This window comes from Calidris pugnax, unplaced genomic scaffold (genome assembly GCF_001431845.1).
Source record: "Calidris pugnax isolate Ruff unplaced genomic scaffold, ASM143184v1 scaffold188, whole genome shotgun sequence".
In the NCBI taxonomy this organism is placed as follows: domain Eukaryota; kingdom Metazoa; phylum Chordata; class Aves; order Charadriiformes; family Scolopacidae; genus Calidris; species Calidris pugnax.
Genome location: NW_015091257.1, coordinates 12,500,511 through 12,635,356, shown reverse-complemented (window position 1 = coordinate 12,635,356; position 134,846 = coordinate 12,500,511). Strand labels below are relative to the sequence as shown.

Sequence of the window (134,846 nt, the reverse complement as noted above, 5' to 3'; positions counted from 1 at the left end):
CCCCCCCCCCCCCCCCCCCGAATTACTGTAAAAACTCCCATGTAATGAGACTTAAGATGGACCTGTATCAGCCAGCCTGGTCTATTGGATGAGACTGAGATTCACTTAGATCCTAATCTCACCGACTTCTGCAGCGGACGTGCAGCGTTCGTCGTTTCCATTGCACCCAGGGTACTGCGAGGCACTGAGGAGAAGGAGACCTGCAGTGCTCCAGGTACATTTCCATGAGTGACTAATGCTGACAGTAGCACATTGGCTCTTTCTTCACAAGAGTTGAACACAACTATTTAAGACTAAAGATTAACTTCCTCAGAGTTTAAAACTGTTAATTTGTCAAATTTGAAAACTGAGGTTAAGTTTGGCCATAGCTGTTAATTAACTTATATGATAGCTATCAATTTTTTACTTTCCTGGGATTTTCCATTTCAAAGGCATTGAAAGAAACAGAAAAGTACATTGCTAATCACGTCAAGAAGATGGAAGGGTTTTGTTTGTTTTACTGAGTCATATGCTTTTATGAAATTTCAGTCCTCCCTTGATTTGTTTGGGAGTCCAAATTATGGTATACTGTTAAGTATATACGTACAGATAATACATGAACCTCTGGAGGTTACAAGCACTGAAAAAAATGATACTGTTATTTTCAGCCATGCAGAAAAACTCATTTAGTGCAAGAAGAGAAATAGTTCTTTGTACTAGTTCAATATATTTTTAGGATGCAGATTGCGTATAAGATTCTGCACAGCTATGACCTGTAGCTCAACAGTATCTAGGAAAAACAAAGTTACTGTAAAAGAGGAACTATTTAATACCTCACGAAGTACTGAACTAAAAACATAGCTTTCATATATGCATGCAGATTGTCCTTTGTTCAAGCGAACTGATGCCTCACTGATTAACCAGTGACAAAACAAATGCTTAAACAGTGCTACACATCTCACCAATATGGGAGAAAAGAGGCTGGGCGGAAAGCTAATGCATTTATGTGGATTTATTGCAGAGATATGAAGTGTCAAAATGTCTGTCTTTTTAGATTATGCTGATATACTCCATTTGTAACCTGAAAAGTTACAGTGCTTTTTAAGACAGTATTTAAAAATGTTGCTGATTTGAAGAAAAGTTAACTTTCTAGGTGAACCTGCTTTGTCAGAGGGGTTGGACTACGTGATCTCTGAAGGTCCCTTCCCACCCCTACCGTTCTGTGATTATACTAACACCTGGTCTAGGCTTGCTTGTCCACCTGGCTTGTTTAAAAAAACCTGCCGGCTTTGGAAAAAAGGATTTATAGACGTGCAGCAATCGGTTGCTTATGTGCAGGGCTCTGTGCGTATACAACCGGATAAGCGCCTGGGTAGTCAGCTGGGTGCATTTGGCACCCATCCAAGTTGCTGTGCACACACACATATATATATATATCAACTGCACGATGCTCTCCCTGTGAGCTCCGAGCTGGGGTGTTTATCACACTGCCGCTTCTCCTGACCTTCTCCCTTCCTGGCTGGAAAAAATAATTTGTCTTGCTCGCTCGCCAGCAAAACAAATCGGGGAAAATTCAGCCATCCTGGCTGGAAGTCAGCAGCCCTGATCAGGGAATCCAGTCATGTCCTCTGAGGTTGTTCCTGCTGGGCATCGTGTTCCTTCAATGTACTTTGACACCGGCTCCATGTGATTTCGAGGGAAAGAACTGATTTACAGTGGTTTACAGCAGGGAGAAGTGGTGATGCCGGGTATCGACGCTCAGTGCCATTGGCCTTCTGGCAGCAGGGAAACAACGCTTGGCTTTTCCACTCTGTTCCTGTGTTCTCCAGTATTTTCCCCAAAGGTACAACAAAGTTCAAATGCTCGTTATAGAAGCAATGCACATGAATTTAGCAAGAAACTGTTAACATTCACTTTCTTGTAAGATTTTTTTTAAATTAGAAATTTTACGGAAAACTGATAGTCTTTCATTCATCCATACATATTTTAGGGCTCTCCTTTTGATGCGTGTATATACAGCATGTTAATTTAAGCTATCATTAGAAATGAATACATCACTTCTTTGTTTTCATAGGCATAGATTGAACATCTAAGCAGATAATGAATTCAATAGTTTTGTACTCAGAGCTGGTTGCCTAGTGAGATTAAACAGATGCCCAGGAATCAGCTTGATTTAATGACTTTTAAAGATGGGATATCAAGTCCTTTGACAGTGACTTCTAAAAATAGCATTAAATTATTGGAACAGTAATCATAGAATCATAGATTGGTTTGGGTTGGAAGTGACCTTAAAGATCATCACGTTCCAACTCTCTTGCCATGGGCAGGGACATGTCCCACCAGAGCAGGTTGCTCAAAGCCCCATCCAGCCTGGCCTTGAACCCTGCCAGTGATGGGGCATCCACCGCTTCTCTGGGCAACCTGTTCCAGTGCTCACCACCCTCACACTAAAGACTTTCTTCCTAATACCTAATCTAAATCTCCCTCTTTCCTCTCCGTTACCTGAAAGTCCAAGTATTCTTACATAGTAAATACTGGTTATTGTTTTCCATAAATTCAGTCAGTTAAGGATTTCTCACTGGTAGTCATTCTTGTGAAGGTCTTTGGGTTTGCAGACTCCAGACACACTTCTCAGTGCTAAAGGACCAACTGAAAATAATTCTGAAGCAATCTTCAGTTTGGGAACTAACCTTTAATCAGAGTGACTACAAGGGCAGGTACAGCAGTAGAGGGGAATAAAACAATCCTGTCTTGTTGCCCAGTTTGCAAAGACTGTTCAAGTGCTTGCAATAGATTTCAGTTTCTGAATTTTTTCTCCTCTGCATTTATTTCTTTGTCTTGGTAAACATTGGGCTAATAGTGTAGAGTGCATCATTGTATATATAAACAAGACTATGTCCTTATTCAACATGCTTCCTGTGAAGTCCTTTTATTGCACCTCTTCTTACTCCGGTTGCTACCATAACAATCCTCCGGCAACAAAAGAATAGTTCTCCACATTTATAACTTGGTTTTGTGCAAAGCAATGCCTCGGTTATGGGGGCTTTTTGGGGTGGAATCAGGCATTTGCTTTTCCAGGCTCAGGCAAGCTCCTGAGTCACAACGCAGGAGTGGGGCTGGAGTGAGGATGGGGGGACATAGTGCTGGGGCCACCAGGTCTGCCCTTCAGAAGTGGTGCGAGTTTGAAGGCAAATGAGGGGCAAATCTGGAGCCCTGTTTTTTGGGTCCAGGGCTTCTGTGTTCATCACACATGTCTTTTGGAGGGATGAAAAGGGGGCCTAGGCTTCCTTTATCCTCAAGGGCCCTTTGTGGGGCCAGCCAGTTTCCCCAGGAAGCCAGGTGGCAGATTCTTTTGGGATGTGGTGGCAGCCAAGCTTCAAATTCACCAGCTGTGGATAACAGCATGACATCCCACCATTGCAGTCGCCAGCTGCTCTGCTGCAATGTCCCTCAGACATCTTGTGTACCTGTCTGACATTGCATCTGGGGGGAAAAAAGTTGTCCTGGAGCACTGTATGAAGTTTTGTATTATTCTAAAAAGGTAGAAGAGAAAATAAAAACTTTTTAAGGCCTTTTTTTTTTTTTTCCTAAAGAGAAAGGTAGTAAATAACTAACAAAAGACAGCTATTTCTAGTGCCTGTTTTAGCTAAAATAACGGGGGTTAATTATTAAACCTTTTACTTGGTTGCTCACTTGTGCTGCTGATGCTTTAATCCTGGGTCACAGAAAGTTTAAGAGTGCTTTACAGGGGAGACTCACTTCTTTTTGCCTCAACCTTTCCACGCTGACGGGATGTTACGGGTTTTGCTGCTTACTCTCTCTGTAGTTGCCGTTGCTGATGCTGAGCTCTGCAAGCCAGGTATGTTTTGGAGGTGATTCCCATCCTTCCCCAAGTAAATATAGCTATGAGTTTATGCCTACAAAGCCGTCAGCTTCTCAGATTTTTATTTTAACTGGTTGTTTCCAGTTTGAAGATTGAAATATGGAACATTCACTTCTTTTATGAGTTTGCAAATTAAGTGTGGAAGTTGATCTCATTTATTTTAAAGAGGTCAAGGTAAACCTCACTGAGACTTTATAGGGCTGTGACATTTTTCATGTTAATAACTTCTGTTCTCTTAACCAAGTGAGCTGTTAACACACATTTAGAACCCGTGATTTTTGAAATAATTAGAGAAGTAAATGATTTAAAATCCTATTGCTGACTATCAATATGTGTTTGCTTTTTTCTGTTTGTATCAGATGCACAGAATGCTTTCAAAGTGCGGCTTAGTATCAAAACAGCTTTGGGAGATAATGCAGTAAGTAAAGTATCTTCATATATTCTTCCTAACTGAAAATCTGTCAAAACAGAAGTAATAGATATTGTAAAATTCCTGAAGGCAGCACAAGCAATTTGTTCTGAAGTGTTAATTGTAATAGCTTGTTCAAGTCGTGATCCAGGCATCCATTTCTTGGCATTTGACTAGCCTACTCCTTAAAATGGCATCCTTTAAGAGAACTATAAAGCTTGCCTTTTCATAAAGACAATTTTCTGTCAAAGATTTTATTTTTTCCTGGAAAAACAGTAGAGATGTGACACAATGCATGAGAGGTGCTGCATAAATCTAAGCCTGTATTTTGGGAGAAGCACTTCTGCTTTAACCTGCTAATTCTAAAGTCAAGCATGCCTGGGTAGAGAAGCAGGAAAAGATTGTTAGGTCTTTATGAAATGGGACTTTATGGTAGGCTCTCAGACACGCGCGATCTGTAGAGATCATTCAAGCGTATCTCATCAATTCCCTACTAATGTAGGGCTTTGGGTAGTGGCCTTTCCTCTCTGCCTGTGGTGCACAGGGTAGTCTCAGGAGGACTGAAATGCTTTGGCTTAATTCAAGTCCTTGTTCTTAATTTAGAAGTACTGGTGCGGGCAGTAAGGGTCTGTGATACATAAGAGTTTGGGGTGTTAGATAACTGAATGGTCCTTCCTGATCTAAAGTGCTATGAGATATGGCAGAGCCCAGTACTTCATTTGCGGTTTTGAATGCTTAGGGCAAATCTGCAGCGTGTTACAGGGCTCAGCATAAAATTAGATGTGAAATGTCTCGGACAGTCGTCTCTACTGGAAGCCTGGTGTCTGATTATGTTTGGTTTCCCCCCTGGGAAACACCAAGCAGTAGCTTACTCATGTTATAAGAGACTGAAGATAGGAGAATTTCCCTATGACTGTAGAAGCCATTTTAAAATTACCCTGAAATATCAGGTAATTTAAACAAACATTAGCAGAGACCTGATTCCACTGGTATCTTCAAAAAAACCCAAAGAAATTGGTAAGAAATATTCAAGATACATGATAAAGTATTTGTCTGTGGAAATTCATATTGAAGTCAATTCTCTTTGGTGAGATCCTAGTTTGTTTAAAAATTTATTAAAAATGGTGTAACCCTGTGGCTGAAAAAATGTCAAAATCTTTATTGAAGCTCCTCTTGATGATAACTGCTAATATTTTTATTCAATCTTGGTTCAAAATAGTAGCAAAGACTGAAAATTGCAGTTTCCAGTAATGATCTTTCTCAGTTCTTCATACTCCGACTATAGTAAAATAAGGGGGGTTTGATTGATCATTTGGGATTTTTTTTATTTTTTTGCCCAGAAAGAGTATGATACAAATCATTAATTTTCAAGGCACTTTGTATTACAAGAAAAAAGCAATGACTGAGGAGTCTACTGTTTTTTGTAGATAAAGAGTAGTCTATTTCATACAACAACATGTGCGAAAGCCCTAAGAATGGGACAATCCAGAACAGCATTTTAAAACAACATCCTGAAAGTGGTGTGATACCGTACAAAATTACTCACAAATAATGAACAATTTATTAATTGCACAGGTAATAGTTTCTTTTCATAGCCAGTGCAATCTTCTCTGCAAATGACTGAAATTGAAAACTGAAACTACTATTAAACTGAAAATTATTTTGGTTGAAGAATTTGGAACACTTGTAAAATTTTATTTATTTTAGCAAAGAGAAGAGTAATATTGTCATCGTATCACAGTAGGACACAATCATCTTAGAATATCTTGGTATGATGCTTTGCTGTTGAATTTTGTTTCATTCATTTCCAAGTCACTTCAAGCTAGATGGTAACAGAAAATCCTGATGCTGTTGGCATTTTGCTCGAGGACTGGCAGGATAACTCCAATGTATGTTCAGGGGCATAGGAAATAGGTTAGTGTAGTTTTTCACGTATTTTAGCACATGCCGTCTACTTTGTGTTGTGCTGATAAAGACAGGACATCATTTTTTAATTTGTTCACAAGGTAAGTTGTACTTTGGCAAGGAGTGTCATTTAGTGTATTTATATAATTCTTAGCATGATGGACCTGGAAAGAGCAGCCAAGGTACAGTAGGTACTTAGCTGTTATCATTTTATTTGTAAATAATGAGTGTACTTGACAGAGACATTATTTGCTAACTGGTGGGAGGAAACAGGGAGTCCGTAAGCCTAAATGGAAGGAAGGTGATTTATGAGTCTCTCTGAATATGGTGTTAACTTCATGAGTGGCTTCTAGAATAGCTGCTAGTCACTAGTTGCTTCCTACTCATGGAGTTAGTGGAGTGGTAGAGAGTTAATTCAAAAGAGCCAAAGACAACTAGGGAGTGAGCAGAAGTGATGTGCACTGAGAAATCTGTAACTCTGTGTCACCACTCAGTTTAACTGTAAGAGTCAAAGAGCTGGCACATCAGGGCTGCAGCCAGGTGAAGCAGAAGGTGCACTTCCCTTCTAGTTCATGCGTTCAGTCTGTTCCCATGGTAGAGGCCGAAGGGGAGAAAGGCTGATGTACACCTGATGTCCTGCCACCAAATAGGACCCAGAAGTGTGTTCACATGTATGTTGCCACTCTGCAGTCTGAATGGCTGTCTAGTTGAAACACAGAACCATTCAGGAGGGAAGGGGCCTTAGAAGGTCTTTAGTCCCCCGCTGCTCAAAGCCAGGTCAACACTGAAATCAGATCAGGTTGCTCAGGGCAATCTTGTAATATTATAATCTTGTTCTCCTAGTTTAAATTTTGTCTTCCTTAGAGCACTACTATAGCATTTCATCCCATTGACAGTCTGTGCTCATCATCTTTTACCTATTATCTCATCAACCTCCCCTTTCACTAACTGGCACTTAGGACTGGCTTTCACAGTCAGCTGTGTCTAATTCTGCTGTTCTTAACATATAAAGGACGGCGATTTTGACTAAGCCAAGGTCTTTATACAGCAAAGAAGATGGTAAACATTAATAGTTTTCGTACCATCATGTAATGTTTCATTGATAATAGAGTTATCTTATGTTTATAGTGTGTGGTTGTAAATTATATTTAATACATTTCCTCTATAGGAGCACAAAACGTGCATCAATGGCTGCACTTCACAGGAACATAAGAATAGAAGCAACATCCTCAGTCATCATCTGTGGTCCAGGTGTTTGCAATTGGAGGATAAAGATGAAACTGATTAGCCCCATAGTAGAAAGATTCAGATTTCTCTGCACCTGTCCCTCCAATTAGAGAAAGCTGGTGGTTAGAAATTGGCTTCCAGCAATTTGTGCCCACTTGTCCTGAGTCGGTACAGTTGATGAGCTTAAAGGGTGTTCTTGCCGTACTTTTTCTCCTTGTTATGTTGCCTCGCCTTGCATATTCCTGCATGCAGTCATGTACAGAGGTCATTGTTCATATGGAGCTCACAGCCATCTCCCTCTCCTCTGCCTCCTGTCTGATCGCTGGTTTTTTGAGGCTTCTTGCCCTTCGGCCCAGAAGGTTGTCTGCAGCATCTTCTCCTCGCTCAAGCAGACCCCTGATTTCTGCTGAGCTTTCTCTGCTGGTCTCCTCCCCTGTTTCTTGCAGCTTTCAGTTTATTCTGTCTTTTTTTAAAGTGCTTACTCTTTCAGCTGGGGCTGGAGATCCTCACTACAAATTATTTTCCCTCTTTTGAGATACCCTTTTTGTTACTCTGACTTGAAGAAGCTCTAGGTTACTTCATTATTTATAAAAACTAAATACTTGATAATGATAAATCATGCATATACATGTACTGCACTAAACATACATAAATATATATACTTGGTAGTGCTGCATTACATTTGTGTCCATGTAAGCATAAAATGGAGTGTGCTTCATCATTATCCGTTTTCAAGACAACAGATTACATTATCTCTACAGCTGGTTTAATCCACTGGATAACAAATGGTTTTTTTCTGTCCTTTTGGACCTGTTCTCAAAGACTGCAGATGGCATGTAGGGATTTAGTCAATAGTACTACACACAGAAAAAGGAACATCTTCCCTTTTAGTGCTGCAAATTGTGCTCTGTGGTTTAAATACAGATGTCTTTAAAATTACGATAAATAGTTTTATGGCTCTCATCTATATTAATTCCTCTACTAAATTATCTTTTTCTTTTAGTACTAGTTGTTGTCATTACTGTCATGTTTTCATCAGTGCAGTGGGATCAAAATGCAGGCTTTTATAATTTATTTTCAAGGAGTGTCTTTTTTTTTTGCTCCTCAGTTTAAATTCCCAGACTGGCATGCATTCTCACAGTATGCTTTACACCTCCCTTCATTTACAAGGCAAGAGTGGTGAGTCAGAACCCAGATTCTCAGGACTGCATCTGGATTTTAATGCTGCTCAAGTTGTCTGTTGCTCAGCTTTGTTGTCCCTGTCCTACTGTATCTCAGAGAGCCCATTTCACAAATCACCATTTGTCTAGGGATGATAAATATGATCAGTATGACTTTCTGTCCTTTAAATGACAGCTGCTCTCCCTGCTTAATTTCCCAGTCCACAGGATTTCAGAGCAAAATGAGGGCTGAACTGGAATTTGGGTTCCTTCTTTCTGCAGGGAGGTTGCGGCTCCATGCATCCAAAATCAGAATTTAAGTAGTACAATTAAGATTTGGCATTTTCTATGCTGTTTACTGTTTTTTGATGTACATTGGTGGTTTTTGAATGTCTTGTAAAGGCCCATGAAAAGGTAGGTCCAAGTTCTCAACAGGGTTAAGTATCCACATAACTCGTTTCTGGTTTGGATGATTACAGTGCAGATTTTTTTAATGCTAAAAGTTAAAGATTAGATTTGTGTTCTGATTGACTGAAGAAAGCTGCCTCCAACCTCCATTAATATAATTCCAAGAAACTATTAATCTTTGTAATCTGCTGAAAGGGGAAATTCAATCAGTATGCCTCAGTCATGGCTCTTGTTATAAAAATGTAATAGGTGCAGTTCTTATAGGTTATTAGAATTGCATATGTGAATAAAAGCCCAGGGAAAATTAGTGAAGCTATCTCAGAAAACTGAAATTATGGAAGCATGATTTTTCATCAAGACAACAGAGGACAGTTTTTAGAGCCTGCATTTTACATTAATGAAGTAGTAAGGATGGTATTTTCTTTGGTCTCACGTGCAATATAGTAATTTATCCTATAGTTGAGTCTGTCTTCTTGTTGCAAGGATGGTGTGCAGCAATAAGGCCATAATCTCATTTCATTTCCTGGTGTCCTGATATCCAACTCCCAGAGACTACCTTCAACCTTAGCTTTTTTTTTAATTATTTTATTTTGGGGCCAAATGGTCTTTGAGAGTGAATTTAAACCTTCTACTTTAACAGGGTTTATCCAGCAAAAGAGCAAAAGGTGATGGGTGCAGCTGTGTGGGGAGAATACTAGTCATATGCCTAGTCTTTGTTACAAGAAACTTTACATCTCCAGTTTGGTCAACTTTCAGAAACATTCAATTAATTCAGGTTTTGGAAACATTCTTTGCACTTTATATCGCACTTTATAGCAGCTGTTAGAAAAAGTCCTTTGTGCACGCCAAATAATGGGCAGGAATTTCTTTTCATAGCACAAACAGAGAATTTATTCATTTTCTTGATCAATATAGTATTTCAAGTTCAGTGACTCTTTTCCCTCTCTGTACTGCCAGCACCGGTGCTGAAACTGATTATTTTCCGTCTTCCTTTACAGTATGCCTGGGATGCCAATGAGGAGTACCTCTTCAAAGCAATGGTGGCTTTTGCAATGAGAAAATATTCCAGGAAGACCACAACTCAGTAAGCATCTACTCTGATTTGCCTTATACATATTAACAATGCTGCATGTAGCGGCCCATTCTCTGCTGTGCTCAATTGGAGAAATCATTATACACAGCTTCTGAAAACAGACCATTCCAGTATATTTGTTAAACATCAGATATATGTTAAACATCACACCTTCTCTGTCTTAAGCAATATTCAATCTTTGGACCAGTGTCCCTGTTGATGTGAAGTGACACAGCTGTGGATCTCAGTGGGATTGTGCCAATTCACTCTAGCAGAATCTGGCAGTAAGACACGATACCTTCTGGAGGCAAAGGCAAGGCACATTAGCAAGGTCAAGAAATGCAGTGCAGATCCTTGCAGAAGCAGCTCTGGTGCATGTTTTCTTAGAGCACAGCTTCAGCAGTACGCTGAGGATGAGCTGACTGGAAGGTGGATAGCAATGCTTAGTGCTGTGTTCTGCTGGCTGTATCTCTGCCTAATAATGCAGTGGTTGAGTTTACCTAGCATCAAGACGTTTCAGATGTTGTGGTTCAGACGTAAATCAGCCTTTAATTGGTTTTGGGATTAAGTCTACCCTGAGGTATTGAATATTCTTCTCAGGCTTCTGATCCTTGCTACTAAAGAAATTAGATACCAGATTAGACAGACCATTTAAGCAAGCTGTATTGTCAGTATATTCTTATCTTTCTTAAATGAGAAACCTTGTAAGTGTATTTCTATAGGCTTATTATTTTTTCATTGTTTTGTAATCTTAAAGGGAAGATTTATGGTTCTGGTAGGCTAATGAGGATCAGGTTCTCAATTTACTTTAAAAAAAACTGCTTCAGGCTGTCATTGCATCAGGTGAAGCATATTTCATATTTGCAAAGACATTAGTTAACTTTGGTCACATAATGATTATTGTGGCTGCTGCACTTTCTCTTAAATAGAAAGTGATTTCCCTCGCCATGTAACCAGAGTGTTTTGTTCCTTGCTGCTTCAATTTTGTCCCTCAGAAGTTGTCTCCTTTGAGCAAGAGAGCCATTACCCCAAGCTTAACAAAACCAGCCAAGTATGCTACTGCACACAATTAAAATGACACTTATAAAATATGAGTTCAAGATACAAGCTAATTAAAGGTGATTGTGCAGGGCTTTCTCTCAGGTTTTCAAATTAGCAGAATTTTCATCTAGTATGTGATGCATAAAGCTTCGCTTTTATATACTTACTGTAGTTCCAAGTCCTTTTTTGAAATTATTCTCTTCCTTCAAAGTCATGGTGCTTTCACACGGCAAAAAACCTGCGTCAGAAGCCAGTGATCTTTTTCCTTTTCAAGCACCATGGGTCTCTGCAGACTCAACTAAAATTAGAAAGCTTGGTGCAGGAATGGTAAAAAATCAAGCCAGTATGAAAGGAGTTTTAACAGAAGTTATTTCTGTCTACTCTGGGAAATCACAGAATTTATGCTCACTTAGTTCAGTTTCCTACCAAGATAATCTTTCCTATGGACAAATATGACAGTGTCAGTGTTACTCTAGTTTAGAGGTGGGGTTGCACATATCAATACTTTCTTGCTACTATGTTTGTCAGAGCAGAAGTCAGTAGCAGCTAGGTGTGGGCAGCTTTACCTCTTTTTAAGATGGTACAGGACTTCCTTACAGGGTATAAGTTGTTGGGGTGTACCTTGGAGATATAACCGATCTAGGACTTCGAGATACCTGTGTAGACAGCATGTCAGCCAAAGTACAACTCTGAGATCTGGTACAATTTACTAGGCAACAGGCTGAGGAGTTTCCTACCTGCAGATCTCTCCCAAATCCCAAGGGACCTCGGAGTCCCCGTTCAGTGATGGAGAGCTAGGTGAACCTCCCCATACACCCCAAATAACCTGCCTGTTACATGGGAGCAGGAAAGCTATGAAAGCCTCCATCCTGTTAGAAGTTCTGGAAATAATGCGCTCCCTTCCCCGTCCTTGTGGCTGGCAGCTGGAAGGAACTGGGTGCAGCAGTAGGAGCGTCACCCATCTCCATCTTCTCTGCAATGGGTGTGGAGATGTGGGAGCCCTCAGCATCCCAGGGGGTACAGCAGCATTTGGTGCACACAGGAGTGGCACTGTCACACAGCTGATAAGGGTAGTGGCAGCGGCTCACAGTGAGGTAAAGAGGAAGGCAGAAGCAAGAGCTTGTGGCAAATAAATTACATTATGCTACAGGAGCTTTTATAGATCATAGAATCATGGAATGGTTTGGGTTGGAAGGGACCTTAAAGATCATCTAGTTCCAACCCCCCTAGAGCCCCTCCCACTAGAGCAGGTTGCTCAAAGCCCCATCCAGCCTGGCCTTGAACACCTCCAGGGATGGGGCATCCACGACCTCCCTGGGCAACCTGTTCCAGTGTCTCACCACCCTCATAGGAAAGAATTTCTTTCTAGTATCTAATCTAAATCTCCCCTCTTCCAGTTTAAAACCATTACCCCTTGTCCTATCACTCCCCTTCCTGACAGAGTCCCTCTCCGGCTCTCCTGTAGGCTCCCTTCAGATATTGAAAGGCCGCTATAAGGTCTCCTTGGAGCCTTCTCTTCTCCAGGCTGAGCAACCCCAGCGCTCTCAGCCTGTCCTCATAGGAGAGGTGCTGCATCCCCAAGATCAGCTTCGTGGCCTTCCGCTGGACCCATTCCAGCAGATCCATGTCCTTCCTGTGTTGAGGGCTCCAAAGCTGGACACATAGATAAATGCCTAGAGATTTTCTTTGGAAGCTGTAAAATATGATCAATTATTCTGTTATTAAAGAACAAACAAATTGCTTGGGCTTGGGACTGCATTCTGGTAGCATCTAAAGTTACCCAAATTTTGCATCTGGTTAATTAAAGATTTTTGTCAAAATGAAGACTTATGAAACATTCACCAGTATTTTACGTAACCAAATATTGGTTCTGCCAGGGTATAAATTCTGCACAGGGCCATAACCAGGATGTGACAAACCTCCCCTTTAACATCCCATTAATTTCTAACACACCCACAGCCCTGCAGTAGTTCACAGCCACTACTAACTCCCACATAAGACCAAATGCCATTAGCTTCAGCAAGGTGGTCCCAGATAATTTGTCTGGTGGATCAGCATAACCATTGTTGCAGCCTGTCCCATCATTTTTGAGAGTCAAAGTCACCTTTTGTTAGGCTTCTGAAGCTAGATAAAAACCAGCCTGTAATGACTGACATGCATTTGAAAGTGCTGCAGTTGATGTTGTTGTTGCACTTGTGTAACCACTGAGTGACCCAACACAGAACGGACAGGACTGCACGTTACATCTCAAGTTCTCTAAAGTTAATTTCTAAACTAAAATTTAATAAACCATGGAGCTGTGTTTAATGTTTGAAAGGCTTGTCAAATTTTCAAGTTTGTGTGAAACAGAAGAAAGACAATCCATCAATTACTCAGTAGTTATGAACACATGTAAAATAAATACTTCTTTTTCGGAGGAGAAATAAAAATCCTTTATTTCCTGCTCTATATATGGCCTTTCAATTCAGTCTCAGTGCATACATTCATGAACTACGTAAGCCAACCTTTGATCTCTCAGTGTTAAAAAATGATTGTCTGCAGCCTGTGTTAGTAACCCTGGTTTCTCTGATCTGTGACTCGTTTGAAATAATATGCATCTCTTTTGGGCCTGAGACTAGTTAATCTTTAGAGCAGAAAGAATGTCATCGCATTTATTTTCACTCAAGTAACAGAATCTACTTTTGGTACATCTTCTCCCCATTTGTAAATAAAAAAAAGCTGCAGTTTTCCTCATGAAGTCACCAGAAATAATTCATCAACATTATCCATCTTTCTAATAGATGCTATTTTGATATTAAAAATATTATGACCACTTGGGACAACAAAATAAGCTTCTAGAGTTAAAGCTGTTACACCAAGGTGATCTCATGGCTGCTGCTCACAAAAAGGAAGAAAATGTCATTCCTTTTCTGGAGCAGCTGTGCAGCACTAGGTTGGAAGAGGCCTGATGCTTTCAGGAGAAATGGAGATAGATAGGTGCTTGGGACCTGGGGCCGTGGTTCTCCCATGTGCTAATGGCCACTGTAAGCACCCTGCTCCCTTTGAGTCTCTGGCAGCTCTTTCTTACCCCTAAATAATCCCTTAGAGGGACTGCCCATAAGGAACAATGATGGTGTTTCAGGCCAAGGAACCATCAGGGTTTCCTGCGCTTTGCTGACTGATCTTCACTTACAGTTTTGGACTTTTGCCATGGTGCCATAAGGTCAGGACCAGGACTTTGTCATTCTGACAGTAACAGCCTTCTTATCCCCATGACAAAAGTCCATCACTTTCTAAGGAAATAAAAAGATGTCCACGTATTTGTTTACAAATATGCTTAATTAGCACAGTGCATGAAGAAGTCAGGTTTCTGGAATCTAAAAAGTGTGAAGGTATAGTTTTTAAATGCTTCTGCATACTGTGAATCAAATCTATGTACAAATAGCACAGGAAAAAAAAAAGAGGCTTATCTGCTGCAAAGAAATTGTATTGGTGCTTGTTGAATCAGTTTGTTTTGGTGTTTATTCAATCCCCTTTGAACTTCTCATGAGCAGTATTATTCTCTTTGGAGCCTGGAAGGATTTACAGCATTCAGATTCCACTGATGAAAAAAAGTGGCAGTGAAGCCAGGTTTTGGGTGCTTATAATCGAGCAAGGATTTTAGACACAAGAGGGAACAGAAAGGAGGCAAAATTTGCAAATCCTAGTGCAACCCTTGCTGATCAATTCAATATTGTTTGTTCTAGAGAAAGAGAAATGCTGCCCAAAATGATGACTGGCTGCTGTATCTCAAGCTGAAAGCCCTTGACATTGTAAGGAAGATCCCGGTTTGAAGAGCCTCTCTGAGTCTCTGAATGAGAAAGAGAGGCTCTTTTGCCAGTCTTTGTCTACCAAATTTATCTTTCTCTTTGGGGATTGAACTTCCTGCACTCACTCCATTTTGAGAATATCTGTAGGGCAATACAAACTTACATTTCCTACCTGGACCAGTTTTTGATTGTGCCACAGAAGTTCCAATTTTAAGAACTGCAGTAGCATGAAGATTTAGGTCCTACTGTTCTAAGTTCTCCTGATGGAAAACTTTCACTGCAGATACAATTTTAGATATTCTGTGAAGTCAGCAAGAGTTTGTCAGCCGCCAGCCAAAAGTAGATTCTTCCTTCCTGCCTCCCTTTAAATTTTGTGCTTTGCTTTTGTTTTGGGAGGAATAAATCTGCTTTTATCTGTTGACTGTTGCCAGCAAACTCATGTGAACATCTTTTCAAATTCCAGGGGATGGCTTTCCTCGTTCATCCATAAAAAATCTCTGTATTTGCAAAACTGACATTGTTCCAGAGAGGTAAAAGGGCGTATTTCAGTGCTGCAAAATCATTGCTTTCCATTTTACTGCATAACTCTATGGAATATATACCTTCTCTGTAAAACAAAAGGTTGCACTACCTGAGGCACCCAAAACACCACCCAAAAAAAGCGTTAAGCTGTAAGTAAGGTTATTTCTGCAAAATATTCATAACGAACTGCTGTGATTAAGCCGATTCCTGTCCCACCTTAAACGTGGGATGGAGACGACACATCAGCAGCAGTTTTGGTTCCCTTACATTCCTTCCTACCTCATGCTTCCCGCTCCTCAGGCCACTGTAGAGGTTATTTAATTACGTTTATAATGAGCCAGCAGATGGCACTACAAAGCAGAGCTCTGTGGCAGGGGAGATGGCTTGCAGCCGGGGATCTGTCACCCTGGGAAAGGGGAGAAAGAGCAGAGGCTGGAAAACAAATGTTAAAACTTGCATTTTGATGACGGGAAGGCCAGCGTTTAAAACCAATTAGACTAGTTAGTAATGAGCACTTCAGACATCACTGTAGTTAATTAAAAGAGGAGCTGCATTCTTCTTTGCTGGCTCACAGCAGGATTTCCTTCTCCAGAACAGCAGGTAGTATCTGAAGACGGATCATCCCAAGTGGAGTCTGTCAAGACAGGGCAGCTGTGGTGGGCTTGTGGCCAGGTAGACGTCGTGCAAAGGTGAACCAAGTCCAGGCTGCTCTCTGGAAATAAAAATGATCCTAATTCTTGGGCCTGGACTATCAGAGTATCTGCTGGCTTCTTGGACACGGCCAATAAATCTGAAGCCTGAGCAAAATTATTTGGGTAATTTATTAATGATATACAACTAATATTTTTTTTCCCCATTTTTATCTCTCTAGCTATCTGTCATTGGTTTCATAAAGGTTTGGGCTGTCCTTTTATGGCACATACTATGTTTCTTGCCATGTGATAATAAATGCCACTTTATATAATTCCTGAGTATTACACAAGTTTGGCTGGTTTGTTTCTTAGTTGTGTTATTCAAACTAGGAACAGATAGAACACAGGGGCACCATCTACCCTCAGTCACTGTTGATACTAATGTATTAGCCTTCGCTTCTTTAGTTTAAGTACTCCTGATGATGTCTTTCTGTTTCTAATGATAATTGCACCATTTACTAGTATTAGTGGTAGAAAACAAATTTGTAAGAAACTGAAAAAAGGCATTTAAATAACATTTCATACACTTTTAACATAGTATGCCATCAGAAGCTGCGTACCTGTGCCCTTTCACTATTAACTTCATATAAAGCTGAGCAATCTTCTTCTAAAACAGATAAGGATTTGTCATAGCATAAGCTAAAGGGCATAGGCCAGTGCCAGTAAAAAGTCTAAATTTAGCCTGTTGACTCCACTCTATGCCTGACTCTGTGAACAAAGATGTCAAAAAGAATAACATCAATTTCATTGCTCTTCCCTCCAGCAAATGTGTCCTGCAGAAGGGCTGCACTCCACTTTAAAATCATGTGGGGAATCTCCCATGACTGGTTCCTGTGGTATTAGCTGTCAAAAAATTCTTAGTTCACCAGTGTGTTTGCCCTATTATATGGCCTGCTTCACAGCCCTGATGATTTAGGTACAAATATGTATTTGTCCATTTGATTACACTAAATGTATGTCCAAGACCATGCAAGTTTTGTCTCAATAAGCTTAATTTTTTTTTAATCATACTGGGAAATGGGAAATGCTGTGAGTGATATTCCTTCTTTGAGCATTAACTGTCAACTTTTTTAAAAGTAAGAATTTTTCCTTCTTTAGCTGAAAGTAATACTTTAAGAAAATCTGAAATATGTCAATAATCCCTTCCATGCCTCTTTGACGATGATTTTTGTTTTAACCATCTGCAGAATTTCCAATGTGCTGCTCTGCAATGTGACGGATCGGGTGTCATTTTGGTTTGTGGTCACAGATTCTTCCAAAAATGTGTCAACTGTTCCTGGAAGTGAGGTAGAGGCAGCGATCAGGTACAGTCATGGCTTCTGCAACCTTTTCTCCCATGCTGACTGAGGATAGTTCTCTCTCTGGGCCTTGTATAAATGAGCACTCTGCCTCTTTAAGGATAAACTAATCCGAGTAGTTAAAACACCAAGGGGTCAGTACTCTTTCACGCATGTGAGGTTAGAAGGATTTTTAACAGGCCCACAGAATGCAAAGCATGTGAGCCTTGGGATTATAACTTTGGAAGGAGTCTCTCTTAACACTGGAGGCTCAGAAGAAATCGAGTCCTACTTTCAGAGTCCTACTTGTAATTTGTTGTCCAATGCGTGGCATATACAATGCTCTCATCCAGGTGCTACATTTCCCAGCGAGAGAGCCCTCTTTCTCAGATGACAGAATTGCACACTTTCTGGGTGGGATTTATATCATTTAACTTTGATTGCATGCCACGTGCACATCTACACCTGGACTAACGACCATAGGCTCCCTTTCCAGCTTCTCAAGTATGGTTCATCTGACTTAATTTAAAAGTCAGCCTTCACATGAGAAGAGCTGATGTGAAATCTTCATGAGAAGAGCTGGCCATGTCCCAGCTTGGCTTAAACAATCTTACACTCACATTCTTTTCATACCAGCTCTGTCTAGAATGCCAGTCAATGTCGTAGCTGAGCATTGCTTGTACAAAGTACCAAGTGGTACTTTGTTTGCTTTCTACTAGCATTGCTTGTACAAAGTACCAAGTGGTACAAATCAGTTTGCTTTCTACCAAATATTGCATTCTGTAGCTAATAAAAGCAAGAGTGTGGAGCTGAAGAGGGGAAAAAGAAAAAATGTGTAATCTGACTTCAGTGGTTCATGAAACCTACATAAAGGGTTTATAGGGACGACTCCCACAAGCAGCATAACTCATGTACATTTCTCAAATTCAGAGTGGAAAACAGACCTCTTTGTTTTCAGGCATTCTGTACTTTGTCTTGAAAATTCATGTTATCTGTATGGAGGTGTAATACCTAATTCCTGATGAATGAGTATGCGTTCTTTTGGAAAGATTAACTTTTAAGCTTATGAGCAGATTAAACTATTTCCTACAGAGACACCTAACAATAGCTTCATAGCATTAGTGAAGGAAGCAGATTATTTATTCACTGCAGCTCTCTGTAAGAGTGCTGGAATGCAGGGTTTTTGCATTTCTGTTATTCTTTGATACATTCAGCAGCATAAGCTGATTTATTTAAGTCTTTTATGTGCCCTGTTTGCCACAGAAATTGGATGCTATTATAGTGTGTTTGTTTTTTAACCATTGTCTGTCAGCTGATGAAGAATATGCTATTTATGAAAAGTTTTAATTCCTGCCTGATTTAGGAAATAAAATGGTCTATAAAACTACAATACTTTTTATTCAACCATTTCTGATTGCAGGCTAAACCATTATTCTAATTCTTCATACTACAGTAGCACATAAGAACGGTACCCATGGACCAGGATTTTATTGTATGAGATTCTCTACAAAGTAGGAATAAAGAGGAAGGTAAAACTTCTCAGAGCTCTGTATGAGACCCAAGATCTTGCATAAATATAAACAAGATATATTTATGCATATACAAACATGAAATGCACCTGTAGTTGCCTGCATGGGGTTCAGCACATAATTCTGTAACTCTAGCCTTTAGATGAGGGTGAACAATGCTTATTTCAGCTGTTCACAATGATCCTTTCATCATCATAAGGGTGAAAATCTTTCCTAAATCAAAGACGGCTTACTGTATTATGAGTCTTATAATATGCAATGGCTTTCAGTCCTCTCCAGGAATGCTAGATTTCCATTAAGGCTAAGAACTTCCTGTTTAAGGGACAGTCAAACATGACTTCCAAGAAAAGAAATTTGCAAAATCTCACTTGTTTTTCCCATGTATCTGTTCTTAGGAAATACTTGCCCTATGGTAAATAAATTGAATTGTATACAAAAAAGAGCTGGTGTAAATCATACAACTGTAATCAAAAAGAATGTCTCAAGACCAATATATGTAATACAATTTCTCATAAAATTTTAACATTCTGGAAAAGCTCATGAAAGCTACTGTTAAAACCTCTTAAGGCTGCATAGATTTAGATCCAGAAATACCTGCAAATGCTTAGAAGTAGTGAATATAAGTGAAGATGTCTATTAAAGGATAGGATATTTGTCAGACTTGCAGTTTCTCATAATGGAAAAAAATGTGCAAAGTACAAATCCCTTTAGCTGCATCCTGCAGGGAAGAAAGGCATGGTGGCAATAGGGGTGGATTCTTCTGGACCAACTATTATCCTGTGTCCATGGACCTAAGAAAATTGGTAACAGCAAGAGCAGATGTACCATGCAGATGTACCTGCATAACATGCAGGATGGTTCAGTTTGAGGAGCCAAGGGGCTCTGATAAGTAAGTCCTCTGAGCATTGCAGGGTAGGTCTGCCACTCCCATGCTAACCTTGAATGCTGCATGAGCAAGACAACAGAGCCACCCTTACAGATGACAACCTGCTATGTCTTCAGCACATGGTCCAAAACAGAAATAAACAATAATACTGTACTTCAGGTCTCATCTGTATTTCCAGTTTTTCAGATAAACGCATACAAAAGTCTAGTGTTCAAGACTCTGTAAGTGCGTGGGTGTCTATGGATTACTGGAAAGGTCTATGTTAAAAGTGAAGGTCTCTGTAATCATACCAACATCATGCTGGATCAAATTCAGCCCTTTCAGACTTGCGGAACATACATGGAAATTCTTTTTTTTTTTTAATCTTTTTAACTTACAAAATACCTTTATAAAGAGTTTTGATATTCTTTATGTTTTTATGAAGGATGAACCGGCACAGAATCAACAACGCCTTTCTACTGAGTGACAAAACACTCCAGTTCCTGAAGATAACCTCAACCTTATCACCGCCTGTTGAACCCTCCACGCCTGTCTGGCTTATTGTATTTGGTGTTGTTCTTTGTCTCATTGTGGCTGGAATTGTTTTACTCGTTGTTACAGGGATTCGGAAACACAAGAAGTAAGCAGCTTAGCTTTATTTTTGTTTTAACTGACTGGCGAGTTAAGTCACCTGGGCTGGTTTTGCTTTTCAGATCAGCCTCAGAGAAATGATGGCTGTGCCCCACCCCTCCTCCATAGGTAAAGATAACCCATGTGTCCTTTTCTGAGGAAAGGGGTTAAAATTTTCAGCTATGAAGTATAGAAGCCTTAGTAATTCTGGGGTGTAATGAGGAAATAGGAATTACAAGACTACGATCCTGGAGGCCACCTGACTAGAGATGATAGCTTTACAAAGACATTTGCTGTCATTCTTCTGAAGGTGTAGTGTGTCACAGGTGAGCCTCCTCTCACAGATTACTCAAATAGCTACCAAGGGGATAAGGCTGGGAGTGACTGTGCCCCTTCCAGGGAAATAGTCTCAAAAGCTGACAGGGCTGAAAAAAAATTTGCTGCTGCAGCTTGGGAAACCTCAGTAGAGGACACAATAATGATTAATGTATGGCTGAAGAGGGCCTGCTCAATGGAACTGCTGGGCCTGGTCTCACCTACCATTGACCTGATGAGGCCAAAGTACCCAGCCCTTCACAGGTTCATGACCATTTCTCCCCATGTTCATGACCAGTTCTCCCACAGGTTCACGACCAGTTCTCTCTCTCTGTCTCATGATTTATTGTCCTCTTAGTTGTTATGCTCCTTTTCACTTCTCCCTCTGTCTACTCTGCCCTTACATGTAACCTTTCCTCAGAGCGGATTCATCTCTGACTGAAGTCTAACCCTCCTTTTGCATCAATGGCATCTGCAGGCAGGGGCAGGGGAGTGAGGGAGAGGATAAACCAAGCGTATACATCTTCTATTTACTGTTGCAAAGGCTGGAGAGGTAAAAGGGATGGCCTGGGCTATTTGGCTTCTGGAAAGAAGAGCCAGACATCAGAGAAGAGAATTTTGAATATGCTCATCTCTATTTTTAGGCAACAAAGTATGTGACCAGGTTGTCAAAGACTTCAGCATGTCCAGTAATGAGTTTTCTTGGAAACTTGTAGAGCTGACATAATGGTAGCTCTGTTGCCTAGTAAGCTGTATTGGAAATCTGGCCCCAAGGGAAGGTGTTGACTTCTCATAAATCTGGCATTTTGTCTTTATAGGCCTTTAAAGTACCAGTTAAATACTTTGGTTCAGATAAGCCCAGAAGCACATGCTCGAGGCCATTCGTACTCAGGGTGGCAGGGAAGCACATGATTGGCCTATAATGGAGTTCCAGTAATGAGTTAGACTCATGCGTCATTTCTTGAAATGAAAGATTTTCTTAATGAGGTCTTCAGTATGCATCACTGCCAGCATATAAAATTCCAAGCCAGAGCTGCCTGCAGCATGAAGAGCTCCGTGTGATTGTCACCCTTGACTCTACAGCGAGCTGTATCAGACACACTGTCTCCCAGCCTTATGTTTGTTCTGCTGTCATTGCAGCAATAGGACACCTCCCTCTCCAGTAATAGATCTGACACATTCCCATGGCAGGACCATCCTCCTCTGGCGGTCCTGAACGAGACTGAAGTCTACCCCTCCCCTTCAGAATCCCATCTACAGCAGAGGCCATAAACACTTGCCTTGGGAAGACTGAAAACATGGTAAACACACAGAGTGTTTCCTTCTGTTACTCTCCCAGCACCTAATTTGCAGCTGGGAGCTGTCCTACTGGGTTTGGTCCTCATGTATTGGGTAACCCACAGTGTTTTCTCTTCCCTTAAATTGCTGGCTCTCCCCTTGGACTCATAGAGATTTTTAGCTCCTCTGAATTCCCGTGGCAACGAATTCCACACGTCTCCTACTCTTCTTATTTCTTTTGAACCTGCTTCTTAGTATCTTCTCTGCTCCCACGGTTTTTGTATTAAAGAACACTTTGTTTATCACTGTAAGAGCAGATACAGGAGACAGAGGTCAGAGGTTTCCCCTACTGTCCTCCCCCTTCCACCCCTGTTTACTTATAGCAAGTGCAAGGATCTCCCAAAGGCCCATAAAATTTTATTATTGTTAATATCGCAGTTATTAGCAGTTACACTGAGTCAGGTTGTTACAATTGTCCTGAGTCAGATTGTTACAGTACACGCTGTGGGATAGGAAGAAGCAATGGAGCTGACCTTTGAGTTTCTTATCCTCTGAAACCGCTGATGCTGCAGGCTATAAAGCACAGCAGGTTTTTCAACTATGAACTAGTAGATCTTAAGGTCAGAATAAATCTGGAGTTAAAGGAACATCATGCCATGTTGACTGATAATTCCTTATTACATTTTCTCATGGTTGTATTTTTTGAGAATTTTATTCAGCAATTATTTTAATATTTTTCTGGTGAGAACTGGAGCCTGGAATAGTGAAAGTCATGCAATTGTTTGATCTAGAAAACGGAAGTATAAAATACTGGATAGGAAGGTGGCTGTTAATGAAGTTTGAGATAAAAATGCAGATTTGCAGCATCAGGAGTACCTAACTTCTGGAGAAGATCATCAAGGAGTGTGAGGGCACTCAAGTGTCCACATTTGGAGTGTATGGTCTAAAGATGATCTGTTTCTAAAAAGTATGTTTCACTTTGTCCATGTCAGGGGGTGAAATCCATGACATGCATAACAGGGTCACACTAGATCTTCAGTGCTGTCATTCCTGATGTAAAGCAAAAGCAAATTTAGAGATTTTTTCCATTTTTGTTTTACACCAGCTTTTCCTTCTGCGCCCACCAGTCATTTTACAGAATAAGGAGTTTAAGTATTATTTATAACATAGTTACAACATGATTACTTTAGGTTTTCTGATTTGCAATGCTGATCTCAGACCACTAATCCAGGGCTTCCAATTTGTGGGCCTCCCACATTCCATGGTATGTTTACAACAGCAAAGAGGTAGTCTGGGTTATGCCTTTCAGAACATAACCTGTGATAAACTGATGAATCAATGTGCAGTTTTCTGTCTGTGGAACCGTGGTGGAGTGCTGCAGGTCAACAGAATAAGATGATTTTCTCTTTCTTCTTTTTAGAAAGAACAAAGAGTCGACAGAGAGAGAAAATTTAGAAGAGAAGGGCGAAGTGACAGTAACAGTAGAAAATGGCATTCCTTGCGAAGCACTGGATTTCAAAGCAGGCCACGTTAATGGAGTCTTTGCAGCAGATGATGAACGGTTCACGTCCTTATGAAGTGCTGCCATTGCTATCTGGCAGTTCTTTGAAAGACTCCTGTGCCTACCTTATCTCGTCACTACTCCTGAATGTCAAACATGAAGACAAGAAAAATGGCCTTTCACTTAATTTCCCTCGAGAGAACCTTTTGCTGATAACACATACACTCGAACCTCCATTACAAAGCTTTTGTTCATGAGCAAAGCAAATGAGAAGACCTCAAATTATATCCATTAAAGATTTCCAGAAGATGTACAGCAGAACAGGGTCAAAACCTGCCTTGTGTCAGGCATTTGATTTTAATTATTATTTAAATATGTCCATTGCTTGTTTTTCCCTGATGTAAATGTGAAAATGCATTATTCCTACATGTCACTGGGGAGATCATCTATCATTGTCAATTCTAGCTGGGCTTTATTTCAAGCCATACACAAAAGTTTCTCTGTAAAATGACTTCTGTTTCCTGATAAGTAGTATACCTTTGGATGGAATAGTGATCAGTGCATGAAAGTTTTCATTTATTGAGGAAAAAAACCCGAGCTTTCACATCCTCCGTAAGAGCAGGTTAAAAAGCATCTGGGTCATCTATAGCTTTAGGGCTAGTAAAAGTCTGGTACTAAAAGTGTTTTTCACTCAGCAGTCGAAGTCACAGATTACATGACCTGGAAATTAAAAGTTGCAAAAGTTTGAAATTTGTTGAAAATACAAGTTGCAGCAAAGGGCAGAATTTCCAAAGGTGCAGTCCGTGGTTAGTGGCCCAGCTCTCATTAAGTCTATGAGGGCATTTCACAGCTCTTTGAAAAAATCTTCCTTACATTTTTTAATAATAAAACTCAAGTAGATTTCCAGCATATAGCTAACCCTGGGTCAAGTGAACCTTCATGTGACAGCAGGGTAGCTTCTGAAAGATTCAGTGCTTGAAACACCAGCTGCTGGGCTTGGTGTGCCTGACTGGGAAGAGAACATGTAGGTGGTGGTAAGTCAGCAGAGACCATTCACTCCTGTGTTTCCAATTTGTGTGGCCGGGAGTTGAGGACATCAAATGGTGCCAGACCCTGAGCTGTTGGATTACTTTCAAGTCTGTCATATATACAGACTGTGCTCTCTGTACCCTAATCCCATTGCCATTTTAATCAGTGATAAAATTCTGACTGATTTCAGAACTGGGCCCCGGTGAAGGGCAGTTGTACGTGTGGGTAACTGCAGAGAGAGAATGGAAGTGTGCTGTAGCAAACTGCAGTATCTTCAGTCACCAAATAGCTGCCCACGTTACTGTGACCATTAGCCTTCCTGTTTCCAGTGTCATGTTTGGAGGCAATATTAGAAAAGCAACCCCCATTTACTTATTAGGATTATTCCATCAGACTCCTCACCAACAGGAATGGGATAAAACAGGGTAAATTAAACATGTTCAAGAGCTTCAGTGTTCTGAAGGCTCTAAAGATTTCTTGTCTCCCAGGATACAAATCCTTCAGCATTTTGGCTATATTGAGCACCTTTGGCTTTCCATTTGACTCAGCGCTGGCTCTTGGGAACAGGGTGAGCAGAAGGGGAGGAATGGGGAGAAGGAGAAGCAGCGGGACAAAGGGAGGATGCTGAGCAGGGGAAGCCCAAGGCTAGGGGAGGTGGGGAGAGAAGGGCCAAATGCAAAATAAAACTATGGAACCCACTGATCATTTGCTTCACGTGGTCTCATCTGTCAATGGTTGTCTTTGACGTCCTGCTGGTGGGTCCCTCTGGACAAGGAGTACATCTTCGCTGCATCCCCGAGGGTGTGCTGCTCCATTCTGGAAAAGGATTAATAAAGTCAGTTATTAGTGATAATTTCTCAGTGCTTCAGAATTACCATCCACAACATGGAGACGTATTTCTGACAGGAATGTCAAAGATTAAGCTTACCAGTGTTTAAGATCATTTATAGAGTACAGTGTTATTATTGCCTCCCGCAGTCATTGCTCCAAGGTCTTTCACTCAGGCAGAGTTTTATTGAGGTAATGCAGATCCCATCATTTCTAAACCTTCACACTTTTTGCACTTTGTATGACAGATGGCTACACTGCAGTGTGACCACATCGGGTTGCTGTAACTGCAGCACCTCTGCAAGAACCCATGAAAGATTTTGGTGAAGATATCTTGGCGGTGCAAGAGCAACCTCGAGCTATCAATTAAGATTTACTGTTATCCTGTATTGTACTATGTGATGCTAAAATAAAATTCACTTGATATGAAAAAGGGCCAAGCATATCTGAGCATACTTCTCAGGGCCTAAGCAAAGGTTCAATTCAGCCCACGGCACTGGCCAGTGATTTGAAAAGAGATTGAAAGCCTCTGAACAAAGCATTATGTGATGTGGGCTGACTCTGGTGGTAAGTATTTAATCACTGACTTCCTCCCAGCTCACCTTTTAGCTGCATAATTACTTTACAGCAGTTTGGCTTAATTTTCTGCTAATGATGATATGGGATTCACCCAGAGCATACATCCTCTCTGCTGACAGAAAATGGCTTGAGAGGAGCAAATGATAGATGAACAGGCAGGTATCACGCTTAGCAACGCTTTCAGGTCTGTGTCGGCGCCGGCTCTTTCGCTGAAATAGGTGCCACAAACTAGGTTAATCAAGGGCACAGAGCTACAGAAGAAACAGATCTCTCTTCCACTCTCTTTGTGCAGCAGAATTGTATTAGAAAACAAAGAGCACTTTGATTTGGTAAAGCCTGTCCTCCAGAGCCTGCAAATGTTACAATGACAGTTCATATCCCTCGAGGATCTGGCCCAGATGCTTTATGTAACTTTAACCATTTATTTTCCCTAAATCATCTGCCATCCAACGACCTGGTAATAAACAAGAAAGGGAGTAACAAGCAACATAGACTATACCGTAAACTATTTCCTAAAACAATGAGTCGATTCTGCTTTCGGTTACATCTGTGCCATGCTAATGAATTTCGACAAAGGAACACGGTGTGCCCGAGACTGAACTGTTTCATTTTCAAGAACTGCATTTGAGAAAAGCGAGGAGAAAAGAAAATTCAATTAAATGAAGCTATAGAGCTGGAGAAGTTCTGTTTGTAGAAAATCTGCAACATTTATTGCTAGCTCCCCATCCCCAGCGAATTGACATTTCAGGGAGGATGTTATGGTTCTGTTGAGCTTACTTGAGAGAGGGTATTGATGCCTAGGCTAGAATGAGCACAAATCATGCGGGAGTAAGTTGTTTATGCTGTCTGTGATTAGCTATGCATTTGGAGTGCTGGAAAACGTCAGGAAGTCTGCAGTGCCCTCTTTAAATTAGGGACCGCATTGGTCGTGACACAACCACGTGCTGTACACAACCTTCAGCATTATATCAACCACAGACTGGTTTTGTAAATGACATTAGTAGTCTGTGTTTGTCAATATTAATTTAGGAAAGATTACAAACTGTGGACAGATGCTGAAGTCCTTACTTGAGCCATTCTGCCACTTGCTTTAAGGAAAGATGACCACTCTGTCCTGCGAGCCGGTGCTTACTCTGTGTTGGAGAAAACTAGACTGAAGCTTGTTCTGTCACATCAGCATTTGTCTCTTCTCTTCTAGGACAGTGTGCAAAGTCTCGAGAGAGTCTGTCTGTGGTACTCACCCCTAAACATCTCTCTATTACACCTCCTTCAAGTCCGGTACACACAACTGGACCCAGTATTACCCCAGGGGTAATACCCCAGGGGTAATACTCCAGGGGTAATACACAGGGGTAATACTCTGCCTGTGCTGAAGAGCCTGGAGGGCTGATCTCATGGGCTGCTTGTGGACTATATGCTCCTATTTGTCTGTCCAGGTATGACATTTGCTTCTGTTGTGTTGACCTTCATGGAGAACCCTTTCCTGGCTATGCCTTTGTACAGTGATACCTTTGTTCTGTGTTTTGAGGGAATACATAACTGAAGCCATTTCACTGTTTCTGCCGTTGTTCATAAAAGAGAAGGGTGAAGTGGGAGCATGGAGACTCAGGGCAAGATTGAAGTCCTGTTCTGTCATCACCATGAGAATGTAATAATTCCCAAATGAATACAAACCATGGCATTGGAGTTGGACCAGATGATCTCTAGAGGTCCCTTCCAACTCTGACAATTCCGTGATTCCATGATTCCGTGATTAGCACAAGAGCTTCTGGTTTGATAATTTGGTTCCAAGAACTGGGCGTCAGTTTTGACCAAGCAAGGAGCTTTATCATATCTTGACAGAAAGAGTTTTTCATATATGGGAAAAGGAAAGAAATTACTTTAAAATTTAGGGCAGAAGTGCAACAAAGACTTGAATAACTCCCAGTGAAAAGTGGGAATCTATGTTTCTAGATACTCTTAAAATCATGGCTCAGATGCCCTCAAAAATTTGGTTGGTTCATCAGTGCAGTAACCTGTGATTCCTGAAATGAGCTGTTATAAATGTGCCATTTTTTTATAGAAAATGCATTGACCAACTGTCCACAATCCATTAGCAATGAGCAATCTGTGCTTGGTTTTCTATCAGCAGTTCCTTTGGGCCTCTCATGGTTTTTGTTTCCTTTTAATGTGGCATGCAAGAAGGGATGTGTGCAATGGAGTGACACCGCAGCTTCCTACGCTACTGGTCAATTGCTAATGAAAAATTTTCACTGTTAGATAATTTGACAGACTTGCTATTTTTCAAATCACATAAAGCTGAAGTATGTTGACAGTGATGAGTGATAGCACACTTACCAGCACAAATGTGTCAGTATATTGGGTTTTTTGAACACATTAAGCACTGTGGATGCACTCAGCATAATGCATTTGTGTTTTAACTGCATATTCTGTGGCTGGGTTGATGTTTGCATCAATCCAGGGGAATTCCCCCTCTATAACGCAGATTCAACTTTGTTCTCAGTAAAGTCAGCAGGTTCGGTAGGAACTGAATTTGGCTTAAGATCAAAAAAAAGTTTGATATTGCTAGTCTGTGCTGTTCCTTCCTACTGGGTTTCCCTTTCCCTTAGAGGTGACATTTTGAAGCTTTCAAAGCACACTAGCTACAGCATTGGCTACATAGAAAGCATTGAATTTGGAGAAATGGCAAGTGTTATGGCATTCTCTCTCTATCGGCTTCTGCCTCACTCCTCTCGTTTAGATTCTAATTGCTGCAAGTTACAGTGTGTAGCTTTTATCAGTTGTGGACCGATAGGAATTTTAGACTTTGGACTAATGTTCTCTACGATATTGTATCTAAACAACATGGTAGATTCTGATGGTCATGGACACATGGTCACTTTAAAATGAACTGGGACCACTCACTCCCACCTTAGTAAAACTGAATTGAGAAACACAGGTTGCCTAGATGAAAAGCTGTGTTTCCCAGGATCAATACCTTTCCCTTCATTGATGGGGTAAGGTGTTTTTTTGTACTGGACAAGGTGTAAGGAATACACATTATTGTGCCTCTGAGTGGTTCCCTCTCCTCTGCCTTTTTAACATATGGTCTTGACTTAACACATGTTTTTGACTGTGGCCTTCAGCAATGACACTTTATGATATGCTAATTTAACCTGCCAGCTTGTACACTCATCTGCCTTCCTGATAATCACTCAGCTTCAAAGCTTTCTCCTAAACCTTGAAAAACCACTTTTGTTTCTTGATGCTTTGGGCAACCGACAGCATCTCTACACAGCTCCTGATGTCTTCAGATCTGGGGCTTGCCCCTGCCCTCGCAGCACTTTCCCCCTTGGCGATGCTGAGCACGCTTTGACTTGGGGAACAGCCACCAGCCTGTGTCTCCCTTGGAGCCCAAAGGAGCGGCGCAGAGACACCTCCTCCTCTTTAGGTCTGGCATACAGGGAGTCAAACAGCCTGTCTTGGGACAGGAGATTATGGAAGGACATGGAAGGACACCTTGACCCCCGTTCCCACTGGGCAACGAGGAATTAATCCTACCAGCCGATGATCTGCCCTGTCTCTTTTCTGCAGAGGAAGAGCCAGCTAAGCCCAAACTGCTGATGCTTGAGCCAAGGTGGGCTGCTGGAATGTGCCTTTTGCATGGGAGCTGGTCTCAGCGGTCAAGCGGGACAGGCTGTACCTGCCTGCAGAGGAGCAAAGATGTCCATCCTTCTTGCCACCACACAGCTCGGCTCCCCAGCTAGAGAGTGGACACAAGCATCTCACGAAAGCCCCTTTTTTTAGGGGGGAAATCCCAGTGCCTGGGAAAGCCCCCGTCGCATGGGCTGAGGGCAGCTGGTGATCCAGCTCCTCAGACCCAGGGCTGGCAGGAGGGCTTTTGTCTGAGAAAAGGCAGATGTCATGCATGCAGAAGAGTTAGTCATGTGGGAAAGAGGCTGCTCGGGGGATTAAAAGGACTATTTGGCCAGCCCCCAGTTCGAAGCGCGAGGAAGAGGGAGAAGATCTGGGATTGCCCCCCAGGTGCAGCCGCGGCAGCGTGGTCCTTCTCCAAGCACTACTGCTGTGTCAGGGTGATGCCCGGAGGGGCTGAAGCCACCCCCAGGCCGTCCACTGCCTCCACAAAGCCACTTTGCGGGGAGCCCTCAGAGCAAGGATTTGCCAGGTATTTAACTGATGTGAGCTGCTCTTTGGCAAAGGGCAGAGGAGCTGCGGCTGCGGCCCTGCGCAGGTGGTGGGGTGGCTGTCCCTTGGCAGCTTGTCCTTCCTGGGGCTGCTCCAGGCCAGGCAGCCCCCCAGCATTGTGCAGCCACAGCCCTTCAGAGCCCCCCTGCAGACTGGTCCCCGAGTGATGCTTATGTCCATCTTCTATGCACTAGGCAGAATGAAAAAGTATAGCAGAGGGCTTAAGCAGTGCTCCTGCCTGCGAAAAAAAAAGGCCTGATAATGGTATTACAAGCAGTTTTAAGGGTGTGTGGTGCCCAGTACGCAACACAGTGGTTTCTTATTGAGGCATGCCCTAAACGCATTGCTCTGTTATTGCAGTCCTAGTTGCATAGCACAGCTCAGCCAACAACATGAGTGATGAGGCAGAAAACTGCTCAAACAGAGCCAGGGCAGAGCTGAAGGCTGGTGGGCAGCTATTTAAGCAGATGTCAGACAACTCGGACCCTGGGGGCTACCGAACTGGGAGTACCAGGTAGGAGCTGCAGACCCGAGGGGTGGAGGGGAGGACTGGCACACCAGAGGAGAAGGAGCCTGTGTGATCATGTCGGGGTACCCACAGCCTTTGCACGGTAATGGTGGCAAACTGACATAGTCATCTTTTCTCCGAGCCAAGCAGGCTGGCTGCCATCACGTACAACGACATATTTGATCAAGACCAGATTTTAACTCCCACTTGCCCTTCTCCCATCACCCGAACCCAACAGCTGCTGCCTCGCTGCCCTTGCTGGAGGTTTTGATTCCTTGACAAGGCTTGAGATACTTCCCTTTTCTCAGTTGTTTGCCGTTTCCTTTTTGCTGTGGTGCAAACTGTCTCTGTGCTCTTGCCAGCTTTCTTGCCAGCCTGAAGGTCCACCCCGAGAGATGCTCCCAGCTCATCTGAAAATGGGCACATCCTCTCCCCATAGACCTAATGTCGCTGTGTCAGGCTACACAAATCACTCCCAGTTTGGAGCCCAGCCATCCTGCAAAAAGCCTGCCGTGGTAGTGAGGCTGACACAAACAAGTCTCTATCCAGTGGTCCCCCATGTGCCTGCTCCATGGGAGCAAATCCATCTGTGAAAGTGTGAGGTGTGTGGAGCTTAGTGACTCCCCACTGCTGTAATGCTGTTTTTCAAAGCAAAAGTTTGTGCTAATTCATCTCACAGCTTATCGTTTTTTTCTCTTGTGTTAAGGTGATGGCAAGAAAGATGCAGTGTAATTCTTATATTATTCCTCAGATACGATACCAAGTATTGCATTTGGGTATGCAATAGAAAAAAAATTAGAAATAAGGCTGAAAATTTGCATCATAATTCAGTGTGACTCTCCCTGCTACATTTTCAGCTCACCAAAATGCTTGCACGCACATTTAAATACAGGCGCAGACACACTCCTTATAAAAAATAAGGTGACACCTTCTCTCCCTTCCAGGTATCCCCCAAGTATCCCACTGCTTGGGGACCCCTTGAGGTTTCGGGGCTGTGCATGGGCAGGGGCCAGCCTCAGGATGGAGCAAGGTGCACAGGTGACTTCTGCACCATGGCAGGGAGATGACAGCTATGAGGACTGCCCCTGAGGAAGGCACCTGAGCACTATAAAGGGGGAAAAAAATAATACCTGCATGTAAAAAGGGAATTTTGGATCAGCCAGCTGTGTTTTAGGACCCTAAAAAGTACTGAGTGCAGTGATTGTGCAGTTAACATATCAGCATAGAAGAGAAAATAAAAATGTTAAGACAAATAGTCAACACAGTCACTGTTCTCTGCTGGAGGAGAAGAAATCATATAGAGGTAATAACAGACATAATTCTCTGCTCTGACAGACAATGGATGAAACACCAACACAAAAACCTTTCAATATTTCACCATGTGACAGTCTCACTGGCAAATTAAGGAATGACAAGCTAGACAAGAATCACAAAAGGCACATAATTACTTAAAAACCATGCTGCCTGGTTCTCAGTCAAAGAGAGGGACTGTTTTAAGTGACAGCTCTCCTGGGCCTTGCAGTATCCCACGTGATCTGTACGTGGGAAGAGAAAACCTATTAACAGGTTTACAGGAATTGCCAAGCTGGGAGCCCTTTGAAGGCTTACAATTCCAAATGGTCATAAAAAATTGGAAAAGTGGTCTGAAATCAGTGTGATGGACTTCAGCCTAAAAAATTCGAAGTGTACTAATTAATGCCACCCTAGAAACAGAAGTACAGAGACAAAAAAGGGACTGGTTGAGCAGGTAGCAGTGCTACCATAAAGGTCACAACTGGAAAATGAGTTGATATTGGCTAAAGTCACCATAAAGGTGGTGTATATCAGCAAGGTGCAGCATGTAAGATGCAGTACTGATCATTGGTAAGGTTTCAGTCATGATTATATGGAGTACTGTGTCCAGTTCTGGGATCCCCAGAGCCAGGGTCAGGGAACTCCTGGAGAGGGTCCAGCAGAGGGTTACAAAGATGATTAGGGGCCTAGAACATCTCTCTTATAAGGAAAGGCTGAGGGACTTGGGTCTTTTTAGTCTGGAGAAAACTGAGGGGGGATCTCATCAATGCCTATAAAGACTTAAAAGGTGGGTGTCAGGAGGACGGGTCTTTTCTCGGTGGTGCCCAGTGATAGGACAAGAGGAAATGGGCACAAACTTGAACGTAGGAAATTCCATCTAAACATGGTGAGGAATTTCTTTTACTTTGAGAGTGGCAGAGTACGGGAATAGGCTGCCCAGAGAGCTGGTGGAGTCTCCTTCCCTGGAGACATTCAAAATCTGCCTGGACACATTCCTGTACAACCTTCTCTAGGTAGACCTGCTTTGGCAGGGGGATTTGACTAGATGATCTCCAGAGGTCCCTTCCAATCCCATATCATTCTGTGATTCCGTGATATGTGGACACCATTTCTCAGGAAGCACAAAACGTGGTGAGTCTGAATGGCACCAAGAAGAGTAACATGTGAGTTAGGGAACGTGACCTCTGGGGAAGGGTTGAGTGAATGATGTTGGCTTTCCCTTAAAAAAAAGATTGCTAGAGGATTGCACATGGATGAAAGAGATCACTTGTCCCTCATCCACAGGACGTGGGTATCAGAAGATACTGAAGCAACGTGCTTCCTCAAGGTCCCTGGTTTCTGGCTCTGCTTGCTAGGGACGCCTGTTGCTGGTGGCCCTGCTGCGCCATGCTGTGTTCAGCCTGTTGCAGACGAGAGGGCTGGAGCTCCTTTCTTGGGATTTGGCAGTGAAGGGGCTGATTGCTGCTGCTCCCATGTAGACAGACTCATAGTGGTTTTGGAGAAGCTCTGCCAGGAACTAGAAACCAACCCCATGGATGTGGCTGCAGACTTGCATTGCAAAAAGCCTTCCCCCACAAGAAACAAACAAACAAACAAACCCAAACCAAAACCAACCAAGTGATTCTGAGCAGAAATAGGCTAATTTAAAAGGGACTAAGATATTGTCTGATCGATAACACTCAACCCAAGCTGCATTTCCAGAACTAATTCATGCATTGATTTTCCCATTGATTTGCAGTAAGTGCTAGGTTCCGAGCTGGATTAGCAAAGGTATTTAGATATTAAACTGGAGTCATTTTAGTAGTCTTAGTCACCTTAGTACTTAAATCCAATTGATTTATAGTTCAGATTAAGTCTCTGCGCAAGATGCTGTGGTCCCATGAAGTCCTCTTGCTACTTTTTGATAGTTCAGTGAATATGTTTAAAAATCTGGTTTTGGATGCCCCAATTGCTTTCAAAATGTGGTATATTCTTCAAATCACTTGGGCTTTCCAAAGCCTTTTAAAATATGGCCCTATACATCCAACCAAGTACCCTGTGTCAGGCTAACTGGGGTTTCTTCCTGCCTGGAAGTTAAGGTTCATGGCTTGGTGTTCCAGTGAAGTTTCTAAATATTTTTACAGCTTATCACCAACCTGTTAAAGGATTCACAGATTCTGAGCTACCAGAGACACGAGCAGGCTATAGATAAAGTGACCAGCTGTATCATTGACAGCACATTTGGGAAACATTAACCAAAAGTAAAAGCCTTTTATAAGAAGGCCATAAAATGGCAGGAGTAATTATGTTTTTCCAAAGTTAATCATTGACTTTTGTTTATTTGGCTTTTTATAAAAAACTTTTTCCTTTCTCTCCTACAATGGATAAAACCTATAAAAGGCCTGGCAAATTGTATTCAGCCTCTTTTCTTCACGCTAGCCATGCTTGAAGGCTGATGAGACAGAGCCTGACAGAGAAGCTTACCTGAGGAAACGTACTTCGTTGCGAGGTTCTCAGCCTGGATACGAATATGTTGGCCCATTTGTTGCTTTTCTGTGGACTGAGTGCTGTTGTGACCCCTCAGGATGTCACACAACAAGCCAAAATGTTTCTAGAAGAGTTTAACAGGATGGCAGTAGATATCAGCTATGAGAGCTCCATTGCCTCATGGAACTACAACACCAACATCACTGATGAGACTGCCAAGAAAATGGTAAGTGCTCTGTCCTGTGGGGTTTGCTGTTATTTTAGGAATCTGACAGCTATTTTCTACTTTATTTTGTTTCCACAAAGGCTGGCTGAAAGTGGAGTGCTACTTCTTTGGTGGCTGTGGTTTAGTTTCCGGAGGTAGAGGGGCTTGCTTTAATGTACCAATGCCTCATTGGAGGTGCCTGGGTCACTATCAGTGTCTGCTGCCTAGGGTTGGTGCCTGGGCTGACCTTGCACTGCATGAGGGTGGTCAGAGGCTGGACTTGTCCCTGGCCATGACCCTGAGTCACCATGGTGAGCAGAGGGAAAGGGCGAGGGAGTGCTGCATGTTTGGCCCCAAAATCAGAACTGGATAAAGGGAGATGCCTTATTCTGCTTGAGATCCACCACCACCAGTGCCTCCTGGAGTGGTGTTTCCATGCAGGGCACCTTTCCTCTTGGAGAGGGCACAGCCTGGGGAGGATGGTCTTCTCCCAGAGGCTGGGCGAGGTGCTGCTCTGTGGAACAAGGGAATGGGATTCAAATCTTGTGCCTACATGAGCTCAGGTCTCTCACTTTTTGTAAGACTGAACTGACACTGGGCTTTTTTACTGATACAGACAACACTCTCCTCTGTTGCTGAAATGCTTTTGTTTCTCATTGAATAGGCAAACATTTTCTGGATTTAGGCATTCTATCAAATGTTTGCAGATGGATTTATATAGTGGTCCCCACACCTTACACAGTGAGGGACCTTCCCCCTCACCTCCCATCACTGTTCTCATAGTCAGGGCTGTTGGTAGGCTGCCTGGAGGTATTAAACTGGGAAAAATGAAGTGAGATCATGGATTTCCAAATCCCAGCAGTGGAGTTTGTAGTACAGTGGTCTAGTACGTTGCTTTGAAAGTCAATTTCTATCTGCAGGAAGGACCACAGCATTTGTACTCATGCTGTCTTGCAACACAGTTTGCCCGGCTTCTCAACACCAACCTCTAGCTGTCCCAGCCAACGGGGTCTCTAGGCAAGTGTCATGTTTATCAAGAGCAGTCAGCCATGATCTGGCTGGTTAGGGGTACTGCCATGCCTCAGCCTAGCATCTCATAACCTTGGAGCCTTTAAAAATGAACAAAAGCACCTTGAATTTTGTAGCTGTGTGTATTTTAAAGTCAACTCAAGTTCTAGAGAAAAACAACTCAGAGCATAAAATGGAGCTGAACATCCTACATCTACTTCTATGTAATGGCTTAAGTCTTCCACTTTGTGGTTTTATAGCTTAATTAAAACATGGTTTAATTATCATATTTCCTAATTAAAGCAAGGAGACTGGTTGCTGGAAGAAATCCTAATGACTAATCATTGTCAATCTGGAATGTTTTCTGAGGCACCAGGCACTTAAACTGTAACGTTTCCAAACACGTAAAATGAAAGCCCCATATAGTACTTTCAGCATTAATGAGATGATAATAAAATACGTGAGGAGATACCAGCAATAAGAACCAATTAGTCCAGTGCTCAGAGAGGATATTTTCTCACACTCGTTCTCTTCAGTAGCGCTGGTAATAAACCCACTGCTTCTCCTCCCCCCTTTTGGCTGGAGGAGCAGAGTTAATGAATACTGTCCCTTCTGGCTCCTACCCATCCATTTTCTTTGTAAATTGGGCCACAAAGGCAGTAGCTATTTTTCTGACTTATCAACCAGTTCCTCTAATTGAGGGAAAAACCAGACAGTAAGCTAACTTCTTTCCTCTGGCTCTTGTAGCCAAAGATCCCTCCTCTTCTGCCCCACCATTCCTGACACATCTCTCCATCCCTGCTCAGAACAAGGAGTTTGGAAACAGATTGACACAGTGATGCTCTTCCTCTGGGTGCTTCTGAAGCTCATGACCACCAAGTTTTGTAAGCCCCTGAGTAGTGGCAGGGCTGTTTGCTCTGCTCCCATGGAGGGGTAGAGTTGGGAGAACCTCCTGGGGATGGCTGCCCTCCTGCAGAGGGGCTGAATGGGCAGGGGGAGATGCAGAAATGGGACTGTCAAGGGCTCACACCTGCCACTGCCTCTCTCCACCAGAGCCTAAAGTAGGTACGGTAGGTCCACCATGCACAGGGCTGGACAAGCTGGGCACAGCCCTGGCGACAGCATTGGCACAGGGGTGAAGTGTTCCTGAAAGAGCTCATCAAGCACAATATGATATTTGTTATCATATTATGTTCATGTTATCATGATTTGAGGTGTCCTCTCCATGACCCAGGAAACTCTGGCATGAGCACAATTAATGAAACTGTCCCAAGGACCAAGGTTAGTTAGTACTGTTCTTGTTGCCATTTTGGATGGGTGCTGATGTGCTAAACTATGTACAAACTCATTTTCAAAAGAAGACAGTCCCAAATCCAAATTATGTTCTTATGGTGCTACTTTATGCACTGAAATGTGGGAGTTTCACATGTCATGGTGTGTAATTGGAGCAGTGGTAAAAGCAACCTCACACAAAACATTCAGGTTTCTTATGTCCAATATAAGCATCTGTTCAGAGCCTCCTATGCCCAAGTATCATCTTTTATTTACCAAAACTTCAGGAGAAAGCAGTATTTGCATAATGAAAACCTCAATATCAACATCTCAGCTGCTGTCTGTCACTGCTACTGAGGCAGAAACAGGGAATGACAGCTGGGTCACAGAGCTCTTGTGCCCTGACTTGCAGGCGGTCTCTGTAAGGCACGGGTGGGTGAAGAAAAGCAGTAAGGCAGTGATTTAGAGTAGCAGGGAACACAGCTAGGTGATGCTGGATCAGTTGTAACAAGCACGGTGTGAGGGCCCAGTCTTGCTTTTTGCTGTTTCCAAAGAAAATTAGTTATCTGGATGTGTGAATATAACAAAGCTAAAAAGTGCTTCAGTCATTTCACTGCACACTGCAAGCGCTCAACCCGCAATCCACAGGTGGTCTCCACAAATGAAGTTCTCCCCAAAAGTAATATTTTTGCCCACTGCCGCAGCCTTGGTGGAGTAATTCAGGGTGTATATGAATCTCTTGCAGGCCGAGGCAGATGCCAAGTGGTCCACATTTTACGATGAGGCCTCCAGGAACGCCAGCTGCTTCCCGTTAGGCAGCATCCAGGATGATCTCACCAGGCTGCAGATCCAGACTCTCCAGGACAGAGGATCATCTGTGCTGTCACCGGAAAAATATAACAGAGTAAGTTGCTGAATGTAGCTCATTTTTGTCGGGTGAGTTGGGCTGCCCTGTGCTCGGGGTGCTGCTGTCTCCCAGCATCAGTTTGGAGAGCGTTCATAGGTGCTGCTCATAGCAGTACAGGGCTGGAGTGGGGGTCTGTTTTCTGCAGCCAGTTCCCATTCATGTTAGCATTTTTGCTGTGTAAGCCATACAATGAATACCAAACACACACACGCCTCAGAGTTGCCCTTGCACAAATGGCCGGATTACTCATAAGAGGAAAAGAAGATGTGTGGTATGTGCTTGTCTAAGTCCAGACCTAGGGCAATGAGCAGAAGAGATGGGTGAGAGGACATGCAGTGAGTCAAAAAGGGGGAGGTGGAGGAAGTCTTTTATTCTCTGCACGTGTTGCACCATCAAACTGTGGAAAAGAGGGGATGTTTCTGTGCAGCAGGCACCCTGGGATGCCTGGAATTGGGGAGGGTTGGTGACATCTTTCCACAGCAAGCTTACTTAAACCAGTAAGATTTAGCAAGATTCATAACAATATTTGACATTTCTATTGACAAGTTGATGTAAAAGGCGTGTATATGGATAATGACTATATGTGGAATTGGAGTGAGTGAGGGTTAAATTAGTTTCATTTTGCTGGAGATCAAATTAAAACATAGTATTGGGTTAGGGGATCCTACAGTGTTGGTTATACAAGTATCCTGAGAATTTTCTGCTAAGATCAGCAGTGTTAACCACCATGCAAGAAGAGCAGCAGAATGGATAGATCTCCTGTCTGATCTAAATGAGATGTGTTTCTGGAAAGACAGATTACCTTGCTGGGAATAATGACAGTTCATACAAACTTATATTTATTTTGGAGCACAGCAGTACACTGATGGTAATGCTGTGTCAGTTAAGGAGGACCTTTCTTTGGTATCCTCCCTGCTTAGCCACTTGCAGTTTCCTAGATAAATGGCCTTTGGGGCTGAAATTGTTGATTCTTGCTTGAAAAGTGACTTTTTGTACAGTCTGGTAGGATTCTGTAGGAAGATTTAAATATTCTTCACTCATACAAAAATTTCCCTGGGTGCCCACTGATTTTAATACTGACAGAGATAAAGTTAGAGCTAGTCATTAACAACCACTCCCCCTGATAGCTCTACATAGTTCTGATTTGAAGCTTTAAATGAGAAATAACATAGTCCTAAAGGAAAAGCTAAAAGAGGTGCAAGTTTTTCTTGAGGTATGAAAACTTGAAGCCAAAAAAAATCAAAACAGAGCTATGTAGCATGGCTTCTGAGGTAGCACTGAATGATTTCAGATGCATTTGGCCTTCAGCTGACCCAAGACATGAGCTGTAACTTCTCTGCAATGGAGTGTGTATATATATATATCTATCTGCACAATCAGCGTGATGCGATGTTAAAAACCATAAGCAACAGACATCCTGGCAGCATCTGCAGAAAGGGACCCCTTTTTGCTGCCATTCAAAACCATGATCTACCTGGAAAGTTTAGGTGGGTCTGTGCTTACAGAAGCACATTGCTAAACTTTATTGTTTTATTGCTGCTGTATATTGATAGCTCTCTCGTGACAGTCAGTGCTCATTAAATCCAGAGATCTGTCTGACTGGATATTAAGGACCTGTAGGTTACGTCATATATTTGGGAGATTATCTGTCTTTTTCCAGCCATATCCTCATTCAGTAACGCATTTAGGCAAATTCTTTCATTAATCTCTACTGAGCTTAAACATATGCTTAGATGTTAAGCTGGTGGGTGAAGTGTTGAATCAGGCTCTTAAGGAATTAGCATAATTGGCTGTTATTTTGCACAGAGTGTGTTTCTAATGGGCTATCTCGCATCTAACTTGCAGCTGAGCACTGTGCTAAGCACAATGAGTACCATCTACAGCACTGGGACCGTCTGTAAAATCGACAACCCATCTGAGTGTTTGGTGCTGGAGCCAGGTACGACACTAACCACTGCCTCTACTGTGTCCACTGAGGGTTCAAAGATGAAAAAGCCCAAGGTTGGCTCCTGACTGCAAGAGAACAGGCTGAAGTTTCAATAGATATACCCTGCCATCTAAAGCTTAGTCATAATTTAATTGCACCTTGCAGTTCAGGGACCTCCGGCGGGCCTGCTGCCCATGAGACATACTGTCTCCTACTTGTAGTAGACAAAATTTGGAGAGGGCTGCTCAGCTTGTGTGACAGCCTGCCTGTCACCTGAGGTTTGCCTACATCACAGAAAGTCCATTTTTTGCCCCTGTCATCAAAGTCTTGTCGGACTCAATGTTGCGTCCCAAGAACGCTACCAACTAATGCAGAGAGAGCATTTAAGGGACTCATTATTTGCTCCATGTCTCTTTAAGAGAAGAAGGGGAAAACCTTAAATCAGAAAAGGATGCAATAAAATATTGGGATATTTCAGTATGTCAAACACAAAGTGTTTTCTTCTCAGTTAATGAAATTTCTCTCAGTTTGGCTCATTTGCCTGGTGTGAAAGAAAAATAAAGAGATTCTGCTTTTTCAAGGACTAGTACTGATATTTTTGTTCTGACAGGTCTGGATGTTATTATGGCTAACAGCACAGATTATGATGAGAGACTGTGGGCCTGGGAAGGCTGGAGAGCTGGCGTTGGCAGGATGATGAGACCATTATATGAAGAGTACGTTGAACTCAAAAATGAGGTTGCAAAGCTTAATGGTAAGTCACAATTTTTTTTCTTTTTTTCTTTTTTTTTTCTGGCTTCCAGAAATTAACAAACATACCACAGTCTCCCACAATTTGCACAGGAATTCAAAACTCGTGCTTTTTGACACGTTGGTGAGCAGTGCTTTGCACATAATTTGCTCTTGGTGTGCACATAGCAAAGTGAGGGGCAATGCAGGCAACTGCCATTGGCCAGCCTGGAACAAAAAGGGGGATGTCTACGCTGGCAGCTTTCCCAAACACCACAATGAAACAGTGCCCTTCCTTACATACTGCCTTACCCAAAAGTGCATTTCTTATGACTTATGGACAAGCACGCTCAATTTAAACAGGTTCTGAGGGCTGCTGAGTCTTGGACACGTCGCCTCTTTTCTATCAGCCTTGACCTTCTGGTAGCAGCCAAAAGCAGTGGTGCATTTATAAGGATTATGCCCTAACTGGAATGATCAGATTCGGTAGGCCTGGACCAGCAGATGCAGCCAGGTGCTTAAAAAGGATTTTGCACTGAGGGAAGCGTGCTTGCAGTCAGATATCTCCACACAAATCACAGGGATCTGTCTTTTCAAGGAATAATGGCAGATGGCTGCTAATTTTCTTTGGGGGTCTTCTAAAATAGCTTCTGAAGTAGCTACATCATCTGGCTCTTGGCCAAACTGCAGCTGTATCACTTGCTTTCTTATACTCCTTGTTTTCTGAAATTTGTCAAGCTGGAGCTAGACAGCAGGAATAAGAAATTATTTTTGCACTGAGGGAAGCGTGCTTCCAGTTAGAGATCTCCACACAAATCACAGGGATCTGTCTTTTCAAGGAATAAAGGCAGATGGCTGCTAATTTTCTTTGGGGGTCTTCTAAAATAGCTTCTGAAGTACCTACATCATCTGGCTCTTGGACAAACTGCAGCTGTATCACTTGCTTTCTTATACTCCTTGTTTTCTGAAATTTGTCAAGCTGGAGCTAGACAGCAGGAATAAGAAATTATGGTCCAAATAGTTAGACAGAAAAAAAACACTAAGAAATGGTTCATTATGATCTTCCTCCGTACCACTAAGGAAGAGACCTCAGCCATTTTGGCTCCAGCCTTGATGGAGCTCAAGCACTGAAAGATTTAGTGGAACTGGGAGCTGGATTTCAGTCCTACTGTCTACAACTGCCCTAGAGGTTTTGTTCCTAGAGGAGGGGGCCCATATTAGATCTCCACCAGCTTATACCTTCTGCAAGAACCCCTTAGTATCCAGCCTGAGGAGAGGTTGCCCTCCCTCATAGTCACAGGAGCTCCAGTCAGGAGTGATGATTTCCTTTGACCTCCATCTCCAGCTAAAATAACCCTAATTAGCAGATAATTGTGACTGCAATTTCTGCATTTCTTGTAAATCTCCAGTACCTGCACGTTCATGGCACAGAGCCTTGGGGGAGCACACTCCTCCCCCCTAGACCCACATCATCTCACACTTTGTTGCTTCACTTTGGGGGAAAGGCTGCAGGTCTGCATGTGATCAGCAGGGAGCTGTACGGGTCCTGCAGATCTGAGCAGTGTCATATGTTGTTTCCTGATGTGATGCATCCATGTTTTACAGATTATTCTGACTATGGAGATTACTGGAGAGCAAATTATGAAGCAGACTTTCCAGAAGCATACAAATACAGCCGTGACCAGCTGATTGAAGATGTGGAGAAGACATTTGAGCAGGTAGAGGCAGGAAAAAACTGTCACCTGGTCCACAGGATTGTGTTTGGTGATGGGGGGTTCATGTGTCAATGTTGTGAAGGAAGATGAGACCTGCTCTAAAATGGCTAATCTCAGTCTATATGGGATTAACAGGTGTTGGGAGACATACATAACATTTTTACCTCTGCAGCCATTCTAGGACCAGCTTGGTCCGCTCAGGCTGCACAGCACCAAAGGCTGGGAAAGAAGGAACTCTGCAGATCCATGTCTCTCCTCCAGGCAGGGTCCATGGGGGGAGGTATGTCTCCCATAGAGTAGATTTCATCCCTGATACTCCGCATCTAAAGTTAGCAATGCTCCCTCCCTCCTACCTGAGCAGGACTTCTGGGGCTAGGACCTGGACTCAGCATTTGAGCACCAAGGCAGGGGGCAGAGCTCAGCTGCAGGTTTGATGTGCACCTTTGAGGCTCTCTGTTCAGGAGGGATGGGTGTCATAGAGCAAAGAGAAAATAATTTGTTTCCTTCTCCTCCTCCGCCTCCAGATAAAGCCTTTGTACGAGCAGCTGCATGCCTACGTGAGGCACCGGCTGCAGCAGGTCTATGGCTCCAAGTTCATCAGCTCTACAGGATGCCTCCCTGCTCACTTGTTGGGTATGTCAACGCGGCCGTGTCGCGCAAGCCTGACTTTGTACGCAGGACAGTCACCTTCAAGGCACACGGGAACAGAGTCATCTGCTTGTTTAATCAGGATATTAACAAACGGGTTACAGATAAGGGGAGAGGAGAAATGGAGAAGTCATCCCTAAAAGAGATGATATAGGTGCTTAGCAGCAGAGGCAGGCAGGAAGGCCTTATCCTTGCTGGAGCTGGCAGGACCCATCTCAAAAATTCAGCTCTGTGCTGGGACATTTCCCTCCTCTCTGGAGCACTTGTCTTCCTTAGAAATAAGAATTTCAGAGAGACTTGTTTTTCCTTTTAAATATTATCCTAAGCTCCCACATTTCACACATACAACATCAAGCTGCTGTAACTGTCATGTACATGAACATAACAGCAACAATCACATGGACTTACCAACATGTGTTCAGCTGAGAATAGGCCTTTAAGAAGGTGATCAGTCCTGAAACTGTGTTGTACAAGAACAGCTGATTTTGGGGAATAAAAGGATCTTTCATCTAGTTTGACCTATGCATGACTTCCCAGAACTACTCCCCTCAACATCTGGATCAGACCTGTTTGGATGTATAGGAGTCCCTGTCTATGACACTGCACAATTTATAGAACTGTCTGGCGCTTTTGAACAATATGTAATCAATCATTTAAAGTATTTCTATGTTTCTCTTTTTTGAAGGTGATATGTGGGGTAGATTTTGGACAAATCTGTATGACTTGACCGTTCCCTATCCTGCCAAACCAAATATTGATGTAACTTCTGCAATGACTCAAAAGGTAAGACATGCCTTTATGCAATATGCATTATGTAACAAATACAGATGGTATAAAAATGATACATCACGTCAGCTGCTCTCTAGAAAACCACAGCTGCCCTAAGGCAGACACACCACCAGCAAATAATTGCTTTCCACATCCTTTTTTTGCTCTTCCCCTTAATGCGCTCATGCATTTTCCACTGTACCTTTTCCCTTAGCTCTTCTCCTCCTTTTCTTCTCCACCCAGTTTGCCTGGCTTAATATTTGCTCCAAGTCTGTTTTCCTCAGAGGCACCTATCCATTAAGAGATATATTTTGTACATATGAATACTTCAGGTCTCATGTAGCTGGCTGGTATCAAATATGACCTTTACCAGCTATTACCATAATCAAATAGTTTGTGTATCACAGGGGGTTTTTTCCCCGGTCTTGTTTATTTGGACACAGCTAGGAGACTGCAATGCTGCCTGTTATCTTTTGATAACTGCATAGTACCATAAGGCGTGTGTTTGAGATCTGTAGTGCCATGAAGTTAGCTGTGACAGCACCTTTACCGTACTGAGTACGCGGGTGAAGATAAGTCTCTGTAGTCTTACCTAGGATCTGTGCTTTTTATAAAATGAAAAGTGATTAGTGGAATTTGATTTCTGAAATGTGATAATTCACCTGAAATCTATCCTCCTCTCGTAGGGAGCACTGCATACAAACTGGCAAGAGAAGGAATAGCTAAATTTGATTTATTAGCAGTTTGCACAACTCTGCATCTCACCTCTATTTTGCAGTACTGACCCCTGACACATAAATGTGTGTATACTGAAGTACCACTGTGAGGAGGGAAGCATTACTTACAGAGCCTTGGAGCAAAAGCTGGCCTCGTCCTTGTTGGTAGATGTGCACAATTTAGGATTCTCATCCAACTGAGCTGTCCGCCACCTAAATCTCTGCAAAAACTCAGTCCAGTAAATACGTAGGATAATGAAACTGGTGAATGACAAAAATATTCTGGACATGAATGTGCAGTTACAGTCTTATAAGAAACTCCTCTAGGTATATTTGCCAGGTTTTCTGGTTCTGGCTGAGATTGCCTCCCATGCTGATCTGCTGGGAGTACAGCTCCACTCCCTGAAACAAGTTATCCCCGACTGAAGTGGCTGACGGGTTAGATCCCAGATCCAACATGCTACTGACAGGAAGGCCTTTTTTATCTTTACTACCTTACCTTTTATTGAGGGCTTCTCTGGTTTGGGTCAGGTGCTGTCTGCTGAACCTCTGAGTGCAGAAACCGATTTTTTTTTTTGTGTGGAAGACACTTAATTCCACTTCCCAGCAGAATTTACAGAAGTGTCGATGGCAGACACTACTGTCTTACTCTCAATAAGTCAGGTACTGGGAGATAAATAAGAAGTCAGCTGCCCTGTGTTAAGCCATTGGGAACAGGCTCAGTGCAGAAGCAGAGGTTAATGGTGGCATTGTCTCTTTCAGAAATGGGATGCAATGAAAATATTCAAAACTGCTGAGGCTTTCTTCACCTCCATCGGCCTCTTTAAAATGACTGACGGCTTCTGGAATAACTCCATGCTCACAGAGCCGACTGACAACAGGAAGGTTGTCTGCCATCCTACAGCGTGGGATCTGGGGAAAAATGATTACAGGTACTGCAATTACTATGACCCCTTTTTATACCATCTACTAGTACATTCATATTTTTACTAAAGGTGCACCATGCTGGTTTAAGTTATGATTTTTCCTTATTTATTATTTTTTTCTGGCTGATAACAGGGGAAAGGAAGACAAGAAATCAGGGATCCTGTGGGAGTGTAAACCTTTCTGTGTAACTTTTTCTATGAAGACCTAAAATTTAAGCAGAGCAGTGACTTATATCTATATGAATTAGAGAAATAATGACTACGTTCTAAGGCTTAAGGAATAAGCAGAAATGCAGGTGCTTGTGGACACCAGTGAGATTTGTGGACACCTGCACATTCTGCAGCAATGGCACAGGATACTTGGGTAGCAAGTGAAAACCTCCTGAGTGCCCACCATCTATCTTTAGCAGATATATCCACTTTCATGGAAATCTATCAACCTCTTCCATATTTGAGAAAGGAGAGGGACAGCAAGTTTCCACACAATGAAGTCTCATGGGGAAAATTCTGTCCCTTCTTGCAGTTCCCCACAGTTAGCTGTCTGCTGAACCTCTGAGTGCAGAAACCTATTTTGTTCGCATGGAAGACACTTGATGTGCACCTTTGAGGCACTCTGTCAGGAGGGATGAGTGTCATAGAGCAAAGAGAAAGTTTTTTTTTTTTGTGTGGAAGACACTTAATTCCAGCAAAGAGAAAGTAATTTGTTTCCTTCTCCTCCTCCGCCTCCAGATAAAACCTTTGTTTTTATCTGGAAAAAAACCCAAAACCTTCCCAGCAGAATTTACAGAAGTGTCGATGGCAGACACTACTGTCTTACTCTCAATAAGTCAGGTACTGGGAGATAAATAAGAAGTCAGCTGCCCTGTGTTAAGCCATTGGGAACAGGCTCAGTGCAGAAGCAGAGGTTAATGGTGGCATTGTCTCTTTCAGAAATGGGATGCAATGAAAATATTCAAAACTGCTGAGGCTTTCTTCACCTCCATCGGCCTCTTTAAAATGACTGACGGCTTCTGGAATAACTCCATGCTCACAGAGCCGACTGACAACAGGAAGGTTGTCTGCCATCCTACAGCGTGGGATCTGGGGAAAAATGATTACAGGTACTGCAATTACTATGACCCCTTTTTATACCATCTACTAGTACATTCATATTTTTACTAAAGGTGCACCATGCTGGTTTAAGTTATGATTTTTCCTTATTTATTATTTTTTTCTGGCTGATAACAGGGGAAAGGAAGACAAGAAATCAGGGATCCTGTGGGAGTGTAAACCTTTCTGTGTAACTTTTTCTATGAAGACCTAAAATTTAAGCAGAGCAGTGACTTATATCTATATGAATTAGAGAAATAATGACTACGTTCTAAGGCTTAAGGAATAAGCAGAAATGCAGGTGCTTGTGGACACCAGTGAGATTTGTGGACACCTGCACATTCTGCAGCAATGGCACAGGATACTTGGGTAGCAAGTGAAAACCTCCTGAGTGCCCACCATCTATCTTTAGCAGATATATCCACTTTCATGGAAATCTATCAACCTCTTCCATATTTGAGAAAGGAGAGGGACAGCAAGTTTCCACACAATGAAGTCTCATGGGGAAAATTCTGTCCCTTCTTGCAGTTCCCCACAGTTACCTGGGGAAAGAGGCTGGTCCTCAGCAGACCCTTAACAAAAGCTGCCGGCCTCACACCTCACACCTCAGCAGTCCAGGGAAGGCGAAAGTAAACCCTGTTTTGTAATGGTGGCATTGTCTCTTTCAGAAATGGGATGCAATGAAAATATTCAAAACTGCTGAGGCTTTCTTCACCTCCATCGGCCTCTTTAAAATGACTGACGGCTTCTGGAATAACTCCATGCTCACAGAGCCGACTGACAACAGGAAGGTTGTCTGCCATCCTACAGCGTGGGATCTGGGGAAAAATGATTACAGGTACTGCAATTACTATGACCCCTTTTTATACCATCTACTAGTACATTCATATTTTTACTAAAGGTGCACCATGCTGGTTTAAGTTATGATTTTTCCTTATTTATTATTTTTTTCTGGCTGATAACAGGGGAAAGGAAGACAAGAAATCAGGGATCCTGTGGGAGTGTAAACCTTTCTGTGTAACTTTTTCTGTGAAGACCTAAGGACTGCTCTCAAATTTAAGCAGAGCAGTGACTTATGAATTAGAGAAATAATGACTATGTTCTAGGGCCTGAAAGGGTTATCAGGCATTGGAATGGGCTGCCCAGGGAGGTGGTTGAGGCACCATCCCTGGAGGTGTTCAAAAGACGGGTTGATGTAGTGCTGGGAGGTATGGTTTAGTGATGATGCTCCTTGTTTGTTGTGAGGGTGTCTATTTTTGTCAGTTAGGTTGACGGTTGGACAAGATGATCTTTAAGGTCCCTTCCAACCTAGAGGATTCTGTGATTCTGTGATTCTGTGATTCTGTGAATAAGCAGAAATGCAGGTGCTTGTGGACATCAGTGAGATTTGTGGACACCTGCACATTCTGCAGCAATGGCACAGGATACTTGGGTAGCAAGTGAAAACCTCCTGAGTGCCCACCATCTATCTTTAGCAGATATATCCACTTTCATGGAAATCTATCAACCTCTTCCATATTTGAGAAAGGAGAGGGACAGCAAGTTTCCACACAATGAAGTCTCATGGGGAAAATTCTGTCCCTTCTTGCAGTTCCCCACAGTTACCTGGGGAAAGAGGCTGGTCCTCAGCAGATCCTTAGCAAAAGCTGCCAGCCTGACACCTCACACCTCAGGGAAGGTGAAAGTAAACCCTGTTTTTGCTTTCTTCACCTCCATCGGCCTCTTTAAAATGACTGACGGCTTCTGGAATAACTCCATGCTCACAGAGCCGACTGACAACAGGAAGGTTGTCTGCCATCCTACAGCGTGGGATCTGGGGAAAAATGATTACAGGTACTGCAATTACTATGACCCCTTTTTATACCATCTACTAGTACATTCATATTTTTACTAAAGGTGCACCATGCTGGTTTAAGTTATGATTTTTCCTTATTTATTATTTTTTTCTGGCTGATAACAGGGGAAAGGAAGACAAGAAATCAGGGATCCTGTGGGAGTGTAAACCTTTCTGTGTAACTTTTTCTATGAAGACCTAAAATTTAAGCAGAGCAGTGACTTATATCTATATGAATTAGAGAAATAATGACTACGTTCTAAGGCTTAAGGAATAAGCAGAAATGCAGGTGCTTGTGGACACCAGTGAGATTTGTGGACACCTGCACATTCTGCAGCAATGGCACAGGATACTTGGGTAGCAAGTGAAAACCTCCTGAGTGCCCACCATCTATCTTTAGCAGATATATCCACTTTCATGGAAATCTATCAACCTCTTCCATATTTGAGAAAGGAGAGGGACAGCAAGTTTCCACACAATGAAGTCTCATGGGGAAAATTCTGTCCCTTCTTGCAGTTCCCCACAGTTACCTGGGGAAAGAGGCTGGTCCTCAGCAGATCCTTAGCAAAAGCTGCCAGCCTGACACCTCACACCTCAGGGAAGGTGAAAGTAAACCCTGTTTTTAAGAAATTCCTTTATTAAATAATACCTACACAAGGATGAAGTATCAAGACTCACTGACGCATAGGTTTTTTATGCTACTATCTGCCTAAGTTTGATGGTGTGTTCTCACTCCAACACACGCAGTGAGTTTATCACCAAGTTTCAGAGAACAACAGCTTCTCACAAAACCAGCACGTTTTCTCTTGCTCCCAGCACAATTTCAGGGTGGCTGAAAGTGTTTTGCCGAGTTCTTCTCCAAGCCTCGCTCTTGCTGGAGGAACTGCACCCTATGCTAGAATGTGGCCACCCAGGTTTTGTGAGGGGTGAGGGGCATTGGCAAGCTCTGGAGGCTGCTTCGTCCCACAGTTGTAGCAGGCAGGGCTTGTGCAGCAGCTGGCTGGGCCACCGTCTCTCTAACCACAAACAATTCGCTGTGGTGCGCAGGATCAAGATGTGCGCCAAAGTGACCATGGACGACTTCCTGACCGCGCACCACGAAATGGGCCACATCGAGTACGACATGGCATACTCTGACCAGCCCTACCTGCTCAAAGGAGGTGCCAACGAGGGCTTCCATGAAGCAATAGGTGAAATTATGTCACTTTCTGCAGCCACTCCTGAGCACTTGAAATCTCTTGAACTCCTAGAACCAAATTTCCAAGAGGATGAAGGTAAATAAATGTATAAATATTATGTATTTAAGTGAAAACACTTGCATGACTTGTAGCAGAAGATTGTGTCCTTGAACTAAGTCATCACCTGAGAGGCTTCTGAAAATCTCACCCCACTAACTTACCAGAAATAGTATTTTTTCCCAAAATCACATCATGGAACAAGGATCACTACTTTATAATGCTGCTGCATAATTTAGAAACAAATAACCAGCACTTTGTTACATTTAGTACTGAACGACTCATCCCAGAATATTCATAGGTAATTTACAGAGCCTCCAATAGTGTTTTCAATTTCTGTTGCATGAATCCATACATGTATCTACCAAGGTATGTACATAGTAGTTCAAATGAAACTGAAACCTTGAGATCTACATCTCCCACTTAAGTGAATATTGAGTGGAAAAGGTGGGTGGGCCCTCGTTATATTGCAGTTTGTCTCACTTCTCTGAGTATTACCTTATAAGGATGGAGATGTACCAAAGTCTTCAGCAGAACCTGGGAATTCCCCAGAACCTGGGATAAGGATGGAGATGTACCAAAGTCTTCAGCTCAAAATTCCCCAGAGCCTGGCAAGGTTTTCAGTGGAGGATAATGAAATGTAAATGCCATAGGGCTAGGTCATTTAAGAGGTAGGCAGGAAAGAGAAAGAGATAAAACTGTAAGCAATACCTAAGTGATCTTTCCTTGTGCTTTTTTTTCAGTAGTATTCTTCCTTCCACTCTTTCCTTAGGGAAAATTTGTAATTCAAACCAGATGTAAGCATTAGCTGTAAAAGAAAGCAACTTTAGTTGCCTAATCAGATACTAATTGCTACCATAACCATCACCTTAACTGCTTCTCTCTTCAGAAACTGAAATCAACTTTCTGCTCAAACAAGCATTAACGATTGTTGGAACAATGCCTTTTACTTACATGCTGGAGAAATGGAGGTGGATGGTGTTCAGGGGTGAGATTACAAAGCAGGAATGGACGAAGCGGTGGTGGGAGATGAAGTAAGTTTGAGAAACAAAGGTTATTTTTTGCAAATGAACATGCAAACCCAACTCTTCATAGTTACTAAACATACTGAGGTGCCTGTGCCCCCCATAAGGCAGGATCTTTCTCTCAGGGTGTTTCTACAAAGCCTGGTAGGGTGCCACCTAGAAACACCCACTGTGGTGTAGTCCATGTCTCACAAGCTGTGTATCCCCATTAGCACTGAGTACGGCCCTGGGAAGTTTACCCTGCTTCTCAGCAGACTTTCTCCTCATTCCTGATGTCGGTTTCTCTGATAAAGACAGCCCGTGGCCTTCGCCCGGGATGTTCCAGGTCCCAGGGTCAACATCGCCATCCCACTGCTGCATGCTCCAAAATATCTTCCCAGCTTAAGCACAGCCCTTTCCTAAATCTCATCGGGCGTATGCTCTGGTTTGCTCCACCTTCTAAAAGACAAGTGGAAAGTGCAGTTCATTGTACTTGCCAGCCTGAGAGCATACAGATCTCAATCTGCCAAATATCTGCACACACTTCTCTGTGTTTCCTCCCCATTCTAAAGGGGTTTTGGAGACAAGTTGTCTGAAAGACTCCAGACTGACTCTTTCCTTTCTTATGTATTAAGATACCACCTTTCTTGGACAAGAAAATACATTTCCCTTGGCAAGTAACATCTAGAGGTGCCTTTTCAGATTATGCACACCAGCCAATCTATTTTCAACACCTTGGAGCTCAAGATTAAAAAGCAGTTTGATTCAGACTGGAGTCTGTCATTTCCCGGGTTGGTTAATATGGAAACACAAAGATGCAAAAGACCCCAAACAAGCCCCACACTGAAAAAGGACTCTGTACTCTAAGAGGAACACAAGCAGTGAACCTCCGTCAGCAAGCAAAATCTATAATTAAACTTGATACAAGCCAGCCTCCTGACCCACTGTAAAAATCAGTCAGCTTCGATTTATTCAAAAGCAGCAGAGATGTCAGAGAAATGAAGAATGACAAATTGTTCAGGGAAGCTTATCACATCTGTTGTAGCAGCACAGCAAAGCTCTCTGCTGGAACAGGACCTTGAAATACAGGTTTATGGAAAATATTTCCATGTAAGTTAATTACTATTTTCAGAATTTAGGGCATGGGTTTGTTTCCATAGTACTAGAAACATGCTCTCAGGAGAGGAAAATAAAGACAAACCAGGAAAATAAAGCCAGCCCAGTTGCACTGCAGGTTATACACCTTTTGGGTCACCATGCACTTACCCAGCACAAAAACCCAAGTGTCAGTTGCCGAACTCGGGATGGCCCAGGGCATGAGGGGCAAGTGTGAAGCTTATGTTTTAGAGATTATTTCATACCACTAATTACTCCCTGCATACCCTGCTATCATACAAATCCCTTCTTTGCAGTCTCAGTTTCAGAGCAACATCTTCCCTGTGGTCCCCAGCTGTGGAGCAGTACTCATTTGGGGTTACTGGGAGCTGTATGGACTTCTTCTGTTTGGAAGTGAGAGAGGTGCTCATACATATCAGGCAATACAGAGGAAGAGCAGAGCCAGATTATTTTTCCTTATCATTTATTAACAGAAATCCTGTGTTTTTCCTTCATCCCCAGGAGAGAAATAGTTGGCGTTATTGAACCAGTTCTTCATGATGAAACCTATTGCGACCCTGCAGCGCTGTTTCATGTGTGCAATGATTACTCATTCATAAGGTAGCTCAGTGTTTAATTCATGACTTAAATTTTGGGTACAGAACAAGCTCCAACTACTTAAAACATCTACTGGTGGGTCTCAGGACACAATCTTATTTTGTTCACAGTCCTGACTGAAGGTCACTGATTTCAGTAGAAGCTTTTCTGTGGACATCAGTGGCTGCTGATGCAATCTCTGAACAGTGAGGAGGTTGCTGAGCTTCTTGACAACCAGAGAAGCTTTGTGCTACCATAAAACTAGCAGGAGCACATCTGTAGGAGGTGCTTGGTTTTTGGGGAGACAGCATGTCCTATACCACTATCACTTGGGCCATGGACATGCAGCCCTGAAGCGACTAACTCTGGACATCCCTCCATGTCCCAGCCATCTGATTTTAGAGGGCTCAGCCAGAGCAGAGAGTTGGGCCTTAAAAGCCTTACTTGATCCTGGTTTATGTGCCCCAAAACAGATTTGGGGCTCTTCTGCTGCATTTGATCTTGGCATTTTGTTAAATCTGAGTTTGCGTAGCCAATAAACATCAGCTGGCCTCTTTCCCTCCAGTGCAGCCTCCCAAGCAGGGGCGCTGGCTGACACAGCAGAACCTTCCAAAGGCCAAGGGCTTGTGGGTTTCCATGCCAGATGTGTAACAGAGCCCATGCCTTCCTTCTTGCTCTTCCTTTAGGTATTACACCCGGACCATCTATCAGTTCCAGTTTCAGGACGCACTTTGCAAGGCAGCAAACCATAATGGCCCTCTTCACAAATGTGACATTACCAACTCCACAGCAGCTGGTCAGAAGTTGAGGTAACAAAGCAAATTTCTCACATGTGATAAATCAGAGTATAACAAAGCCTAATTCATCCTTGAAAGTGTTTGGAGTCAATGAGGCTTCATCAAGAATGAACCTAGCTTGAAAATTTAGCATATATCTGCTGAGTTTGTTTTGACAAGTTGACTAAATTTATATCCACTGAGGATCTAAACATCAAAGGTTTAATTGCCTGCTAATGGGAAAATAACTTATTTTTATTAATTGGAATGATGGAAGGAGGGAATTCAGAAACAAAACCGAAAACTTTTATACCAATTGCAAATTGTTTTGCTAGATGTCTAGACGGAACATGGCAATAACATGTATTACCTCTCCTTCCACATACACAGAGAAGTGCTCGAATTAGGCAGATCCAAGCCCTGGACTCAAGCACTGGAAATTGCAACAGGAGAGAAATACATGAATGCAACGCCCTTGCTCCGCTACTTCGAACCTTTGTACGAGTGGCTGAAAAAAAACAATTCTGGCAGATACATTGGTTGGAATACAAACTGGGCTCCAGGTACGTATGGCTTGTGGGTGAATTAAGGACACTTGGTAGTCCTCATAACCCTTGACCAGCAAAGTCTCTCTCTCTTGTAGCTGTTGAAGGCTTTTCTGCCTAGGGAAGCAGGGTTATGGGAAATACACACCGAGCAGTAGGTTTTACTCATGGGAAGGCAGACTGGCTTTCTCATGGCCAAAGTTGGAGAAGTCAGCACACACAGGGTTTGTCGCAACCTCACCCAGTTTTCAGAAATAGAGTTTACTTTTTTTTTAATAGTGGCAGTGCTAAGAGTGTGGGATGGCTGCGCAGAGGGAAGAAAGACCAGAGGCTTGGACTTGCGTGGCACTTCCCCAAGAACAGTGTGCCTGTTCTACAGGGCTGGGAGCCACCAGTCCTGGGAGCCAGAGGACCCTGAGCTGGTGATATAGGGCAAACCAGTACAGAAAAATTACTATTATTTTGTTTGCTGTCATGTGCTAGTCAAAGAAGGGAGCTCAAGGGGAGGAAGAGACCATGGAAAAGTGTTCCAGAGGAGGGCCATGAAGATGATCAGCGGGCTAAAGCACCTCTCCTATCAAGACAGGCTGAGAGAGTTGGGTTGGGGTTGTTTAGCCCGCAGAAGACTCCAGGGAGGCCTTACAGCAACTTTCCAGTATCTGAAGGGTGCCTACAGGAAATCTGGAGAGGGACTGTAGTGATAGGACAAAGGGCAATGGCTTCAAACTGGAAGAGGGTAGTTTTAGATTAGATATTCATAGAATCATAGAATCATAGAACATTAGAACATAGAACATTAGGAAGAAATTTTTCACTATGAGGCTGGTGGGGCACTGGAACAAGTTGCCCAGGGAAACTGTTGAGGCCCCATCCTTGGACGGCACTGGAACAAGTTGCCCAGGGAAATTGTTGAGGCCCCATCCTTGGACGTGTTCAAGGCCAGGTTGGATGGGACATTGAGTGACCTGCTCTAGTGGGAGGTGTCCCTGCCCATGGCAGGGGGGTTGGAACTCGATGCTCTTTAAAGTCCCTTCCAACCTAAACCATTCTGTGATCCTATAAAAATGCATTTTTTGGCCTATTGTGGAAACATTGTGTGTTGAACCACGCAGGTTATATATGTGTAATCACTGTCAGTACCGAAGAGCACCATAACTCTTACAGTGCTGTGCCAGTCTCTAATGGTAGGATTCACCTAACCAGACACCAACAGCTGCATCTGAGCTGCTCATTCCCAATGGTGGAAAAAAAGCATTTCCTTTGGGAGATGTCTAAAGAAGACCGGAGGACTGCACTCTGGTGATGTGTTTGCTTTTTTTGTCTACTACAAAGTCAGACTTGGGTGACTGACAGCTCAGATGCAGATGATTGAGTAGAGGTGGCTGAAGATCAATCTCAACATGCTGGCCCAGGGAAGCAGGGGAACCTGTAAGGAAACTCTAGCCATCCCAGCATTTCCCAGGAATAAATTTTCTGTCGCTGCAGCTCTGACACAGACCTTCTATCTTTTTAAACCAGATAATGAAAATGCCATCAAAGTGCGCATCAGCCTGAAGTCAGCACTGGGGGACAACGCGGTAAGTGTGTTTGTGCCATGGGACTCTTCCCCTTGCTCAGGCAATAGAGGTGTTGTGCTAGTGGCTGTCAGAAAAGATGGCAGGGTATAGCTGATCTTTGTATCTGAAGAGTGGTATCAGCTCAGGTGAAGGGTTAAAAGACATAAAAGATATCTTGTCTGAGTTTGTGGTCAAGCCTCCCTCTACAATTAGTGGAGGAACCACTCCAGGGAGTGATCCCACCCATTTTAAGAAAGACATCTCAGCTACATGAGTTGAGTTATTCTGTGGAGGTACCAATAATTTTTTACCTGCTACAGGACATGCCTGAGGGCTAGCATAGGGGAATCCAACTACCTGAAAACACCTATATTTTCCCCAGCTATCCTCATTTTTTATCCAAATAAAACCTCTACCTAATTTTTTCTAATTTCCATTATCATAGCTATGGTGGCTGCCTTCAGAAGTTATGATTAGAGCAGCTACTTCACATTTAAATGTGGGCCTAAAACAGAAGGGTTGAATCCCACTTTCTACTCTGAAATGTTCTTAATTTCACATAAACACTTCTGTCAGCATTCCACATTCCAAACAGGAATTTTGTTTTCCTGTTTGCTGTAATCTTTCCAGGCCCTGGAATATATTTGGCTGGCTCCCTGCCCTCCAACCCTTATGCAGAGACAGCTTTGTTATTAAGATTGTGGGGGGCAGTGCAGCTGCTTCTGTTTCAGATGAGGAGAAGGGCTTTCATTCCCAAGAGCTTGTTCGCTTTCCCCAGTCATACCAGCTGGTCCAACAAAATGTGCTACAGCAACCAAAAAAACCCTCATCAAAGGTAAAGATGGCTTTTAAGGTTTTAAAGAGAGCGTTGGCTTAGCCCATCTGCTTAACCCTGGCTGAAAATTTGCTCCTTATTCTAGCTGTACCTCTTTATGCTAATCTCACAGAGGCAGCATAGAAGGCTTAAGTGCAGACACTTCATTCCTGTTAATAGCTATCTTCACCTTGCAGAACATTAGTAATTTTCCGAGAACGAGTATGTCATCAGGCCGGTCATTTAGACCTGCGCATCAGAGCTTATTGGACTAGCAAGGACACAATACCATGAGCTCATTTTTCATATGAATTGATGCTCTCGCTTCTATCACTCTCTCACATGCAAGCCCCACTGGAGTTTTATTGCTTCCTAGACCGCTGAGTCGAGTTAGATACAATTCCAAACTGATATCAACAGCATGAAAAGGTTCCATATTACAACACATTTATTAGTCATTATGGTTAATGTTTAGCTTAATACCATTTTTATGCCTTCCTTTTGCCATCATCGTCTTTTGTTGTGCAATTGAGGAGCTGTAAAACAATCTCACGCAGATTACTTAATTTGAATTATTGTATGGACGGTAGGTTCCTAAGCTCTGAAGAGCAAGCCATGCATTTTCCTCTCAAAAACAGTCCGCATCACCAACTTGCAAGAAACCTTTTCCTGTTGGGTAGCTTTCTGCCTCCCCACAAATTTCCCTGATGCCGAGCTCCCAGGGATGTGACCCTGAATGATGGAATGCCAGCAGTGGGTAATGGTACACGCATGAACCGGCATAGGGAAAAGGCAGGGGAAACCTCAGGCAGGGATGTCAGCCTGGCTGCACAGAGCAATACATTTTGGCTGCTTTAGGCAGCTCACGGCGCACAGAAGCCGGGAACTCAGTGCAACTGTTTGTTTAAGATATATTTCGAGCTGCTCTGCACCATTAGGACAGCTGAAAGCATTCTGAGCGTGCAGTATTTCTGCTCCTTAGCGCTGGATAGAGCAGAAAGAGAAATAGCCCCCCTCTTCTGCATAGGGAGCTGTGCTGGGGGGGCAGCAGGGGCAGCCACCACGCAGGCAGGCAGTCCTGCCCCTCTCAGCTACATGGCCTGGCTTTTACCAGCAGGGAGGATTCAATAGCCCAAAGTTCTGGCAAATTAAGCATCCCGACTCACGGCTGGGCTTACACGCCAGCTGTGCCAGAGAGTGTGCTGCTGCAATTACTCTACTAATTGTTTTCAGGCTGATAGATTAAAGCTGCAGCCTTGGCATCGCTGGATCACCAGTGTAGCTGATGGGGCTGAAACACCTACAGCTTGGCTTCAGCTGGGGCTTTGTGAAAGTGCTCCTCCAAGGGAAACTGCTACAAGACCCCCACTGAATCACTCAGGGTCTGTCTTATTTAAAACAAAGGCTTCCAGGAGTGTCAATCTCCTGACCAGCGCTTGAAAACAGGAGCCCTCTTCAAACATCAATTCAAAATTCCCCACTGGGGTCAATGCCATATGTGTGATTATGCTGTAAAAGGCTGGCACGCAAGACGGTGTTAGGAAATGGAGAACTGTCACCCCCCGGCGTTTTGATGTATTTTACAATGGAAAATCCCTTTTTTTTTTTTTTTTTTTAATTAGAGGCCAAACTTACACTGTCTTTCAAGTCACATGTGGGATCTTGGAGGGAACATGCTATAACAGAGCAGGGGCGCTTGGCAAAGTTCATTTCCCTCTGAAAGGCAAAGCAGCCTCTAACAAACAGGGAGTGCTGAGGTAGGTTCCCCAGATGCCTGGGGAAGGCGTGTGGGCAGTCACGACTCAAACACAGCTCAGAAGCCAGCGAAGTACTTCCCATCCACACAGCCTGTAGCCGTATTTATGGAGGCACTTGAGAGGCACAGAGGCAATTAAAATACATTAGAGTTAAAGAGACAAAATACACGCCACAGAAACAAATAAATGATTAAAGATGCTAAGTGCAGAAAGCAGCAGTAGAGGAATCAAGCTCAATTAGCTTCTGGCTAAAAAAAAAAATAATAAAAAAAATAAAAGCACCGCAGAGGCTGAAGATGTTGGGGATAAATAAAAAATGAAGAGGATTCCCCCCCACCCTCACTGGCATTGTTGGCTGTGACGGTGAACACTGCCAGCTGCCGGAGACAGCAGCGGGAACATGCTTTGGCAAAGGGTTTTTGCCTGCTGCCCAGCAAGCAGAAGAAAGCCAGGGGCATTTGGCCAGGGAAAGGTGACTCGCAGCTTCCACCTTTGCTAGCCAGAACCAGGACGGGGCTGGGGGCTGCAGCGGGGCGTAGCGGGGAATTTGGGCCATCCGCATGTTTCCCTGGGGCACGATCCTGCAGGGACTGATGGCAGCCGGCTCCTTCTGCTCTTCCCTCCCCGGTGTTTCTCCCTCTACGTTTTATATCTGTGTCAAGAGGAGGACAGGGCTGAAAAACGCAGCTGGGTTTTACACAGCCCGCTACCATAGAGCTTCTTTCTACCACACGCATTCCCAAATGACACTCGAGAAAGTCGGGCGCCGTGTAAAACTGTGTCACTGGCAGCAGTCACAGGCATTCCTGCCCAGCTGCCATAAACGCAATCAAATCTAGGCCTTCGGAGGATAAAAAAAAAAAATAAAAAAAAATGCCACAGAGTTCAAGCAGGAATTTTCCCTTCGTGCACACGCAGCGTTGCACAACAGACCAGGCTATGTTATCAGGCGGTTTTTGCCCCCTGTATAGCTCCCAGTTTCTGCCCCAGAGAAGCTGGTGTTAGCTTCCACTGCGTATAACTTTGGACTCATAAGGCAGGCCGGGAGGAGCCTGCACACAGGCAGTGCATTTTTATATCACTTATCTATTCTGCTGTGAAAACCAACAGAAAAAAACCCAACCTACCTGAAAGGAGGGTGTAGAGAGGTGGGTGTCGGTCTCTTCTCCCAAGTCACAGGCGATAGGACAAGAGGAAATGGCCTCAAGTTCCACCAGGGGAGGTTCAGGTTGGATACTAGGAAAAATTTCTTCATGGAAAGGGTTATCAGGCATTGGAATGGGCTGCCCAGGGAAGGGATTGAGGCACCATCCCTGGAGATATTCAAAACCCGAATGGACACAGTGCTCAGGAATATGGTGCATGTGTTTGTTTTGTTTATGTGTTGGGTTTTTTTAGGTTTGGTTTTTTTTTTTATGGCTGGACTAGATGATCTCAAAGGTCCCTTCCAACCTAGGCAATTCTGTGATTCTGTGAAATATATGACTCCTGCAGAAATACTGGTGCAAAGTGTTTTTTCCCGAAACAAAACAAATCTCAAACAAAAAGCCAAATTCACACAACAGCCCCACCTCAGAGTTTCTCCTCCTTAAAGAACAGATCTGCAAGTAAAATTATGTGATTAAGAAAAGATCTAAATTATGAAATCTTTAGCCTTCAAACAGAATGCATGATATTTAGTGGGAATAATGTCGCTCCTGCTGCCTTAGCTCCCCATAAGGTGGGGAGCTGGGCTAAGACTGCAGCATCTTCAGCAGCCCCACAGAAAGTGCAGTGTCTGGCAGCAGGGATGCCTGCTTGGTTACTCTCCTGCAGAGCGCCCAGATTAACACAGCTATAAGGTTTGAGTAGGTTACTGAAGTGCTATCACGGCAGACATAAATAATACTGAAGTACATGCTATGCATCACAATGGCTATTTCTTTTTAGAATGATTTCTTAGTGTCAGATAACTTGCTGTGTAATTGCCATCTCTGATGAATTTCTCTTGCACTGTTTTTGCAGTATACATGGGATGAAAGTGAGCTCTTCTTGTTCAAGTCATCCATCGCCTATGCCATGAGAAAATATTTTGCAGAGGAGAAGAAACAGAAAGTTGACTTCCAGTGAGTGGCTTGCTTAATTGTGCCAGATGTGTCTATCTATATTGCTTCTGGTTCGCTAGTGGCATGAATTGGTGGAATTAATTGTGCCTTCTGTCAAATGTACAGTGATAGCAAACAATGTCAAACATCAGCTGGTTGTAAAAGGCAAGATGCCAACTTGGTTACAGGCTGTCTTTTCACTCAGGAGTCTGAAGTTTAGGAGTAATGTGCTAAAGTTAGGTAACTTGAGTGGGTGCAGAAGGCTTTGTGTCCCACACTTTATCAGGGGTGGAAATGAGCCTTGAGAATTTGCGCTCAACACCTACATGAGAATATCAGGGAAGATACATTGGTTAGAAATAAAAAGTTCTGACAATGTGTGTACAAGATACTGAATATCCAAGAGGTTTTGGGCCAAGGAAAGATAAAATTGTTGATTATAAAGCACTAGAATTCCATGCAGACTTACTAATTTTACCAAGGTTCACTTACAAACATAAAATCTATCATCCAAAAGTGATTTTGGTAAGAAAAACAATCCTTTTTATCAGGTCTCTTCAAAAATTTTCAGAAGCTATCTACTTCAGCTATTTGATATTACCTTCTAGAACATCAGTCATGTAATGTCTAGGATCTATTCCCAGCACAATACAAGGAAGAAAGATTTTTTTTTTTTTCCACTTGGTACTTCATATATCACTTCATTCATGAGACCTGCCCCAAACACTCTCTTCTGCAGCTGATTATGTGCTTTGGAAAATTACACCAAGGATTGTCTTAGGTATGGGGTAGACTGTCTCCATCTCAAGTTGCGAATTAGCTCACAGAAAAAGAAATTCTGTCAGGAAAATTGATTTCACTTCCCAGCTGAGGTCACGAGGAGGCATTCACTCAGCATAAACTAACCCCCGTGCATTGCTGATCAAACACAACTGTTCACATGCATGAATTTAAAACTAATGTCAACTCAACAATCAAAATAACTTTTCTCTTCTGTTTCTTGTTAAGGATTGCAGACATTCATGTTACGGAACAGACACAAAGGATCTCCTTCTACCTTACTGTCAGCATGCCAGGTAATATCAGTGATATTGTGCCCAAAGATGACGTGGAAAATGCCATCAGGTGAGATTTTGCTCTCTGGTGAAAAAAAACAGACAACCAGCTGAAAGGGTGGAATGGAAAGCAGTGCTCAAGTCAGCTGAGGCAGAAGGGGTGATAAGAGAGTCTGTTCTGCAGTTAGCATGGAAATAGTGGGATGAGAGAAACTGTTATGAGAGAAAGAAAACAGTCCATCTATCTGATGGTGCCTTGGACAACAGCCAGCATGTTGTCAGGGGGCTTGTAAAACTGCCATAACACACCTAATAGCATCATACCTTGCCAGGAAATAGCATTGCCCAGATTTAACAGGAACTATCTAATATTCTGAAATCCAGGGCATGGTAATGGCATGTGCATGCACGAGTGTTTTCTTCCTCTCATTAGTGAAGATTCAGTGCTAGAATTATTGTATAGCAAGGACTCCAGAATAATGATGTATTAGAAAGACAGCCAGATATATTTGATTATAGAGAGAAAGAAGAGGTCAGAGCAGGAGCTAGTTCCCGCTTACAGGTCAATGAAGAGCTCTTTTATAGCACAGTGTGACACCACTGTAAGTCAGTGCTGTAAAAATGATAAGTAGAACTGCAGCTCTACAGGCGGTCACAGATAATGTACAGTGGGAAATGAAGAGGGCACAAATTCTAAACACAACAGCAACATGAGGTGGGGTTGAAAAAACAGTTAGAGAATTTGGTGAAGGGAGAAGAACATGGCTATGAAAGTCACTGTCTGGTTAGCACTCACTAGCAGAAGAAGAAGTTCAAGGAAAAACAAGGCACAGAAAACATACCAGCGAAAGGTTTTCAGGGCAGTGGAAAACACAAGAATCAAAACTGTGGCAGACTGTAGAGGGGAAACAGGTAAGAAGAAGTCGAAGCTCTGGTTTTCTGTCATATATCCAAGAAAGTTATGGATAGCCAAGAAACTCAGGGTAAAGAGAATGAGGTATAAAATGCAAATAGAGAGGGAGATCAGATGGCTGTTTGCCTCATTTTGATAAATGTTAAGTCTGATCATGTCAGTTAAGATGCAACAGGTTAAGAGCCCAAGATACTGTGCTTGTCACTTACCATCCTGTGCCAGAAGAAATATGGGTTTATCAGTGCAGCCTTTTCAACTGAGCAGTTCTAGGGAAGCTTAGCACACTGGAGATATATAAAACAACTGAAAACCGTTCTGTTCCTTCCAATAAATGTGTGAAACTCTTTTAATTTGCTCTCGATGGCAGGCTGTCTCGTGGACGAATCAATGAGGCTTTCAGACTGGACGATAACACACTGCAGTTTGACAGCATACCTCCAACCCTGGCCACACCTTATGAACCACCAGTCACCATCTGGTTAATTGTATTTGGGGTGGTCATTAGCCTGGTTGTCATTGGAGCTATTGCCTTGATCGTCACCGGGCAGAGAGATCGAAGAAAGTGAGTAATATTTTTGATACTATGATCATGACTATTGGGAGACATCCTGATGTTTGAATCATCAGATTGCTTACAAATGGGCTGCCAAACCTAACTAAATCAAGTTAAGGAATTAAAGCTTATTATCAACATCAACAGTGATGGCTAAAAGTTCAGCTCCCTGCCTTTCAGTTCAGGGCAGCTTTGGCGGTTTAATGCAATTTCCCCATCATCAGCAGTTTAACCAAGGCAGCTGGACACGGTGGCCGCAACGAGCTTCTGCCAAGCCTGCTGTGAGGTGGCTGGAGTGGCCTGCAGGGAACACAGTGCCTTCTCCAGCGGCAGGGTTTGCCCACATTCCTCATCTCCTGCAGTTGTCAATAATCTTGTTGGACATTGTCCAATTATGTCATTTTCCTTAAATATTACTGCATTAACAGCAAAATAACTGGGTTGGTTTTCTATGTCTCTCCATTAATGGGGTTTCTAAGAACCTAGTAGGTTTGCTACAGTTCCCCTTAAAACCAACACAATTCCTTTTGGTAGAAATATTCCCAGTTAAGCACAATATTATTTGCAATATATTCTTTTGGTGATCCAGAAGATTTGGAACAGAACAGAGGCTTCTAGTATAAAATTAATTTTAATTACAGGAGAGCAAGAGCAAGTGGGACTGGCGCAGAATCAAACTGTGAGCAGGTGAACCCTTATGCTGAAGAGGGAAGAAGCAACATGGGGTTTGAGCCATCTGAAGACACACAAACGTCATTCTAGAAGACACTAAGGGTTTCTGTTTTTTTTTCATTTAACTTTTCACAACAGTGCCTAGCAAGAACCAAAACACTATCAAACATACTGTATTCTGGTTGACTGTTAATCTACCAGTTCATAGACAACAGCAACTAAATCTGCTGGTTTTGTGGTAACTAGAAAACATGCAAAAATTGAAGATATATATATCCTGTGGCTTTTATATGAATTATGTGCATAATATTACACACTATTTGTGCTGCTTTTCCTAAGTGTGCTGCATCCAACTTCTCTTTGTTTCCTCCATAATGAGATATAAAAGCTTGGAAGTATAGAGTTGTATACAGACCAAGACAGATATAAGAATAACACATACTCCTAACGCCCAGGAGGAACATCTTGATCTTTCCAGAGGGAGACCTCAGAAATGTATCAATAGAAAGTGAGAAAAAACCTGACCACCAGAATAACCTTAGTGATGAAGAACTCAAAATGATATGAAATAACTGCAATTTTTGCACCTTCAAGAAATGTCTATCAATGTAAAGCAGATACTGAAAGAAGACTAACAAGCACTGGAACTTTGTTAGGAAGCTGTAACGTAAGTTATTTTTCTAACTGTTTGCTTGATAAGTATTGTTGAGACCAAATAGTCCATGCCCCCTCAAAAAAAAAAAATAAAATTAAAAATCTGTGTTTTATTGTCATCTAAAAATGGAATAAACTTCAACTTCCTTAATACTAAATGAACAAAGTTGTTGGTTTGGGGTTATTTTTGTTTGTTTGGGTTTTGGTTTTTTTTGTTTTGCTACCTCAGCCATTGCCTCCACTATTACAAATACTGCATTCCAAATACAAATTGCATCATTACATACAGGGAGCAGTAGATTGAGGCTTGGGAGGTTCAGGTTGCACCTGCAAAAGAAAAGCTGGGAGGGTAGTGCAGCACTGGCACAGGTGGCCTATTCCATGTTGGGGGTGAGGCTGTGGGATCTCCACCTTTAGAATTGTTCAGGGCTCAGGTAGACGAAGGTATGCCTGACCGAATAGTGAGGATAGTCCACTCTAGGTGAGTTCAGCTAGATGACCTCCAGAGATCCCTTCCAGCAAGTGTTCCTATGGTTCTGTGACTTGTACATCCCGTGCCATAGCTGCCACTGTGCCAGTGCAGTTGTTTGTACACAACAGGGTGACTGACAGGCACGAGGTGTCTACTCAGTCCTGTGTTCTGACCAAGAGCCAGTGGTAAACGTGACCCTGCATGAAAACACGTTCAGCAGAAGCACAGACTCGCAAACTCATGGGCCCCTAAAATTATCAGAAACTGTAAAAAGCAGTCAAACGTGTATCTGAAAACATACAGCTGGAGCCTCTGGGATCAGAAAACACTTATTTAGTTTTCCAGCTCATTACCTATTTAAGAAACAAGACCCTTATGTGAGATAGTTCAAAAAGGTAGGCAGATGATACCGATTAACTGCAAATTGGAGCATAAAGGAGTGAAATAATTTTTCTTTAAGTTGCTTACCAAAACCACATATCCCATTGTCATAATATCGCCAAACCGTAGTACTTTTGCTGAACCTTTAAGATAAATAATTCAACTCTATATGATCTTCCCACGTACGGTGCAGTAATGGAAAAAGGGAACAGCGAAGCCGGAAACAATCAAATAATATAATTAGTCATGCCAGCCATCTTTAGATCTATTGTTAAGAATAAAATTTCCATTAAGGCAAAGCTTTCATTTCAAAGCAATTCATCTTAAAAGCTGTGCTATGAATCAAAAAACACCATTCAGAATTGTCAACACATAAAACCCCTAAAAAAAATATAGCAGGATGTTGGAAGAACAGAAATAAAAAGACAGTGTTTATATTAAAAAAAACTCAGCTGCACGCATTAGCCCCAACAATACATCACACCCTCTATGCTGAGATGCCCACCCCCCTCTCATATTTTATTTCTGACAGCTTTCCTCCCCGACCCTTTCCCTGGGTCAGCACTCCTTGCCCCAGCTTGATGCACAAGCAACATCACAGCACGCCCTACCTCTCCCTCCCGTGCAGCCTCTTGTGGCCCCCCAGGCCTGTGTAGATCCCCACAGTCATTTGCATGACCCCAAATTCTGCTTCCCCTCAAGCAGGCACACAGCTCTCCAGGTAGACAGGATGCACTCTGCCACCCAGCTTCCAGTGATTGGACCAGGAAACGCCAGCAAGCATCGGTGCCAGAACCTCTGGCTGGCCAAAGACCTTAATTTCTTTCTTCCCTCTCCCCACACGTCCACACCCCACATTTCATGCTCCTTACATTCAGGTAAGTTCTAACTGGAGCTGCAGAGGGGTCCCTGCTGGGGCTGGGCCAGCTCCACCAGGGAAAGGGGAAGCAGACATCACTTGGACTCTCAGAGGCATCACCCACTGAACTACCTCAAATATAAGGAGAGAGGAGAGGATTTTTTTTTCAGACCTTACTTTATTTCAAAACCCCGTTATTTGATACATATCAGATCAGCATTTTACAAATGTCAGTGTCTAAGTTGAGACTCCTCTGTTATAGTTATGTAGCTCCAGACGTATTTGGTATCTCTAGACTTACTGAAGTTAGCATTAATTTGTGTAGTGCTATGCACATTTGAAAGTTGGGTGCTCTTATTTGAGAACTCAGTGATAACATCAGGAGGCAAATTTCAGCTCCTCAGCAATAAAAAGTTTGGCTAAGCAATTATATTAATAGCATTTTCAGTTCTCTTAAAATCTTTGCTCTTCACGTTTTATAGAGATCAGCACATTTACCATTTACAATTGCAATGACTATGGAATTCTGCAAAAAACTTTATTTTCTCCATTTTTACCTGTAGTAGGAAGCAATAACACTCAAGTAAATACCTCATATGTTGCTAAGTTGCAGATCTCTTAGATATGTAAATTAGAATAAATTCCACATCAAGCATACAGCCTGAGGGCTCAAACTAAAGTCAATAGTATTGGTAAGCAAACTGATATAATATTTTACCAGCAGTAATTTCTAAATAATTGAAAGTGAGCCTATAACTATTTGTGTTGCTGTCACTTGCAGTAATTCTAAATTTGACTTCAGGTGTCAGCTTCAAGTGATTACAGAGAAAAAATAAATTCAGATGAGTTATGATAATCAGAAAACCGAACAGGCATATATTTTCCTGTCTACATTTCCAGTTAGGGCCAAATAATGACAGCTTGGAAACACTGAAGGAGTGTACACAATTGGTATATCTATCTCAATGTCTGAGAAGTCCTTTGAGACAATGGTAACAAAATGAATTATATTATTCCACAGCATCTTTCCAAATTCTGTCAGCCGCTGAGTGTCATGAAAGCTTTCTCCATAAACATCTTGGTTAACTCCCTGATTAAATGAGAAGAACGCTAATATACAGAATAATAGGGGTGGCTAATGTCAGACAAATTTCAGATTTAGCTCTCGTACAGAAGACAGGTGATATGGAACCAGTATGCATGGTCATCTCTTTAGGAATCTTCTTTTTCAAGCTCTGTTGTCTTCTCTCAGTGCCTCAAAAAATGACAAGAGCTGATAAAAGGCAGGGCGCTTTTCAGGTAGCTAAATGAAGCAAAGATGATGGGTATGGTTATTTAATTTTGAAATAATTCAAGAACTGTAATTTGCATTAATTTTTCTTGGTTTTAGCATGCAGAAATTCATAGAGGCAGTGATACTTATGAGGTAAAGGAAATTAAAGTTACTTTTTATGTCTTTCTTGTGTTGTGATAGTTTAATCTTTTTCCTTTGCATTAACATGTCCTCAAAGATAAGTTATTTCTCTCATTTTTTCTGACAATTATACCTAAAAAAAACCCCACATCACTGTCATTCCATGGTATCACCGGTAATGTGCCAAACAGTTCTTTGTTGCTGGTGAGAAACAAATCATGGTCCACAGACAGCTGACTAAAATTTAGATGGCGAAGAACAATAAATCAGGGTAATTCTTGGCACAGCAGACACAGATGTCCCAGAATAAAATGAGCATGATCAGCATTTAACTTACAACTCCTAGGAGACACAGCTGGGGTAACACATCCTTTCCATTCTAAAGGTGGGGTTATTTCAAGCAACATTAGATAACTAAAAAGGTAGAGGTCTCATCTAAATTAGTTGTTTAAGATCTCTGTGTATGAAAGTAGGTATCTTCTATTCTGTGGTGGATAGAAAGCACAAATGACCATGGAGAGGTACCAGTAATGGACCTGTAGTTATGGAAAGAATTTAGACAATTCAGCAACCAAATTTTAAGCCATTAAAATTAGGTGAGAAGAATCTCACTCCATATTATGTTGATGTTGAAGGGTATTTTACTGTTATTTGCTTAAATACATGGTTCTGAGAAGAAAGGAGGCAATCTTCCTTTATTGCCTGTACTAACAATACGTCCTGAACTAGACTGCTATATAGAATGTACCACACATAAACAATGGCTTTTATAAGGGACATTTTCCACTATGAACATTAGTTGAGCTATCAACAGTGACTTCTAGTGACTCCTACCATTTTGTTTTCTCCACATTGCATGTGCAGATATACATACCTCGTGCCAGCAGTTGTACATCATCTGGTAGATGATGTCTGAAACTAGTTGTGGTCTATAAAGTCTGTATCCTTGTGACACTTTCTCAATCACCTGCATGTTATCATAAAGCTCATAGGGCTGCTTTCCCAAAGTGAACACCTCCCACATTAAGATACCTGCAAAAATATTCATGGCAATGGAAGACAAGAAATGAAAATCAAGAAATGCAAGATAACCCCTTTTTCCTGGAACAAAAGACACATGCAACATGTAAACCAATCAGACTCCTTACAGAGAATGTTGTCCAGAGAAAAGTGTGGAGATGACTGACAAGTGTGATTCTGTACCCAAATGTAAAACAACTTCTACTCTAGTAGATGGTGAAGTTAGATTCAACATCAGTTATAAAGTGGATTTAATGTGGACAATAAGGGAAAAAACCTAAAACACAGCAATCCACGGACTGTAGTCTTTACAAAATACATACAAACATCCCCTTATATATGCACGTGTGTGTAAACAGAGGGAAACAAAGGGAAGGAAAACCAAAATGACAGCTATAGGTATCTATGTTTTTATAGAGTAAATCATAAGAAAATTTTTACTGATTTTGTAGAGTGAGTGGGACATATATCCCTTTGGTATCAGAAAGATTTCTGAATACTTTGTAGCGTTGGCTACACATGCCCATAAGAACTAGATTATACTGAAGCAATAGAGACACTGGAAAATCTTATACTAATTAATTCATAATGATAGCTTTGCAAGAAACAGTTTTTGTGTAACTGAACATATATGATAATCGTGCCAACTGTAAAGTAAAAAAAAAAAATTGTGAAAAATTTATTTCACAATGATATGTAATGCTGGTGGTAAAGATTTTTATTTTTTTTTTTAAATATTGAACCTTTGACTTCCCTCCAGCTTGAAGGCCGGAGCATTGCCTTGTCACATTGGGATCAGAATAAAATGGTACCTAAATCCCAGCTTTCCCTAATGAGAACATTAAAAAACCAAGATTATTTGTTCTTTGACGACTGCTTTTGGAATATGAATGCATCAATTCTGTTCTTTAGCCCTTTAAAGATTCATTTGTTTAAAAAAACCTAGCAAGAACTGGTGGATCCCTCTCCCCTTCCTTCCACTGCATCAATGGATAGTGGTAAAATGAGAAAAGACCTTCTAAGGAAAAATAATGTTTCTCACTGAAGTTGATGCCAATATTGGAGTTAATGCCAATACTGAAGTTAATGACAATAAAGCCCGGAGCTAGGATTTCATTGATAAGACAAAAAGAAAAGGTACCACCATAAAATCCGGCTTCTGATTTAATTGTCTATTTTAAAAACAATGTGTAAAGGGCATGAGTGAGCTGTTTCTCTGCCAGAGTCTCTAGTTCTGAGACTAGCTGAAGTTAAAGATACGAAGCAGTCCAGCATTTGGAAACACTTTCATCTGCTTTATTCATCATTGTTCAATGTCAAGAACAGTGGGTTGCCAATCTTTCATCAACCTGACAGCTGCCAAAATTTTCCTATTGGAGGAGCAAACCCATGTAAGTGGAATTTAAGCCTGTTCAAAAAAGGCTCTCTTCCTTTGACATCTTTTGCAGACTTTTAGAAACACTGAGCAGACTCCAGGGATTTGAAAATCAGAGCTTGAAAACCACTGAAGTAGAAGTTCAGATGTTTGAAATTCCTGGGTAGAAAGTGATCTGCAAACGCATCTTATTTTTGGTGAGATATAGAGCCCCAGCTCACACAAACTCTCTTCCGCAGCTGGCTTATGCACAGAGTGCACTCTGACCTCTGCAACTAACAACAAAGCCTTTTTGACTTGGGCAGAACTGATTTATGGTCTAGATATGCCGCAGATATCATTTGATCTCCACTGCCAACAGTTTAGTTTACCATATTAAACACATATATAGCAAATAGGGAGTGGGCAGAGTTTCTAAGGGCCTAAAAGAAAAACAGTAAGGCTGAAAAACCCCAAAGAGGGTAGGGCTTGGATGCATAAAAATATTTAACAAGAACATGAGCTGTAACTGCTTTTTACATTCCTCCAGTGTGTAAATGTCTAGCATTTCTGCTTACTAAGATGTGGAAATCCAAATGTAATGGCATATATGCATTTTGATGTCAAATTCCATACATACCAAAGGCCCACACATCTGACTTGCTGCTATATTTGGTGTAATGAAAAACTTCTGGTGCTGACCACTTCACTGGAAACTTGCTCCCTAGTGAACTTACATATAGGTCATCCAGAACATACCTGCAAGGCAAGAACCAAACTTGTTAGTGACCAAGTTACAGTGAAATACTATTTATTGCTTCTTTCTTGTGCATCTCAAGGTTGCAAAGAAAAGCCTGGGCAGAATCCCAAATTTCCAAAGGATACCTGATAGACGTATTAGCTATAACCTGTAGAACAGATGATTGCCATCAACTTATTAGAGAAATGAGAAAAAATGAGAAAAAAACTTATTATGAGAAAAAACTGCTTCACGGTGAGGGTGACAGAGCCCTGGAACAGGCTGCCCGGGGAGGTCATAGAGTCCCTTTCTTTGGAGATTTTCAAGACCCGCCTGGATGCAGTCCTGAGTAACATGCTCTAACATGCTCTAGGCAACCCTGCTTCAGCAGGGAAGTTGGACTAGATGATCTCTAAGGTCCCTTCCAACTCTAAAAAAGTCAGTGAAAATAATGCAAAATTATAGAAATGCATGTTGTAAGGCCATCCAGCCCAGCCTCCTGCTCAAACAGGATTATTCCCAACATCAGATCAGGTCAGCCATGGCTCTGTGTAGCCAAGTCTTTAGAGCCTCCAAAGACTGCAATCTTGTAGCCTCCAGGCCTGGCATGTTTCACTGTTCCACCACGCTCCTGGGGAGACAACTTTTCTTACTGTCCAGTTTGAACTTCCTGAGCTACTGTATGTGGCCGATGTCCACTGTTGTATCACCTGACACTGATAAGACTATCTGGCTCCATCAGCTTTGTAACTGTAAGTAGCTATATGCAGCTTTCAGATCCCCTCTTAGCCTCCTCTTCACCAAACTAAGTAGCCTGCTCCCTCAGCCTCTTCTCAGAGGACGTGATCTCTAGGCTGCTCGTCCTCTGCAACTTCTCTCCATTGAGACTGCTGATTAAGATGTTTGGCACCCAAATTAGGCATAAATCCTGCACACAAAGTAAACTCTGAGAATTCTTTAACAAACACGTCTAGTGAAATCTCTCAGCTGCCACTTGCCTTTAAGCAAGTGCTTTTTTGAGAGAGCAGAATGACTTTATTCTACCCCCATAACGGCTTATGGTCATTAGTGGAAAGGAGACACAAAGAGCCGTATCATGTGGCTGTGGCTTAACTTTCCTAACAGCCATTGCCAGCTGATCAATGCCAGTAAACTATGTAACACTAACATCGTAGCTTCACAGGGCTCCCACTCCTTTACTTACCTAGTCATCCCAAAGTCAGATACTTTCACAGTAAGATTGCTGTCAACCAAACAGTTCCTAGCAGCCTTCAGTAAAGAAATGAGAGAAGAGGTGAGCACAAAAAAATACAAAGGGAAGCAAATAGTATCATGTCTTGGTAATTTGATAATAATAATTTATGTCCTCTAGCATTTCAATGAATAATGACATTCTTTGATTGAAGCAATTATGTTTGGAAATATAAGGGAACATTAAATAGCTCTCATTTCACTTTCTGATTATTGATCGAAAAATATTCTTTACCATTTTCCCATCTTTACAAATAAGGGCAATGAGGAAACAAAGGTGAGAAACTCACATTCACCTAGAAAAAGAGCAACAGAGCCCGAAACTAAACCCTGTCTTTCGAATTGCGTCCTACTCTAGGGTCCTTTTCAGTAATCTCAGAATTTACCAAGATATCAAAAACTGAAAAACATTGATCAGATTATTTGCAATGCACTGTAAACAGAGCGGAGAAATGAAAGGTGATTTATACAGCCTGATTTGTGGAAAGTTCAATATAAGCCTAGTTCTGCAGGTGATCACTTGACAACATTTATCTAAGGCTGCATTCTCTTCCTGCATGCTTATTACTTTCCATGATACAGTTTGTGCCTACAGTCTTCAACCTGAAATCAAATTCAAGTTTATTTATGTTTTCCCATGGTGTACATCCAGGTTTTGGGAAAGTGACTTTATATTTACAACTTGAATTGTGCTGCCTAAGCTGTCTGATATTCGTGATTTCTGAATCTGGGTGTGAAAATTGATGAGATAACAACTTTGTTTACACATAAAGACAATTCTTTGAAAGCATCAAGAAGACATTTAAAATGCTATCTTAGAAGACTGCACCTCTGTTGGAAAATGAAGCAAAACAGTGCAATAAAATGTTACAAATCTTCCGGCACATTTTTGTCTAGAGTTAGGAAGCAAAACACTGCTGCTGACTGTGAAGTGTAATACACCAGAAATTTGGAGAGGTTCACTTTTAATAGGATAATAAAATAACAGCTTATTTCCCCAAAGACTTATGCTGGCATTCTTGAAAGCTAAGTTTTGCATAAACTTTGGATCTAAGTTCTTGGAAGAACTGATCCCCTTATCAAAATCAACTTGAAATACTTGCTTGAAAACTGGCAGATAAATGTATATAAAAGAGCTAGGCAGCTGCAGACTTTCAAGTTCTGCTCCTGCTTGCAATCCACCAGAGTAAATTCCAGTTTATGGTGGTAATGTTCACACTTGTTTTGTAAAAGAAATAGTTTCCCAATTAGACAATCCCTAGCTCATTAAAAACAATATCTAAGTTACCCAAATCTTTCATGCTTTACCTCTTTCTCCTGGAGGATTGCAGCATCATCTGACAGAACCCTTTACTTCAGTGGATTAATTTTACAGTTGAAGGTCTGTGCTGCCAAGTGGGGCATCAATCCTTGATGCTAGAGCCCGTGGATGTGGGGCTGTAGGCCTGTCAGCTCAGCTCTGAAGCAGAGCATACTAGCTCTTTACATTAATGCTCTGCTCATCCAGAGCTGCCTTGCATGGAGCCATCCGCTTTTTGGGGTGAGTGCCAACAGAGCCAGTGCAGCTGTGGCTGAGCCCTGGGGGGTAGGACTGCCTGGTGTTAGGCCATCCCCCTACCTTCCACCTCTCCCGTGGGGTAGCTTACCAAATCTCGATGTATGAACTGAGAGCTCTCCAGAAATGCCATAGCATCACAAACATCATAACATATTTCCAGGAGCCTAAGGGGCTGTAGTTCCTTCCCACGACTCCGTAGGTAGCTAAGCAAACAGCCATTAGGCATGTATTCCGTCACTAGATAGATGGGATACGATTCTGAGCATAGACCATACAGTCTAACAAGTTTGGGATGATTAAGTTTCCTGAAATAAAAAAAAAAGATAAAATAACCAAAGAATAAATAGAGATTATTGTGCATTTCTGAAGGTTTTGTTCTTCAAATATTAATACAAGGTACTGAGAAATACAAGAGTCGGAACACAGTCCCATCTCAGACTTTAAATATTCCTTTTCAAGAAGAACTGAGTGTCCTTCTGCCCATTACTACGCAACTCAGTATTGATGACAATAAAAAGAAGACTCAGTATTGATGAAATGACAACTTTATAGTCAAAACTTGAAAGAGGATTTACCAGCACAGAAGTGCAATCTTATTGATGGGAGAAAATAGATCTGAATTGGTGGGTTAAATCTTAGGTCTTAAGGTTTCCTGCTAAAACCATGTTGCAAAATTTTCAGATTGAGAATCCTGATCATATCAGCTAGTTAACTGACAGGAATGTAGTGCATTCCCTCAGGATACGAGATATCCAAAATATTCTTGAATTCTTATGCTTCAGTTAACATCTCATGGAATTTTACTGGAAATATCTATTTGGAGTCAGAAAATAAAATTTTAAGTCTTGTTCATATCTCTGGCATTTCTCAGTTATTAAATTGTCTCTCATTCCTGCCTGCAGGATGGCAGGAACAGCTTTCTGTTTCTGTATAAATGCTAATGAAACACAGTTTTAGTTGACATAGATGGAACCTCTGAAGCTGTGGAAGAGATGTTAATTGAAAACTTTGTAGATGATCCTATCACCCTTTGTGAAGTTCCTTTGGTAATACTTCAAATATTCTATGTGGCTACCTATTTAGCTTGTGCCTAATGTACTCAACGCTACTTAATCCTATTTTTAAGAGGAAACTCTCTTTCCTGTGTGTGCTATACATTACTGATTAATGTTTGGAGAGATCATTATTTCCAAATAATTAAGCGATGCCATAGCTTACATCATGATCTGAGCTTCTTCTATGAATTCATCTTCTGACATTGCTTCCTTTTTAATCGTCTTTACGGCCACATCATATTGTCCCTTCCACTTTCCCAGATACACCACTCCAAACTGACCACTCCCTAGCTCTCTCAGCAGGACAATTTCCTCTCGTTTCAGCTCCCAGATTCCTAGTGGGACAAAATAAATTCATTTAGCAAAAAAAAAAAAAAAGAAATGCAGGCGTAGTATCCCCTACGTGCAATAATGTTTTCTTTGGAGGGTTGCAGGGCCATGCAGCACTGAAGCAACACACCTATCTCTTGGCTTTGTGTTTGAGTTATGGAAGGAAACTACACTTTCTACAAGTGTTGTTTGCTAATGCTTAATTTTAAGCATTATAAATAGTTTTAAGAAAGATTTATGCATCAAATGATGATATATTTTCATGTAGGAGATTGAAGAACAGGTATTATTGTGCCAGATATGCGGCAAAGGGAAAGAATGGCCGTGACTCAGATGTACTGGGGAAGGAAGCATGCAAGTTGATAAAACTTGACATAAAATGCCTTAAAAAGGGTACAACATAAAACTTGGTATAAAATGCCTTTGCATTCACCTTGCCCTGGATGTGCACTAGAAGCACTAGATACCCTATTTGACAGAACCCTGAAATCTCAATGCTATAGTGGACAAGAGGAAACTACAGAAGGAGCTATTTACTGACAGACCATTCTTCCCAAATTCTTACATTCCTGCGTGGACAAATGGAAGTGACCACCAAATAATAAGCTCAAAGATCCTGTGTAACCTCCTGCAAGCCTGAAAGCAGTAAGAGTCATGATTTTCTGGTTATTCTTTTCTTGGTGGCTAAAATTGACATCAGTTTCAAAAAGGAAAGTTATCTTCATACCATTTCCTAATGAAGCTGTGGTTGGGACTTTATTTATTTGCGTAGACACTATATGCCGGAGTCTTGTCACCATACCTACAAAGAAAACCTGTTAAAGGTCACAATATAGACACAAGTCTTCTGAAATCAAAGGAAGTACAGGTGAATTAATACCTCCCCTCTCCCTGTCATATTACAAGCATCCAGATAATGACAGATACTCAATATTCAGCTGCTGCTGTATCATGACACAAAATTCAAAATTTTCTCTGCTTAACAGCTAGTCCAGCAAAGGTATCACAAGAAGAGGTAGTACAATACCAAAAAGCACTGTACAGCAAAGGAAAGCCACTATATTGATTGTGGATGTGTTCAATCAAGTTCCACCCAAATTCTCCCAAAAGATGTTTCAGTATGTAAAGCATTCAGTATCGGAAGAGATTCACCATAACTTTGAAAAGTCCTGAAACCTAAGCCAAAGCCAATCAAGTAGAAAGAACATATAGAATTACCGGCTGAGTTGTGCTGATGGTAGTGTATAAGCTTGGGAATTGATTCAAAACAGCAGTTTTCAGCGATGTAATACTTGTTCTCAGTGTTTTTGTGCACGTGGTAATGTTTGACTGTTCCTTTTTTACTTCTGAAAAACATCACAAAGTGCTGTACAATTCAAAGCCTTGCAAAAGGCCTTCCAGCCCATGCGCTGATAGATTAGTCAGGGGCTGAATTAACTGCAACACACCAGCTTGCCAAATTGCAAAATATGTAGTCGATGCCACCAGGAAGACTATTACATTTGCCTCAGTCCTGTTGTGTTCTGTCCATCCGTGTCGTTCCCCCCGGCCCTTACACTTGCTGTCTGCGTAGTACAGGCTCCTAGTACATTGGAGACTTCTGCTGCATACTCTAACGTAGTCTGATGGTTAGTACTTGTCTCCCAATAGTCACATTTAGAAAAAAGACTTTAATGTACTGCCCTTGCAATGTTTCTACATCTAATTTTGAATGCCTTCTATTCCCATGCCCATTCCCTTCCTTCTCTTTCAGTCTTGAGACTCTGCTACTCCCTGTGCTGGTTTCAGCTAGGATAGAGTTAGTTTTCTTTCTAGTGGTTGCTGTGTTTCAGATTTGGTGGGAAAGGAATGTCAATAATGCATATTGTTCTAGTTGTTGCTAGGTGATGACTGTACTATTCGAGGACTTGTTCTTCAGCTTGCCATAGAAACTGAGAAGGAGCATAGACAGAACAATGGAATGTCCAGTAGACTATTCCATACTATAGACAGCATGCTCAGTATAATTTGGGGTTGCCTAGGGGCTGGGAATCCACAATCACTGTTTGGACAGGGCTGGGCAACCAATTCACTGGGTGGTGAGAGTGACTTGTGTGTATTACTCTATCTTGTATATTCTTTCTACCATTACTATTATTATTGTTATTTTCCCGTTTCTGTTACTGTTCTATTAAACTCTTTATCTCAACTGATGAGGTTTTTTCCTTTCCCCATTCAGGGACCCAGGGACAAGTATGAGTCCAGGTAACTAATATGACCTGAATATGCCCGAGGTTCGCCTTTAAGACAATGTAGAGAATTTTTTGTTGACCAGTCACACCAAGCAGCGTGCCCATAGCAGGCTCGTAGAAATGATACGTATTCTTTGGATACTCACTCAGAAACCTTGCTGAATACAGACACAGTATACATTCCTGCTTGGCTAGATTTCCGAACCATAAAAGCACCCTCTTTCCCCTAATTTAAAAAAAAAATAAATAGTTAGAAGGAACAATGATGTTGGGATTCATTTCAGTGAACATTAGACTTTACATTGTGATGTCCACAAAAGAGAGAAGGAGACATGACTTATCTGACCTTCTTTAAGAACTACATTAGGACAAGATGAATTATGACATGATTATGTATATTGTAAAGCCACTACAGACAATTCCTCCAGGCTGACCTGCAGAAAGAGCCACACTGGAGCAAACAACCCAGGCCTGGAGGTAAAATCGAAAAGCAGAGCTTTGAGGGGAAATGTGTGGCTTTGTTCCAAGCCTATTTTTAGATTTGTTCATTTATGTATAAAAGCTATAAGTGCATCCAGACATTTTTGGAGATCAGTTTATGGATACCGAGTTAGCACAAGAGTTTCTAGCTCTCTCTAATACAACAGCTATTGAAAGAGCATCAGCATCCTCTAGCTACACAGTACAGCAAAGACAGCAGACACAGAAACATTTCCATGGTTGTTCATATACAAGTGATAAAGGATATGTAGGACCTTCTGACGGAGCAGCTGCTCACACTGGGCACGGGAGATATTACCAGCATACCAACTGCAAAGAGAAATATTGGGCTTATTATGGACAGTCTGATTTCTGAATAAGACACACACATGAAAAATGCCAGACATTGTAAATATTTTCAAAACTGCTTTTAAAAACCAGAGGGTAGGATTGGGACTTGTCCTGCATGTGTGATTTTAGGCCCTAAGGTAAAAGGGAAAACATTAGTTCCATCTGCTTCCTCTTGTCCAGTGGGTCTCTTCATCCTGAAATATCTGGGCCCACTCCATGACTCTGACTTTTTACAGTATGTTCTTAGAGGAAGATCCTGCTGCCCTAAAGCTCTGCCAGGAGCTCTACCAGAAGTAGTTTGCTATGTCTCCTGCAGACCATGACACAGCCGTCTCTCTAAAAGCTGGGAGATCCATAATTTGCCTTGAACCTTGAACCTTCTGGTCATCATAATGTTGAAGTAAACTGAGAGATCCCAAATGGGGGAAACAAGCCAAACAGGCTATTTCACATCAGTTCAGGGAGCTCCAATGAATTTTTTTTTTAATAGCAGTTCACTTTTATGAAGCATCCCTTTATTACTGTACAAGACTGATCTGTCTAAATGACTTTTTTGTCTGAAAGCAAATACATTCATGCATTTGGAAGTCTGTGAGCAGTGATGTTGCTGATGACAATACCTATAATTATTATCATTATTATAACAGTCATACGTAGGATACCATTGCTGTAGGTATAGTGGATGTGTGAAGTGGAAAGACAATCTCTGCCCAAGGAATCTTTTGTTTCTCATGAAGACATTCTATATACTCACTCATAATTAGCAATACTCTGCTCTTCTGCCAATGCCTGTTCACTGACACTGGAGTTTTCCCTGAAAAGATAAAAAAACATGACGAAAGTGTGAAAAACTGGTTATGAAGAATACCTTTCGTTGGTTAAAAGTCATACTACATGAATTTTTTGAGTAGTTATGCCATGGTCTAAGGTGAATATTTGAAAAAGTTGAGAAATATTTAATTATCTGGATTTTTTTATGATTTGGTAAACACTTATACAGCCTTTCCCCTCCACTGTGCAGTGTGTTAGAAAGCCAAATATTCTCTGTGCGTGCTGTAACAGACAATGAAACTATACATCCCTTTAGTGACTTTATGAAGAGATTCATCCACCTTTTTCAAAATTTACATGGAAGATTTCCGAACCAGTGCAACCCTAGACTTCCCAAATAGTTGTTCTTACCATGACAGACAACAGAAAGAGTTCATGTGGGAGAAAAAGAGGCTGCTAAAATAACCCCTTGTGCAGAAATAATAATGATTCTTATTTATGCTGCCTTTTACAGGATACTGTAAGAGTAGGTTTTTAAGAAAACCTCTGATGGTTTGCATGAGACAGGTTGTTATGTTTCTGTGATATTTTAATTCAAATACTTATGCATATATTTAATGCTTACAATTTCATGTCATCTCATTAAAAAGGAAAAGGTGGGTCCAATGTATCACTTTGACAGACTTGGACTTCCTTTTCCCTGTACTGGACTGCCCACATACACACAAAAGCACAAGAGTACTAGGAAGGCTGATTTAATGCTGAAGTAAGAGCACAAAGTTTGAAATTCGAGCATTATTGAAGTCAGTGGCAAAACCTTATTGATTTAAATGAAACCAGGATTTTCAACTGATGTTTTTTGCATTAATGTATGAGTCAAGAAGACAAATTGTATCTGATTCTATACCTTTCAGGAAACTTTATGCTTGGTACTCAGAAGGTTATTTAAAAAGAAAAATATTCCAGAAATATTGCCTAATCTTTACTAGAGTGGTAACGAAAATGTTTAAGCAGTGTATAGCTGCATATTGATTCACCTTGGCTCATCATCGCTCAGAGATAACTTTCTCAAGTAAGTGCTCGGTACAAAACCTTCATTCCTGCAAAATAAACAGTTCACAGTTTAGCTACTGTACATGACTGCATCTTCAATCTGGTCACTTAGAATAGGAGAAGGGATTAATCAGAGAGTCACTTTTTAGAAAGCCACTAACGGAAATGCTCATGGTTAAAACATTTCTGCTTTTACTTACCATGTGGGAAAATACAGAAGTAATTTGTTTTACAAAAGTACATTTCAATGAAGCACTCTTTTTGCTAGTCATTGAAATGGCTTCTTCCTCCATGATTGGCTTCATCATATGGAATATTGGAGCAGCTGCTCAACAATACCATTACCTGCCATCTCAGCTGCTGTGATGAAGGAGGCCAGTGACTAATGTGCTCCAGTGGAACATCCAAGATTGAATGTAGAAAGTCAATAGGTAGGCTCAGCGCTCTTCCAAACAGAATGCCAGATGCAATTGAGAGGTTAAGCCAAGTGAATATGCACAGCTGAGCGACTGGCAGCATGGCACATTGGACCTAAGTTGTGGGGGCCAATGGGCACCTGTAGTTGTAATGGGGTGGGCTGTACGCCATCAGGAAAATAAATTGGGGCAACAAATTGTATATTTGAATATGGATGGACACAGACAGGAAGGGTTTCTTTAAAAGATCTCAGTAGAGCAAGAGGAAAACTGAGAGTGCATGAAAACAGGTGAAACAGGTAACTGCTGATATTTGTTCCTACTACATTCAAGAAAGTGAGATTTTTTCTTTTTAAGCAGAATTTAAAGGTTTTGCTATTATGTATATATGGCTTGTCCCTACAGAATCACTAATGCAAAAGTCTCAGTTTCTCAAGGCGAAGGGAAAACTGTAAAAGTCCCCCCTTTATCTTGATCTCTTTCTGCTCCATTCATCTTAGAGCTCTCTACTCAGGCTCTAAACAGAGCTGCCTGTGTCATATGATTTTACATAGCTATAAACAGTCCAGCGAAGGCATTTAAGAGCATATCTCAGCTTACTAATTTATTATTGTCTTTGAGTTGCAGGGATTGTGTGCTGCTTTCTTCATCCAGAACAATATGAGAATCCAGTGAGTTATAAAGTGCTTTACCTTAAGTTAAGGTTGCTTTATTCATTGGTTTCCCTGCAGTTGTAAACTTAATCAGTGAATTATGAGAGGATCAAGTGATTTCATTCTGTTCCAAACCTGTTTTGGCATCTCCTGGCTCAAAAATTCTTCCCTTCTTCAGTTCTATCAAGTACATAAAATCAAACTCAGCTAGTATCCATCATGAGACAGACAAGGAATCTTGTCTCTTCCAGGCAGCTCCTGTTTGTTGCACTGCCTTTGTCTCTAGTGTACTCCTAAAGCTGTTTCTTATTTAATAACTTGGGAAGAGACTCTCTCTTCTGCCCCAGCTGGATATTAATCAAAAATATCTTATTTTAAGTTGCTGAAGGGGATTCCTCCACTTGTGAACCTCAAAGAAAATAATTAAACTCTTCTGTACTGTACAGGATGGGGGTGTTCTGTCTCTGTGGAAGAACATTGCTAAAGCTGGGAAGACACTGAAGTAAGAAGTGATTCATGCTTCAGCAATTCTCACCAGTTTCTCTGCTGTCACTGCTATTGCAGTAGTAATGGTGATTGTCTACAAATGGTTTAGTGCAAACAAGAGAGGCACCATGTGTGAGGAGAAATTTCATCTCTTTATTCACTTAAACTAAATAGTTGGAAGAAATGGACAGCTTCTGTATACACAAGCCTTTCTTCAAGCACAAATCAAAATTAAGGCCGTTGGGTGCTATCTTATTACACTAGGCAGTGACTGTTGTAAATCTTACCCAAACTGGCAGCTAAAGATGATAATGAAAATGGAGTTGTACAGAAGAAACCTTTCTAGAGCAGGGTTTAAAATCTACTAAGGTAATCATAACACGGACCCTGAAAGATACCAGGACTGCCTGCAGTGTTGTCTATGAAGATGGGATACGTGAAAGACCATGGTCATGGAACAAAAGTATTCTGCAGTTTATACTTACCCCTCCAAATCCCTTACTTTCCACCAGTCAGAATCTTTCTCTTGCAATACATAGTATTTATTGCTTCTGACGAGCTGGAAAGCTGAGGCTCCATTGGGTTCATAGTTGCATTGGGCCACAGCCATTTTCAGGACTGACCTGTCTGGTGATAGCCCATGAGGCAGGCTTCTGCGCTTCTGCTTTTGAAGACAGAGGGAATAAAATGATAAGGAGATGCAGCACAGGGTACAGTAAGAAATAACATATGACATGTACACGATCACTTATATCTTCAACAAGTTTAGTGATATCAGGCAAATTAATCAAAGCTAAGAAAACGGGCACAGACAAGCAGCTTTTCCTCATCCATTGAGAAGCACAACCCAGATACTGTTGTCCGCATTTGTAAGACAGGTGAGAAAAGAACCAAGATCTGTCATAATGACACCAGGAACAATTAACTCTAAGTAGGGGCTGACATTGCTGTAATAGGGAGCTCTCATTACCGAAACTATGTGATAGACTATGTGATAGCATGCCACTTATCTGAAGATGATACTTCCTAATGAACTGTTGCAATTCATGTGCTTTGGACACCACAAGACCAAAGTTTGCTTTACTATAACTAAGTGCCATGATGTCCTGTTGTATCAAAAGACCCATCACAGTATTATAAAATAACTTTCTTTGTTTGTATGGTGTTTGATCAATAGTAATGTTACCATGAAGCACAACAAGCATTAGTCAATTGTTACTACTAATGACTGAAATCAAAAGGCTATGTTAATTCTAAAATATTCCCTTTTCTTACCATGTTTTATTGGCATTTGTCTGCTAAACATGTTGGATATAAGTAGTTCCACTCCTTGGTGCCTAACTTTCCCTGTGCAGAGTAAAATCAGTGTGGATATTTAACTATGGGGTTCATCTTACCTAGCTTTGACCCATGTCTTCACGTGAAATATGTCATCCTACGGAAGTGTCTACCTCTCATCACTGATTGTTGAGGATGTCTACACAAATGACTTAGATGAGAAGCCTGACATTAAAGTGAGGTGACATCAATCAAATAATGGGCAAAAGCATCTAAATTTAAGGCACTGAAATGCATTTAGAAATCAGGAAAATGTCATAACTGAGAAAATCCAGACATCACAATTCTTTAAGAGCAGAGAAAATTACACTTGAAACACCGAGAGCAAAGCATGAGGGAAAATAAGAAAGAGTTAGGAGAAAAGGCTTCAAATGCCACCTATTTATTATTAAAAACCAGTGTAATGCAATGCCGGGGAAGAATGCCAAGTGTCCTGAAGCAGGCTGTGATTCCTTTAAATCAAGTCCAAGTGACCATGGCATTGTGTGTTTGCTTGTTTTCTTCTTATTGGCATTTCTGTACTTAATTTAAACAGGGAGAAACCAAAAAGCCATGAGAATACTTGATTCGGTCTACTGAGTCAGAAGACATACATGATCTCTTCCTGCAAACACACAAAGTCTCAATCTGATCTCATCAAGCTCCGGTGGAGACACCCATTATTTAAAGAGGTAGCACTCACAGCAGACTCCTCAATTGACTAGAATTAGGTCTGTTACTCATCAAGTACTACTACTTGAACCCACTATGGGTGGTTCCTGTTGATCATCTTTTTGTGTGAACAAAAGAAAGTGCAAAGCATTGGCCAAAGTAAATGGCAGAAAGAATTATGATCACAGAAATGAATTTTGCTTTGTCCAATCCGCCAGGGAAAAGAACCAGCCAAAGATGAGGACATCAGATTTGCATCCCTTTGGGTTTCACTGCTGGATGTGTATTTGTCTGTTGCAACATTCTGGATGGACTTCATCTGTAACCTGCTACAGATTAATGTCTTGACTTGTGTCCATACATACAGCTTTCCATTTCCAACACTGGCTGAAAGCCCCAAAGCATTTTGTAATAGTCGCTGAGTGGATCTTATAATTTCCTTTATGCTGGCAGTGGTATTATTGTGGTTTTAATACTGATGGCTGCACCACTGTCATTTAGGGAGCTGTGGGTGACAGTCTGAGATTCAGCTGTGATGTGCAAATGGAGAATGGCTACTATCCATGGAACTGCACCCCTACCATACAGCTGGAAGCATGTGCTGGATCACTTCAGCTTCCCTAAACCTTGTCCAATAGGTAAGCATGAGATGATATGAGGGTGCACTCAATGCACTTTTGTGATCTGCAGTATTGGTCTGCCCTACACGAACTGTTTGTCATTGCAGACAGTGGCTGCCAGGCCCCAGCAGAGGTCCTGCTTTCTGAGGCAGGAAGCTCCTGTTTCCTGCTGTTATCAAAGCACAGGGGAAGTGCCTCCTGGTTCCCATGAAGGGACCTTTGTGCCCATTATCCTTTGTAATGGCATCAGTCTTTAGACACCAGTTCCTCTGTGGGAGACTAGAGGTATAATGCTGAACTGATGCCAGGGACAGAGGCATCAAAGATGCAGGATGTAAGCATGCAAAAGTAATGCCTCATGCAAAATTTAAAGCCTCTGGTCAGTTTTGCCTACAAGCAAAGTAATGCCTCTGGTCAGTTCGGAAGAAAGCAAAGGCACAAGGCTTGCAGAGGCTGGAGAGGTGAGGAACATGAACTGAGACAGATGAAAGGAAGGCTGGGGGTACAGTGATACCTCTGATGACCAAACTGGGTAGATGAAAGGTCAAAATAAAAATGTGCTGAGAGCTTATAGAAGTAGCTCCATGGCCAAATACAGACTGTTCCTCACCATGAGAAGTCAGTATTAGCCTTCTTAACCTGATTATATCATATGGCTTGGAAAAATGAAGTCAAGTTGTTCTAACCATATGTGGTAGTTATTATATCTACATTTACTGAATTTGTTTTAGAAATACTCATCTGAAAATTGCATGTCCTTGCTTTTTAAATTTCCCTTTCAAAATATCTTCTCTGAACTCAAGCAGATAATAAAAATAAATCATAAAGGCCTAACAGAAGCCAGAATGTTCAGCAGCAGATTTGCATGACTGATGGTCTCTCCAGATAGACAAAGCATCTCCTGATGGAAGCCAGGCAAAACAGACCACGGTATTCAAAACAAGTTATGCTGCTGCGTGTTTACAATGCTATTACTTTCTGATCTCATTATGAGAAAAAGATGTCAAAAGGTTCTTTGTTCATAGCTTATTTCCAAGGCTTTATTATTATTTTTTTAAAGCTCCATTTTACAGCTCTTGTGGTTTTATCTTCTGTCTCTTGATAATCTACGTGTTTCTTAAAACTGTAGCTGTTCATGTCAACTGTATACACAAAAATTCCAACTTTTTTCTTTTTTGTTAAGTTACTTCCTGATTAACAGAGAGAAGCTAGGAAATAGACCTAGACTGTATTCTAAAGATACAGAACAGAAGACAAATTAAAATAAAGCAGGAAATACAGATTTAAAAATCCCATTATTTGAAACCCAGTCTGGTTTCATTTGGAGGAGGCTGGGGTAACGATCTGTGAATACACAGACAGTCTTTTTTTTAAACATATCAAAACATCATAACTTAAACCACTTTGTTCTCTTCCATTCTCTTGTCATTTATCTCCTTTCCACCTGCAAACCTCGATAATTAAGCTAGGCAGTAAACCTAAGGTCAAAGATACCAGTATTGCCCTTGTATTTGTACAGAAAGAGATGGATGAGGAAATAAGCATAGAAGCACAGCTTCCAGTCTTACTTTTATTTATAATCCTGCCAACTGCTGCCCTTCTTCATCAAGGAACTGCTGTACCAGAGGACTCAGGCCAAATCGAGCACAAGCAGTGCCTTTTGGCATCCTGGTTTTTCTCTTTGGGTCTGTGAAAGCCTAGCTTTCTCAGATGGACAGTAAGGCTCAGTGGGTGCTGGTGGGACATCCCACTCTTTGGTTTCTGTCTGGTATAAAGTCAATATACAGGCAAGAGTACATAAAGAGCTCAGATGCACTTCCTGATTCATTAACTTAGAGGCTGCCTCTGCAGAGCAGGGCAAAAGAGACCTTCCTGACCCAAGCCTCTGGGGGCACAACTTGGGATTTGCCAGAGATATTTGCAGTTCATCCCCCATTTTTCACCACGTGAAGCAGGTATATTTGTTTACATCTTCAGTTATAATGTTTTCTCCAAGTACTATGAGCACCATTTTCACTGGGGAGGGTGGTGGAGGGGAGTTTTTGGCATGTCTAGGAATGGGGACCTCCTAGGTCTAGGAGCTAACTAGGACTAGGGAGCTAACTCTGATGGCATTCCCCGATCCCACGGGAAATAAGTGTATAAAGTAAAAGACACCACTACAAGGGCTGTAACCAGTACTGCCACCAGCACGTTAAAGTGAACTGAATGTGGCTGAGACTTTCCCAGTTTGTCATTTAGAGCACATGCAAGAGGGAGATGAATCCTTCCTTCTGACATGCTGGTGGGCACAAGGAGGCTGAAGCTGCACTGCTGGTAAGAGGTCTAAATCAGCTTCCAGTAAGTGGTGGTTTGCAGTGCTCCATTCCATCCCACAGCCCTCCCAGGTCTTCCCCTATAGCTGGATACTCAAATGTTTTCACCTACCAGCGTTTGAGGGACGAGAGGCAGTGGTTTCACAAACCCAGTTGTGCAACACAGAGTCACATCTAGAGGAGAGGGAAAATCAAAGGAAAAAAACCTTTAATTTAAGAAAGACTTCACCTCTGGAGGCTTTGTCGCTTGCAGGTCTATGCAGTGTCAGCAGCAGCATCATGCCAGCTGACATTTTACCTCCCTGACGCATCGACTTGCTTTAGCTCTGTATTTTCTAACTTCCTCTTAATTCAAGCACCACCTCAATATCTTAAAAAACCCCATCAACCGTTGTTTTCACCTATGCCAAAATACAAATTCAGGGAAATCTGTGGTTGTATTTAGCTCTATGGTTCTCTCAATTCTGGTAACTTATTCGATTACATACAGAGAGAAGCATATATATACTTTATTTTTATTCTTTTTTTTTTCTTTTTAATTGAAATTGTTACATTGACACTTCTAATCTGTGAAGTAGTAATTAAGAAATACTGCTTTCAATTACCCAGTGGTTACAAGAGTGAGGCTGTCTGGAGTCATCCCCACACAGAGAGTCTCCCTGTGCTCCACACATCTCTGTTAGCAACCTCAGGAACTTATTTAGGCGCAAGTTTAGAGTAGATACAGCACATATTATTACTTCAGACATAAACAAAACATTCAGTATACAAAACCTTCTTTTTAATTTGCCTCTTAGTTAAGCCATCCATGACTGGTAACGAGGTATTTCCTTGTCCTTGCCACTGACTAGTGGTTTCATGGCCTTATTTGCTTTTGTAACAAGGGGTTTTGAAGCTATGTGAAACTATTCAAATTACAGGTACAAATCGGCTGACAAGTCTCTACATTATTTAGTGTTCCATAATGATGAAACCTGTAGTAATAATTAGATAAGCCAATATAATTAATTTCAAATTCAATCATTCAATCATGACTGAAATCAGTGCATCTAACAGCGATCTATGATTCCAAATAATGAAACTTTAAAAAGCTAAAGGCCAAATACTCATGAACTTCTTTTCCCTCTCCCAAACATGGAGTTTCACTGTTAAGCATATACATAGACATGCAGGAATTCCCTTCTGAAAATGTGAAGCCTAGAAGGGTACCACTTGACAAATTTTCCTCTCTGTCTTTCCAGATAAAAGCTAAACCCCTAAATAATAGCAACTAAGTTCTACCAAAAATACTTTAGAGAAGTATCTTAAAATAGAGAAAAAAAAATGCTGCAAGTTAAATCACACTGTTTAGAAAAAAAAATCATATGAATATAATTATACATTAGCATAAGAGTTTTACTTCTATTTAGCTATGAAACTGTGTTGTGTTACATTCATTCAAACCCACTCTTGTGATGATTTTCTATTGTTACTACCCATTCAGCTTATGGGACCTCATCACCAGAAGGGTCTTGCAGCATAATGATACAATCTAGCTAGAGATCTTAAGAATAAGGAGAAAAATAATTCCATCTCGTTTATTTTGTAGGTAAAAATGTCACTAACTTTTTTGATCAAACACTAATATGTAGATATAAGACATAATTTAGTGTATTATTTCCCCCAGTTATACTATAAGATACAATGTATAGCAGCTATGATGTTAAATGGAGCTCAGCCAATACATGAAAAGGTGTAAGTAGATTAGCTTTTATACTGGTTACATTGCCTTAAATATCTATGTGATTTGGCGATATTGTGAAAAACATCTGTAAGACTAATTAAACAAATAAAAGGACACATTACGTTTCTCCCAAATGGTACATCCAGGGGCTGCCTTACAGGTCTGGTTGCAACAGAGAAACTTCCCATTGATGAAGAATTCTTTATGATACTTGTTTAGTAAATCAGAATTGTCTTTAATTTCTGGAAAGCACAGAGAAACCAAAGAGAACATAACAGGCTGCAAAATGCAAATATTCCTTATGATCAATAGAGTCTGCTGCACCAGACCCCAGAGTGCTTACTGATATCTCACTCTAGACACATACCCTGGCCACATTTTTATCTCTATACCATATTCCTCTATGCTTCATTGAAAACAATATAAATGTTCTTGAAAAAAAGAGGAATATAAAAAGGAAAAAGCACTAGCAGTATTGATTCTCAAAAAAGGTATTCATGCAGGTAAGCACTATACTAGCCACATCAGGAATGTTTGTGCTCTATTAACCTGCATCAGTAAAGGCTGAACATATGATGAAGATTAAAAAATACCCATGAATAATAATAATAAAAAGCTTTCTTTTGGCTTATTTCTCACTGAAGCTTTCAGCCTTTATAATTTCTAGTCCATTCTTGAAAATACCAGGAGCATGTCAACCAGCTGGTGCTGAAAAACGAATGAGACTAAAAACAGGTGACAAAGTCTTGCACAAAATGATGAGGCAGGAACCTTTTCCTACCTCTCCTCATGTTATTTGAATATTTTGGTACACAAAGGAATAGTGTTACCTCTATGCAAAGCTGCAAGCCACCGCTCCCTGCTCTCTTCATTAGCTGCATAGACATAGAGAAGGCCACCCCTGTACACAATCTGGAAAAGGTGGGGAAAGCCAGCATGGTGAAAAGGTACTGCCTGAAAGTATGTCGCTATGCAGGAGGGGAAAGGAGAAGGGGATGGAAACCAAAAAAAACACAAACTAGGCTTTGTGGACCCACATCAAACTCCCACAACTTAGTACTGTTTCCCAGATGCCACTTGTATTATTGCCATTTCATATAAATACTTCATATTTCATTTCATGTAAATATAAATATAATCATAGAATCATAGAATGCCAGGTTAGAAGGGACCTCAAGAAACATCTGGTCCAACCTTTCTTGGCAAAAGCACCATCTAGACAAGATGGCCTAGCATCCTGTCCAGCTGAATCTTAAAAGTGCCCAATGTTGGGGAATCCACCACTTCCCTGGGGACATTGTTCCAATGGCTGATTGTTCTCATTGTGAAAAGGGGAACATCCAAAGGGGAGAAAAGTAAAAGGGAGCATCTGTCATTTGTTTCAGTGCCAGTCTGGCCCAAACCACGACAGTGTCCAATTGGAATCTCTCCAGGAGTAACTTGTACCCATTACCCTTTGTCTTTTCCATGTGACTCCTTGTAAAAAGGGAGTCTTCTTTGTAGCCACCCTTTAAATGCTGGAACATGGTGATAAGGTCTCCCCCAAGTCTTCTTTTCTCAAGGCTGAACTAACGCAGTTCTCTCAGCCTTTCCTCATATGGCAGGCTTCCCAGTCCTTTGATCATCTTGGTGGCCCTTCTCCAGCCTGTCCACATCTTTTTGTATAGCAAGGACCAAAACTGAACACAGCACTCCAGGTGTGGCCTGACAAGAGCTGAGCAGAGTAAGGTACCACTGCCTTCTGGGTGCTGCCTGTCAGCCAGCTCCCCATCCACCACATGGACCACTTGCCTAGACCATAACACATCAGTTTCTCTAGAAGGAGGCTGTGGGGAACTGTGTTGAAAACCTTGCAGAAATCCAGGAAGACAAAGAAGTCCGCTGCTCGCCCCACATCAATCAAGCAGGTTACTTTGTTATAGAAGGCAACCAGGTCTGTAAAACAGGAATTTGACCTCGGTGAATCCTTGCTGTTTTTACAAAATCACGTGCCTCATTTGACTAGTGATAGACCTCCAGGAGGATTCATTCTATAACTTTCCCAGGGACTGAAGTGAGACTGATGGGCCTGTAATTTCTTGGATCTTCCTTTAAACCTCTCTGGTAGATGGGGGTGACATTAGCCTTCTTCCAGTCTTCTGGGACATCCCATGACTTCTCGAAGGTTATCAAGAGTGGTCTCATAATGATGTCAGTCAGCTCTCTTAGCACCCTCGGGTGGATAATGTCAGGGCTCATAGATTTGTAGCAGTCAAACTCCTGCAACTCTTCCTTCACAGATGGTGGGTCTGTGTTTTCATCAACCTGAATTTTTGTTCTCAAGGCCTGGGGCCCAACAGTGGTGGTAAAGACAGAGGGGAAGAAAGTGTTGAGAACCTCTGCCTTTTCAGCATTGTTGATGACTAATTCACCTCGCCTGTTTAACAGCAGGCCAATGTTTTCCTTCTGTTTCTTCTTGTTTACATACCTGAAGAACTGTTTTTTGTAGTTTTTGATGTCTCTGGGCAGTTTCAATTTGAGCTGAGCTTTTGCTTTTCTAACTGCATCTCTGCATGCCCTGGCAATGCCCTTGTGGTTCTCAATGGGTATTGGTCTGCTTTTTTGACTCTAGTATGCTTCTCTTTTGGTTTTGAGCAGACTCATACAAATATGTACTGCCTTACCAAAAGTCCTAAGGTACAGTTGCAGAAACAAGGGACAGCATAGAATATTTCTAGATACACCCATCTTCTATGTATAAAAGATCTTATAGCCCACATGCTATAGAAAGTGGAAATTCTTTCTTTCCACTTCAGTTTTTCCAGCTCGTCTTCCAGCTTCTGACTATTGTTACACAAGGTCAGACCAAATGCTCACCCAGACCAGGAACCTGTCTCTTACAGCGTCCAGTAACAGTACTGAGGCAGAGTGTTTTCTCAGGGCATCTGCACAGTGATCAAGGAATCCTGATCCAAAGGCGATGATGTGTCTATGCTAAATACCCTTTGAGATGTATTTTTCTTCTGTGAATTAGTTCAGTTGCCTTTTTAAGCAAATAACTAGTGTCCACAACATCTTGCAGTAAGTAGTCCTACAGCTTAGCTACACAATTAGAAGAGTCAGCTGCTTTTGCTTGTTTTTAGCCTATCTTGTGCTAGCTTCGTTTGATGCCTACCTAATAATTACTAACATCTGCTTTGCTTTTTGGATGATGTTTAGTACTAAGCTGACTCTGTGTGTGTGTGTGTGTGTGTTAACCCAGAGCTTCATTTCCCTGTGTCTGTTTCCTTCCTTCCTTCTTTCTTTCTTTCTTTCTTTAATTTCCCTGTGTACATTTCTTTCTTTCATCTGCATTGAATTTTAAATGGCGTTTTATTGCTTTCGTTTGTTAGACTGAAGAGCCTTCATTATTAAATGTGTACTCCCACTGGTAAGTATACAGGACCGATCATTTTGCTTCCTGTCTATTTAGTTAAATGGTGGAGTCCTGTGAGCTTTTCTCTTTAATACGTTATCCATCCAATCTATTAGTCATTGTCAAGTCTCTCCTTTGACCTCTCTTCAGTTTACAACATCTTTGTTCAATTATAGTCCCCAGAACTAGACACAATATTCTCCTGGTGATCACAGTAGTGTCAAAACATATTGAGTGCTTTACTCAATATGTGCCTGCTTCCATGTCCATTTACCTCCCTTGGCCACAACATCACATTGGGAATTTATGTTCAGCTATCATCATCCTAAAGTCCTCTTTAGAGATCCTGTTTCCCAGACCAGAGTTCTCCACCCTGTAACTATAGCATACTCTCTTTTCCCCTCTTAAATTAATTATGCATTCTTAACATAAATACAGTAATTTAACATAAATGTATCATTCCGTGCCACAAAACTGGGGGAGGGAGAGGGAAAGAAAGACTGGAATGACACCTAGGATCAACCGGGCAGTGAAATATTAAGTATCTCTCATGAGGTTGTCCTTGGGCATGGTAATTATTGGAGGGTCATGAATTAATGCACTATTCAGCAGATCTGTTATTCACCCTAGCAGCCTGCTGCTTGTGGTTGCACTGTCTGGCAAGAGGCACTCCAGAAGGGGATCTGTGGCTGCTTTTCACATCTGCATGTCCCACTGCCCATAGAATTGAGATTGGTAGAGGCTCTAGGTGGAACCTGAGCTGGGCAACTGAAAGAGATGAAAGGCAGCAAACTTGAAGTTATGTTTTTCTCATCATATTTAATTATCAAACATGTGCACTGCTTAGTGCAGCTGCATCTTCTGATAAATGCACAAAGCCTTGGATTTCCTGACTGTGGCACATTTGAATGGTAATCAATCAGGCAGTCAGGGGTCAAATCTTGTACTTGATATTGAGGGAAAAAAAAAAAGAAAAAAGGAAGCGGAAAGAGACAGTGAGAACTAAAATAAGAATTTTTAAATGCTTAATTCTGCCTTAATATAAGTGATAATCACATAGGGTTGCGATCTATAGATTCCAGATCTTATTTAAGCAAGTATCTGATAGACCTTTCAACATAAAAGAAGCAAGACTTGACCTAATCAGGTAGGTTTAGACTGAACATTAGGAAAGAATTTTTCACAGAAAGAGTGGTCAGGCATTGGAATAGGCTGCCCAGGGAGGTGGTTGAGTCACTATCCCTGGATGTGTTTAAGAGCCGTTTAGATGTGGTGTTGGGGGACATGGTGTAGGGGAGAACTTTGTAGAGGACGGTAGATGGTTGGACTCGATGATCCCAAGGGTCTCTTCCAACCTAGACGATTCTATGATTCTATGATTCTAAATTCTATCACAGTCAATGAAAAAAAAAATTCAGCAAAGTCACAACTTCAATAATAGGGACTGATTTTCTCTTTGTTGTAAATAACTGTAGCACTCAGCAATATCACATATCACCACTCAGGATAGGAGTGACCAGTGTACCTTACGATGACTGGAAAATTTCACCTGAAATGTAACTGAAACAGATTTCATAGCTAACCTGAAAAGGATATTGTCTCGCAGGAGGTGTTGATTCCTCAAGATTCACTGTCTCAACACAACGGATTTTCTCAATCTCAATTGACCCCTTTTTGCTTCCCCTTTTCTAAGAAAGAAAAAATACAATAGGCTGTAAACTAATTTTAACAAAATATGAAATATCTTAGTTTGACTATTTTGTGCAATTTCATGTTTCGAGTTGGATAAGACATAGCTGCAGGTTTGTTAAACTTTACAGGAAAGATAGTAAAAAAACATCCTTGGTGCCTACCTGCACCTAATATATTAATCAAGTTCCTTTTTAAGTCAGTTACAAGAATTACAGGACACAGGCTTATATCTGAGAAAACATTGTGCTACAACTGCAGGAGTACAAGGCAGAAGGGGAGACTAAGAGGAAAAGAAGAAGGAGGAATTAAGAGAAAAACACTTTCAGTGCAAACCAGAAGCCTGGCTGCAGCATTCATAATTTCGTTAAGGTAATGGAGCTTGCTCTCACTGAGCCCTGTGATCTCCTAATGGGACGTAACTCACAGGAGGAGTCCAAATGTATTAAAAGAAACAAAAACTTTAAAATAAGTTGGCTGGGACATGTATTTGCATTCCCAACGGGAGACGTGCTGAATGAAAAGCCACCCTTTTGTGATACACAGTCACTCCTTAGGAAACGGATAGTTTAACCATCTGCTTTGTGCAGCTGAGGGATGAGATTATGAACTAATTATGCCTCATACAAGTAACTTCTGAAACCAGTTATTTGCATCAGTTCAGAGGGAAGTCTGAACAAGGAAAACATTACTATTCAAGACAATGTGTAAACATATGCCAATGTTAATTACTTGCTTAAGTTCTCTTTGGAAGGACATAAACAGATGCTCAATGTAAGAGTTGTGCTGAAGAGAGACACTTTTAAGGCTGTGGCTAAGTGTTTTCCTGAACTGAAACTAGGATTTGATACCCTATAATTCCACTCAAAACAAAGTACACCTGCAGTTCTAACACATAGTGTCTACTCAAGTTTCCCAAAAGAAAACCAGAGGAATAAGGTGACATTGGAAAATCTTACAAGAGTTTGCTTAAAATTATTTCTTACCCCTTTGTCATATTCATAGTAAGAAAGGGTTTCTTTTGTCAGAACAAACAACCTTTTCTTGTAATTAATTGGTGATATTTTTTTCTTCTGTTGTGACTTCTTTAAAAGAAGTTCTTCTAGAATTGTTTTCTTCTCCATTATATTTCCCTAAAAGAACATTATAGTTACTTTTATTACTACTATTAATAAACATAGCAATACCAACTATAGAAATTGCAGTAATGAATATACTGAGTCACTGTCCTTTGTATGTTTTATTCAATCTTATAGTAATATATGATTATAAAGCATGAGTTAATACTTAATGCTTAAAAAATGAGGTTGATTAGCTTATTCACTCAGTAAACACAATCATAATATATAAAAATTAAGCTACAGATATATTGCAGTTCCAAACAAGGCATCTCTGTTACTTTATCGTCTGAGTATCTCTCTTTTTAAAGCCATGCACGCTTTCTGGCAAAGAGCACAGTCTGCTTTATGCACAAATGTATTACATCTGCAGCATAACACTGAAGTCATTACAGCAGCAAAGAGAACGATAACAAAACAGAAAACCCTTCTATTTACAGACCAGAAAAACATACCTAGTGCTGACAAGCGTGTTCCCTGAACTGGAAATTTCCCATTTCCTTCTTTCAACTGAAACAAATGAATGTTTATAGGAAAATGACACATAGAAAAGATCAAAAAATAAAAATGTTTTTGCACCACATATATATACATATATACTTATGTTTATGTATTTTTTCTTAGCCTTGATGATCATACATTAGAAAATGCTAAGAAGGGCCCACCATATTTCTGCAAGTTTAGTATGGTTTCAGGTTATCTTACCCAAGAGTGAGGAAAGCACGTCACGTCCCTTGCCCTGTACGTTCTGGAGCTCCAAAGGGAAGTGTTGTGTTAAGCTACTCACTTTGTTATGTCCCTACTCATTAGAGAAAGCCCAGCAGAGAATATTTGCATAACGCTCATCATTCCTGTTTGTTCTATCCACTGAATCCTACCTGAAACCAGAAAGCAACAATATCTAGTAGGAACAGTCTAAAGAGGAAAAAGGGGGCTTTACTACGCATTACTCCACCACAGATATCTGGCTACCCTTCCTGTGGACAGGATGCCTACTTATACCTTCCACCAAGTCCCTTTTGCACACTCCAGTCCGCCAGACCAGTATGTTAGTGCCACTGCTGAGGCAACTTAAAGGAATCCTGGCATGACATGCAACATCTGAAAGAGGTATGAGCTTGGGATAGGTAAGGGAGGATTTGGGGCTGAAATGTTTCCATTGAAATGCACCCACCTCACTTTAGGAGATTTTTCAGGTGTTACAGGGTAGATACTTGCCCTGACTGTCTATAGGAATAACTTGCACAAAGGCTTTCTGCCTTGATGTCTGTGGAACTGTAGCAAGTACACGACCTAGTTCTAAGGGTGCAATAGAAGGTGAAAGGTACAGGTTAAGAGAAATTCCTGTAAGACTCAGAAAACCTACTAAAATTATTACATCCTTTAGTTTCTCTGAGGCAGAATACTGTGTATTCAGCCTTTGAGGAAGCACCCAGCATACACTGCGGCATATATAAGGCACTTCATTACTGGAGTGCACTGGCTCAAGTTTAAAAAAATGTTTTCCAGATTTTGACTTCCCATTACAATTTGAGATAGAAAGCAATTTAAAACTCTAAAAAAAATCTTGACAGCAAAACTAGTTCCTGTCCAGACCCACTGCACTTCTTTTTCCACAGGTGGCAAAGAAATTACAACAACTGAAAGTATGCCAAACGTGGTTGTGTTGCACTGCCTTTTCACTGCCCAGGCTGCCCTTCCTCTGGGAGCAGACTCTTTTGTGCTGAGTCAGAAGGTGCTGGCACTAACCCTTCAGTCATGCTGAAGGGATGATGCTTTAGGGCAGAAAGTACAGAGAGCGGCCTGTTCTGTGTACAAATTTCTGCCTACCTAGAGAATTGCAAGGTAGGCTACCCTCCCTCTTTGCTGGATGGAGCTCAAATCCTTCAGCTGTGAAATCTAATTTCTCCCTGGAAGAAAATAAATAGCTGTATAGAATTAGCTGTAAACATTTGTTCCGTATGATTTGAAGAGACATGAAGGATCCAGGGATCTTTGATTACTTTTCCACGCTTGAAATTTGTATCTTGTGTTCCCAGCAGTTGTGCTTGTACTGAGGATATTTGCATTTTCTTTGCTTTCTGTAACACAGTGACAAATATAAAAGGCTTGTTCCTCCGACAGATCTTTAAAGTCTTAGAAACCACCCTGCCTTTCAGAAAGAAGGCTGTTGTGAGACAGTTTATCAGAACTGCACTCAGCAAGGAATGAGCAAAAAGGTTTTGGGCATCCTGGAGGCAAAAGGCACTTTGTCTTGCATTAGCTGCTTTTTCTGTTCCTTCTCTGGAAAAGTGGATTGGATGTGGTGGCCAGTGAGAGGCATTTTCTAATGATAGGCTGTGAAGCAGCACACAAGCTTCAGGGTACTCTGGCTCCTTCCCTCTTCACAAGAGTGAACAGCTGGAAGGTTAGAGAGAAAGGGGCAGCAGATGTGACAGGACAAGCTTGGAGGAGAACCTGACTAAGCTACGGTGGCTGGGGAAACAGCCATGTTGTAAGCATGGCTCCTGGCTCAGAAATGTTGGCAAGGTGGAGCTCCTGACTCCCAGCCACGTAGAAACATGTCCTTACCCTGGATGAAGGAAGAAAACTTGTTGGGAAGCGCTTGCCGCTGCAGCTTGGCTCCATATCCTCAACAACATGATCCAGCAGGGGTAGCCTGGGGATGGTGGGGGTGGATGTAGAGGGACCAGGACAGGATGATGGGGTATGGGGTTGGCCAGGAGAGAGGAGGGATAGTGGCAGGGCTGGTGGGAAGAGCAGGAGAGCAGGACACAGGGTAGGGTTGGGGAGATGGGACAGAAGAACACCTGTAGGAGTAGCTGCCTGCAGCAGGCATGGGCAAAGGCAGGGCCTTGTGCAGCCCTAAGCAGAGGCAGGAGCTGGGGAAAGTAGCATGGTCCTGGGCAGCAGATGAGGCAGTTGGCAGAGACCTGGGTGGCTAGTGGGGTCTGAGAGAATAGGGTCTGAGGCATCTGGTATGTTGGTGGGAGTGTGAGCAGAGTCATGGCAGGGAGTCAAGCAGGTGAGAGTGCCCAGCAGCTGGTTGGGGACAGCAGGCAGGGGTCTTGTCAGCTGGTGGAGGTGGTAGAGTGGTAGGGCAGCAGGCATGGCCCTGGGAAGCTGGTGGAGTGGGTGGTTAGATGGCAAAGCAGGGGCAGTGGGCAGAGGCAGCGTTGTATGGCCATGTATTATGGTGTGAGAGGGTTGGTGGGGAAAGTAGCTGCGCAACTAGCAGGGCAGAACATGGGGTCGAGGTAGGCAGGAGAGCTGTCAGGCAACATCCCAGGGTAGTGGGCACATGTCCAGCAGGGTAAACTGTTCCAAAGCTAGATTGCCCCCATTCTGCTGCATGGATCATCTTTGAGACATTCCATCATCCCCCTCCACTCCTGCCCCAGGGGCATGTCTGTTGGTGTGAGGACACCTCACCACAGCAGGCTTTGTTGACATTCACTGTACAAAAGATAGCCAAACACTTACTTCATTTCATGTATACTGAACTTTCCATGGTGTTCTCTCCTGCAGCTTCATAGGGAACCCTTTCCTTCATTTCAGGTAAACTATTTCAGCTCAGTAAGCTGCTCATTTGTAGCTCTGAAATAATCCAGGATTTCAAATAAATTTTTCCCTCTTCCAAATAAAGTAGATGTAGAGGGTGAGAATAACCAGTGCATAACCAACCTCATTGCCTCCTGAGATGGAGCAACTTGCTTAGTCAGTGCAGGGAGAGCTGTGGGCATCAAACTTTGATATTTCACAAGGTGTTTTACACAGCCTACCCTGACAGCCTTGTGGACAAACTGGTAAGATATGAACCAGGCAGGTGAGACACAAATTTGGTAGGAAACTGGCTAAATAGAGCCAAAAGGGCAATGGTTAATGGCTTAAAGCTGAACTGAGCAAATGAGTCACACACAGAGTTCACAGGGATCAATGCAGGGTCTGGTATTACACATGTTGTATGTACAGATGTGACAGTCACATCTCATCACTCGCTCTCATGGGTGGTGAGACTGAATGTGTCCTCTCTGAGCTTGTGGAACACACCAGACAAGGAGGAGAGGTAGGTACACAGGAAGGAAGAACCACCGCACAGAGACATCAGCAGACCTTAGGGCCATCAAGGACTGCAGACTGCTGCCTGTGTGCTGGAATAAGCCCAAGCAGCCCTACAGCCTGGGAGCTGGCTGGTGGTGACAGCTCTGTGGCCAGGGCTGTGGAGCTTCTGGTCAACGTTAGCAAGCATGAACCAGCAGTGGGTCCTGGCAGCAAGGAGAGCTTATAGCATGCTGGGCTGTATCAGCAAGAGTATAGCCAGCAGGTCAAAGTACGTGGTTTTGCTGCTCTATACAGTCATTGTTAGGCCACACCTGGCATACCATGCCCAGTTGTAGTTTCCACATTGTTAGAGAGACATTGAATACTTGGGAGAGGGCCATCAGGATGGTTAGTATGTTGGAGAACTGGACGTATACAGAAGGACTGAAGGAGTTGGGTTTGCTGAGCCTAAAGAACAGTCTTGAGGGGAACTAGTTACATGTGTCAAATATTATATATCAAATATTAAATATGAAATGTTAAAAGGTATTTTTGGAGAAGATGGAAGCACTCTTCACGAAGATGCACAATGAGGCATCTTGCACAGAGCAAGAGGCAACAGACGAGTGGCCTCAGAAAATTCTGTCTGGATACAAGGAAAAAAATACCACGAGAACAATTAAATATTGAAATAAGTTTCCCAGTGTCGTAGTGGAACCTCCTTTGCTGGAAATAGTCGAGACTCAGCTTGACATACTCAGGGCCGTCCTTTTGCACAAGAATTTGGGCTGGATGCTCTCTGGAGGTCCCTTTCAGCTTGGTGAGCACCCTGTTGTTTTTTGAGCTCTGTCTTTCTCAAGAGAGCCAGCAGATGGCACGGTACAACAGCAGTAAAAGCCCACAAGTGGCAGTAAGGTGTGCTTGATACTGGGATAGATACTAAAAAAACCCATGGTGATTTAGGGGAAAAAGGGCTTAATGAGAGGTATTCGGCACAGTTTAAAAAAAAAATTATTTTAAAGGTATGTTATGGATTTGTGTGCCCGAGCCAGGTAGCACTATACTATTTTGGTAGGCATTCCTGGCATACGGTTAGCTACATAGGTTAATGGTGATCTTCCCCAGCGAGACCTTTCTGACAGGAAGGTCATTTGACCTGTTAAGGAGCACCCTATAGATGCCTTATAGGTAGGCAGTCTTGTTACCTCGTGTACATATATGAGCTTGTTGAGTGAATGAAAGACATGGATCCTCCAACACTGCAGGGATACTACAGGTTGGTCCCCAGAAAGATGCATCACCAGCTATCAACAAGACCGGGACATGGGACTCTAGGGAGAGAAGGCATTTGGGACTTGCTGCTCGTCAATTTAGCCCATATTTCATTTCTGGTGAGTGTCTGAGGGGCCCTGGGGAAACAGAGGCAGGGAGCAAGCTACACTGTGTGTGTGTCTTCACGTAAACAGAAATGGTTGTTAGAGATGATTAGGCTCCGTCTAATTTTATTGTTGGTTTATTATGCTGTTGGTGCTACTGTACTCTGATACGAGCCATGAATATACCAAAACAAATGTAACAAGATAAACTATTTCTCTTAATGCAAAAGACTTCTGGTGAAGTAATATTTGCCTTGGTAAACAGCTATGGATGAGAAAGTGACTAATTACAATTCAGGTACATCCGGCACTAGAGAATGTTGCAGCTGGAAGGCTTTCTCTAGCTCTTGTCAGGTTCTATGTATGCATCACCTTAATCTCAGGGAGGAGCTCACGGAAATGAGCAGACATGTAATATAAACGTTTTTTTTTTTAAGCTCATGACTACTTGCACCTGAAGGCTTTGTGATTACTGTCAGTTTAGAAATTTTAGCTGAGTGCCTGGAGTAAAAGTTTACTTATGTTTTAGTACTGATTTTTTTTAGTATTGAAATGCCATTGCTCCTAATTACGCAACAAAGATGCAGGGGCAAACTGAGCAGTTTGAAGGTGCTTAATATGATGAAGCAGTAATATATTTGTACAAATATCTGAGGGGGAGAAACTGAGTTGTCAGAAGTGGCATCTGACTGATTAATGGTGCTTGTGGCGTAAATTGTTTAAAATAAACTCAGAAACAATAGTCAAATGACCTGGTGCTAGGCTTGAAAGCCCACCCTTGTAACACAGTGGTCAGAGTATTCATTTTGAAGAGTGGGAGGGAAAAGAGCACCTTTCTTTAAGTCATTTCTTTGCCAGGTTTGGGAGAGGAATTTGAACCATGATCCTTTCTGTGGAGCTTGTTTTGCCGTTGGCTGCAGGGAATTCAGGGTGGTTTCTTCTGGTCTTTGAAACTGCTCCTCTGAAATATGTACTGGATTAAGAGCTGAAACCAAAACCTCTCCAAAGAATTCGTTAATCACCATCACAGTGGATTTCTTAATCACCATCACTGGTGGAAAAGGATGAATGTAATGGGTCTCCCCCTTTGCTTAGAGTAGGAGACAAAGCTTTAGTTCAAACTTTTGCTCTCAGAGAAGCAGGGGAAAAAAGTGAACTGCACTTTTCTGCAAAGATGCCAAGGCTGCTATGGAGGGCATTATAGGGATTTGGGGGCTGTTTCTCTGCGCTTACGAGTTTAGCCTTGTATATTATAAAAAAAAATGCCCACAATGACTAGCTTAAACAGATTGTTTGGGGTTTTTTAATGTTATTTTTGCCTATTTTTCAAGTTTTGCATTAACACAAATGGATTATTGTTTTGATTTAGCCACAAAACAGGGATCTTGAGTCTTGGAAACACTGTAACAGCATTACTGTGGTACTTCTCAGCAAGGCTAATTAGCCCACGAACAGCGTGGTTCTGATGTAATTACATTGCTGCCTGTTTAGCACCTCATTTATTGTGTGATAGTTTGGGGATCTCTGTGCCATGCTCCACTGCAGAGTTTAAGGATGCCCTCAGTCATCTTAATGTCTTCCTTATGTCTTGCTCACGCTTTCACTTTGAAAAAAAAATTACTGCCCCTGTTCCTCTTAATGTTTAGCACTTACTGAATTTAGCAGACAAGGTGGGGCTTCAAAATTGAGTCAGTTAAATGAGTTGGTGGAAATTTACAGCAGCAGAGGTTGTCTAGTGGCCAGAAATGAAGGCCAAATGGAGAAGGACAGAACATTTCAGTCCAGCTTCATCATGCGGGCAGAGTCTGTTGGGTCACTTACAACCATGTGCTGAAGTAGGGAGCTCTTTGCCCTGGGAGTGTTGGAATTTTGGGAGGTTTGTTTGTCATCAGCCTGATAATGTCAGAGCTCTAACACCGGGATCCAAAGGGTCATGAAGAATAACATATGTTTTTTTTCAAAAAAATTCCCTTTAATGTAAAAATTATGCCCTTGAATAAGGTCCAGAGTGAGGACAGGAAAAGGGGAGGAGTAGAAATAGGATGCATCCTCAAAAATGGGATGCAGCCCACAGGAAACACTCACTGTGGATACATACCCTCACCTTGTTGTGTGTGTGTCTGTCCTTCCACCCTCGTGTAAATATGGCAGTGCATGTGCACAACAAGCCAGTGCTTTTCAGTGGAAGAAGAAAACTTGATCTGTCCCTTCACTTGTGGCAGGGAAGATTTAGATTAGATATTAGAAAGAATTACTTTACTGAGAGAGTGGTCAGGCACTGGAACAGCCTGCCCAGGGAGGTGGTGGAGTCACCATCCCTGGAGGTATTTAAGAAACGTATAGACATGGCTCTTCAGGGCATGCTCTAGTGCCCAAGGTTATTGGTTTATGGCGAAGTGTTCAGTGTGGGGTTTAGTTGGTGGGTGTGGTGTTTTTGGTGGGCGTTTGGTGTGGTGTGGGTTTTTTTGTTTTTTTTTTTTTTGTTTTGTTTTGTTTTGTTTTTTTTGTGGTTGGACTCGATGATCTCAGAGGTCCCTTCCAACCACTAAGATTCTGTGATTCACTTGCCTCTGCTTTCTTGATCTCTAAAATGTGTGAAATGACAAAGTAATTGAAAGGGCTTGCATGTGCTCCCTGCTTACTGAAGTGACCCTTTGGATCTGAGTGTAGTGCAGTCAGGACACTGGTGTTATTGGTATAAACAAGGGAATGCTGACTTCCGAGTAAACATGCCCGAAGAGCTCAGAGTTGGTCTTGGGGTTCCTCTGTGCTAAGCAGTGTGTAACCATAGAGGTAGGCAGACAGAGCTCTTACTCCTAAAACCACAAGCAAAGCACTCCGTCATTGCTCTGCAGAATACACTCTCTTGTTCCTGGAGTGATACTGCTGGTTTTGTTCTATTCCTTTATGAAACACCATTTGAAGAGCTTAAAAGCTTAGATTTCACTTCATGTTTTTCCAGACCCTCTGTGCATGTTAACATTCAAATATTTATCGTTCTTGTTGACTCTGCCTGGACTGCTTCAATATCCTTTCTCTAAAAGTCTGCCAAATATTTCACAGATGATTATAAATATTTTAAAATAATTAGTTTTAATTCTGCTTTCTTGTTTATTAGTAGCCATTTCATAGTGCTGATGGTTTCATGAGTCTTCCTAACACCCAGAGCCTCACTATGTGTTTGTGTAATATATGGGGTTCAAATTTTCATGATGTGTGCAGCAAATTTAGGAAGCAGTTCTGAAGTTAGGCTCAAACTCTAAATGAGATTCATTAGGTGCAAACCCATAGAAATATGAGACAAGAAAATGTGCTGAATCTCATGCAAATGAAAATGACATAGTGCTGCATATTGTTGTTAATGAGGTTTGAAAGAACAGGCAACATCCCACTAGCTGGCTTATTGGAACTTGAACTGTGTTTGTAAGTTGAGACTAAATTGTATAATGGCTTTGTCAAACCAAAACGTTTGCATTTGTAAACTCATCCTCTGAAAGGATTTATGCTTATAAATACTTAAATGGTGAGTGTCAAGAGGATGGGGCTAGTCTTTCTTTCAGTGGTGCCCAGTGACAGGACAAGAGGTATTGGGCACAAACTTGAAAATAGAAAGTTCCATCTAAACATGAGGAGGAACTTCTTCACTTTGAGGGTGGCAGAGCACTGGAACAGGCTGCCCAGAGAGGTGGTGGAGTTTCTTTCTCTAGAGACATTCAAAACCCGCCTCCTGTGTAACCTGCTTTAGGTGGACCTGCTTTGGCAGGGGGGTGGACTAGGTGATCTCCAGAGGTCCCTTCCAACCCCATATCATTCTGCAATTCTGTGATTCTGTGAAAGGACTCCTGTCATATTCTGTGTTGCAGATGTTCCAACCGAAATGCTGAAAAACATGGAGTTAGTGCTTAAGATAATAATGACCTTTATGACCTATTCTGAGTGAAATATGAGCCTTGATGACTCAGAGTAGTGAAACTGTGAGCAGATACTCAGCAGATACTGAGCAAGGGCCCAATCTCTAATGTATCAGGCCATGCATTCCTTGTATCTGAGAGAACCTTTTGTTACTCAGATATGTCTGCTTCATGTGAAGCACTGCAGCAAAGCTAAATGTTAAATCTCAAGATTCAGAGCTAATAGCAAGAAAAAGATCTAGAAAGGGTTGCTTGGGTTTATTTTTAACTAGTAGAAAATTTTGTGATCTCTTATTGTCATAAGAATAACTTATTGATGAGTTTTCAAATTGCAATTCTTACAGAACTCTTATTTGGGTTTGTAGGACTTAGATAATACTTCCTAGAATTTGAAAGGTTTCATATTTTTCAGGAAATGGTGGTTTCAAATGGGGATTTTCTTAGTGTATCAGGCATCCAATTTAAGCCAGGGGACCTCAAGGAAGGTGCCGAGTACATGGCCAGGAGCTGGATTTCCACTTTTCTCCTGTACCTATCCCATCTCCGAAGATCTGAATTCTGGTTTAAATTTGTCTTTGTAAAAGGGCTGGTTCTCAAGGCAACATCTGCCTGAGACCTTGGCAGCATGTCAGCAAAATTGACTTGCATTAAAAATCCAGATCAAGGCATTGAATTTCAGCTGAATGCTAAGCTGGTTCTCAGCCTCCTGTCTCCTGAAGCAATGTTGTGCCCAAACGTTTTGCAGGTTTACACAGCAGAGAAGTAGCTCTGTGTTGGAAGGATTGCAGCCAGCTGTGCAGTGACTGATCTCCCTCCAGAGCACATGGCTCTGCAATACAAGTTAGAGCCTTGCGTACTGGAATAGTTCGTGCTGGTCATGGACAGTGGGCACACCACTAGGAAGAGACTGCTTACCTCTTTCTGTTTAGCCTCCAAATAACTGGCTTCTGGTTCACTACAGGAAACTCAAAACTTGGGAAAGGAGAAACAAGTCTGGCCAAAACTACTAAATGAAGTTTATGAGCATTCAGAAGAAAAAACACCATTTCTAATAGCATGCCTTTTTCTGCATGAGCCTTGTTTACAAAAACGAAGTTGAGGTAGAGGAGAAAATGATCTATGCAAGGTCACTCAGACTGCTTTCTCCTTGGCAGAGGCTTGGTTGGTTGGTGGCTTACCTTCTGCTGAACTGATTTAACTCACTGAAACAGCAGAGGTGTCTTCATTTTTTGCCAGGTTGTTTCTGTGCATTGCGTTAAATTACTTCTCCACTGCTCATGGGGAAATCTGATGAGTGACATAAAAGCTGGCATAGCCAAGGCAACAAGGAGTGTGCAGCTGGCAAGAGCAAGCTCTTATGGTAGCTCACCATAGGGTAGTCATGACACTGCTTCCGCCATACTGCTGGTGGCAGGGCATGGCAATGAAGAGCTGATGTTCTCAAACTTCACTGATATGGTCGATCTCTTCGTTCCATCTGGGAGTGGATAAAGCCAATGGCCTCTCTTTTAATTTTGTGATCTTTTGCTTTATTGTAGGCATGTGTGTGCACATAGAGAGAAAAGCACCTTTGTTTTGAGTTGCATTCACATTATATAGACATGGGGAAGTTGATTTTTTTTAAGGGAGAAATGATGGACAAACTGAGGGAAAGGAAGGCTGTGTCCTAACTAGTCAAACGCAGATGGGAGTGTTGCAGGTATTGAGCTTTATGCTCATGAGTCAGTCTAAGAAGACATGAAATTGAGCCATTAACAAATCACTAATTTCATGCAGCCTTTTTCCTTCTAGATGTGTTGAATCATCAGGGTTCACATTATCAAGCTTGTCTTTCAGACCACTTTTTTTTTTTGTTAATGTAAATGAATTTTTCTTGATTCCAGAGCAGAAGGGCTACTCGAACACAGCTAGTATTGTGAAATTCATATTGCTATGGCAAACGCAGCTGAGGCTGAGAGGGAGCAGATTTGTCGGCCAAAGCCTGGGGAGTAGTTTTGGAGGGCCAGGAGCCTGGCTGAAGCTGGCTCTCGGGAGGGTGTTCCACGGTCTGTTTTCTTTGGAGACAAGACGTTCTTGCCCTTTCCCATCTCCTGGCTGCTCTTTCCTATTCCTGCAACCCTCTCAGTTGTGCTAACATAACTGTTTGTGGTCTGTGCCATAAAGTCATTGCTATGTACTAAAAGGAACGTGCATTTTCATGATGAATTGTGCTGCAGGGTTAAGAATAAGGAACTGAGAAGCGAGGAGATTGGAATTAGATAGGACCTTTATAAGCCAGGATTGCCACTAAGGAAAGCAGATAATGCAAATGATCCCACCAAAGATTCAGAGAGAGAAAAAACACTTTTAGAGGGAACTGAAATGCAGCTTTCTAGCTAGCTGCTGCCTGCTTGCTTCCCTCTTCCCTGTTCCTTAATGGCAGCATGGAAGCTGAGATGCTTGGCTGATAGAAAGCCACTTGTGTCAGGTGCTGGCCAATGTCATTGCCTTGGTTCAGTTGCTCATTCAACTCACTCTTCTTGGTGAAAATGTTTATTATTTTGAATTACCAATGTTGTTAAAATATTCCCTTGAAAGCATTTATTCTAGTACATCTTTTTTTTTGTTGACCTTCATGTTCACCTCTTTCTCTTCCTCCCACCCCATTTTCAGGTAGTGGGGCCTTCCTGCTCGTACCCATCAGAGAAGTCTCTGTAATCCTGCTGGCTCCTGCCCTTTGCCTCCACCTCCAAGCCCCGCTTTCTAAAAGGAAAAACTGTCAAGGAAGTATTCATGTTAGACACATTTACTAGATTCTCCTATGTGAAAATAAACCTAACAAAGTAATCTCACTTCTTTTGTACCCTGAGCCTTGCGTTGTTTCAGTGCAGCAGAATGTGTCTGCAGGAGGATGCTCATGGAGGCACCAACGTTTAGTTAGAAATATTGCAGTGTGTCTTCATCCCTTGGGATGACAGCTTTTTTTTTTTCCCTCTTTTTTCCCCCCTTCTATCCATTCCTGTGTGGAGAATGTGGTTTCAAATTATGCTAAAAGACTTAAGTTTTCTTTTTTTCTCTTGACGCTGCCCCAAACTAATATGTTCCATTGGCAAAAACACTCTTTGTTCTTTAGTTACTATTAAAGTAGGTTTTATTCCTCCTCCTCCCACTTTTTAATCTGGCAGAATCTCCTAGACAGAAAATTATGATCTGATTAAGTCTACAAATATTGTTGTGGGCAGAGCACTCTGAGTTGCTGGGACACTATTATCCTATGTGTGTGTCTGATTTGGCTATTAATGAACAGAATTTGTGTGTAAACTATTTCATGAATGGTAATCTTCCTTTGGAGATTAAACTCTCATTCATTGCAGTAAATGTTATGATTTAAACCAAGTACTTTGTCAGGATGAAAAATTGGCTCTATCTGATGAACTTTATACGGCACTTGGCTTGAATTTGGAAGATGCTTCACACATCCTTCACTAACAAGAGTAAGTGGTGATTAATGCATCTGTAAATTGTTCTAGTTGTGCACTGCCTTTTAAATTGCCTGAGCACAGCCAGCAGTAAGCCTTAATAATTGTGGAGGAGCTACAGGTGCTTGATGACCTCCTCCTCGGAAAACAAAGTTTTGAGGGTCTCTGCAAAGCAGAAGCAGTGTTTGCCTTTTACTGTTGGTTCTCTTCTCCACTGTTTTATTTCAGCTGTATTTTATTTCAGCAAGAGATTCAGTCACCTTACAACTTTTCTCTTGTAGTTCTCCATTCAAAGACCTGATACAATATTAGTTTTGTAGTGGTGTAGGACTGCTGACTTTTTCTCACTGTAAAGTTTCAGTGGCATACAACTAAGTGTGGTAGTAAAGTAACTCTTCTTTCTAAAATAATAGCTCTCCTTATCCTTGGGGGAAATAATAAAATACACGTTTTAGTTGACGATTGACAATTAAACCACCCAAACACAACAGGAAGCATATATTAACTAAATATCTCAGTAAATTTAAAGAGAAATAAGTTTTTACACAGGGGAGAAGACAAGGAATCAAATGTTTAGTGAATGAAGAGGTGGAAAATCAGTGGAGAAGCGCTGCTGTTAGATTACTAGTGTGGCACAGAAAAAAGATGCCATCACAGATTATAATTCATATTGAAAAACATTTTTTTCACTGAGAAATAGCAACCACAGATTTTTGTTTTGAAATGCTGTTAGGTCTTACTATATAATTCCAGAAGTTCACAGAGTAAAGGACTGGGGTGTATTGAAAACAGCAAAATAATTAGATGGAAATTACCAGATTTTATGTAAAATAATAAATATCCTGCAAAGATTGCATTTCACTTGATGCATGGTATTCTAAAACATCATAAAACACGAATATATAACTTTAGAGAGCTAGAAATGTTAGCCATACCTCTGTAATTGAGTATACATTAAAGTAAGTTGTTATATATCCAGGATAAATGATAGAAATAATTCAGGTTTAAGCTCTTTGATGAAAAGGGGAGGGAGTTTTACTATAACCTCATACATGAGTTGAGTCAGAATATTAATGAGGGTAAAATTCTGGAGATGGATTAGCTGTCCTTAAAATTTGATTTTCAGTAACCTTTTTATGCAAATGGTGAAACAAAGTCATAACTGTATAAAATACTGCCTCACTGTAGCACAAAAAGAAATTCATGGCTGCAAAATGATAAAGATATTTTTGTTGAGATGGTGACAATTTGTGCAGATACTCTGCAAAAACTGCTTCTTAACATTTTAAAAAAGCCTTGCTTCATTTTTATAAATATAAAAAAAAATGCTCTGGACCAAATTCACTCAGGGCATAAACGAGCATATCACTATTCTTCTCTGTGAATGCAGCTGTGAGTTTAGTCTTGTGATACTGAGACATGTCCCTAATTTACATGTCATTTCCATATTCCTGACTTCCGTCTCCTGGGATTTTATTTCCTCATTCAGAACAACTGCAGATCCCAATCATTTTCAGTGGAGTCTGAATGGAGCAGACTGGCTGTCATTTTCTTAATTTATTCATTTAAAGACAATTGCAACTTATTTAAAAGAAAAAAAAAAAACAACAAAAAACCTGCATTCTGCAGGTGTGGTTTATGGGTCTGGATGGGTGGGATGCAGTGGGAGAGAGATGGGGCAATAGAAGTGCATAGACAGACTGAGAAGGAGAAGACCTGGGAGGAGGCATGAGAAGGCCCAAGAAATAGTGCAGATTTTATTTGACTTCTGACCCTCTTCTCTCCCACATAATTATACTCCTGGCCTTTCTCTTGGCTTTATTGTCCCAGATCTGTAACTGGTTCAACCTAAGTTTTACTCAAACTGCAATTTATTTTTGTGAAGCTGAGCCAGAGAGGAGATAGCACAGCACCATTTTGTAGCTTCAGATGTTGAGGCTCATCGGAGGTGAGCAAAAGCAGAGGTAGAAACATGTGAGCCTGCACCCAGCTGACAGCTGAAACCAGCTGAGGCCTGGAGATGCTTGGCCAGTGGAACATATTCCTTCTTGCCTCAGCAGCTACAGTCCAGCTAACCAGGAGATTCAGCTCCTGGCTCACCCAGATTTAATTTGAAATTCTTTTAAAACCTCAAAGTCAGCATTATGTACCTGTAGGAACAGCCAGACTTGCCCACTCCTCTGCAGATGTCCTGGCAGAGCTTTCCTCAATATGCTGTTGCAGGAAAAACTGACCACAGCTTGTGCTGTGGTGCTTCTCCTCCTGATTTCCTCATTGAGTGCAGTCTTGGAAAAATGTGGGGTTTTTTTTTGTTTTACCACTGTAACAAAACCTATGGTGGGCAGGTCCTAGCTTATTCCTAGCTTATTTCTTCTGCTTTTTCTCCCATCCTAGAGACAGAACCAAAAAAAGATGAAAGTTCAAAAGTGTAAGAATGGAGAAGGCAGAATAGGTAGAAAGGCTTAAGAAAAAGACAAGAAATGAGGAAAGGAGAGGGATGAAGAGAACAAAACCAAAAATTATAATTTTCACATCAGGTGTGGAAATCACACAAATTGACTTCAGCTGTTTGCTGCAGTGGAAAAATCTATTTCTGTCATATATATGACTATTCTATTAGCTGGTGTATTTTTATTTTCAGTGTAAAGTATTTGGGTTTGTGATTATTTAGAATGTAGCTAGCACTTGTTTCTTTGATCTGTATCCCTTGTTCTTCAAGGTAACTTAACCATTAGTGGTTCTATAGCTTATGAAGCTTTCTGTGGAGACGTGACTACATTGAAGCCAAACTATTTACAGTTAGGGGAACCTTGACAGAAAAGAGTACTCGATATTAAGAGGCTTCATCTGCCTTTTTATGTGAATTGATGAAAACTTTGCAGCCTAAAAATATTGCATGTCTTTTTTTACTGCATCTCTCTGGTATGCTGTAACCAGCTGTTGAAGTCAGCCAAAGTATTGTACTCTGCCATCACAAATGTAGCATGTTTACATTCCAGATGAATTCTCAACATGCCATGCTTTACTGAGAATCTTTAGATTTGAGCTGCTTAAATCTCCACGAGCAGTGAATTGTCATGCTTTCTTGATCTGCTAATGCTGCTTAACATTTTAGTGGTATTTTTCCATGCAACATTTCAACACAGAAAAATCAACAGATTTGATATCTGATATGTAGTGATTGTTTAACTAACTTACCTTCAGATCAGGTGAAAGCCTCAGCCATATTTGCTTGTCCCATATAATGCAATTCTAGTATTTATTTTTCTCCATCTGTGCTCTAACACGGTCCCTCCTGTTGAAGGAGCATAGGATGTTTACAATGTCTTTAACTGTGTGTTTTCCATCTATGTCACCACAGTGTACTTTGTCATTTAGTATTTTGCTGTGACTATTTCTTACTCTGGAAATTGTTTTGTGGCATTGCTCATCTCCTATGGTCCTGTATTGGGGGACAGTGGCTGACTACTGGTTTTTGCATGTTATCAATTATCCTTTTCTTCTTCACTGGATGAGACAGACAAGTCTTCATATAGCCATCTCTTTCTCAGAGAAAAGAGCCCGTGGCCTGAAAATCTGAATCAATTTGAGCAGATCAGAGAAAATGGTGAGGCCTCACTGTCATGAAGCAAAAATGAAGCAATGCCCAAATGCTGCAAGAATGGTGTAATCCCATCCATCATTTCAAGAGAGATGCTGGGGGCAAAGGTAAATTCTTCAGAACACTGGGACAGCTGGTAGGTACATGCAAGGGATTTGCGTGCTGAAGAGCTTTATTTGTCATACATCTGTAGACAAGTTTAAACACAACTCTTTTCTCAGTTTCCTTATACTTTAAGACTAAAGATTCTCTGGATTTTATAAATACATTTTGAGGGTCGCAGTTATGAGGTAAATGTTCCATCTTGTCATTTCTAATTAGCAAGATATATTTCTTGCAATACCTTATTTTACTACAATCATTCCTTCATATGATATACTATAAATCATATTTATGGCATGGTTCTCCACACAGAATGAAAAAAGTCTTATGTATACATGTTGTCAGGGGAAGCATATCATCAATATTTCTTTGGAAAGGGCTTGTTTGTACAACTCTGACTTGCATGAATAGTTTAAACCCAGTCTGACTGCTTGTCTGACGGGCTACTTAATGTTAGGTTGTAGATCCTTAAAAAATTGTATTTTAAAAAGGATAGCAGTGTTTCCTCATTGCGGGGAGGGGGGAAGGGAGGGCAGTCTTGCTGACAAAGGATGCTGTCAAAATAGCTCTTTATGGGATGGGCTTAACAGCTCGGGGGAAGAGTAGTGGGAACAACCAAGTCAAGGTAGGTGGTCTGATGTCATGGTTTGGGCTGGACTGGCTACTGAGTGAATGACAGATGGTCTCTTAAACCTCTCTCCATTCAGAGAAGGAGAGAGAGAAAATCAGAGAGAGAGAGAGACTAATGAGTTGAAAAGAAACAAAACTACTTTAATGAAATATTAATAATAAAATAATAAAAAGAAAAGATAATCATATTAATAAGAAAATAATGAAATATATACAATATATAAAAAACCATGTCAAGTTCCCGGGCTGATGATCATGTTACTGGCAGGCACTGGGAAAGTCTCGGACTGGATTCGGGAATGCACAGATTGGGATCAAAGGCAAATGGACAGACAGACTCCTGAAATATTAATAATAAAATAATAAAAAGAAAAGATAATCATATTAATAAGAAAATAATGAAATATATACAATATATAAAAAACCATGTCAAGTTCCCGGGCTGATGATCATGTTACTGGCAGGCACTGGGAAAGTCTCGGACTGGATTCGGGAATGCACAGATTGGGATCAAAGGCAAATGGACAGACAGACTCCTCCTCGGACCCCGGTCATTGAAGAAGGAGGGTGACCCTTTGATCCATCATCTTTTACACTGAGCATGATGCAGATGGGATGGAATACTTTGTTGATCAGTTTTGGATCACCTGTCCTGTCCACTCCTTGCAGGTGGGACCCCTCTAGCTTTTCCACTTCCAACCCTCCAATGGGGCAAATAACACCGGAGCAGGTCTCCATCACTGGAGCTATTCAAAACCCAACTCGGCACAACCCTAGCAGCCTGCTCTGCATGACCCTGCTTTGATCAGGGAGTTGGTCTAAAACACCTCCAGTGGCGCCTTCCAACCTTAACCATGTGTTTCTGTAAGGGGCAGAGTAATGCCCTAACATTTATGCCAAAATTATATTCAAGCACATCTGGATTTTGGTTAATGTAAAAACTATATTCATCAGTTTTATCTTTACAAACTGCAGAAATATTTTGCTTACCAAAGGGAAAGGATGTACCTGTCATATTGAAAAGATTAAGGTCAGCAGACCTTAAAGTAGACAAATTGTAATGCTTATCTTTATGCAGATATGCCAATAGGCCAGAGCTTTGTTGTTGAGGTACCAGCAAGCGATCATCTTTCTCTGGGCTTCCTAATGGCCAGTGCCACCAGTTCTCACACGGGAAAAAGGATTGAAAGGCTGTCATTCTGACCACTTTTACTTGGATTGAAGTCATCTCTGTTATCTCCTGCTGCACTCAATCCAGTATGTCTGTGTCTCTTGTACTGGGGAGCCCAGAAGTGGACCCAGAACTCCAGATGTGTCTCACCAGTGCTGAGTAGAGGGGAAGAATCACCACCCTCAGCGTGTGGGCAATGCTCCCCTAATGTAGGCCTATGGCTTTTATTGCCAGAAGGGCACATCTCTGCCTCATTGCCTGCTTGCTGTCCACCAGGAACTCAGGTCGTTTTGTGCAAAGCTGCTTCTCAGATGGGTGGCCCCCAGAATGTACTGGTACCTGGGTTTGTTCCTCCCCAGGTGCAGGACTTTGTACTTCCTCTTGTTGAACTTCATGAACTTCATGCCAGCCCACTTCTCCCACCTGTTGACATCCCTCTGGATGGTGGCACAACCAAGTGGCAAACACTGCTTCATGTTTCTTTACGTGGTTTTGCTTTCCTTAAAAGTATAAAGGCTGTTTATAGACAATGTAAAGATTCATATTTGTGTCCAGATTAGAAGGTCTGAAGTGTACTTAAGATATACAAATTAAATGTATTTCAGAAGTATAAATTCCCTTTCACTGAGCCTTGGGAAATTTTCTTTCTTAATACATACTTGTAGCTCATAGTAATGAAATTTATATGCATCAGAAAGACAGCGACCTTATTTGTTTCTCATTAAAAATAGAAAAAAAGCCCGTATTTTTTTCCAAATGTCTGGTCAAAGAGGAACTTGTCTTGGAAAATTTCTTTGGAGGACTAGAGTAGTATGAAATGGAAAAAATTAAATAATGGTAAAAAATAATAATTTTTAAGTTCACCTGCTTATGTCATTTCCTATCCTAATAATTTTCTTGTAGCCAAGTGGGCCTTGTGTTGAAAGAATAAAAGCACAATGAGAAGTGCTTTTTTTCCTGTTTTACTTCCTGAGTGATTAAAACAAATAATTCAATCTTTCCTGTCTTTGGGGCAAGAGGTTTTGAACACGTATGAGTCAAGCTGCTTATTTTCACCCATAACTTTGGTATTAAAATATGTGTTATTAGGGTTTGATTACACAGATCTAGAAGAGATGGAAGATGGAATAGAGAGTCGGTTTCTTCAGACACAAGGTTCAGGTAAGAAAGAATGTCTTTGTGATCTGCAGGAATATTCCTTGTGAAAAAAATGAGCTTTTGTCTTAGAGAAGGCTAGGAATGAAAAACAAAGCTTGTAGGGCAGCTTCCAGGTGCCCATGCACCATGCACAGGGAACTGATAAGCCCACCCTCCTGCTCCCAGCTTCCACCCTGACCTTGACTTCTGTATTCATCCCTTCCTTTTAACTTAACAACCAGCTCTGTAGCAAGTCACGAATCACAGAATCTTCATGGTTGGAAGGGACCTTTGAGATCATGGAGTCCAACCACAAAAAAAAACCCCAAACCCCCACAAACCCCCACACCAAAAAAAACCCCAAACAGACACAAACCAACAATCTCGGGCACTACAGCATGCCCCGAAGTGCCATGTCTACATGTTTCTTAAATACCTCTGAGGACGGTGACTCCACCACCTCCCTGGGCAGGCTGTTCCAGGGCCTGACCATCCTCTCAGGAAAGTAATTCTTCCTAATATCTAATCTAAACCTCCCCTGCTGCAACTTCAGACCATTTACTCTGGTCCTGTCATTATTCCCTTGGGAGAAGAGGCCAACACCCACCTCTCTACCACCTCCTTTCAGGTAGTTGTAGAGGACAATGAGGTCTCCCCTCAGCCTCCTCTTCTCCAAACTAAACATGCCCAGTTCCCTCAGCCTCTCCTCACATGACTTGTTCTCTAGATCCCTCACCAGCTTGGTGGCTCTCCTCTGGACACACTCCAGCAGCTCAATGTCCTTCTTGTAGTGAGGGGCCCAGAACTGAACACAGCACTCGAGGTGAGGCCTCACCAGTGCCCAGTACAGAGGCATGATCACTTCCCTACTCCTGCTCGCCACGCTATTCCTGATACAGGCCAGGATGCCATTGGCCTTCTTGGTCACCTGGGCACGCTACTGGCTCATGTTAAGTCGTCTGTCCACCAGCACCCCCAGGTCCTTTTCTGCTGGGCAGCTTTCCAGCCACTCTTCCCCAAGCCTTTAATGTTGCCTGGGGTTCTTGTGACCAAAATGCAGGACCCAGCACTTGGCCTTGTTAAACCTCATCCCATTGGCCTTGGCCCAAGTCAAGAGCATGCAAGTGTCTCTGTCAGGAGTATATGTCTATTTGGTGGTCCCCAACCCAAGGGGAGTTTAGTCCAGTTGACCCTTCAAGGAATGGCATTAGGGGAGAGAGCCTGCAAAGATTGGAAAGAGGATCTGTGCAAAATAAACAGCGTGTGTAAGGAAATGTACTTTCTGTGATAACTTTTGGTGCCCTGAGTACCTGTACCTTACTGTTCTGCCTGCAGCTCAGTGAGGATGAATAAGAGGTGTCAGTCAGATAAATGATATCTGCATGCTGTGAACTTTTTTCAGTTGTCACTTTTTTACTTTTCCTGTAAAGCATGTAGAGACCTACAGAAAATATCTGAAGATCATATGTAATTGATGGAAAAGAAGCATCTCCCTCTCTTTTACAAGTGTTCTTCAGATTATCTTTAGATAAACTAACTTTCCAGGTGCTTCTGTTTCTTCAATGCCTTTACAGAAAGTTAGGTATCAAAAACATTTATGTAAAAGTGTAGGCTTGATGTGTAATTTTTAGGAGGCTAATGTTAGGCTAGACATAAACAATTCAGTGTTGAAAGAAAGTATAAAAGTAAGTAAGAGGGCACCATGACCATCTTATCTAGCAAGTCTCTGCTTATAAGCACATGGTATAGAGGGGCACATCTACACGGTGTTTGCAGGCAGATGTAGGTTTCTCTGTCCATGGGACATGTGAACCAGATCAGGTCTGGGCAGGGGAGCTTCACTCCACAGCTTGGTGCTATGCTCAGACTCAGGTAATCTATTTTTCACTAGGTTTATCTGCAGGTATCCACGACTTTATCCATGACTTTATCCATAAGACAGCTGTTCCATAGCTGGCTTACATTTGACTCACTTGCAGTGGGCACAGAATTCACTTATAATTGTCTGGATAAATGCACCCAGAGCATCTGAGGAGTAGTACAAAGTGTACAGAGGAACCTAATTGAGGAAGTGGGTGGTAATGGATTCCATCTGTAATTGCAGACAGATAAATGAAGAGAAGAAAAAGCATCAACAGTTTCAGGAATGTTTAGCTTTTTTTGGCTGTTCTAAAATGTTTCTGACAGGCAGATATGAAGTAGTATACTGGGGACTGTGGATCAGAAGGGATCCAATTTTTCTGTTGCAAACTGTAGCTTGGCACAGGAAATTTCTTCCTCTCCAAGCAGTCTATGAAGCATAGTAAGAGTGTACACAGAGGGGAAGGGAGGAAGAGGAGAAGTTAAACAAAAAGCACAGCCCTACCCCTCAGCTTTTTTTTACTGGTTATCAGGAGTGTTACGGATGACAGAAGGGATTTTTTGTAGAGTAGCTTTAAAGTGCTAGGAATCCTGTCAGACACATTCATCTTATATATGAAGTATCTCCTGGGCTATCTTTCACAAGGTGTTCCTGTATTTTTCTATTTGTTCTCTGGACCTCTTTCTACTATTAGTGGATGCTGTCCCAACACACACCTTTACCCTAAAGTCCACTTGTTTCATACCAGCTCAACAATATGTAAGTTCCATGGCTAAATCAGAAACTCAAAATTATAGAGCATTGCCTCATAGCACAGAGTCCATGCCATTAAATGTATTTACCTAAGAAAAGTAGTTGGAAGATTGATGCACAACATTCTGAAAGTAGAAGACACTGCAGCACAGAATTCCTCTGTGCTCAAAAGAGTTGCCTGATATGAAGGTATTTACCTTTCATTTGGGAATTATATCCCAGTTTAACAGGATTGCACTAATCTATTTTTTCCTGTATCCCAAACAGAGTATTTACCTGGATGCAGCATATTTAGAAATACTAGGGATAATGAAAGCAGATGTATCTCTGCTGCAAGTCTGGAGACATTTGTATCTGATGCTACAACAAATATGAATTTGAAGTAAGATCATGCCACCAAAACAACAGGAGCCCAAACAACTCTCAAGAGTTGGAGTGCAGGAGCGGATGCTGGATTACTTCTAAGTGAAAGAGTTTGAGAGTTTTTCTGAAAATGTAATAAAATAAAAGATAGGCCTGTATGCATTCCAATTTTAGTTCCTTGCGACCTCTATTAAGCAATGCCTACACTCATCATAGCCTTTCTCAATGAAGAGAAATAGATACTTCCAAGAGCTGTGCAGCCTTGACCACACTGAGAAGTACCTCTTCTATATTGTCTCGGTAGGGTGGTTGGAGTTACAAGGCTCTTAAATTTAAAACTTCAGCTGGGTATGTAGCAAGTCTCAGGCTTGCACATATACAGGTCACATGAAATGCTGTGATTGAATTTTTTTCAAAAATTTTGCCTTTTGAAATAAGCAAGTTGGCTTGGCTAGAGAAAGTATTTGATGCCTTCTGTGTTACTGGTAGATAATTAAGCAGGATTCCTTTAACCACAGAAGACTCAATCGCAGAGACACTAAAGCATTCAGAAAGAAACAGGATTTTTGGGATGGACATTCTCCCCTGCAAGAAATACTGCCAATCCGTGTCAATACTTTTTCAGCAAGAAAAGTTTTACCATTGCTGGCTTCATGCTTAAAAACACACATTTGATGGCAGCCTTTCTGAAAAAGAATTTCAGTATAGAGAAGAGGTATTGAATAGACTGGACTGATCATGTGGCACAAGAAGATGGTGCTTAGCAAAACATATCAATCCCGTGGCCCTCTTTTTTAACCTGGATGCCAGACATAGCAAGGGACAAATTAGGTGTCCCATGCTTCCGTTAAAGAGCAGGCATGTCGCAGTTAAAATCCTAGCATGGAGCATGAGCTAAGGAATGCCTTAGGACTGTTCTCTGGCCTTATATTTCAGTCATGAACTGTTAAAGGTCTTGACTTGTATCTCCCAAAAAAACAGATCTTGAAAGGCCATGCTAGACCAGTCAGTGTCTACACAACCAGTGTCCTTTAACAGGAGGTGAGAGATGAAAAAGCATTTTGATTCATGAGGCTAACGAGCCCAAGTTTTATGGGATATACCACTTCTGTTTGCATGCCTTTATGTGTCAAGGGATTTCTGATATTTTTACATGATTTCTGTTAAGGGATATTAAAAGCAGTTACACCTCCAGCACATTTGAGGCTGGGGGATTTCTCCTGTCCAGCCACTGTAGCCCTGCCCAGAGATCTGGGGGTCTCCATCCCAGGCCAACAGATGCAGCTGCTTTCCCTTTTCCAGCACTGGGGCCACCAGTGCTGAGCCCCTCACTGGCTCTGCTCCATCCCAGTAGCCAGTGTTCAGGACATGCGCCAATCCCACTCAGGGGTTGGCACCTGAGACTCCCACCTGGACTGAATCTAGGAGCTGGCCCCACATTCACTCACTCCTGCCCTGCTGGCTGTGGGCACCTTGTCCCTACAGCATTTGCACAGGACGGAGGGTGAGATTGCACTGAGAGATAGTTAAGAAAGGATTTAATAAGCAGATAGGACAGACTGCAGTGATCAGGCACGGGGCTCAGTCGTACAAGCATACTGACCAGCAATGTTTTATCTGAAATGGACCCCTCTTTATGTCCTTTTCTGCCTAGTCCCTCTCTGTTCCTCTGCAGTCCCCTCCCCTAAACAGTCCTTAAGTTTGGCATAGTCCCACTGATTCCCTTAAAATATCCCAAATCCTTATGTTCCTCTTGCTTCCATCTTCTTATCAGTTACAAAGTCCAGATTGGCCTTTTCTGAACCTAGGCCTGTAATTTCTCAACGGCCCATCAATTAGAGATTGGGGACTTGGTCTCTGTCATTCCTTGTCTACCAGGTTTGTGTCTCTGTGTGTTCTTGTTTATTGCTTTCCTCCTAACATGTATGCTCCTTTGGCATTGACAAGGTCATTGATCAGATAACCTTAATTGCGCATAACCTTATTTAGCACCTTCCCAATGACCTTACAATTTATTTTCTTTTGTAATCTCATTCGGTTAGTCTCAGTACCTCTAGCTGTTTTAAAATCTTATATGACAGTATTATCAATTGAAATTTGAAACCGAGTCTCCAGGCAGATTAAAAAAAAGTCTAATAAGTGTTAGAGTTTACATTAAAAAATTAATCAGAGATTGCTGCATATCTGTATTTCAGGACCTGGAAGATTAAAAAGCAGTAAATACCATGAGACTTAACAACACTGTAATAGTGTATCACCTGCTAGCAAATACTAGTGTTTTCTCCTATGTTACATATACAAATCCTTACCAGTTTTAGGACTCTGCTCTTTCTCTCAGTATAGATTGCTTTCATTCCCCAGATCTTTTTCAGAGACCTTTTCTTTTAACCCCCGAATGCTCTGATTCACTAGAAAGCTGAAGCCCAGTCTGTACAGTCTGTGGCAGTGGAAGCCATTATGCTTACAGGGAGGCTATAAATCTTAATGTCTGCTGGCTCCTCCAGAGACAGGGCATCCATGATGTGGTTGGTGCTTATGGATGTGGAGGGAAAGGAACCTGGAGTAACCACAATCTCTGTGGCCCGCCTCCCTCTCCCAGCACCTCGCTGCCCCAGCAGTGTCCCAGTAAGCATAGTGTGTGTGTGTGTGTGTGTGTGTGTGCATGTCATCTGCTCTAGGGGACCTCCCTGCCCATGGAACTCCAAATTGCATCCTTGCTCGTCTTGGGTACCACTCTCTAATATGATGGTCTCTCTACTTTGCTATTCCTATTACCTGTCTGTGCCATTCAGCAACACTGTCACTGCGTCTCCTCCTTCTTATTGTATGCAGCAGTTTTTCAGATTACTTCCTTTCCCCGAAATGTATATTTCTCCCAGACATGGTTTCACTGGGCTCTCACCCTCTGCTTTTGATCAAAGACTCTTTGCATGATTTCTCCTTCTGACTGGTGTTTGACATTTCTCCTGGTTTAGTAACATCTAAAATTTACATTTATGTGGTATCCCCTTACTTTTCTTGATCCTAAATGCTTACTTTAAATAAAAGGAGATTTACAATGATCCCTAAATCTTCCGTTAGCTGTCTCCCCTGACCTCTGTACTTAGCTATTTATTGTTATCCTTTGCTTATGTTCACGGAGTTTTTCAGCCCTCATGACTGTTTTCACGCTGGCTGGCTCACATTAATTTTGCAAGCGAGATTTTCTAAGGCAGATTTCTGTAATTCAAGGGTGGTATTTGCCGCATTCTTTTAATCCACCAATCTTGTATTTCTGACAGAAAGCAGTCATGAAGAAACAACGAACGTAATGCTGAAAGACAGAAGGTGCAGCTGAGTTCAAGATGTGCAAAATCAGGAACTCACAGAGTAATACAGTAGAAACACTGTTCATAGCCCAGGCTTCCACTTATATGCAGGCAGAAGTGTTTTTCTTCTGCCATTTGTCTAAATACACTCTGTCTGCATGAACTACTCCAAATATGCCAAAATAGCAAGTAGAGTTGGGGGAGATTTATGGTTCCTCTTGCCAGATGGAGCAAGTATATGTTTCCAGGAAGGGGAAGAAAATGATGTAACTGAAGTTTCAAAAATCACAGATGGATGTTGAACAGCAGAACTCTGGGCTTGATACTGTATGACAGTTTTCTGGAAACGCAGAGAGTGGAATTATTTCACCTGATTTTAAAGGTCTCACCTGTCTCTGGAGAAGATATAGATTTTCTTTTTAATTTATATTTCCACTTTAGCTGAAGCCGAATCAGGCCTGTTGACCTCAGGAAGTATCTTAGATGCAGATGTCTGCATTCTATACAGTCACTTTTGATCAAACGAGACTGCTTCCTGATGTTATTAGAGAGGAGGAGCTTTAGTTGCCTGTTTTACCCTGTGCCATGACAGACCAGAGACAATAGGAAAGCTCTCATTTTTTATGCTCAAGACATGCCTTTCTCCAGGTCAGTTTCCACATTAGGTATAGCTGTTGGTGGCATTACAGACCTCCCTTCAAAGTGCTACCCAAATGTCTCTTCCTGTGCCAGCAAATGGGGCATGGTCTGGAGGGGCTGTTGTAGCTGCTGCCACCTCCTCCTTCACATATGGGTGTGAGATAGGAATGGAAACGTGGTTCCCCACACACTTTCAGAGATCCCAGACATGGAACTGGAGCTGCTGTTGCCACCACTATGAACATATTTGAAAATATTTCTCATGAGGATGGCACATAAGCAGGTGAAGCTCGGGAAACCCTGTTCTTCATGGATTTGCTGGATGACACTAAAAATGAGTTTAAAGAAAGCCTCACCACCAAGGAGAAGAACATTGCCTTCTCCAGCTCTTTCCCTTCTGCAGACAATGTTGCCAGGTCCGGTAGACTTAACATGAGGGCGTAGACTACTTGATTTTTCTTTTAAAGCCAAACTTTTGATGCTGTTTTGTCCATCCAAAACAGAATATTACTGCATTCTGACTGCCCTGCCAGTATTTTGGGGGCCACAGAGACGTGTCCTGGAGCTTATTAACAATTCAGCAAATCAAGATAAGAGTCAACTATTTGTTACCAACAGAATGGAGCCAGGTTTTTTCAGTGCAAGTGCCATGGGAGACTCTATTTGCCAGAAGATAATAGTTGCTTTGACTCAGTTTATAAAAGTGCACATGGCCTTTTGCATTTTTCATACTTGATAAGGCCATTGCAATTTAGACCGTCATCTCAGTGGAAGGATTCAATTAATGTTTATTAACTAATCATCACTGGTTGATAACTCCTTCCAATTGGACATTGCATTACCTCTGATATAAGCTCATTCCAGGCACCCTTGCTGCATGCCATAAGGCAATCATTTGTAGGTCCTTTATTTTTATCCCTGTTTATCTGTTTTGCAGAGATATACAGCTCTGTGGTTTTATTATGTTTATTAAGAATAATCTTTATGGGAGAAAGAGAAGATGAATGTGTATTGAAATAATATTTCTATATCTACTACTAACACTGTAATCAGATGCCTCTCAGTTTTTCATGGGTTCTCTTATGTGTGATCGTTAAACACAGGCTTCCCATTGTTCTGCAGATGTGAGACTTCCCCTTATCTATGGGAAAAACACATTGGATGTGGGAACAGCTCAGTCCTCTTGATCTTTCTGTTCAAGCTGGCAGCACATTTCCAGTTGTGATAGTGGCTGAATGATGTTGGTGTCTTTCCTGCTGTGACTGAGATTTGTATTTAGTCCCTAAAACCCCCCTCAAAAAGCAGTGTCACTGACAGAGCCAGTGTAAATTTAAATCCCTAAATACCAAAGAAAGCTCAAACTCTGTGTTAGAGATCATTTAGGTGTAAAAGTAGTGAAAAAATAAGAGTGGACAAGGCTGAAAAGGTAACATGAATTTGGATGCATTACATGCCCCTTGTATCGTTGCTTTTATAGTCCTTTATTTTTCAACATAGTGATAAAGTAGATTATGTCTTAGTCTTTCATCAGAGGACAGTGCCTGTGTGCACCTACAGTATGTTGAACACTTAGTGTCTGTCTCCTGTACTGTCTGCTAGATCATTTGTTTTGACTTTGAGGAAGGCACTTTGCCTGCCTACCTCTCAGATGGTCGTGGTCCATGCAACTTCATCTATGGCATTTTATTTAGAAATAGAGAGTAAGACCGTGATTTTGCACCAAACTCTTTTATAGGTCACTGTTTTCTGTCTTGCTCCGCACTCATGTTGATGGGTGGGGTACAGACAAGGGCAGGCCTATGCACAACCAGATCTAAATTCAGGTGGTGTTGAATAAAGCCTTTAGTGGTAGGCAGTTGTGGCTGCATAGATAGCTACATTCCTAATATGGGTTTTACTAGCTAAACTGGGGCAGAGCACGGAAGAACTTGTAGATACATTTAAACAAAAATCTCAGACTTCTGTCTGCTCACACTGTTCAGATTTCATGTCCTGTTCCCTCTTCAAGACCAGATGCTTATTCTCAATGGGTGTCTTTGAACCAGCACAAGAAAAACAGCAGCTGCCCAGTCTACAAGTACAGCACGAAATGTGGGATGGCCTTGATCACCTTTGACAAATGGCCGTTGAAGGGTGGGTATTTATACCAAGGCTCAGTAGTTTGTTTGTTCAGTCATCTTGCTATTAGTAGTAAGGAAGGAATAAATGAGAGCAAACAAACATTTGGGCAGGATATGCATTTTTATAAGGTTAACTCATCCTTGGGGAAAGAAGGAAGGCTCCAATCAAAGCATAGCCTTATTGCAAAAATCTGACTGCAGGGGCAGTTTTCGTTTGTTGAGGATTCAGTCTCTAGCAGGCAGCAGCGCTGAATGATTTAAGAGACTGACCCAGCAGAAAGACAACACACAGGAAGGGGTTACCACTGCTGTGAAGTTTAATAGTCCTGGATTAAACTGGTTCATTTTCAAAGCAGGAAATATACTACAGTGTTGACATTTACCGCCCTCTGGCAAGAACGTCGTGGGTCCATGTGGTAGGGTTTGGTTTTTTTCTAGGTTGTTCTTTTTTTCCCTCCCTAATAAAAAAGGGAAGAAACCTCTTTTTCTTTTACCATTTGCTTGTCTTTCACGTATCTTCAGGCAGTAATGGGAAAAATGCTTGGAAAACATCACAAAATAGGGGGAAAATAAGGACCACTACACCAATTACTAGGTCCATTAATAGCTAAGGAGATGTCTACCCTGCCAGATAAGTGACAGAAGGGCTAGATATAGAGCCTGATCTCCTGAATTGCTATGCACAGTGCTCTTTTCAAAACTACCCTTTTATTGCAGCTTGCTATTTCATAAAATATCCTCACATAAGCTTCCTTGAAAGGATACTCAGTCACATAGTGAGAGTGTACACAAATCAATATTTTACATTATTGCCAGTAAAATCAACTGGGAAAATATAATTGTCTTTTTTTTTTTTTTCCCATATTAGTGCTCCTAATGATACAAATGACTTTATCTGAAGAATTTCGGAGTGAAATTCTGGCCCTCCTGAATTCATCAGATATTTTGCCATCAATAGATGAAGAGAATACTCTGCACATACTGCCTGCCTGAGGCAGGTGACATTCAGATACAACTTGATTGTGTTCTAACTTGTTCAAAGTTGGAATTTAAGTCATGATTCCTCATTATAAAAATAAAGTTTCTGGCGTTGCTGATGCTTGTGCACAGAGGAGCGTTTTCTACTTCTTTGGCACTTAGCTCTGTAAGACATCTGTACCCTGTAATTGGCAGGGACTCTTGTTTGCTGAAAAGGGGATGAGGTAATCAAGTAGGGAGTAAACCAGTTGATTGCTCACCAGAACAGGCCTAGCAGGGCACAGACAGAAGAAAAGCAGATAAATCACTAAAACAAGTAACTAGATGAAAAATTGTGTAGTACATCTGGGCATGATAAGTCTTTGCTATGTAGCACATTCAGAAACCTGTTCTGAGCTTGTTGTTTGAAATTATTGCAATATTAGCACACTGATGCAGAGTGCATGGAGTAAAAGAAATCCTGTCCTCTCCAATTGTCCCATTTTGCCCTAAGCGTGTCATCGAGGACTTTCTCTCATGTGCTGAGGGGCTGCTCCCTATATCCATAAAAGAGGCAACCTGGATTCCAGGGTTCACTACGGACTGGTAGGTGTCAGCCAAATGTGGTATTAAATTAATACACTGTAGGGCTATGGTAGCATACTGTGGCTGCTGTGGTTCTTCAGGATGTCTATGAAGACAGGCAGCTTGACAGAAGGTGTAACTAAGGTGTTAAGATTACACTTAGGGACTACCCAGCCTGCTTGCCAGCCCCAGCTGTTTGTGTACACTTTCAGTAGTCTTCCTCATTCATTGATGGATTAGCTGAAGAGCTCACAATAGTCATATCCAGAATTACTAATTTACACATGTTCACATTACTAAAGATTCCTTTACTTCTCCTTTATAAACCATCTGGTTTCAGGCACTTGTAGAATGATTTATTGGGGTGTGTAGATTTCTTTCTGTGTTTTTCTCTGTTTCAGAAAGCACCTGAAAATCTTTGGTGTTTAGGGGGTTACTCATTTCACCACCTTTAACTTCTTTTTTTTTTTTTAAAATGTATCAGCTTATTTTGAATTACAGAACTCAGCAAACATATTAAAGATATAATCTACTGTAGTAAAACAATGAAGAAAAAGGAAGGAAGAAAGTAATAAAAACATGCTTCTTTTTTTTTTTTTTCCAAGAAGACAGCTTTGCCCCAGTGGAACAAGACCTCTCTCCAAATATTTAACACATCTGCAGCATGTGATGGAAATGAGTTTTAGCATATTTGGGACACAAAGCTAATAAAAAATGAAATACAGGGCACTGGCCCTGTAGGTTTCAGTGGGAAAGCCTTGAAATACCAGCACCAAGTGAACGATAAGCAATGTTTAATTTTACAGAAAAACTTGTGTGTTCTGTGCAAGTGTTATCTTTCCAAAATAAGGTTTAATATGCCCCTTGCGTAAAATGTGTTGCAAAAATGCTATCTAAAGTTGGCAAAGATACAGTGAGACTGTCCTTCCTCTCTCTTTTCAGAAATGGATGACTTTAGGCAGGAGTATTTGTATCTTTTGTTAAAAATAGTAAAACTAATACAGCTCTAGGTGTACTCACTGTTCTTTTGATGACAGTTCTCCTTAATTCTGCTATACTTTTGATGCATTGGTGATATTAACAGGTTATTTTTTCACAATTGTTCTACTGATAACTTCACAATTTTTTCCCTTTTCAGTTCACTTTTCTCCACATACATAAAAAGAATCAGAAAAATATTTTCAAAGATAGATTAATGATCTAGCTTTAACTTTGGAGATTTTAGGATAAATGAGGCTCAAATTAATTATGGGTTCACCAGTTAGTCTTACTACACAACCTTTGTATATACAGCACATGATTCAAAAGACTATAGTTCCATAGTAAACTACACATAAACCATAGTAAACAATATATAAGATATAGTATAGTATATATAAACTATGCTATAGTATAGTGTATACAGTAAAGTATATGCAAAATATAGTAAACTCTAGTGTTTAGAGATTGTTTGGAAGAAATTTTAGTCTCTCCTTGAATATGCTAACATCCTCGCGTGTCCCTGCCTGTGTGTGGATGTACCCTAAAATTAAATGGTTGTGCTTTCTACGTTTTGGAATTTTTGTCTTAGTCCTGTTAATACTGGTCAAGTAACCTAATCTCAACAGTCACATACTTTTTTGGACATCTTAGCAGGGAAACCATCAGTTGATTTGGCACGGAGACTAACCTTTCACCCCTTGGGGTGGTCCCTTCAGGACATAAGAGAAGGCACATTAAGTGGATTAGCGTGCGGAGGCTTACATTGCAGACAGGGATTTCCAGGACCACCACATTCTTAGGGTTCTAGCAGAAATATAGTCCTGTGTAAGTGGGACTATGCATCTATTTCAGTGCTATTTTTGTTCTGTTCTGTTGTCTTTTCAGACTAAGGTTTTCTGCTGCATTCGGACCCTCAGTGCATAGTAACCTCATGTGAATGTGACTAATGAAGAGCAGCATCCTAATGGTGCTTTAAGCACTAATGGCCAATGAGTTGGCTATTTCCTGGCAGTTAATGGCCATCTGGAGGAGATCTTAATCCATCTGGTCATTAATTGCCAGGAAATGATTGACTTGGAGGTTGTTACCGCTCTTAAAAATGAAATAGATTTTTTCCTTCCCGCTCTCCTCACTATCATGCCACTGGCTCACAGTCCTTAAATACTGTCTCCAATGTGAAATTTCTTATTGATTGCAGAAGTTTTTTTGGGTGTCCAAACTGTTTTCTGCACTTCATAGAATCACACAAACGTGATGCCTGCCTGAAGCAGTCTATAATCTGAGGCTACAATTTTGCATTCTTATCTACATAGGAAGAATCATGAACTGGTGTGAAATTTTATGTGCAAAGCGAGGTTTTGAACTTTCAGATGCAACTGATAAGCTGTGATCTTGGCAGAAAGGATATCTGTTGCAAGAATAGAGGGCAGAAAGCAACAGGAGAATGATTGAGAAAAATAGTCACAATGATCTGTCTTAAGGAAAGTAAAAATTTACATGGATAAAACTAAGAGTTACCTTGGACATCTTTGCCCTCACCCCACATTTCTTTCTTTATCTGCTATATGTTTAGATACATTCTAGTGCACCTTTTTATAATCTTTGTTTATTATGATAGTTATATAGGGGAATCTGCATTTCTAAATCACCCCATGAGAACTTGCTTCGCCTACAGCAAGCTTGGTAACTTGAAGTTGTGCTGAGCTCACTGCCAGTCATCACCAGGTTGTCTTATTGGTTCCTTTACTCCCTCATTCATCTATGCTGATCTTTATCCTAAGGTAAGATGAAGCCATACTATAAATTTGCTAGGACTTGCAGTCTTTTTATTTTGTATTTGTACAGGATGTGGCAGAGTTGACTATGGTCGATGACTGAAGACCTAGATGTTAGGTTACTGCAGAGCTGCTTGAGTAAAATGGGGCCTGAGACTTAAAGGATTTATGCTGAGAGCAGAGAGGAATGAAAAAGGCAAGATGGTTGTGGGATGGCATCTTTGGGTTACAATTAATTAGCGCTGAGGGGAGAAAAGGAGAGGAGGGGAAAGACTGGAAGGGCGATACGTACAACAGAAAAAGAAAGGCAGATGAAGTAACGTGTCAGGTAAAATAAAGTTAGTGCTGTAATATATGAATCAAACCAAAAGCACAGATGATTATCAACATACAGTTTATGTAACAAACAGCAATTATTTTAGAAGATGCATTGACTGGATTTGAGTGAAACCCATAGAAGCAGCTGTCAGAAGAGTGGGTTTGTCCAATAGAAAGCATTTAAACAAGCAAACTGGAGAAAATCTTGGCTGATCCCCATCAAAAAATCTCTTTGATTGCACAGTTTATAGTGTTCCTGGAATTATGTATAACTGTACCTAATACAGTATCCGGACACAAACTATTTAGTTTCTTTATTCTATCAGGAAACAACTATTACTAAAAGAAAAAGAAAAGTGAGGAGGACTAATTCATTTTTTATAATGTCTTAAGGCATGGTGTTTCATACCTGAGTTGCAAATTAATAATTGGGTCAGGAAATTAAACACAATACACTGTAGAAATTAAAAAATGGATCAAGCTTGAGGAAAAACATTAAATAAAAATGTCTTTTAAAATATGATTGTAAAATAGTTATGGATACATTTGAAGCCACATGTTGAAAAATTTATGACTGCTCTGGTACGCAGACCCCACTGTTTCAGCCTCTCTATTTTACTTTTTATATTTTGATTCAGCTTGGCAATAAAATGGGCATATTAAAAAAGGTTGGTAAATCAGTTTTAATGTGTAAAAGGGGAATTTACATATTCTTGCCTTTCATACTTGTGCTAGAAACTCCAGTGTCTCCCTGTTGGAGCAGCTGTGATTTCAATAGACTGCGTAACTTATGTGTGGCAATGTTTCTTTCTTATAATTAAGAACAGATTTATAAATAAAACCCAGGAAAGGAAGGAAAGAATGTTAGGGGTGATAAAATTAAAGACTTCTGAATGGAAACTCTTTGAAGGGCATACAGTATAGGTAATTCTTCACTTTGGAAAGGCAATTTATAAGTTTATTTTAGTTCTGATCTGTGGTTTTTCTGTGTATTTCGAGACTGTGCATTTGGTTACAATGTGAGACTGCTTGCTAAGGGCCAGTTCCTCAACTGGTTCAGTCCTTAATTAGGGAGCTATCTAGTGATGGTGACAGAGATTGGATTTGTAAAATTACAAGAAGGAAAAGAACATCAAAGATTGTCAAATTTTAACCTTACTTAGTACTTGTTTAGGAGGTAGGCAGTTACCCTGTTATCTGCCTGGACCCAGGGTGCCTCCAATCCTTGGCAGACTCTCCAGTTTGGAGTGGCACTCCAAGACAAAGCAGACTGAGGCATTTGTCAGCATTGAATAGCCTGTCAATCATCCTCATCCCAGAATAAGTGCTCTGGGAAGTCTGTATGAGCCACAGGAGAAGGAAACATACCTCTTTGTATGAAAGGGGACCTGTAAGACTACAGGCAAATCTTCTGGTGTTTTCACTCTAGATGTTTTCACTTTTAAAAAATACCAACCTGTCTTTCCTTGGTCTGTGCATAAAATTAAGTCTTAAGGTGTGTAATAAAATGTGTTAACCAGCAAGCAATTTAGAGCTGACTAGGCTGCATGTGGATTAAATAATATCAGAATAGGCCTTTTCTATTTTAAATACAAATGATGAGGATATACTGATTGCATGACTGTCACATGTATGAGAGAAAACAGAGATTAATTATGTGACAAAACCTAGAAATTCTCGGTAAAAAAAGAAAAGGCTATGATGTCAGACAACTTCTGACATTTTTCCATACTCACTAGATTTGGGTAATCTCTAGTCCCTTTCTCTGCAGGGTGAGGAATGGTTCTGTGCCCTGCCTTGTCTTATTTTGATGCCCTGATGTAAATGGCCATTGTATGAACTGGAACAGGTTGCCCAGAGATGTGCTGGAGTCTTCATCCTTGGAGATACTTGAAACCTGACAGTACGTGTTCCTGAGCACTGCAGTAGCTGCTCCTGTTTAGGCAGTCCCCAGAGGTCCCTTCCAACCTCAGAGACTGTGATTCTGTGACCTATTCTTTTATGTGGAACAGATGTTCAATCTAATTCCTTCTATTTTTTTTTTTGTTGGTTTCTGTATTGTTTTCCATTGTGGAACTTCCCTTTGAATGCATGTAGACCATGCTCAGATGTAGAACACCCAGTAAAACTCCCCGGATGGCATTTCTGTCCCCTAACTTTAGAATTCCATAACAGAGACATCTGCTGCAGAGGTGGTCACCCTAGATGCTTCTTACAGTACATCAACAGATTTTTAGTGTTATGTTCACAGGCGTATTTTTTTTGTTAATTTTTAGAGAAGATGAATAACCTTGTGAAGTGTCTGTTTCTCTCATCAGCTATAAGTGCATCTGAAAGCAACTACTTCAGATAATTCAAGGTATTGGTATGTTTTGGATTTTTTCACAGAGTTTTTTCCAGTGTCTTTTTCCAAAGTTTCAACTACCATTTCTGCTCAACATTAGTGTATGAACTTCACCAACTGAAAAAGCCCAGGAGAATGGGATACACCAGTTTGTTATTACAATAATGAAATAGCACTGTGTTATTCTTTTAGTAAATTCTCATTTTTTGAAGCTCTGGCACCCAGAAACTTTCTGAAATCTTTATTGTTGTGGGCACTGTTTTTTTCATGGAAAAAGTAGACAGGCATAATATAGTTGTTTTACATATATGGAAAAATAACAAACCCCACCTAATAGCACTAGAATGCATTGCATACATTTATTTTATGTTTGCAGTACTAGATTAAGTCTATTACTGTGAATCTTAAACTCAATTCTTTTTTATCTGATGTGTATAAATGATGTAGTGCAGGCAAGGTCTACAAGAAGTTATGTACAAGCAGTGGTCTGTTATTTTGGTTTTGTGATTATTTTGTAAAATTATCGCTGCAGTATTTTGATAAAATATTTGATCAAAACCTAAGTTCAAAGCAACTGCAACCCGATCAAGTTCACAACTTATTTCAGGAAATTGTCACTGTCTGGTTAGAGGGTCCAAGCTGTCCTGCCCAGGCAGAACACAGAGTCTCTGGTGAAAGATGATTTTGTACATATCCAGTAACTGCTATGCAGCCTGGCACCCATGGAGCTCCACCTGGTCTGTTTCCTGTCAAACCGAAGTATAAGTAGCTGAAGTCAATCAGCAGAGACTTGGAAAGATCATGTCCATGAGAATGTGATATATGTGAACAGTGACTGTGAGCACAGAGGACGACAGTGTTCCTGCTTAGCTATTGGTTGGGCATTTGTGGCCACTTCAGTGTCAGCTTTTCCCTCTTGCTGTCTATGGACAGAGGATCGTCTTGAGAAGCCTCCTGTAGTCTGCGAGGAATCCTATAAGGAAAATACATTGCAGGATAGCATGGAGATGAAACAACAATGCCTTGAAGGCTCCCTGAAAAGTTGCATGATCTTTGCATAGCTTTTAGACCTTTTTAGCATTCTTAAGGAGAAATTTAATTCTCTATTAAGACAGTTAAATCTCACTCGAGGATTTTCTTTTCTTTGTCTGTTTTCAAAAAAGGACATGAGCTCAGCAGCGACTTTTTTCCAGGAATAATCCCTAAATTGCTAACTTTGAAAAGAAAAAAGCTGTACCGGAATTGCAAGGTGATCAAACCCAGCAGCAGCATTCCACTGAGGAAAAGGTGATAGAAAAATGTCTGTCAGCATTTCAACCTAGGCCGTTTTCTGCCGACCTCCTAACCCTGTTCATTGCTGCTGAATGGCTTAATAACACAACAGTCCCTCCCCGTGACTAGCTGGGCTTCTTTTATTCAGCTGCAAAGAGATGAAGGCAGGAGTGCCTCGGGGCTGTTATACAATACTGCAGGAAGTTCCAAAGAATCCTCATTGCTTTTCTTTTAGGGAGGACTGATGTATATTTTGGAAAACTTAAAATGTCTAACTTAAAGGCACTTACACTGTCTTTTTATTTGGTGGAGGGAGGGAAGTGAAAGGGTTTTCTTATGTACATCTGGAATTGCCTCTTAACTAGAAATATTTCCAAATAAGGGCAAGCCAAGTAAACACCCACTGGAAAAATTATTTTACTGTGTTGCTGTTCCTAGTGGATATTTTCATTGGTTTTATTTATTCAAGTTCTAGTCACATCACTTGCATGCATAAGTTTTCATAATTGCTATTGATTTCTATAAAGAATTTTTTTTATAAAACAGTGTGATGTAACCCTTTGAATACCAGCATTTGACAGTGAATATCAGTCATAGGGTGGGAATTTCTCTGCTTTGCCTGTAATCTCTGAAGACCATGTAGTTATTTCCAGTGAACAGTAACATTGCTTAAAACTCTAATTCTTCAAAGTTTCCCTTTATTTGCTTCACTTCTACATCCTCAGTGTTTGGAAACATATCAAAAAAAGGCAGTTACCTGTTACCAAATTCTGCTTCCAGGACAGAACAGCACGTTGCTTGATGGGAGCTGGGTTTCTATATATCGAAGCAGAACATCTCTATTGATCTTAAAACATCACTCCAGATCAAATTCCACTGACTAAAAATCAACAGGGACTGGAAGATATAATTCCAGCCTGGTAAGCGTGATTTTGAGATGCTGGACTGGAGAATGGGAAAATACTGGTTACCATCTAGAGGTGACTTGTTTGGAAAGAACTTGATCCCTAAGAAGAGTAACCATAGATTAATACTGATTAATCTGATTTTGTTTTCATTGCTTTCTGGGTAATGAAAGGTCAAAGTATACCGGCAAGAGGACTGAACTTGTTTGTCTGAACTGGTGAGAGGCTTGGTGAGAGAAGAAACGTTGTCTTCTTTATAGAAAAACCTGTCCTTTTATTTCTAGGAATAACGTTTGCATTCTCTGATGGTTCAAAAAAACCCTCCAGTGAGAGTTTGGGCCTTTGACGGCTTTGGTGAATGAAAGCTGTCTAATTATTGGTAATTAAGAACAGTTCCACTTGGTGGGAGTTAAAAAAAGAAGCAAAAGTGAAATTGTCAGTTATATAAACTTGTAAGGGAGGAGGCATTCCAAATGCTTTCATACATATCTGCTGTATTAATGTGAAGGCAGATGAATGAGTAGGTATTTGGGAGAAAGAAACACAACTCAAACAGTACCATCTTTCATGTGGTATTTCAAATGTGTTCTTTCATTGTTCCTGATTTATTTGGCTTCTACAGATTTGTTAATCGTCAGACTGCAATTGGAAGATTAACTACAGATGCTAATGGTAATCAGATGTTTTCATGTATAAATCTACTATAGACAGACTTTGAAAGAGAAGCAGTGTAGGGTTGCAATGTATGTTTACTTCAGTCTGAAGAACCTAATAATATATACAAACAATGTATTGCAAACTGTATTTCTTTTAAGTAGTAAGGAAAGACCTTTACTACGTGGAATATGTCTTTGGTGTCAGTCAGTACTCTACCCATTGGCCAGTTTCAATCAGAGGGACTGAAGGAGACTGGTTGCAATTACGGAAGTGATAATGGAAACTTCCTACAAACTGGCAGGGATGGAGGCTCTATTAAGAGCTCTCTACTGAGGAAGATAGCAATATGAACTCCACTCTTACTGTCCCTGTGAGAGAGGATGTTGCAGGTGCCTTAAAACTTGAGGGAAAACATCACTCAGAATTTGCATTTCATCAGCATCAGTTGTTCACACAGGAGTGAATGGAAACAATAAATAAAGATCAATACACATCCATTAGAGACAAGTTTTCAGAGAACTAGCTGTTTTAAATGCCTGGGTGATTCCTTTAAACTAGACATATCCAAGAGTTAAGCAGCTGGTCAGTGATTTTCCTCTCACGGAAAGCAGATGTTTCTGCACAGTGCAAGAGCAGTGTAAGCCAGTCTAGGAGTTTGAAGACAGGACATTCCACCTGGCTTGCAGAGAACTGGAGGGCCTCATCCTGCAGCCCCCACCCACCTGATAAGCCCTTACCTTGGGAACAGTTCTCCACGCACCATGCACTAGTCACAGCAGTCAGGATTAGCAGAGTCTCAGCACTGCCTAGTTCTTTCACATTCGTAACGTGTTTCTCCCTGCTGGCTGTATAAAAGAAAATTCACCTTAACCTTTTTGCGTTGGGTTTGCTTTGCACAAGAGATTGATCTTATTTGCAGTACAAGTACATAGTTGTTGGCTGCCTTCGTGTAAAAAGGGCAGACAAGGGAGAAGATAATATCAAGCATTGCAAGCATGTAACACCACCAATGAACTCTTTTGTCTTTATGGGCATATGTTACAAATTACTTACATATTAGAAGAAAAATAAAGACGGGAAGCTGGGTCTAGTGAATCACCCCAAATTACACACTGTATGCATCATACAGGTGTGTATGAACAGACCTGTAGTTGAGTGGACGGGACTGTATTCAATTGCTGTAATCAGCATACCAGATCTCGGCTTTGAACTGCTGGGAGAATGACTGGAGGTGGTCATAGCACGGAACCTATTGAGCAATTATGTTAAATTTAGCAAAGGGTCAGAGTAACGTGGCTATCCATGAATGACCTTGTGGTCGTGAAGGAGTTAGTCAATGGTAGCTCTGATTTAGCAAATGACTTTGATTACAAATACACTTGCTTATCTCTTCTTACATAATAAAGTTTCCATGTCCATTTGTACATAGAACTGGAGAGAGAAAAGTTTGATTTCATTGATAGTTTCCTGTAAGATTCTTTTGCATATTCTAGCTAAAACTGTTGATATTTTGGCTACAATGTCTTCAAAAGAAATTGCATCCTAGTTGTTCCTTGTATTGCAACTTCGCAGCATGGTGATATATGGTGATTTTTTTTATTTATTTTTTTTTTTACATTTTGCCCAAGTATCACTTTTGCAGCACTTTTGGCATGTTTGTTACTTTTGAAGGCTGACCTGGTGTACGGAAGGGGAGAAGAATTTTGCTTTCCATTTGCCACAAGCACTCTTCAGTGAACAATGTCCTGTAAGATCTAGTTCCAGGATTTGAGGGATTTTAAAAATAATTTCTTTAAACACCTAAAAGCACTGAACATGCTCCATAAATTTTAAAAATTACAGTGAGAAGGCTATCCTACTTCTTTGCAGTCAAAATATTATAGTTTGCAGTTAACTTATGATGATTTAAAATTGCAGATAACAAAAACACAAAGGTAAGCAAAACCAGATAAGGCTGATTTATTGTCATTGCTCAAGGTGAGAGAAATGCAAAATCATTAAGCAATCCCATGCAAAACAAATATGTCAAGTCCTTTCAGTTTTCATAATCTACAGTTCTGTTCATCTGATAGGGAAATTGGAAAATGTTTCTTTAACCTGAAGTATACCTTTCTAATAATAAATCTTTGGGGAGGACACTGTGCTCTAGGGTAACACCATCCTTGGAGATCTAAGCTGATTTAACACTCTCCAGTCACTCTGGAGAATGGTATCAGCCAACTATTCCAAGCCAAAACCAACAATCTACAGTTTGGCTTGAGGAGAACATTGTGTGGCGTCCAAAATCAATTTGTAAGGTAAGCATGAAAGAAGTGGGATAGACCTGATGTAAAACAATGTTCATAAATGAGGGACTGGGTGAGGGATTTAGAGCCTGTGGTGTTATTTAGGAATCAGGCCTTGAATCAGGAGCTAACTGTGGAGGGAGATAAGTTACTTTGAAAGGATCATGGAGGCTTCCCTAATTATGTATTTCTAGCCTTAAAAGTATTGGAGCTGGAAAAAAAAGCATAAAAGAAAACTTCCTTCATTTTTGTAAATGATTAAGTGGAAGCACAAAAGAATGGATGATAGGGAAAAAAATAAGAATTTGGAAGGTACAGGATAAAGGAGATGACATTTTTGAGAATTTCAGAACTGAAGTACTTCACCCCTCTCCTCGCTGTCAGAAGTGATTCCCAAGAACCAAATGATTCTTTGCACACAGTAAGTGAAGGGAATGTAGAAGATGCTGTCAGCATAATTTAGCAGGACTCCTATCAGCTGATTTACTGCGATACAGTAGCCGCTCCCAAAAAAGAAATGTGATGTTTGTTAGCTTGCTAGTAGTTGGCAAGTGTGTGTCTATTAACACATGAATGTTTCTCACTGTGGTATACTCATTGAAAATTCGACACACCAAAACTCCTTTTAGTGCAAAGTTATAATTTGATAGCAATATCAACTTGGCTGTGTTGAAGAGTAAAGCATAGAACAATGCAAAGGACCACACTTAAGAATTTTATTAATAATTGAAAAACAAAGTCCTTCTAAGGCCTTCTAACATTAGAAAACATACACCAGTTGTGGAGTATTGGACGGAGTATATATTATGGAGTATGTAATATTCAGTGTAGCATCTCCAGAGAGACTTCTATACATCTCAGATAGTAAACCATATCTTCTATTAAATGTTTATTAATTATTATTAAATTACTTCTCCCAGCAGTAGTGCAGGATAGTTCAATACAGAACAAAAGCTGTTTCCATACTTTTAAGTATTCCCTGCTGCAGCCTGCATGGTTAAGGTATGACTGTGAAACAAACCTTGTTAATGGAGAGAAGATTCTAAAGATGAAAGCAATATATTCTGCCAAAAGAAGGAGATTGTACCAAATGTGGAGTAAACTGATCTAGAGGGAAATCCTTTGCTAGAGGTTAATGCTATGTGATAGCA

General features: G+C 41.4%; 3 protein-coding genes across 3 annotated transcripts; 2 read left to right on the top strand and 1 right to left on the bottom strand.

Annotated features, from left to right (window-relative positions):
• The first annotated feature begins 3,702 nt into the window (after window positions 1-3,702).
• On the top strand, window positions 3,703-25,212 carry TMEM27 (transmembrane protein 27). Its single transcript, XM_014960198.1, has 6 exons — window positions 3,703-3,838; window positions 4,222-4,280; window positions 9,970-10,055; window positions 17,274-17,390; window positions 20,203-20,397; window positions 23,401-25,212. Exons 1-6 carry the CDS (start codon window positions 3,772-3,774, stop codon window positions 23,555-23,557), a joined length of 681 nt encoding a protein of 226 aa, XP_014815684.1. The 5' UTR covers window positions 3,703-3,771; the 3' UTR covers window positions 23,558-25,212.
• A 9,128-nt stretch (window positions 25,213-34,340) lies between these two features.
• On the top strand, window positions 34,341-63,325 carry ACE2 (angiotensin I converting enzyme 2). The gene is made up of 18 exons (XM_014960219.1): window positions 34,341-34,595; window positions 37,600-37,758; window positions 39,607-39,700; window positions 40,299-40,442; window positions 42,023-42,135; window positions 42,657-42,765; window positions 43,466-43,563; window positions 45,027-45,196; window positions 49,161-49,387; window positions 50,238-50,382; window positions 51,970-52,068; window positions 52,731-52,853; window positions 53,211-53,383; window positions 54,884-54,942; window positions 59,497-59,597; window positions 60,585-60,701; window positions 61,912-62,106; window positions 62,739-63,325. Exons 1-18 carry the CDS (start codon window positions 34,413-34,415, stop codon window positions 62,857-62,859), a joined length of 2,430 nt encoding a protein of 809 aa, XP_014815705.1. The 5' UTR covers window positions 34,341-34,412; the 3' UTR covers window positions 62,860-63,325.
• A 2,924-nt stretch (window positions 63,326-66,249) lies between these two features.
• BMX (BMX non-receptor tyrosine kinase) lies at window positions 66,250-93,151 on the bottom strand. The gene is made up of 18 exons (XM_014960210.1): window positions 93,014-93,151; window positions 91,922-92,026; window positions 87,775-87,856; window positions 87,067-87,186; window positions 85,334-85,395; window positions 80,783-80,961; window positions 78,727-78,789; window positions 77,673-77,732; window positions 76,843-76,897; window positions 76,234-76,313; window positions 75,075-75,202; window positions 74,584-74,658; window positions 73,690-73,861; window positions 72,560-72,776; window positions 70,867-70,931; window positions 69,564-69,682; window positions 67,424-67,581; window positions 66,250-66,438 (listed from the first exon to the last, which is right to left on the bottom strand). Exons 1-18 carry the CDS (start codon window positions 93,149-93,151, stop codon window positions 66,364-66,366), a joined length of 1,953 nt encoding a protein of 650 aa, XP_014815696.1. The 3' UTR covers window positions 66,250-66,363.
• Window positions 93,152-134,846: the final 41,695 nt, after the last annotated feature.

What these genes read in the sequence shown, in the direction of transcription:
- ACE2 (XM_014960219.1), top strand. Translation starts at nt 34,413, where the DNA reads ATGTTGGCCCATTTGTTGCTTTTCTGTGGACTGAGTGCTGTTGTGACC. An exon ending in CCTCCCTGCTCACTTGTTGG is followed by an intron (nt 42,766 to 43,465) that starts GTATGTCAACGC and finishes TCTTTTTTGAAG; the next exon opens with GTGATATGTGGGGTAGATTT. An exon ending in AAGCGGTGGTGGGAGATGAA is followed by an intron (nt 50,383 to 51,969) that starts GTAAGTTTGAGA and finishes CTTCATCCCCAG; the next exon opens with GAGAGAAATAGTTGGCGTTA.
- TMEM27 (XM_014960198.1), top strand. Translation starts at nt 3,772, where the DNA reads ATGTTACGGGTTTTGCTGCTTACTCTCTCTGTAGTTGCCGTTGCTGAT. An exon ending in TGCTGAGCTCTGCAAGCCAG is followed by an intron (nt 3,839 to 4,221) that starts GTATGTTTTGGA and finishes TGTTTGTATCAG; the next exon opens with ATGCACAGAATGCTTTCAAA. An exon ending in TCCAGGAAGACCACAACTCA is followed by an intron (nt 10,056 to 17,273) that starts GTAAGCATCTAC and finishes AACCATCTGCAG; the next exon opens with AATTTCCAATGTGCTGCTCT.
- BMX (XM_014960210.1), bottom strand. Translation starts at nt 93,151, where the DNA reads ATGGAGAAGAAAACAATTCTAGAAGAACTTCTTTTAAAGAAGTCACAA. An exon ending in CTCTCGTCCCTCAAACGCTG is followed by an intron (nt 80,962 to 85,333) that starts GTAGGTGAAAAC and finishes TGTCTTCAAAAG; the next exon opens with CAGAAGCGCAGAAGCCTGCC. An exon ending in TCTGACTTTGGGATGACTAG is followed by an intron (nt 69,683 to 70,866) that starts GTAAGTAAAGGA and finishes CTTGCCTTGCAG; the next exon opens with GTATGTTCTGGATGACCTAT.